Source organism: Sander lucioperca, chromosome 19, assembly GCF_008315115.2.
Source record: "Sander lucioperca isolate FBNREF2018 chromosome 19, SLUC_FBN_1.2, whole genome shotgun sequence".
Classification (NCBI taxonomy): Eukaryota; Metazoa; Chordata; class Actinopteri; order Perciformes; family Percidae; genus Sander; species Sander lucioperca.
In genome coordinates, this window is record NC_050191.1 from 16,913,539 (window position 1) to 17,040,170 (window position 126,632).

A 126,632-nucleotide genomic window follows, 5' to 3' on the forward strand; every position below is an offset into this window, starting at 1 on the left:
AGCAGGGGGGGTGGAGAGAGTGAGAAAAGGAGATTGCGTGGGTGGGAGGTCTTCTCCCTTTCTATCCCTTTGATGCATATTTCTTTCTTATTCTCTCCCCAACTGCCCCCTTTCTCTGTTTCTTTTCTCTGCAACTGAGAAAAATGATTAGAAGTGAGGTGTGTGTTTGTATGTGCGCCTGCATGTGAGATCTGCACTACCCTCTTCAGAAGGAGCGCTGTTGCAGAAGACAAACGGGAAAATCCAAGGTCATCACGGCACGCTTCTCTCTGACGTTGTCTTTCAGCCCCCTTTTGTGTGTGTGTGTGTGTGTGTGTGTGTGTGTGTGTGTGTGTGTGTGTGTGTGTCGGCACGGCAGGGAGAGTGTGTGTAATTCAGTGCATCCAGCCAGGCTCTGCACCAATCACGGTGCGCATTTTAGCGACAAGCACACGTGCAGGCATTTATACCACAGTGAGCGGTGTGTGTGTTTGTGTGGGTTTTTTAGTGCCTCTTGGCACAGCAGTGTGTGTATAAGAGACTGAAGCTGCATTAAGAAAACATAAGCGTCTGTAGTGAGCGACTCCAACATCACAATCGATGTACGGTAAGAATAACAGTCACTCTTCCATTGTGTATCTGTGTGTGTTCCTTTGTAAGCATGCGTGTAATGTGAAGTGTTCCTTTGTAAGCATGCGTGTAATGTGAAGCAGCCAGCGTTCAGCCAGTTTTCCTACATTCTTAAAACACATTTCCTCTTTGCTTTCTTGTCATAGACTGCAGCTGTCACTACTGTGTCTTGACTGCTTAAAGCGCATTATGGGAACTTGGACTCTGGTTAGAGCAGGATACTGCTCTATTAAATTAACAGCATCAGCTTCCGAGGAGACACTGCTTTGAAGATGTTTATGTTTGGTAATAGATACTTCAGTCTCAACACTTTTTACTCAAATAGTTTGCTTTGTTATATTGAAGGTGGTAACATTGTGTCCTCTACATAACATATTTAGCTAACTGTTGTAGTTGATATATGATAGACTCTGTGAGATGTTGTCAAGCTTACGTGTTAGACTAGATGTTGACTTTTTTTTTATTCTTTAATGGTTTTCATGATTTTTCAATAGTATCTTCAATCATGCTTCCTTGAAAACAGGAAACGTAGTATACTGTATGTGCTGTTAAAAGTTAAAATGTGTGGTACTTTTCTGTGCCTTAATGAGAAAATGCTCTTGGTATTAGCGTTTGCTGTAGCGCTGGCGTTTCGGGGACATGATGATATATAGCTCATTGATTAGCACTAATTAAAAAATGTAGTCTGCTTTGAGTTTGTAGACTATTGATAGAAAAAGGCTTTTGTCAGTAGGCTAATGAAAAACAACACAGACACTGCACACTGGAAGAACAAGCTCAGTAGGCTTCACTGTGTAGCGCACTGGTTAGCTACTGTATGGAAATAGTTCTCTGGGCTTGAGTCCCTCATAGCCCAGTTTCAGTGCCTGTTTGACTGTGATTCATAGTGTGTCGGATTGCCCTAGCCTAGTGTATATAGTCTCTCTGATCTGTACAGTACATCAGTATGTTGGTCACATTATACCAGCCATGTTTGCTTCCACCCACGCTGGATCGAATGTGTGCGTTGAATTTGACTTGCACACATGGAAAAAAAAGAAATTGTACATATGCCTCTGCAAAGTGTGTGCGCAGTGTGCACTATGCATACATGTCTATAGCCTGAACATACATTCTCAATGGGGTAGGGCTTGTCGTGACTGATGTTGTGGTTATATATGCAACACATTTAAATAGCTGTCATACCGTGCGTGACAAAAATTCCCATTTCTTACTTTGTCATGGTTTCCCTAATGCTATCAGCCCCTTCTCTACGATACTCATCTCCTCTTCTCCTATTTACTTACACTCTACTCGCCTCTTTTCTTGTTTTCTCTGCGTATTTGTAGATTCTGGTGTGTGATTGCATTTTACTGTGTGCAATCTACTGTTTAAGGATGTTTTGTCCGTCTTTGTTTGCTGATTTAAAAATAGCAGGACTTGGTCTGTCTCTCCCCCCTTCCTCTTATGTAATAACACCCCTGAAAGACAACATGCTTTGTAACCGTCATAAGAAGTGTCATGTATAATGCACAGGTATATACGCAAAGAATGTAGGTGGCTACAGAGTGTTTGCTTCTGTATATTTGTATATGTGCTGGTGTGAGTCTGGCCTGTAAAACCAGTGCTTTGCATGACAGGTGAAGGTGAGGTCTAAATGTTTATTGAGGGTTCTGTCTCTCTTGCAGACACAGACACACACAGATCCAAAGTGTGTTTGATATTCTCCTTGCAGGACTATATTTACTCTCTCTTGTCAGCCATGTGACTTTGGGTACAGCAGAGTGGCTTCGGGACACCAGGTGCAGATACGATACTGGGATGATGTGCTGGGCTACTTATCAAACACTACCTTGTCTCAGATGTTAATGCACAAACTATTTGGTTTGTGCATTACTCCTATTAACACTTGACCGTGTTTGTATGGAGGACTTTTAATCATGCACAAACATGTCTTTCAGAGCAATGTATTTTTTGTTTGCCCCCGTTTTTCTCCCTTCTCTCTCTATCTCTCTCACCCTAATGTGGAAACGTTAAGCTGACATCCTGGGGGAAATGGAGAGTATAATCTGTTAATGTACCAGCCCAGTGTCGAATTTTTTCTAAGTGTCGAATTTTTTCTAAGTGTTGAATTTTTTCTAAGTGTCGAATTTTTTCTAAGTATTGGACCGGGGAAGGGGAGGGAGAAGCGGCAGACCTCTGCCCGCTTACGGTGCACCTTCCCTGGGGTAAATCCGAGGGTGCTTCCGCTGTTTGAAACTTGGGTGTACCAGGGGCGCGAAACTCGGGATTTTTTCTAAGTTTTTCGACCGGTTACGGGGATAAAAATAGCATTGTGATTGGCTGGCTCCTTGCTGTGGTGATTTGAGGGGTGGAAATCCCCGCACAGGTGTACACATAATGCACACGTAAATTAATTCTGCATGGGTGTGTAGCTTAGCATCCAATCAGTGAAACAAGTAAGAGACATCACACAGGCCAAAGTTCCCCAAGTCTGGTGCACCAGGCTGCAGAGATGTCCGCCTTCTCCTTATTATCTAGTTCTGTCTACCAACAACCAGTAAATCATTGTTCCGTGCGAGCGTGTTTGTGTGTGGGTTTATGTGTGAGTGTGTATGGTGCCGCTTGGTGTCCAGCCCCTAAATGTGTTGTCAGCTTGCCATGCAGAGTGGGTGGATGTCGTGAGACCCCCCTGTGTGTGTGCTTTTCACCACTGTCATCCAAATTCTTGTCCACCCACATTGCTGATCTCTCTTAGCTTTTCCCACACTAAACCACAATTATTAACACTGGAAACACTCAACAACTTTCTTTATTTTTTAACACAAACCCAACACAACTCTGAAGCTATACAGTATTCTCTTGGCGTGGCAATAAGGCAGCTGGAGTCCAACAGAAACATGGTATTGCAGGACATTTGTAAGTCCTAAGTACGTTAGGAGCAGAATATGTTCATGTTTAAAATGATTGCAGTTGCATTTTAGAGCTGGAACAATTCATCAACTTGTCAATTTATTGACAACAATTCTGATAATTGATTAATTGTTTAAGTAATTTATCAAAAATGTGCAAAGAAAACGGCAAAAATGCACACACAAAAATCACGGGTTTCAGCTTCTCAAATTTGAGGACTTGCTGCTTTTCTCCGTTTTCATAATTTAAACTGAATGTCTTTAGGTATTGGGCTGTTGTTTGGAAATAAAAATCAATTTAAAGATGTCCTTGAAACTCTCATGGAACTTGTGATGGGCTTTTGTCACTATTTTCTTACTGATTAGTTGTTAAGTTAAAAAAAGCAAGTCAAAAAAACAACAATGGATGAATTAATAATGAAAATAACCATTAGTTGCAGTCCTATAGCATTTCTAGTTATAGTGACCAGTATGTGTTACGTGCCACTTTGAGCAACCTTAACACATCAACTGCTTTTCATCAAGCCTCTGGAAATGCAGAAACTACTTTTCTGCTGTAAGATGAATTAGCTTAATGTCTCAAAAAACTATTCAGATGTTTAGTTTAAATTTATATTAACACTGCGAGCAATTAGCCTACTAGCTGACCTAAAAAAACAAAACAATTGTAGCAACTTTACAGTCACACAAAAAGTACCTATGAATAGAACTGCCCCCTTTCCTTCTGTCCTTTCACGGCCTTTTCACACTCCCTCTATCTGTCTGCCTTTCTTAAAACCAATTGTAATGGAAAACCCTGATGCTTGCAGTACACCACGGTAGTGGAAATAACACATTCATTGCTACACCCAGCTGATTGTGGATTTTTGGCACAAAAAGTACTGTTTTCCCTGTATAAAAAAACAACCTTTTTTTCTGTGATATCACTTTACTCCTTCCAAAATCTCTTATCTCCACTGCTGACAGGGAGGACAGGATATATTTGTGCTGGACAGAGAAGATGCAATAAGTAGCACTAATCTGTGACTCATTCAGTGCATCACAATCCACCTCCCCCATCACACTTGCATCTCTCTTTCTCTTTAGTTGCCTGTGTCACTCTTTGTCCTCCACCTCTTCCTCTCTACTCTAGGGACCTGCTGCATTTTTTTATTGGCGACTACTATACTCAGGCCCCGGGCCAATATAGCTAAGGTGGTAGAGAGGGAGGTCGAGTGGGTGCGGGAGGAAGAGACGGAAGGATGGTGGACGAGAGGGAGGGAGGGTGGGTTGCAGAGGCCTCATTTGTATTTGAAGGAATGGAGGAGACAGGAGCAGCACTATGAATAGACACATGACTCTCGGAGATAAGCCGGAGTGCCAGCAATGCTCCCGCTGCAGAGTTCCGCAGAACTTTTAGAGAGCAGAGGACTTGAACCAGAGCGGCTTTTAAGTAGTTAAGGGACTAAATATGCATTTTACTCTATTAAAAGGCTTTTCAAGGACATCCTGCCTGTACTGACTGCCCTCCTCCCAGCTGTAGGTCACTGATAACATACCAGAAGGCTAATGAGTGCAAGAAGGTAGCCCAGAAGAGGGAGCATTATTAGGGTGACTGTGGCTCAGGGGATAGAGCAGGTCGTCCAGGGTTAGTGATTCGATCCTCTTGTCCACATGTCAAAGTGTCCTTCAGCAACACAGTCACTCCCAGATTGCAGTGCCTTGCATGGTAGCTTGCTGCCATAGTGTGTGTGAATGACTTTTGGCTAAAAGCTCTAATTTAAGGTAGCCATTCACCCTTTATTGCCTTTGGAGCCTCATTGCTTTGGTGTAAAAGATGGTTTCCACACATACAGTACCCATAGGGCTAACCAATATTGTTTTAAGACCCTGTTGTCCTTCGTTTGAAATAATTGCGTATGACATGTTCGACAGGTTCTTTTCATAAAACTCACATTATTGTTGTTGTATCTGTCATTATATGTTTTAAAAATTGGTAATGAACAACAATATTAAACTTGTTAAGTATGCAATTTCATATTTAAATCATCATTACATTACATGTCATTTAGCTGACGCTTTTATCCAAAGTGACTTAAAGTTGCTACATATGTCAGAGGATGTACGCCTCTGGAGCAACTATGGGTTAGGTGTCTTGCTCAGGGACACTTTGGTTGATGTATCGCAGTGGGAATTGAACCCAGATCTCCCACACCAAAGGCATGTGTCATATCCACTGAAAAAAACGTGTCATATCCACTGTGCCATCACCACACTCATCTCAGTTCACTCCATGGACTTATAGTCACATTCACACAAACTGGACATGGAGGCGATATAACATAGAGCTGAAACGATTAGTGGATTGGCAGATAATGTACCAGAGACTGTTTTGATAATTTATTAATCGTTGAAGTCATTGCTGCTGCCAGCTTTTCAAATGTGAAGATCCGCAGTTAAAAATAAATGTTATAGTCGACTGAATATCTGTAATTTTTGGACTGTTGGTCGGACAAAAAAACATGCAACTTGAAGACACCTCCAGCTCTAAAAAGTGAATTAGTGAATCCTTCACTATTTGATTGACTTAACCATTCATCAATTAATCAAAATCAATCTGTAATGTTAGTTTCAGTCCCATTATATTTTGTGTGGGGTCCACATCTTTTTCTCCTCTTGTTTTCCCATTTTTTTTATGTATTGTATTTTTTTTGGGTGTATATCACATGGATATTAATACTGCACAGAAAACTTGTGTGTGTCTTGCGAAGTGGTGTTATAGCTGGGCTCAGCTCATCCATTTGCATTGGTTAGGCAATTAAGCAGCTGGCAATTCAGTAAATGTCTGGTCAGTATGCTCTCAGAATGGGGTTTTCACATCAGCAAAAAATGCTTCAATCGGTGTAACCGCAAACTAAAATAATGAATAATGGAACAATTTTCCTTTATGAGAATAGAAGGAAGGAAACTGATGTCATGAGCGAGGAAGGAAGGAAGGAGAGAAGAAAAGGTTTTTCTTTGCAGATTGTTATGCTTTTTTCTAACATACACTAAATTTCATTTGACTCTATTTGAAGTGTCAGAATATTCATTAAACTTGACCTACTTTTTGTCAATCTCTTTTGTGACTCCTAAACTCATATATCCTTGTTTGGTGTAAGCAGGAAGAGGATAATTGTTATGCAGAGCTGCATGGAGGGTTAAATGATGCATTTAGAGTTTTTGGAGGTTATGTCTCAGTTTTTTTTCTTCTTCGTTTTCTTCATTCTCCCAGGGTCTCTTTATGACTCACCACTGCTGAATTCCTTCAACCAATCAGAATCCAGCTCTCCCTTTGCTTGCCTTTCTCCTCGATGCAAAGTCAGAAAAATCTCCCTTCAGTGTGTTGCACTTTTCTGTTCAAGTCTGTCTCGATTGCATTGACAGAAAGAGAGAGAGAGAGTGTGTGTGTGTGTGTGTGTGTGTGTGTGTGTGTTATCATCTCAGCCTGCCACAACTGAGACAGTGACTGGAATTGTCTTGTGGCCACATTCTTTCCATAACTGGCTTTCCTCAGATGTCTTTGCACAGAATTACCTTCAGTTAGCCATGCTTCAGTTTAACAGAAGCTTCATAGAGATGAAACGATCTTCAGGTTTTTAATCTTGGACTCAGTAGTTTGGTGATTTTACTTCAATGTTTGTCATTTGGTATTCTTATTCTTGCAGGGTATTTGACTATGCAGTTTTGTAAATGCTTGCTATATGTTTTGCCGTGATATACAGCAGGCTAGACAATACTGACGAGACTATCTTGTTTGCTTACCCACAGGGGTGGATCTACAGGCGGGCAAGGGGTAGAGGTGTAATGATAAATCCATCTGGATCGATATATTGATTCAATGATCCACGATCCAATATTATCGATGCAAAGTGAAAATATTGATACATATAGTCTGTAAGATTCCCCTTTATTTAAGATTCCCACTTTATATTTATTAGTTTTATTAAAAATAATAGTTTGTTTTTAACTTAAATGTCTGGAAGAGCTCAGTTATAAAACTGACAAATCATATTTTAATTGATTTTTGGAGTTTCTATAAATGTAACTGTGTTCAAAAGGCTTATATCGTCTCATATGGATCGCAGGCCCCTGAATTAAATGAAATAGAAATCGTATCGCGACAGACTTTAAGATATCAGCAAATATAGTATCGTTGTACAAAGAATCAATATAATATCGTATCATAATAAAACTTAAGATTTACACCCCTAGCAAGCGGGGTAGCTGCCCCCCAACTGTAGAGCCTTGCCCCCCAAGCTAACCCTAGTGTGTTTTTATTCTCCTTTCATATAAATTGCAGTTCATTAGCATAACATGTCATGTTATTCAGTAAAACAACATGTTTTTAGTTATTGGCTATTTCTGTTGTATATGCTAAAGGGTTAGATATGCAGAGAAAAACTGCATACCTTACTGCCTACTGTCTTCCCATGCCACCCTGCCAAGACCTCTTGCCACCCCTTTGCCACCCCATTTTCTAGATCCGCCACTGCGTTCCCATTTTTATTTTATTAGCTGCAGCTGTGCTTTCCTTGCTGACAAGTCAATTTGGCAGTTGTTACCGCTACACAAGTTAAATGCTCGTTCTTTCTTTGTTTAATCTTTATGTTCTATGACTTGCTTTTCATCACCTAATTTCCCATCACTACCTCTGTGGTGATACAGTAGGTTATTAATGTGAAGTCATAATTAGTTGCTGTCTTAGAATGACTGTATATCACTGATTAGTGTCAATAACTACCTACTGTACAATTACAGTATGTAGGGTGTCTAACCTTCTAACCAGTGGCTGATAGTTACCTTATTACATCGGCACTGTGTTCTTTCATTTACACAGGCTTACACAGAACAGACGAATGGTGCTGCATCAGAGCCTGGATGAAAAAAGAAGACTTGTTTACTTGTTATTTTTCTTTCTCTTTGTTTTTATTGCATTTATGCCAGTCATGCTGCACAAGTCTAATTGACCATCTCTCTCTTTCTTTTGTCTTCCTCAGGGGTTTGTGGTTGTTGCGGGGCGCTCAGGCCTCGGTACAAGAGACTGGTAGACAACATCTTCCCAGAAGACCCAGAGGTGAGAAGCTCAAGTGACTTTGTGTTAGGGCTGCTCGATTATGGAAAAAAATATAATCACAATTATTTTGGTCAGTATTGAAATCACGATTATTTAACACGATTACTCATTGACTTTTCGATAGATGTTGCGTTTATTGAACTTAAAAAAACTGTGAAACAGTTAAACAAATCAAAAAAACAGATGAAAACACCTTGAACCGGAACCCTGGCCGGTAAACAAAAAGGCAGCCTTATGATAATATCTTAGATGTAGGAGGGCAGCACAGCCTTTTTTTCCTGTCTTCAAAGCTGTTGGTATCAAACCACAGACCTCAGCTTTGCTACCGTTTTGAGATCTGATACAGATGACTCATAAAGAGAATTAATTTGAGTGTAGAAGAAGGAGCTGATTTGTTGCAAAAGTTGTATTCAAAAGTGCCTCTTTGCTACCGCAGTAACCCACTTTAGCAATCTGATCTGAGGACAAAACTGCAGTACACGGACCGTAATACACGCAGACCTCATTTCCCTGTTTTGTTGTGTGCATGTGCACCTGCACACTGTGCTCCCAAAAAGGGAGTTTAAGTTTGGCTCTATGCTGCTGTGGCTAAGACTGTAACTAATGGTATCCAAGTTCAACGGTTTATGAAGCTGTCTGATAACATTTACTCAAAATGATGTCACACTGTGTGAGCATGTGGGTGTGTTTGTACACATTTACTGTATTTCAGTGGTTCTCTCAGATAATTGATGTTATTCTTTGCATGTATCACCTGCACATACATGAAAAAATATCCCCATAGTAGTGTACAATAGTTGAAATTGGATTGGATATGATGGAGTTTATCATTGGGAAGAGACTACAATTTACTCTGTTAACACTCTACAGTAGCACCACTTTTCAACTGAAGGGTGTTTTAGAGCCTGCTGAATTCCAGCCACAGAATGTTTTAGAGAAACGAACAGAAGCAGAGCTAGCGCCCTGTGCTGACCTTAAACATAACCATCGAATTAATGCTACATATCATAGTGGAAAAAGCACAGGTGGAAATAATAAAGTTAATGACGGCTAAATTACATTTAGCTGCTTCAGTTTCCCGGTCCTGGTATTGTGCATGCCAGCTCACTGTCACACTGTCATGAATTACTGGGACCCTTTAAGAGATCAGTTATCAGTAATGGTGCGTGTGCTTTTAAAACTATGGCAAGTCAAAATGTAGTTATTGTTCACATATCCCCAGCTCAGTGTGGCTGATTGTGACTGTTTGTCTCTCAACATTTCACCAAAAAAAAACCTAGGATCTTTTGTGAATGATGTGCTTCTGCCCATGTATCACAGTTCACTGACTGCAGGTTTTGGCTTTTGCCTGAATGTAAATGGGATCTCAGTGGACTATAGATGTTTTTAGCTCTCTCCTCCCCTTGACCTGACTGGAGCAGTGAAGTAGCTCAAGGGGGAAACTTAGTGAACTAGTTATACTCTTACAATTTGGGTTTTGAAGAGAAGTGCACACTTCAGTACGCACACTATTGCATTAGCTCAGAAATGTTTATGGAATAGTAGTGGAATACATTCATTTGTCATTACCTACCATTTGTCATAACCTATTAACCCCAATGTCAGTCAAAATACTACTACTACTCTTGAATTTCCCCTTGGGGATCAATAAAGTATCTATCTATCTGATGTGTTTTCTAAGTGGAAGCAAACAGAGTGGCCTCTTTGTTTAGTGGACATGATACCAGCCTCATGTACATCTCCTCTGAGAGTGACTGAACTTTCATTTTGGGTGAACTACTCCTATAGGATTCTGAACAATGTAAATGAACCTACCCTAAAACTTTCTTATTTTTCTCTTTCTTTCCCTTTCTTTCTGTCTGTGTCTCTGTCACTCTCCTAGGATGGGCTGGTGAAGGCCAACATGGAGAAGCTGACATTCTATGCCCTGTCAGCTCCAGAGAAGCTCGACCGTATCGGAGCCTACCTGTCTGAGAGATTGTCAAGGGATGTGGCCCGACACAGATATGGGTGAGAATCACCAGTCAATCGACATTCAAAACAGTCTCTCGAAAAAAACGTTTCAGCTGACTCTGCCCTGGCAAATACTGTTTGCACATTTTGTGTATTATTTATTCTCTGCCACACATTAACTTGACTGATTTGAATTCAGCACAACTGAAGCTAATACATTACAATTTTAAAAGATTTGAAGTTGTCTTGCTATGAAGTAATAAGGAAAAAGTGGTGCATGGAATAGCCTTTCATTATACAGATTTACACTGACAGTCTATCAAAGAGCTAAAGATGCTTTAAAGATCCCCATTTACAGGCCTGTCTAATATGATACATATCACATGTATTTCACATGCAAACTGGATAAGGAACTGTACAATTATGCCATTGGATTTACAACAAATATGTCTGTGTAATGAAAAATGATTTATGAAGTAGTCAAATATAGAGGGAGGCAGGTTGGTCTTGTTTTTTAACAAAAAAACATGGCTGGTGTAGGTTCATCGACGGTGATCTTTCTGTACACTCTGTGCTTACTTTATATGCTACAGAAGTTGTTGTCTTTAATGACTCATGGCTAAAACGCACTGTGATGATTCTCACCAATGTAAACAGCCTGTACTGATTACATATACACTCGGCAGAGTCCAGCTGAAATCTGTTCACTATGCGAGTCTCCAGAGTTCGTCTGGCAGAGCTTGTCACATTTGTATTCCTGTTGCTGCTATGGGCAGTTAGACGTTTAGAATTTATGCACTATTTTATTATCCATATAATGTATCTCGACACAGATTGTATTGCCTACAGGGTTAATGGTTTCATCCAGATGTTTCAGTCTCTTTTCTCTCCTCTTCAGGTATGTGTGCATAGCCATGGAAGCCCTGGACCAGCTGCTGATGGCCTGCCACTGCCAGAGCATCAACCTGTTTGTGGAGAGTTTCCTCAAGATGGTGCGCAAGCTGTTGGAGTCAGACAAACCCAGCCTGCAGATCCTAGGAACCAACTCTGTGAGTTTACAGAATTATAGTCCGAGCATTTTGTTTAGCTAGGGCTTTATTCCTTGCAGAAAAAGTACAGTGTCAAAAGTATCTACAACAAATATGCATCACTGTAATAACCTGAAACTGCAGTAAAAGTTGTGGTAAACTTTAAAATAAGAACATCAAGTGATGTATTTAACTTTATACTGTACGTCTTGAAAGTTAGTTGGTGCATTCAGGAGAGAGCAGATGCTCTATTCAACTTAGTTTGAAACTACTGTATGATTACTTTTTTTAATTAAATTAATATTACTTTTTTTTTCTTTGATATTTTTTGAAGGATGTTCAGTTTAAATTTACTGCAAAAGCCAAATACAGACAATTTTATGCTGTACATATAATGTAATTAGCAAAACAAATTTGCCTAGCCATAAATCCTTGGTCACAAGAAACAACAAAAAACCTAAGGCAGCTTGTTTTACTAATACACATTTAGATAAATACCCACATCCTCGAACTATTGGTCACTAATGTGCCTTAGTTTTTAAGCTTTTCTGTTTAACAAATTCTGCCCATTAAAGTGGATGTAGGGGTATTATCTTATCTAAAGTTGACAGGGCCCATTTACTCTGTTGATGTGATGGCACAAAGTAAAATATGTTAACCTTGAAGATCAGAGCTAAGCAAGAGAATGGTGGGCAGAGGGAGTGGGAGTGATGAGCATCCTCTGATGTGAGAAGCGACTGTCGGCCCGGTCGGCAGAGGACACGTAAAGGAAATCAGATTAGCTGCAGACCACAGTGGCAAAGCTCTGCAGTCATCTACACAGATTGACGTGACAAGCCAGCCTTTCGCTCATAATCTTCAAGCTATAAATCTCCCTTGCACACACTCAAGGGTGTGCATTTAGGGCAAATGCAAAGCCATACACTGATCCATTTATATACACACACACATCAGTGCTGCGTAATTAATTGTGCATCACAGTGCTATTTACCACGATCAATAGTAGAGGACATTTTGCAGTATGTGCTAATTTCAAGCTTTGCATTAAGAGTTCCTGAACATTGTGAAGATAGTGATTAGTTTAGCTTTAATGTTCAATCCATACATACACAATCCTGAGCTTCCTCACACATATAACTACAGCATACTGTATTTTTCAGTGCAGCTGTAGCATCTTTCCTTCTTAGCGTGCACTGTATGGCTCATCTGAAGCAGACCAGTGTCAGAGTTGAGAGTTGAAAGATGCGGATTAGCGGAGTTTATCACCACAGGACTCAAGCCCATGGGTTTTCTCACACTCTGTTTCTCTGACCTAAAACCTTGTATTGCAGAGCCCTTTCAAATACAAGCCAACTCTTCAACGTTTCAGTATCTGAGTCAGTGTTTTTTTGTTAACTTGATTTATGTGATGTGCTAGAAAAGACTGAGGGCAAGGGGTTAACTTCTTCTGGTGTAACCTTTGGTTGAAACATAATATTCTATAATATCAGCTCTCCATCACCTATGGTTTGAGACCCTATTCTGAAAGCTTTCGATCAAATAGAGAGTCCATTTCAGCAGACACAGAGTTGATACACTGATACCTGGAAGCTGCCCAGTGTTACTGCCGGTAATACTGGGCAACTTTGGGGTATCAACTGCTGCAGCTATTTACTGCAGCAGTTAAGCAGTTGCACAGAAGTATTTTTGGGTTCACTTCATTTCATTTGCTCAAGGGTGCTTCATTTAATTTCAAAACCAATTCCAACACTCATTTTGTAAAAAGGAAATACATTCACAAGGTGCTTCTCTCGATTCTTTACATAAACTTTTTGTTTTTACCCATGCTGTTTGTGTTACTGGACTAATCCAGCCTCTATTTTTAAATAGTGAATTGATGCACTTTAATTACCATCTGCTGTATTGTTAATTCGTTATATAATTCTGGCTTCAGGTAGCATCCGCTTTGTCTTTATTCTAAAGAAATCCAGTTCATAATTTATTAATTGGAGAGGGTTGTGAAGCTAAATGTCAGTGACAGCGTGTTTAAATGGTGACATTTCCTGGCTCAGTGGCAGAGCCCCCCACTGCCCTGTGCTTTTCTTAATGAGATGTTATGTCGCCGTGGTTTGGCTTTAATTTAGGAGATATTCATCATGGGGATTTAGGGTTATTTCATTAAAGTTAAAGTTTTTAATCAAACTGGAATAAACTCTTAACAAACGTGGGCCTTTGAGGAGCATACTTATTACTATTATTAAATCTCTTCATTTGTAGAGTTTCAGTTTGACATGAAAATGCATTTTATTTTTTCCCGTCTCTTCTTCCCTTCTCAGTTTGTGAAGTTTGCCAACATAGAAGAGGATACACCATCGTACCACCGCAGTTATGACTTCTTTGTGTCGCGCTTCAGTGAGATGTGCCACTCTAGCTACGAGGACCCTGACATCCGTACTAAGTGAGTGGACAGATGCTTGATTGCGCTCGAGGCAGAATCATTAAGTAACTGCTGTTTTTAGACCGCTTCAGGAAGTCTATTTTTTTTTTTTGACTACCACTGCCTCTGGACATTTGTTTTCATCTTCGTCAAAAATAAAATCTTTTAAAAAAGGTCTTGTCATCTGCTGAAAATAGACAAAGTGACATCTTTGAACAGTTAAATATAGCTTTGCAGAATTAAAAAGTGTAACTGCCGAACACTGAGGGATACAGATTAAAAACCGGACAAAAATTAGATTTCCTAAATAGAATAATGTATTTGTAGATTCAGTTACCAGTGAAACGATGTCTGATTTCTGAGCTTCTATTTCTGTTACCTCCAGGATCCGCATGGCAGGTATCAAGGGCCTGCAGGGCGTGGTGAGGAAGACTGTGAATGATGAGCTGCAGGCCAACATCTGGGACCCTCAGCACATGGACAAGATCGTCCCCTCTCTGCTTTTCAACCTGCAGAGTGGAGTGCGCACAGAGAGGTAAATGTTCACTGGAAAATGTGAACTGATAGCTTGGTATGTTTCTGTTCATCAGACCTGTCACAGATATGTAATCAGATAATTTAGGCATACTGCCACATGACCCCTTTCCAGTGGTTTTTGAGATCACTTCATCATTTGGCTGCATTGTTTTTTCCTAACAATTCATATGTATGATCGTATGTGATAATATGCAGAAAATAGGTTTAGGTATTTTTTTACCTACTGAAAGACTTGTTTTTCAGTAAAAGTGAGACAAATAAAATAAAGTGCTCAAACACACTATCCTGACAGTAGTTAAAGGCAGGTAAATACAGTCCCCGGTGTTACCACGTCATTCTCACACAACAGGCCAGGCTGTTCCGACAAAGACCAGACCCAGAATAAGTCAGCGTTGACCCACCATGCCTCAGTCGCAAAGTCATTGTGTTGTAGCCAACTGATGCTGTTTGTATCAACGTTAGGCCATATTTCTCCTGGCAGTCTATCCATCACCCATGTCATTCATTATCATTGTCATTACTGAGTGAACCCACTGACAGCTCTGCTCCTCTTATGGGCATCTGTTTGCCCACCTGCAGCATCCAAGGACACAGACACCCAGAGATAGGGAGAACAATTCAAGGAGAAAGGGGGAGGGCAAGAACAGAAATAGTGCAATGGGTGGAGAATAAAAAGCATCACAATTGCATTGAGAGCTAGAGGTTGCCAGTGAGAGACAGAGAGATGCAGAGTCTGGAGCCTCCCTCTCTTGGCATTAATCCACATTCTGAAATTCACTTTGACGTCAATGCCGAGATCTGATGGTTTGGGGAGCAAAGGGGGAGGGCAGCGAGAAGAACCTTGGGAGATTGGGTGGAGGGTTGATATTAAAGTGCAGTGATGGAAATGTGGAGATTATTGAAAGAGAAAGACAGACAGATGGACAGAAAGAGACAGATGCACTCCTAACACTCCTGGACACATTTCCATCTCAGCTTCCCATCACTCTGGGTGTGTTATGAAGCCTGCCCTTGTTGTGCATCCTCAGTCATTACAAGCCATAAAATCCACAGCGGTCAGTACAGTCTAATTAAACTCACAGATGGTGCATTCTTCTCTACATTAATTCTAGGGTTAGTCCGAATACCATTTTTTGAGCTTCGAAGCTTCGGTAGTAATGAGCATCGAATATTCGAAGCTTCGGAGAGAGGACATATTATTATCTCTCTATAAATTGCAGGAACGTCTTTCTGTCTGTCTGGCTTTTATGCGAATATATCTCGAACCGTTAGTCCGATGGATTTCAAACTTGACATGTGTCTTGCTACGGGCACGAGTAAGTGCAGTGCCAAGTTTGACGTTGTTTGGATTATTAATGCAAAAGATATCATTAAATATATATCGCTAAAAGAAGCACACATTGGCTTTTGCCGCTCTAGCCGCTGGCCACTCCCCCTCTCACCCTGAGGACCAGAGACAGAGAGCAGCGGAGCTTTGGCAGCTAAAATGTGGCATACACCTCAGACCCACAAAAATGTGCAAAGTTGCACTACTTTGGACTGTCTTTGACTTTGAATAAACAAACGACAATTCCCGAATTTAAGGACGTATCAGAATCCCACACATGCAAAGCACAACCACACAACAAGTGCAGACAGAGCGTGATGCCACTTATAGGCAGGCTATTTATCTTATAAAGCGAGACGTATCTGTATGTGTGTCCGTGTTTGGGGGGAAGGTAACCTGCACATCAGCAGACGCCACATGCATAACGCTTTAGAACAGCGGGGGGGGGGGGCTCTTTTCCTGCTATTGTATTAAATTGCTGTGAACTGACAGAACATAACGTAGCCTAATCTTGGAGATTATTCCTTCACATAGCGGTGCAATGTGAGAAAATCTCAGAGTTGAACCAGGCAGATACATCAGTTTTCATCAGACTCACTTAATTAAATCAGACTTAATTAAGTCGCCAAAATAACTCCGCGAATCAAATCCCCCACTTCCCCGTTAACCGTCAAGCCACTAAACCTGTATGAAAATGAACACCTCTGCTGAAATGTTAATTTCGTAACGATCCGACACAAGACAACACCGTCTCTCTCTCTCTCTCTCTCTCTCTCTCTCTCTCTCTCTCTCTCTCTCTCTCTCTCTCTCTCTCTGTGCGCACACCCACACACATGCGCACGCACACATGCGCACACACACGCATACACACGGTCTGGTTCTGGTGGTTGATGAACGCAGATGTGCTGATTAGCGTTCATAACGGGCCAGGGGGGTAGCGCACTGCCATGAGTCCATGACGCTAACGTCTGATTACTGTCTGATATTTTGTGATTACATTTTTAAAAATGTAAAAGAGAGTATTATATTTTGAACATATTCAAGCGCGAACCGTTTGGAGGGGGATGCCAGGTTGTGCAAACAAAACAAACAAAAAAAAACCCAGAATATTTAAATGTCAAATTTTCAAATCAAATACCAACCCACCGAACGAATCTTCGAATATTCGAATATTCGGGTCCAGCCCTAATTAATTCCCATGTACAAGTTCATTAAGATCAACCTCGGTACAGTTCTAGCAAAGCCTTTTGACAGTTGAGACTAATTCCTGGAGAGAGTTCATTTCTGGAGATACTCAGATCTTTCTCTGAGCCCTGTTTTGTGAGTTCAAAAACAACTACCAGCAGCATGATTGATTGGTTTTTATGTAGTGTGTGTAGATGTCTCCAAAGGCTTTCTGTTCCTCAAGCCATTTTCCTCTAGGCATTGCCTCAGCAAAAAATGTTAACAGAAATGATCCCCGCCTTTAACATGCTGACTGACTAAAAAATAGCCTCTGTGAATTGTTTGTGGAAAACAGATACGATGTCAGATTGCCGTAGCCAAGAAGGCTTCGATATGATGGTGATGCTGATTTCTCCTTATGCTTAACGTTTTGCGCTTGTGAGTTTCCAAATCATTAGACAAAACTGTGTAGTGAGGGACTTTTAGGATGACCTCAGAATGAAGTCACCCGTGGGTGTTTTAGATGCACTTTTTAATTGGACGGGGCAATGGCAGTGGCTTTGAAAGCATTATTAGTTACTGCTGAAAAAGAGGCTAAACATTTCAACAACATCAGCTTAGAACTTAAGAGTTTTCCACATTGGCATTACTAAAAGAAAATTACTTTTGGTCTGTGCCCTTAAAGTTAAGAATTAATCCTTTATTTTCCATTGCCCCTCAAATGTCTATTCTGGAGTTGAGTTAAGTAAGCCACCGAGAGCCACCGACATTTCCTCCATAGCAGCAGCAGGAATGATGAAAGAGTGAGGCTGTTAATAAATAATGTCATCATTGGTGGACCACCCGACGCTAGTCATGACTAAGATGGAGTTATATTGAAGGTTTTAACTATGTATGAACAGATGTGCAATACACAAATGCGCATACACAGTCTCTCAATTTTCACTGCAGACAAACTGGAAAAGGGAAAGTCAGAGGGAAGGCTGCAGTCACGAGGAAGTCCAGAGGGTGTTTTGTGTAAAAAAAATTGAGCCTTGGAAATGTTAGTGTTATTGAATCAAATTGATTTCAAACTCCGCTTTCTCTCTCTCTCTCTCTCTCTCTCTCTCTCTCTCTCTCTCTCTCTCTCTCTCTCTCTCTCTCTCTCTCTCTCTCTCGCTTTCTCTTTCGCTGTACCTCTCCTTCCCCTCCCGACTCGACTTCCCCTCCCTTGCTCTTTCCCCTCCTCTCCCTCTTTTCTGCTTCCTCACCTGCATCACTCCCTACAAGCCGCTCCCCCTCTCCGCTGCAGGCGTCGGAGAAAGAGAAGGAAAGCCCGGTGGAGCTGACGGAGCGCTGCTTCAGGGAGCTGCTGGGACGAGCCGCCTACGGCAACATCAAGAACGCCGTCACGCCCGTGCTGATGTGAGACAGTCCCACAAAACCTTTTATCCTCTTTTTTTGATTTGCTCCTTTATGCATTTGTTGTTTTGTGATGCATTGACTAAACCTGCAGGAAGGATGCATCTTAATGCTATGTTGCAGCATTTTTATCTGTGCACTGATTGGCACGAGGTGGCGCAACAAAGTCAGCGCAAGGTTACATAGTTGTTTCAGACTAGTGCATAATTGGCATGTTCCAAGGTTATCTTCTATGATGTTTTTATTTAACTTTGGATGTCTCCGAGCCTGGTCCTTTGTGATTAGTGCTTTCTTCTTAATTGTCTGTCTCTCTATCCATTTTATGCTTCCTCCGTCTCTCTTTTATTTGAATCAGTTCAGCTTTACTGTTCTTCCAGGAATGAAGAGATTCAGGGAAGAGAAGAGATTCAGGGAACGGCTGAGACAGATAAAAAAATGTTTATCTGTCTCAGCCGTTCCCTGAATCTCTCTGAGCCTTAGACATTAACAACATTGACTTTTAATGTTCTGTCTGCTTTATATATGTATAATTATATACATATATTATGTGCTTGCAGGAATACAGCTAGATAATACAGCTTATAATTGCACAGCCACATTGACATGCATAACAACATAAAAAGCCAGCAAAAAGATACATAAAAACGAGACTTGTAAGCCTACAATGCCTATTGATTTTGTTTTATACACCAAAATCCAACTGCAACTCTAGTTACCATTTTCTTGTGCAGTTATATATTAAATTTATATTTCTTAATCTCTCTATTTACAGTTGTCTCTCAATTTTCCCTTCACTTCATCTCACTTGTCGTGTGCTGTGTGAGACCAGCTCTCGTCCATCCATCACGGTCTCGGTTTCTGTCTGTTTCAAGCTTCAAGCTATTTATTTCACTCTACTCTCCGCCTCTCTGTCTCTGTGTACACAAAGGATTCTGCAGTTCGACTGTCAAGTAGTGATCTTGATCGTGTTTGATGGATGTTGTGATCCTGATCGTTATCAGTGATTGGGTTTTTCTTTTTGCATCTTATTATCAACATCCTGACTACATTTATCAATGAAAGACGGAGTAAAATGACTATGGGCCCTATTTTAACGATCTAAGCGCACGGCGTGAAGTGCCTGGCGCAGGTGCATTTAGGAATCCACTTTTGCTAGTTTGAAGGCGAAAAAAGGGTACGTGCGCCAGTTGCATGGTTCAAAAGGGTTGGACTTAGTGTCTTAATTAATCATAGGTGTGTTTTGGGCGTAACATGCAATAAACCAATCAGAGTGTCATCTCCCATTCCCTTTTAAAAGCCAGGCGCGTTTGTACTTTGGCACATTGCTATTATGATAGCGGCTTTGCTAAGCAGGAAGGAGACAGTTTCAGGAGAAGAAACTATGATATGAAATTATGATATGATCTGCTTGCATGCTTTCACTTCATGCACGAGCAGATCATATAATACTATTTCACATTTTAATATATTTAAAACAAAAAACTTTTGCATATTTGTGTGTTGCTGCGCGTCCCTGTGTGTGTAACAAGCATAGTGTGCGCGCGCTGTGCACGAGCCTAGGCGCATTTTACAAATGTGCTGTTAAAATAATGAAATGCTGCGTTATTGACTTTAGACCAGGTTTTTGTTGGTCAATGGCGCGATCACTTTCCGCTGCCTCAAGATAGCAATACGCCAAGAATGCACCTGAACACACCTCCCTGTAAGACCAGCACGTGCATGGGCGCAAAGATGGGCGCAGGTGCATTTGCTATCTAAACGATGTGGGCGCTGGACGGGAAATTGACAACTGCGTCTGTCGTAAACTAACAAAGATACTTTGTCTCTTAATTCTTGTGGACTTTAAACATTGCAGTACATCATAATACATCTTTGGTTGTGCATCCATACATTTTTTTTTTCTTTCACATAAGTGATAACATCACATAACTTCCCTGTGCTCCATTATTAAAAAAAAAAACAAAAAAAAAAAAACATATGGAGACTTAATGTCGGGGCTTTTTTGGGAACTATAAATTTGCTCTATCCCTTGCTGCTCTTCTTCACTACAGTCACTGTATTATTACATCTTCTGTCTCTCTCTCCCCCCCCGGGCCCTTTCCTCCTGTCTGTGTTCCCCCAGGCACTTAGATAACCATTCTCTATGGGAGGGGAAGACCTTTGCAGTGCGTTGCTTTAAAATCATCATGTACTCCATCCAGGTGAGTGATACAGTGCCTACGCATCCACAGAGACCTCTTCTTCACCCCTTTTATATTCTCCTCTTTCACCCTGGTGACCTCAAATCCAGGTCCAAATGAAAATGAATGAATGCTGAACATTTTGTTTGATTTACACAGTACCTTTTTTTTTTGTACGTGTTTTTTACATGATTTATGGGCACAATGAAGAAACATGCTCCAGTATTCATGGAGTTGAAATGAGAGATGTTTGAAGAGTCCATTTTGGCATCAACACTTGCATGACCATGTTTCTCTCTGTTACTGCCTATATTGTTTTTCAATCTTTTTCAATCTGGTTTCATTCATTCATTCCTTCTCTCTTAGTCCCAGCACTCTCATTTGGTAATCCAGCAGCTTCTCGGTCACCTGGATGCTAACAGCAAGAATTCAGCCACAGTGCGTGCTGGGATAGTGGAAGTTTTGCTGGAGGCAGCCGCCATTGCAGCCAGCGGCTCTGTAGGTAAGAAGACTGACACACTACACACTACACACACACACACACACACACACACACACACACACTACTCTTTTTCCACCAGCATTAGTGTGTATATGCTGGGTTCCTTTTGATGCGCTGCTTGGGCGAACACAGACGGAATTTGTGGCCGAGATGACAGAAGTTACCGACAAAGGCGACTTGCCGGAAAAGGGACAAAAATTAGCGCGTCCGCCAAGGACTGTAAAAAAGGAAGAAGTCATGGCGCCATATCACATCATATCATTGGGGTAGAACACATGCAATATAATATGCAATATAACTGGAATGTTTAGCAGCCAATGGACTGTTGAGTTTTTTGGGCAGTGCAGACCAGATTTTACTGCGCGTGTGTTGTATCCCAATGACGTGACCGGTGACTTCTCCTCTTTCTACCCTCCTTGGCGTCCATCTGGGTGTCATGTTTCTGTCACTGCGGGTCATAGCTGGAGAAGATAAATACTTGTGACCAGGGCCTGAAGTTGCAAGGAAATAGTGGGCTTGGTAGAAAGAACAACAGTGGCAAAAAACAACTAATTAATCACTCAATTCTCATTGGCTACACGCCAACCTGGCAGGTAGATTGACAGTTTCACCCGCCAATGGCAAAATGTACCCACATTGGATGTGTGGTTGGGTTAATTTCAGGTCCTGCTTGTGACTACTGCAGAGTCATGAATGCCAATTGTAACCGTTCCCACTAAAGATAAAAGCCAGATGTTAGTGGGTGTTTGTGGATTTTCTGGTCAGTGGGAAAGGGGTATTTGTATGTTGGGGGTGAACGAGTCATTTGTTTATGCAGGTCCCACAGTGTTGGAGGTGTTTAACACCCTGCTGCGGCAGCTCCGTCTGAGTGTGGACTACGAGTTGACCGGCTCCTACGACGGCAACATCGGCACCAAGATCATCAAAGCTCACGAGGAGAGGCAGCTGCAGGAGGCTGTCATCAGGACCATTGGTGAGTGTGTGGGCGGTGTGCCCTGTGTGTTTTGTGTGTGTGTGTGTGTGGGAGGCTTTGCAAGACAGGCTCTTGGACTGGATCAGTTAGTCCAGTAAAGCACTCATTAGATTATTATATATATATATTTAGATTATTATATATTATATATTATTAATAGATTATGTTTACCTCACGTGTCTGTATGTATGTATGCCTGTGTGTGAGTGTACATGTGTGAGTTTCGTACATACTAGTGTTACATACTAGTTTTCTCTCCATCCACATTTTTCTCTTTTCTTTTCCTTTGCTCCAAATCTTCCTCTCATCCATCTGATGCTTTATCTCTCTTTCTGTCTCTCTCAGGTTCATTCGCCAACACTCTACCGACATACCAGAGGTCAGAGGTCATGCTCTTCATCATGGGCAAGATCCCTGTCCCTGGGATTCACCCAGCTCTGCCCTCCGCAGGCTCTGGGTAAGTTACTCACCAACACATGTTCATTTCATTTTTTTCATTTCATTTCATGTTCCCTTTGTGCAGCATACCAGTATGCCCAGGACACAACACACACGCACAAAACTGAGTGCTTTATGTAAAAATATGTTCATGTAATTCTCTATCTTACCTTATTCCATCCTTCAGTCAACCGTACTTTTTAAACAAATCTGTGTAGATCTGAATGTTGGTAAATTAAAAAAGTTCTAATTTGTATCTTAATTTGTGTTCATCTACAGGCCTGAGGGTACCAGGATGATTCAGATTATGTTACTTAAATCCTTGGTCCAGGTAGGTTTTCAGCCTTGCATTATTATTAATTTCAAATGTTTCAAAAATGCAGTTCTTTACATAGCTTTGCAGCAGGAGATGTCTCGCTGTGTTCCCAGTGCATTTAAAAAAAACATTTTAAGAAAGTAGTTTATATAATAGTGCAATTATTCAGGTCAAAAGCTGTAATCCATCAAACTTTATATCAGCATGCAGCTCTTGAGAAAATAATTTAACACAAACCATGTGTGTTTTGGCAGCACTCTTATGATCTCAGAATTCTCTTATCCTCATCTTTCATTGCTCTGCACGGCTTCACGTTTGTCTTCCCATGACCTAAGGAGTGTTTGCACAGCAAGGCTACTTTTCTGGTGGTCATTTTTACATATTTACCTAAATATGTGCTTATGAAAGCAACCATCTGGGTCGGGCTAACACGAGGTTGACCCAATGCTCACTTTAATCCAGAAGAGTATTCCTGTCGCTCAACATGTAATTTGTGTACTTTTAAAAGTATCTTAAATCATGTTAACATGTTTAGAAACAATTTGTAGCTTGCATGCTATAAAGGTGAAAAGCACAACCCCACTGTTTTCAACATGAATGTTCTTCATGTATGTGCAAACCCTAAATGGCCTAAATCATCAATATCTCAGGTGACGGCAGGTTTCCAGACCACCAACATGCTGACGGCGCTGCCCAACTCTTTCCTGGAGCCGTTGCTGTCCTTCTCTCTCACAGAGGATCCAGAAATCCGGCTGCTGGTTCTCCAGATCCTTCTCAGTCTGATCGACAGGCACGACAACATGCCCAAGTTCACCAACATAAGGTGTGCGGGGCGGGGGTGCGCAGGAACACGTTTATTGTAGGGCATCATTTGTAGTGTGTTGAGCCAATTGACACATCATTGTGCATTATCTCTATGCAGCATCATCTCAGACATCTCTGTGCTCAAGCTTAAAGTTGACAAGTGTTCCAGACAGGACAACTTATTCATGAAAAAGGTACAACTTCTGTCCTGTATACTCAAGTCAATACAAGTCCAGATGAATTTGTCTTCTTTGCATTGTACACTGTCATAATGTCTTATTTAAAAAAAATCATATGTGTAATGAAACAAAACATGACATATGATTCTAAACTTTAAACATTTAAATATTTACACTTGGTATGATGGAAGATGGATCTGCAGAAAAACTAGCACACTTAAACTCTGAAGTACCCTCTCCTTCTTTTCATTCTCCGTGTGCATCCTACTTACAGCACGGCCAGCAGCTATACCGACACATCTACTTGGGCTGTAAGGAGCAGAGCAGCGGTCGGCTACACTACGAGTCCCTCTTCGCTCTGTTGGGTCTCCTCAGCGTGGAGCTGGCTAATGAAGAAGTGGTGGTGGACCTCATTCGCCTGGCACTCGCCTTGCAGGTACTGATGCACGCGCATTCAGTCACGCAATGTGTTCTATTTATGCTCAATGGTGTTTTAAAGGTCCCATGGCATGAAAATTTGACTTTATGAGGTTTTTTAACATTAATATGCGTTCCCCCAGCCTGCCTATGGTCCCCCAGTGGCTAGAAATGGCGATAGGTGTAAACCGAGCCCTGGGTATCCTGCTCTGCCTTTGAGAAAATGAAAGCTCAGATGGGCCAATCTGGAATCTGCTCCTTATGAGGTCATGAGGAGCAAGGTTACCTCCCCTTTCTCTGCTTTGCCCGCCCAGAGAATTTGGCCCACCCATGAGAGAGAGACATCATGGCTTTCAAACGAGCAAAGTGGCAGTTGGTCAAGGTCACACCCCCACCCTCCACCTTGCCCCCCCTCTCTCCTCCTCAATAGCATTTAAAGCTACAGACACAGAAATGGCACATACTAAGGAAAGCTCATTGTGGGACTGGCTCTAGTGGCTGTAATTCTGAACCAAGGCTGAATTTCGGGAAAGAGACTTCAGATACAGTATTAGGAGACTAGTAAGGTCTATATAAAAGCATCCAAAGAGCACCATGTCATGGGACCTTTAAGCCCCCAACGTCTCCTTCCAGGCAGCGCTTCGACCGTTGACTTCAAGGCACCTAACCCTAACCTTAACCTTAACCTTAACCCTAACCACAACCATAACCATTGCTTAATCCTAGTGCCTTCCAGGCAGCGCTGCCTGGAAGGAGATGGTGGGGGCTTAAAACACCGATAAATTACTTGCTCATTTATTTAGTCAATAATTGTTGCATTTGCTGTCATTACTTCTAGTTATCTGCCAAAAAACTTTTTTAAAGATGAGCGGTGTGTGTGCTTGAGTTCCTAAGGCAGGGTGTTTTACAGTCCATGGCTCCTTGCTGATGTGTCTTTGTTTCCTGCGCAGGACCTGGCTTTGTCCACTGACGAGCCTCTGCCCGTTTATAACCGCTGTGCTGTTCATGCGCTCGCCGCTGCCTACCTCAACCTCATCTGCCAGCTCACCACCGTCCCAGCCTTCTGCCAGCACATACACGAGGTAAGGGATTGGGCTTCTTTGTGTATACATTTTGTGTGTGTGTGTGTGTGTGTGTGTGTGCGTGTGTGTGTGCCAAGAACCTCTTTTAACAAACTACTTTTTTCATCTGCCCTTCAGGTAATTGAGGTGAGACAGAAAGAAAGTCCCTACCTTTTGCCTGAGGATGTCTTCGTTGATAATCCCAAGTATGTACCGGTCACATTCAAGTCTCCTTTCTCCCAAACCGTTAAATTTGATATTTAAATATGCAGTAATGGCAGGGAATTTTTTCTATTTACTGTATATAAAAAAAATCCCCACTCCCTCTTTCTTCCAAGGCCGCCTTCCTCACTGGAGAAGGTAGAGGGGGATGTTTTGTTCCTCCAGTCGAAGATCACTGAGGTCCTCGGAGGTAGTGGCTATAACACAGATAGACTGGCTACGCCTTATGTCCCCCAGTATACTGGTAAGAAGCTCAAACAATACGTCTCTTGTGTGTTATAATGTAACATTAAGTTCAAACGTCAGCTGTGGCAAAGTGATAAATGTGCTTCTCTCTTCACGTAAATAATGATAAATAATGATGTTTATCGACTTGCCAGCGTGTTACAACTCTGTGTTAGTGCTTTTTTGATTCCTGTATGGAAATGCAGAGCTGAACTACTCCCCTGGAACTAGCAGGGATTTAGTGTTTGGTTGAGGGACACTTCGTCAGGGCAGACCCTTTTCCAGGTCTGGGCCTTGAGCCAGGATCATTGAGTTAAAGGACAAGCTCTCTTTGTTGAGAGTTTTCTATTAAAGAAAAAGAAATAAAATGTGTGCACTTTCTTTCCAGATGAGGACCGTCTGTCCAAGAGAAAGAGCATTGGAGAGACCATCTCACTGCAGGTGGAGGTGGAGTCCCGAAACAGTCCAGAGAAAGAGGAGGTAAAGGCAAAAAGCATTTACACCAATTTCATGGCCTCAAACTCAAATATACCCACTATAAGGACGTTTATATTACCTTATTACTGCATCATAGTACTTATTTCTTGTTCCGTTCTGCAGAGGACACCAGCAGAGGAGATCACATTTGAAACCCTGAAAAATGCCATCGGTACGTCCACACACTTATTAACTTTTGTAGTTTTTTTTTAGGTATTCATGAAATTACATACTTATCACTACAGTATGACCACGTGTAAAACGTTCTATTGACTTGTATTGATGGTCCTCCTATCTAGTTGAAACCAAAGAAAAACACCTAACATGTTAGTTTAGGTAACTCGAAAAAAAGAACATTCAGGGAAATCAATATTGTGATATCCTTTACTGCTGTAGGAAGAATCACTTAAGCACTAATGCCACATTGTCACTTTCAACATAAAATATTCTGCAGCATTGAAATGTGAATGCCATTTGTGTCTCCCTCTAGTGGACAGCGTGGGTATGGAAGAGCAGGAGAGGGAGCGGAGGAGACAAGTGGTGGAGAAGTTTCAGAAGGCCCCCTTCGAGGAGATAGCTGCCCACTGTGGTGCAAGGGTACAACAAAAACATTTTCCTTTTATCCATATTGTTTTTAAAACTTGTTTTTTTCTTGTTTCAGCTTTGTGCTATTGTCTTATGTGATATTATTTGTCCCGTCTAGGCCACACTACTGCAGAGCAAACTAAATCAGATCTTTGAGATTACAATCAGGTAAGAGTTGGCGCTTTGGGATATTTCCAATGATATTGACTGACTCATGCTGATTGTTTCCTCTTCCCTATTCAGACCCCCGCCCAGCCCATCTGGAACCATTTCGTCCGGTTACGGCCAAAGCCAGAGTCGATCTATACCCATCTACGAGATGAAGTTTCCTGACCTCTGTGTGTACTAGACCAGAGAGCGAAGTTACAGAACTATTTAACATTTGAGTACAAGAAAGGGATTTTGGGAGGGGTAACCGGTCCTCACTGTAAAGGCGTCTTGATCATATAATCATAAAACCACAGGGGAAGAGGAGGAAACCAAAGTTGTTTGAAGCCAACTCAAGAACAAGCCACTTCTTGATTAACTTAGTTGTCTGAAATGGCAATTCTTTTGCCCTGTGATCGCAGCCAAAACAAGTCGGCTAATGTCAAAAAAATGCAGCAGTAAAACAAACAGTTCTCCTTAGATGTCTGTAGAAACTCCACCGGTTGGATTTTGAAATTAGAAATTGCCATGAACTGTGAGGGGAAAATTAAAGTGGCAGACTGAAAGTTATTTTATTGGCTTTAGAATGAATTGACTCACTCGTTGCATGCCCTGTTACTGGACATTTTTGATAGCACTGCAATTCTTGGACATTCTTTTGACCTGTTTGTCCCTTACAGGGTGCCATACTACCCTTGATGACACAATTAGATGATGAACTGATCTTAATATTTATATTTTATTTGTTTTCTTGTTTGTTGATTTTATGGAGAGGAAGAGCGTATGTGAATTAGATGCATTTTAATTTTCCTGACACCGTATTTTTGTGTATGTTTGAATGAAATATGGATACAAATATAAACCTAATCCTTTCCATCTCCCATGTTACTCAGCTCTTGAATATCTGACTTCAGTGTTTAATAGTACTATTCTTTTGTTTTGCCTTTTTAGTGTTAGCCAGAAGTGTTTTTTCTTTCATGACAGGCATTTATTTCCTGCACCTAGTTTTTTTCTTCTAATTATTATTTAGTTTTAAGTGGTTTAAATGACAGATAACTGTTGATCTGTGTGCTATCCTCCCAAAGTGAGTGTGCCTTACAGGTGACTCAAGTTGAAACATAAACAGAAACACACACTGCGCCACAATAATGACCACACTAAACTTCTGAAGATCTGAAGTGTTTACTGTGATGTTTACCAGATCAAACACTAAAAGATAACTACGGATCCTTTATTTTTCTCCTTTCCATATGAATGTGTATATACAGAGAAATATATAAATCTTTAAGATGATGTACAAAATAGGGATGTGTTTGTGTATATATACTGTACATTGATTCTAATTATGGACTCCCACTGCACTGATTGTGTCCGTAGATAAGGGAGAAAGGTATTAGTTAGTATTTATTAAAAATAAGTAACCAGCAACATCAACATCAAAAAGGTGAATTGACAAGGGTCTGAACAGCCCACAGTAGAAATCTAAATCATCTTGAGGCCAGTAGATCACACTAGTGAAGTTTGAAAGTGTCCTGCTTAAGAATTAATGAACCTGAAATAATCAACTTCCATTTTTAACCACTGATTTTGAGACAGGTTTTTAGCACTAGAATCATGACCTGTATTGTTGCCATTACATTCTTAATCCTGCTGGAATAAGTTTGCACTCTGTTTTTACGCCATACCGCTGCTGCTGCAGCCTACAAGCAGTGCACCTCATTCAGCAAGATTTAATAAGTCTAAAAGCCATTATGTGTGCACATACACATAGGTATAAAAACAAAGTATAATGGCAATAATTTGCCACTAGCCTGGCTAACAGCCCAACTGTTGGTAGCAGATCCTTTTGTGTTTTAAATCTGTTGTTGTTGTGGTGCTGTGATGGTCACTTTTGTGATGTTGTAAGAGATCGACCCTCCCGCTTCTGTGAGTTAACTGCATCGGACGTGAAACGAGCCGCAGCCATCTTGTTTGATGTAAACGACGGTGTATGGTTTGTCCCTGATTGTCGTGTCACAGTCCAGTTGGTTGTTTTATCATTTTTTACAATGTAGTGTCCTCTGTATGTATATTCATGTTCACACATGCCAGTGTATCAGATCTGTTCACGCTTCCCTCTTAACAAAGTGTCCTCTGTGTGTGTGTGTGTGTGTGTGTGTGTGTGTGTGTGTGTGTGTGTTCGTTCATGCATGCGTCTACATGAACATTCATGCAGATGTGTCTTTATCGTCATTATCCAAGACCAAACTCTTCAAACACAGTTTACAGTCTTTGTCCAGTGACTCTTTCCAATACGTTAACGAAGAACAAGCTATTTCAGAGCAGTGTGCAGCTGTCTAAACCTTCCAGTGACATTTTGTAAAATTGTCATTTCAGCGTCTTGCAACTTCGCAGTAAAGACTACTAGTGTGCTTGTTGTCATTGCATAGTGTATTGTAATATTAACTGACGGTAATCCAATCTTACTTTTGCAATTACATGTCTGGTTAATAGATCTGTTTACAACGTAGTGCTGTAGGTCAATTCTATTCATTCTGTGAACTTTGCACTTTAAAAACTGGATTACCTAGTGACAAAGGCAGCTTTTACATGGAGAAAATGCCTTATAAGTGTCATACCTGACTTTGCATGCTAGTGTTGCTGTAATGTACAATAAATGTGTCTGTAACCAGAAAATGTCTGATCTGTTTTTGATTTATTTTGTTATTGACGATAGGGAAAGCCTGATAAAGAAGAATGTTTTCTAGTGAGATCTGCCTGAGATACAGGAAGCTGCGGACCATCATCATCATTATCATCATCATGCAGCGTATGAAAATAATCTTAACCTTGAGTGCTCAGTTATTTGCAGTGTTCAACACAGTATTAAGCAATTGTTCAGCTTCCTCAACTGTGCTTGTAGTGTTATTCATTTACTTGCCTGTAATGGACTGTGTTTTGTTTACGTTACACTACTTCCATCAGTACTGTGTATTTGCCATTTTCATGCCTGTCATCTAATTGGGTGGTTTATCAGAATTAAATCTGTGTATTTTAGTGGTGCCTTTTCTCCTACTGTTAGAGCCTTCAACAGAATATAATATCCAAAAACAATGGAAAGTTTAACTACTTTAGCCCTAAAACTCTGCTTCACAATTTTGACTGTTGGGACGGCTGTGGTATTGAAATTAACTAAATAGCCTAAAAATGTACAATAAATTTTAAAAAGTTGTAGGAAAATATATATTTAAAATGAAGTCAGCAACTTCGGGCAGGTTTGTGTTGCAGTGGTTTACTAGCGGCGTGGCTCTAGGAATGTCAATCTCTGTCGGTTTGATCCCGATAGAAATATATAAAAAACTATTGTCATGAAAGTTGGTACAGATGTTTATGTTCCCCAGAAGATAATTTGTAAAAACTTAGATCCTCTGACTTTTCATTAAGCACTATTATCAGGTCAAAATGATGTATGGTTCTGCTACACTGCTAGCAAAGCATGGGGAGGGCTTGAAAAAATGTGTATCTACAAAAGGCTGACCCTACAGAAAAGGTTTGGGAACCACTAGGCTAAGGTTTTAAGTCCTGACACTGTTTTTTTGTCTGTGTATCCAAACCTCTAGGATAGAGGGGGGGTTGTATGTTGTACAGACTGTAAAGCCCTTTTAGGCAAAATTGTGATACATATTAAATTGACTTGACTTGTCCATCATTTCCCTGTCGATAGTTTTAACTCATGACTGCAATCCCGGGCGATGTATATTGTCCGATTAGCATTCACAAAGGTTTCTGAAGGTGTTTGCTGTAATGATTTTTATTTATTTTTTAAACATTTTTACTTATTTTTTTTGCTCCTTTAGGCTGTACATATTTTCCATCTCACAGGAGGCTTGTATGTCAATTTGACATCTCTACTGTGTCAACGAGCTGATCGCCAGGCCTATATTTCCTCACTGAATGCTACCACTTGGCTTAAAATCTAGTATAAATGCCTCCTATATATAAGTCATCAGCCTCCCCCATCTGTCACCAGTAAAATTCTAACACATATTTTTAGTCATGTTTGTCTTCTGTCAGTTCTTAGCACACTACCCACTTACTAGAAAATGTCCTTTCCAGAGCTCAGCTGCATGGCCTTCATCAGGTGGTTGGTGTCATTAATAATTATCCTTATAGTTCATGTTGTAAAAGTCTGTGCTTATTAAATGAAATCAGTCAATTACTAGTATTGTTTGCCACAAACAGAACAATCTTTATTTTTTAATAACTTTAATATCATATTAATTTACAAAAAGATACCACTCTGTAAATAAACTGGATATATTATTTTAAACACTTTCATTCACACCCACCTCTTGCACTGGAATTTTATTCTCTGTTTTTTCAAAACATATAGCCTATAGCCTATCAATAATGATGCTGCGCACAAGAAAAAAAAACACTCCTAAGAAAGCTTTCAATTCAGACCAAGAAGGTCAAGGCAGTCTGTAGGTGCATTATTGTTTACATAAAATAATTGTTTACATAGTTAAGGTTTTAATGAGATATAACCTTTAGTTCAGAAAAGACACTCAACAACATGCTAATGATAGTGACAAGTCCTTTGGGTACCTACTAACATGCAATGGCTTTTAGATTCTTTCAATTACTCCTCCATTCAGCCCACTATCTTCTGCACATTCTTGACTATATTGTTCCTGAAGAGCTTAGCCAGCTGCCCCTGAGGTTTCTTCTCCCACGGTTTCATAAAGCTGCCATTACGTTTAGAGGCAGGTGGGCTCCCCCATCTGAAGTGACTCATCCGATAGGTTCCGTCTTTTCTCTCGTGCGAGCTCAACGGGACATGTGACAGAGAGCTGACCCTTGCCCTTGGCACTGCCTGGTTTTGACTTTTTCCATTCAGCTTCACTTCATCCTCATAGCTGTTCAGCTGCCTGCGAGCCTGAGGGAGGAAACTGCCCTCAGACGAGCCTCCTCCCTCCAGAGAGGAGGCAAAAACCTTCACAGGCCGGCGTTTACGGCCTGAAGGTTTGCCCCAGCGGAAATGCTCCATTGAATAGGAGCGTCGCTCGTCACTGTGGGCTTTCAGATCTGTCTCTGATATCTTGTTTTCAGACACCAGGGTGGCCAGAATGATGCTTAGTATTAGGTCGTCATCATCATCATCATCATCATCATCATCATCATCATCATCATCATCATTGTTCACCTTCTGGGCTAATGCACTGAACTGTGGGAGTTTCGTCTGGATCACAGACATGCACAGCTGAATGCAGTCCTGTGTGGAAGGAAATACAGAAACGCCAACATGGTTGAGTTGATAATGATACACTATTGAGCAACTGACTGTATTTTCTTACCTTGATACTGAGTTATTGTATACATATATAGGCTCCCATCAGTTTAAACTATGCCAAACAACAAAGATGATTTTACATAGGCCTATCTGAATCACATCAAGTATCAAGTATGGGCTCATAGACTCCCTGAATATGTGCATTGTTAAAAAAATCAATGTGCAAATATTTCAAACAATAATTTAAAGATAAAACTGAAATAATAAACTCTCATTGCTGCATTCTTTTCTTAATTAAATTTCGATCCATAAAATGTCAGATAATAATAAAATGCCCCAAAAAATATCCCAAGCCCACGTTGAGATATTAAAATGTTGTATGACTAATAATCCCAAATATATTCAATTAGCTCTCTGACTAACTAACTAACTAAACTGATGTTTGTTCTCAGATATTAATCCAAACATGGAGGTGCTATTTTTGTACCTACTACTGAATGTTGAAAAGTTGTGGAACAAAGTCTGTAAAGATCATCACACTTTGCGAACAAACATACATGTTTGCCATTGCTTTTAAGATGCGCACAATACATTTAGTTTGTCACAAAATAACCTCCCCTACCCTTGAGGTCCGTTTAGTAGCTGTTCTGGAGCTGTTCTGGAGCTTTCAATTATATTACCCGATCTTCCCTAGCAGATAGAGTTTGCTCTGTTGCTGAATTGATAGATGTTTAATTTTCCATTTTTCTGAGCTTGATAAGGGCTTCTTGTCCATGTTGGCCAAGTGTGATAACATTGAAAGCTCCAGAACAACTACTAAAAGGACCTTGAGGAAAGATTGTTTTGTTGACTGCTGTTTCGAAAGTCAAGAATGAACTCTGAAGCTAACAATTGTACTTTTGTTATGCTATTTTAGTTTGTTTTCTATGTGCCCTATCAAAGCACTTTGAATAACAGTACCCTTTGTGAAATCCTTTACAGAAATAAAGTTGCCTTGCCTAGTGATGGCAGTAACAGAGAAGAAAATAAAAAGAAGGCAACATGTACAGTACATGACAGAGAAGACAATTTGACCTACCAGTATGCTTCCCTTGTTGCGCAGGTCATTGCAGATGGAGCTTTCCCAGCACACCGACCCAAACCCGGGGTGGCACACATACACCATCACCACCACTAGCAACCACCATTGACACACCATCTTCAGCCTGGTGTGGAGAACAGAACACAAGTGAGTTGAAAAAACAAATAAAGCCACTCTCTTTAAAAACAAGAAGAGGCGTTAATAACAGGACTGTCCCAGGTTAATAGGCTCAAATAGCAATTTAACCTTGCTTAAACAGGAAGAAATTGCTGCTTTTGTTAAGAATATGGCTCTCTTGATAATTGCATAACACGTCCTTCCTTCTTTACATCACTTGGCGTGTTTCAACACTAAGAAAATAGTTGGATTTGTAGCTTTGTGTGTCCTGGCTGACTAATCATCAGCTTAAATACCATTCATCAACATTCCTTTTCCAGCATCACACGTATTCTAACAGGTGGCCTTGTTTTTCTGTTGCACATTCATTTGATTTAGAAGTGATTGATAATGAAAGCCCTGGGAAATGTGATTCAGTTCCCAAAAAGAGGCTTGATTAAGGTTTGTGGTTTTTAACCTTAAGGGAATGTATGAAAACTGTTAGGTATAGTTGGGAAATGGAGGAGGATTATGCCTGTTTGTGTAATTGGTTTGGGAGAGCAGGGCAGGGGCTTTATAGTTTTCTTGCTCCGTTAATTACAATAAAATAGTTACGCTCACAACATGCTTTTTATGTGCACCATGGACCATAAAGAGCGTTGTTACATATGCAGAGAACACTAATCATGTCTCTGTCTTGGGACTTTATTTTACACTTCACAATGAACTTGTAGGTAGTAAAACCATAATGTCAGTTTTGAGAGACAGTAGACAGTGAATCTCAATAGTAGGGATTGATCAAAGCTCTCTCATTAAGGACAATGCCAATTTTTCATTGGCCAACATGACAAAACTATGGTAAAGTTAAATGTATCATAAAAAGTTATAATCCTTACGGTTCTCATTAAATCAAACCCAATTTAGATTTTTTTTTTTTTGCAATAGCCATTCAATTTACATTCAGCAATTACCTCTCTATATGGTTTTCATTGTTAGTGGTGGACCACCATCCCTGGCTGCACTGGATAGGTGGCTTCACATGCATGTGAAATGAGGCATGCATGTAATCCAGCTTCATTTGATCTCATTGGTATCAGCCCTCATGTTTACTGGTCACTCTCCTACTGCCATATCAGAGTTGTATTAAGTTACTGCAAACTAAGCATTTTCTGCTGCTGCTGTAACAATGTCTGTTTCCGTTTTGTTTCAGTTTCAGTTTTCGGTCCCTGTCTCAATCCACTTCCATGCACTGCCATTCTCCATTCATCCACCAGTTGCCCTCATACTCTCCCAACTGACTCTTACTTCCACCTGTTTCCACTTTCCATTCCATCAGCCATGCAGTATACTGTATAACCGGCCCATTCCATCTCTTTCACTGCCAGATTGTCAATGCTGTGTGACCTTGTGTTCCAGCCACGTGACCCTGTAAGCCTGAAAGACATTCCTTCCCCATTCCTGTTCACCTGTGGATTTTCTTGTACTTCTAAGCCAGGACGGTTTTATATTATCAGCTTTTCAATAAATCACTGAACTCTCCTTGTCTGCCTGGACTGCCTTTTGGTCCTTCCCTTGTTGAATTACACAGCTGCTCCTTCACATTAAAATCATTCTGTTGGTGAAACGTGGTGGTGGCTTTTATGGAGAAGCTAACACAGGACATGCAATGCATTTGTCACTGTGGTTTGGGCATCAAGCATGCGTTACAAAATACATTTTCATTTTTTTTTGTAATGCTATTGTGTGGAAAACTGATTGTGCTGCCAGCAGAATAAATAAAATCAGCATTAGTCATGGCATGCAACTTGAGTTTGTTTGACTGCATTCCTGACATAATAACTGCTCAGGGAGTTCAACCAGGACTGAAATCATAAGAATTATAACTCTAACCCGTAATGTGCAAATTCAATTTGATAAATAGTCATTTATGTTTGACATAATTTGGGCAATTCATATTTCCACTGCTTATGTGCAGTTTGGACTATGTATCATTGTTCCATTAACATATTAAACCTCAAATAATTGGGGCTGAGTTGAGATATCATGGTGCAGGATGTTGTTTTCGAGGTCAAGGGAATAGTCCTAAGCAAATATGAATGGCCCTAAACTGTGTTAATGTTGACTCTGAAGTTCATGTAGTAACCCTGCTAAAAAAAAAGAAAAAGAAAAAAAGAAGTAATGCAACAGTCCCTTTATAGCTGTTCAGGGCACACAGCAATAATGATGGTAGTAATTTAGTAATTCATTACTTCAGTAAAAAGGCTTTATTTCCTCAGCTATACTGCCCTTATGAACATTAATAAGGAGATATGCAGCCAAAAACATTAGAAGGATTAAAGGTGCTTTGTGAGATAAATAGCCAGCAAACATTACCTTTTGTGACAATGACTGATGGACGTACACAGATATATGCAATTAGAAAAATAAGCGATTAGAAAAATGTACAAATGAATTATTTCAGTAGATGACAGCACTGAATGGCTTCTCTTATGACACATCTCCACCAGGCAAACGCCTCTCCTAATCTCTTTGCTGCTGTTTCTTATCACTGCTTCACCTCCAATTCTCTCTCTTTCCATGTTAAACCATTTATTTAGAAATAGAGTCTTTAGGGGGTTTATTTTGAAAAAGCCAGATGACAGAAAAATGTAATTTTAAGATTAAGCACTGACCAATTGATACTTGATTATACTCATATTTATTTTATTACATGTTTCATCTTGGTGCAGTGAGTTTTCTATCCTTTTTGGGAAATTGCATCTTGTTGTTTCTTCCTACCTTCTCCATAATTCTAAGGGGTGACTCCTTAGTGGGCCATCATCTTTGTAACTCTGGCAGAGAGACTCTACATTCTTCTTACAGTATGACTCACTCAGCTGAGCTCTGCTCTCCACAGACATACTCTGATAAAAGAAGCCTGAGAGTGGTGATCAAAAAACCTTATGTGTTAACAATATATGGAGTTATTTAAAGGGTCTCTAAGTTAGATTAGTGTTTGTGGAGGTTCATGTTAATGGAAAGCAATTCAAATGTCACCTAAGACAACTGTGCATATTCTTCAAAAAGCTGAGGTGTAACTATGAAGTAATAAATAATAAATAAATAAATAATGAATAAATCCACTTTAATTATAATTTACAGAATAAATTCAGCTGTACATGTCAGAAAATTCTAAATCAGTCCGTGAGTGTTAATCAATGCAATAGTGCTTATTCATCCAGAAAAACAAAAAGCTAACAACAATCAGACACAATTTTGATCCATTTCAAAAAAAGAATCCACAAAACAATTTTTTTTTTACCTTTTCCAAAAGCGTTCTTTTCCTCTCTTCTTGCTTTTCTCCCTCCGTTTGTCCACAGATCTTCCAGAGTGGCGATCCCTCTCCTCCTCTTCTGCTTTCTCTCTGCTCTGCAATGAAATGCTCAGTAGGAGAGAGTCTGCTGTTGCTTCCTCAGAAGAGGAAAGCTCTTTTTATAGACTCATGAAGTGTAGAGCTCGGACTCTCAAGGCCTCAGGGTGTGATTGAGGTAAGGGTCCTCCTGCCCCTTTCTGGATGGGGAGGAGTGTGTATTGGTGTGTGTGGTAGGTATAAAGGCCACCCACACACTTTTTAATCAATGGTGCAGCTCACGTCCCCACAACAACAGGTGAAACATTAGTGATCTAGTTAACTTGCTGTCCCCCTCTGCCTCCTCCTGCTTCTTCCTCTGTTTGGGTTGCAAGTAACCTTAATGGGTGATTATTAGGATGTTTCAACGCTCTTAGGTATATTTCTTGAGTGCATATTTACATTATCATACACTAATAAGAGCAACTGCAGGTCATTAGTGGATTCCTGCCAATCCTGGGTCGAATTGACTCAAAAATCATTCCTAATTCCTGATGATTTAAATGTCCAACCAGAAAGGAGGATATTTTGGATTACTGCTACACTACAATCAGCAGTACCTATCACACCCATCCCCGCGCTGCACTGGGACACTTTGACCATGTCATGGTCCACCTGATTTAGCCTGGCTCTGCCCTCCTACGTACTTACGCTCAATTTTCATTTCCCTTCAGTTCGCGGTATAGTCTTGGGTTTTCTCCAGCCAAATTTTTGGCGGTCCAATCAGCGAACAGAGGGAGTGGCTGAGAACTATGACGTTGAGGCTGTGCGCTAGAGTTGTAGTTCTGTAATGGCGGCGGAGAAAGATGTGAGCGAATCCATTTGTTGTAGCAACGCTGCCGAATATCCACAAGTTAAAGTCCGAGGAAGAACAATCTTTGCTTCATTAATTCATATGTGTGTTTTGGGCCTAACATGCAATAAACCAATCAAGAGTGTCATCTCCCTTTCCCTTTAAAAGCTAGGCGTGTTTATACCTTGGCGCATTGCTATTATGATGGCGGATTTGCACCGTAATATTTTTATTTGTAATCTTTTGCATGTTTGTGTGCTGCTGTGCTTCCCTGTGTGTGTGTAACAAGCATAGTGTGCATGCACTGGGCATAAGCCTAGGCGCATTTTACTAATTTGCTGTTAAAATAACAATGAAATGCTGCGCTATTGACTTTAGACCAGGTTTTTGTTGGTCAATGGCGCGATCACTTCCCGTTGCCTTAAGATAGCAATGCGCCAAGAATTCACCTGAACACACCTCCCTGTAAGACCAGCATGCCCATGGACGCAAAGATGGGCGCAAGTGCAGTCTTAAACTATCGAAGACACTTGCGTTGGGCTTTGCGTTGGGCTTTGTGCTGCGCTGCGCTGCGCTGCGCTGCGCTGCGCTGCGCTGCGCTGCGCTGCGCTGCGCTGCGCGGGTACAAGATAAGGCCCTGAATGAGTTTTACTGTTGATTTGAAAGACAATGGGACAGTCCTGATACCATACACCGTGACTCATCCGCGAGCTCAAGCCCTCCAGCTCCACCACAACAGGAACCTGGGCTTTCCCACCTCAGAGCCCCCGCCCTCCCCGACCACAACAACGACTCTCCACACCCTTGAAAGAGACGTCAACAGGCTGTTCAATAGACAGAACCCCTGCAAAGCAGCCGGACCAGACTCTGTCTCTCCCTTCACCCTGAAGCACTGTGCTGATCAGCTGATCTTTAACATCTTACTGGAGATATACCACTTACCAGCCTGCTTCAAGACCTCCACCATCATCCCTGTTCCCCAAAAAAACAAGGACCACATGACTTAACGACTACAGACCCGTCGCGCTGACCTCTGTGGTTATGAAGTCTTTTGAGCACCTTGTTCTGGCTCACCTCAAAACCCTCACGACCCACTCCTGGACCCCGTGCAGTTTGCCTACAGAGCCAACAGGTCTGTAGATGGCGCAGTCGACATGGCTCTTCATTTCATCCTCCAGCACCTGAAATCCTCAGGAACCTACGCCAGGATCCTGTTTGGGAACTTCAGCTCTGCTTTTAACACCATCCTCCCGGCTCTGCTGCAGGACAAGCTGTCCCAGCTGCACAAGCCTGACTCCACCTGCAGGTGGATCGCAGACTTCCTGTCTGACAGTAAGCATCACATGAAGCTGGGGAAACATGTATCCAGCTCTCGGATCATCAGCACTGGTTCCCATAAAGGCTGTGTCCTTTCCCCTCTGCTCTTCTCCCTGTACACCAACAGCTGCATCTCCAGTCACTGGCCCGTCAAGCTCCTGAGGTTTGTGGACGACACCTCTCTCATTGGACTCATCTCTGGTGGGGAAGAGTCTGCCTACAGGCGGGAGATTAACTATCTGGTGACCTGGTGCGAACCAAACAACTTGGAGCTAAATGCTCTGAAGACAGTGGAGGTGGATGTGGACTTTAGGAAGAATGCAGCACCACCTGCCCCAACACCCTGGGTGACTCCACAGTCAACACTGTGGAGTACTTTCGCTTCCTGGGCTCCATCATCTCTCAGGACTTCAAGTCAAAACTGATTCAGGAGTGTGAGCGCACAAGGCGAGACTTTACCACTCTCATTGAGGCTTTAAAAAGCACTGGGAAGTCGGTTTTTATTTCGGGCCCACTTCCATCTCTAGGTCGCGGATCATGCCTCTTTAGTAGACTACTCTCCCTTAACACCTGGCTCCAGCTCACATGCAGCATTCACAAGATAGGTTTTATTGACAACTTCAATCTGTTTTGGGAACGTGGCTCCCTGTTCAGCAGGGATGGGATTCATCCCAATACACGCGGAAGCCAGATGCTACGTGGAAATTTGCACCACGCCCTGCATACCCAGACCTCTGATTGACTGTTTACATCCCATAAACACTCCCACAAGCACACTGACCAGACACACTCTCCCAAAGTCAATAATCAGAGATACAGCGCTACACGCCCCTCTGTGCTCCCTTCAGAGCAATCACCCATTCATAATCCCATAACCACCGTGTCTGTCCCCCGACTGAGACCGATTAAACAAAACGCTAACAAAAGAGGTGCTATACTAAACAACCTAATTGGAATTAAAACAACCACTGCAACAATAGAACAGAATAGGAAAATCAAATGTGGACTATTAAATATTAGATCTCTGTCATCGAAAGCATTATTGGTAAACGAATTGATATCAGATAACCACATTGATTTATTCTGCCTCACCGAAACCTGGCTGGGCCATGACGAATATGTTAGTTTAAACGAAGCCACTCCTCCCAGTCATAATAATACCCAAATTCCACGAGGCTCAGGCCGAGGAGGGGGAGTTGCAGCCATATTTGACTCAAGCCTGTTAATTAATCCTAAACCTAAACTAAATTATAACTCGTTTGAAAGCCTTGTTCTTAATCTTCAACACCCAACATGGAAAACTGTACAGCCTATTATATTTGTTGTTGTTTACCGAGCACCAGGTCCATATTCTGAGTTTTTATCTGAATTCTCAGAGTTTTTATCATGCGTAGTCCTTCAATCAGACAAAGTACTTATTGTAGGTGATTTTAATATCCATGTGGACGTTGACAGCAATAGCCTTAGTACTGCTTTCAATTCACTGCTAGATTCTATTGGTTTCAGTCAGAGTGTGCACGAGGCCACGCACTGTTTTAACCACACCCTCGACCTTGTGCTAGAATATGGCATCAAAATTGACGATTTAATAGTATTTCCGCAGAATCCTTTATTATCAGACCATTTTTTAATAACTTTCGAATTCCTACTACCAGACTATACGAAATTAAATAAAAGTTTCTACACTAGATGCTTATCTGACAGCGCTATAGCTAAATTTAAGGAAGATATTCCAACAGCACTTAACTCAATGTCATGCCTTAATATAACAGAGGACCGTTATGTTAACTTTAGTCCCTCCCAACTTGATAACTTTGTACACGCTGCTACGGCCTGCCTACGGACTACTTTAGACTTGGTTGCTCCCCTCAAAAAGAAGATGATGAAGGAAAGGAAACTAGCACCTTGGTATAACTCCCAAACACGCAAATTCAAACAAATCGCACGAAAACTTGAAAGTAAATGGCGTTCCACCAAATTGGAAGAATCTCGTGTGGATTGGCAAGATAGTCTAAAAAATTATAGGAGGGCCCTCAGAAATGCCAGATCAGACTATTACTCAATACTAATAGAAGAAAATAAGAACAACCCAAGATTTCTTTTCAGCACTGTAGCCAGACTGACAGATAGTCACAGCTCTATTGAGCCATCTATTCCTATAGCTCTGAGCAGTGATGACTTCATGACCTTTTTTAATGATAAAATTATAACAATTAGAGAAAAAATTCATCACCTTCTGCCCACAGCTTCTAACGGCTCACCATTGGGCGCAGGAGGGCTAGAGAGAACGATAAGACCTGATACTTATTTAGACGGCTTTTATCCTTTAGACCTCCAACAATTAATGTTAAGGGTCTCTTCAGCTAAGCCAACTACCTGTCTCTTAGACCCCATTCCAACGAAGCTACTTAAAGAAGCACTACCCGTGGTCAATACCACATTACTAGATACGATCAATATGTCCTTATTAACGGGTCACATACCGCAGTCTTTTAAAGTAGCTGTGATAAAACCTATTCTGAAAAAACCCACCCTCGACCCTGAGGTCTTAGCCAACTATAGACCTATATCTAACCTCCCCTTTCTCTCCAAAATCCTTGAGAAGGTAGTCGCTAATCAATTGTGTGACTTTCTGCATAGAAATAGTCTATTTGAAGACTTTCAGTCAGGATTTAGAAAGCATCATAGCACAGAGACGGCACTGGTGAAAATCACTAACGACCTTCTAACTGCTGCTGACAAAGGACTTGTCTCCGTACTTGTCTTATTAGATCTTAGTGCTGCATTCGATACTATTGACCATACCATCCTCTTACAGAGACTGGAACATTTAGTTGGCATTAAAGGAATCGCACTAAGCTGGTTTAAGTCCTATTTTTCTGAGCGATCCCAATTTGTTAATATTAACGATAAACCATCCAAATACGCTAAAGTTAGCCATGGCGTTCCTCAAGGCTCAGTGCTTGGACCAATTCTATTCTCTTTATATATGCTTCCTCTAGGCAATATTATTAGGAAACACTCAATTAACTTTCACTGTTACGCAGACGACACCCAATTATATCTGTCAATCAAGCCAGACGAAAGCGGTCAGTTAGCTAAACTTCAAGCGTGCATTAAAGATATAAAATCCTGGATGACCCACAATTTTCTGATGTTAAACTCAAACAAAACGGAAGTTATTGTGCTGGGACCCAAGCACCACCGAACTTCATTATCTAAATATATAGCTACCCTAGATGGTATTGCCCTGGCTTCCAGCACTACTGTCAGAAATCTAGGAGTCATTTTTGACCAGGATCTATCCTTTAACGCCCACTTAAAACAAACCTCAAGAACAGCCTTTTTCCATCTTCGTAACATTGCCAAAATCAGGAACATCCTGTCTCAAAACAATGCTGAAAAACTAGTCCATGCATTCGTAACTTCCCGGCTGGACTACTGTAATTCTTTACTATCAGGCTGCTCAAATAAGTCCCTCAAGACCCTCCAGCTGATCCAGAATGCTGCAGCGCGTGTTCTGACAAGAACTAACAAAAGAGATCACATTTCTCCTGTATTAGCTTCTCTGCATTGGCTTCCTGTAAAATCCAGGATTGAATTTAAAATCCTTCTCCTGACCTACAAAGCACTAAATGGTCAAGCACCATCATACATAGAAGAGCTCTTAGTACCTTATTGTCCCACTAGAGCACTGCGTTCCCAGAACTCAGAGCTACTTGTGGTTCCTAGAGTCTCTAAAAGTAGAATGGGAACCAGAGCCTTCAGCTACCAGGCTCCTCTCCTGTGGAACCAGCTCCCAACTTGGGTTCGGGGGGCTGACACCGTCGCCACATTTAAGAATAAACTGAAAACCATCATCTTTGATAAAGCTTATAGTTAGGGAGTGAGGAGTTGCAGCATAGTAGAGTAGAGTAGAGGGAGGCAGGAAGTACAAGCCCGTTCCGGCAGGGGAGAGTACGAGCCCGGTCCAGGGCCCCTCTCTTTAGCCTGCCTCTCTTAGTTATGCTATTATAACTCTAGACTGCTGTGGGAAGCTCCTTCCAAGGACACAATGAGCCGCTCCCTCTTCTGTCTTTTCACTTGTCTCCTTTTGTGTGCATCTTAGTCCCAGAAATGCCTGTTACTAACCTAGCTCTGGGGAGTTTTCTCCCCGGAGTCCCTTTGCTTCTTTTTCACCCAGAACATCGCCTTGGAATTGGGTGGCACCTACACCGGGGTCCTGGGTGCAGCTGACGCTATGGACTTACTACACCCTGCTACGCTCTGCGTTTCCCCGCAGTGTCCGACTGCGTCCTGCCGCGTCCAACCGCGTCCACCCAGGCTGCTGTGCCATACTACACCCCGTAACGCCCTGCTCTGCCCTACTATGACATGAACTACTATGACTACCATTGTGATCACTGTTTCACTATCTTTATTATGACTATTATTGCCACCATTCACCACTCCCCCAACTGGTGCCGTCAGACACCGCCTACCAAGAGTCTGGGTCTGTCCGAGGTTTCTTCCTAACAAAAAAGGGAGTTTTTCCTTGCCACTGTCGCAATAGCTACTGCTAATGCTTGCTCTTGAGGCAACCACTGTAATAGTTGGGGCTTCGTAAAGTACAGAGTTTGGTCTAGACCGACTCTATCTGTAAAGTGTCTCGAGATAACTCTTGTTATGATTTGATACTATAAATAAAATTGAATTGAATTGAATTGAACATCAGCTTACTCATTAAAAAAGCACAGCAGAGGATTTACTTCCTTCGGCAGCTGAAGAAGTTCACCCTGCCAAAGTCGATGATGGTGCACTTCTACACTGCCATAATTGAGTCCATCCTCACCTCCTCCATAACCATCTGCATTTGTATGTTACCTGTAGCCACTATAGGTTCTGCTACTGTACACGCTTGGAAAAGGAGGGGTGACAAGGGACATTTAGTTGGTCAGCATCCTCGCCGCTGGATGCCACAAAATCTGACATACTGGTCCTTTGAAGGAGACATATGATGTATTCTCAGGTTCATATTTGTATTTTGGGTTTCTGCTAGAACATCTAGCAGAAACCCAAAATACAATATGCCAACAAAATATGGCGCACCTTTGCAAAGGTTGTTCTTAAACTGTGGGTGGAGATCATGGATGTATTATAAGACCTGGATGCAACGTTAATGGCAGAGCCCCGTTAATTCCTATGAGAGTTGGTCAGTGGCGCATCTGCCAAAAAAGTTTCTAAGCTTATGGGTTTACTTCCTTGATATGTGACCACTGAATATGCGCCGAAGTGTTTGTCCCGCTGGCCCCGCCCGTGAGTTCCCGCCCGGCCCATAGACTTTACACTGTGGTGACGTCACAGGTTTTCGAAACGCATTTCTCGGCTCAAAGGGAGTTTTTCAAATATAAAAAGTCCATTGATTAAAAATTCAGAATAGAAAGAGTCATAACAATTTGTTTGCAGTTCGAGGTGTCCTGGCAGCAGTTTTACAGACATCTCTTTTACAGTGGTGGCCTATGGGGAATATCCTTTCTGGGTTGCAGAGGGATTTTTCTTTGCAAAAACTAAATCACCGGAGAGGCTGAGCGCTGTTTATGGGGGCCTGGTGGAAAAACTGAAATGTGGGTCATTATATTCTAATGAGCCTGCATGTGACATAGGAAGGGAAGCCAAATCTGGATGGTTCGTTGAAACCGTTTTCTGATCGCATCCCACAAAAGACTGAGTTGGGTTGTCTTATTTATCAGTTTGTGGGTTGGTAGGCACTCCAGATACCCAACTGTATGTGTACAAGCACTGAAAAAGTGAGTTTTTCATTAACAGTCCCCTTTAAAGCAGCCATATTATGCTCATTTTCAGGTTCATAATTGTATTTTAAGGTTGTACCAGAATAGGTTTACATGGTTTAATTTTCTAAAAACACCATATTTTTGTTGTACTGCAGTGCTCTCTCTCACTGCTACAGATCCTCTTTTCATCTGGTCTCTGTTTTAGCTACAGAGTGAGACCTCTTTTCTTCTTCTTCTTCTGTACTATCTTTGATTGCACTGCACATGTGCAGTAGCTCAGATGTAGATCATGTCAGCTAGCTAGCTCCATAGACAGTAAAAGACAGGCTGTTTCTACAACTTCGGTCACTTACAAGGCAGGATTAGCTGGGAGACTTCTAAATGAGGGCGCACATGTAAGTAGTTCTTTTGTAGATTATGGTGAACTTGTGTGTGTTGTAGCAGTGCTTTGCTATTGAGAACGAGGTAGCATGCTAGCGTTAGCATTAGCATTAGCATGCTAACGAGCTAATGGTTGCGGTTAACCTGCTCGTTTCGGCTTGTGACATCACAAGCCGTGCCGATTTTGAACAGCTCACCCAGAGACTGAAGTCAGGACACATTCAGAAACTGTATCTCACTCTAAACAGCATGGATGGATTTTTTTCAAAGTTTGTATGTGTGTGGAAGCACCAGAGACACAAAAGAACACCCTAAATCCCAGAAAAAGTGTTTTTTTCATAATATGGGCACTTTAAGATCAATCTCATCTAATTATATGTAATAAAACCTAATAAAAAGGAGAAAACCGTCTATCCTGTTGTTTTGTTAGCTGTTCAACCATGTGGAGATACTCGTGTGAGCTACAGGGTTAGTTAAAACATAAACAAAATATCTTACATTTTTTCATTAATTCCCTCACTAGAGCTAAATCCACATTTGGGTGGACATGGCCTTAGTGAACTAAACAATACTGTGGTTAAGTCTGGGTGGAACTAATAATTAATCACTATTACACAGGCGTAATTTTTAGATTTGTACATTCCCGATGACAGAGTAGAAAGTTAAGAGTGTGAGAAGCAAAATGACAGACTATTTATTTACAAGTGCTATGGCCACTTGTTTGTGGCTGCCGCTGCTGTGAGGGGTCTTCGTACCGAGCACTGGTCAAATGCTCCTCTGAACATGGGGGTGAGGTAGGGGGTTACTCCTACCAATGTCCAGGAGGAATATTATGTGATGTCCGAGAGGCAGAAGGATGTTCACAGGTGTGAAATACATCAACACCCTTTTTATGTAGTAGATTAGCTGACTGCCACGGCATCAGCTAATGGGGATGCGTAGTGTCTAAAACCTCTACAGATTGATGAGATAATACTTGCGTACATGGCAGTCTTTATTAGGCAGTGATTCACACCCTGTGCAGCCGGGGCTTGCATTATTATTAAGCGCTGGAAGTAAGTGCCATCAACAGGGAGATGAATTACACTCCAAGTGCTGTTGGAATGCATAATCTCTTTTTGTTTTAGCATTCAAATTCCCCCCCCCCTCACACACACACACACACACACACACACACACACACACACACACACACACACACACACACACAGGCCTACATGCACCATTAATACTGTATATCTTAACATAGTTAACATTCAAGTGGAAATTTAACAGCATTCATAGAACAGAGGCAGATAATGTAAAATAACTTCAACTTGACTCATGATTTATGTTTTCAATATCTTCAAACATTCTAATCAGACACTAGCTTGATTACTTTGCACTAGTTTACAAGTTTGCAGCAAGCAAACAGGTACCTGTTGCCATATCAACATTTGATTGGCAGGGATACCATACTAGCATTTACAGACAAACTTTCCGTCAATTTTATTCAAGTCTCAGGCCCAATCATGTCCACACTCACAGACTTGAAGTGCGTTCCCAGTAAACTGTCCCCACTGTCAAATCGTCAAGTGCTTGAGGACTCTTGCAGACATTTTGAGCCCTTTATGCACACTCTGCAGACTTTGCCTAAGGGAATTACCCACAATTCATGGCGTTGTGACAGTTACCAGGCGGAGCCCGGAATCAATAAAAATTAAAAAGATTAAACAAGGACGACTGGCACATGGCTAAATTTACCCAGAAACATGACGATACATAAAAAACATGAAATCAGAGGATCGCAAGCATAGGCTATAGTACACACATAGTTTATTTATTAACTATTTCTTTTAATTTTGCTGAATGATGCTGATTTGACAAAAATGTATTATTTGAAAATTAATATTGTTTCCACTCTGTAAGGTAAGAGCCTGGAAGATGTTCAAATCAGGCAGTCGGCCTGATTTGAAATTACGTAACATGTTTTGGAATCGTCTAACATAATATTTTGCTGCAAAGTGCTGTCCCATTTGTATTTACACCATTTCGAGCCCTCACAGCCTCTCGCAAGCACTTACCAAGTGACGTCAGTTAAATCTGTGAGGGTTCACGAGTTAAGGCCTTAGGGGGACATTGGCCTTTTAAAGATAGATAGATAGATAGATACTTTATTCATCCTGAGGGAAATTTTAGGCATCCAGTAGCTTAGACAATCATAACACAACACAACAAACACATACACACATATATCTCACATACATAAAAATCACTCACAGAAATTTAAAGAGTTATAAAAATCACTCACAGAAATTTAAAGAGTTAAAGGTGCTAAGGTAGACTGTTTGCAATGGTGGTGGTGCAAAAGAGTAGAACAGTGTAGGGATTGATCAGTGCAATAGCTTATTATTAAATATTAACTATGACTATGAAAAGACAAGAATGTAAACATAATAGAATTAGAATTGCTTGACAGAAAAGAAATAATATACGTTAAGAACAATATATAACAGGGAATAAGTTATAAGATTTAGATGTTATGACCACAGTCCAGATTGGAGGGCTAATATAGCCTAAAAGACAGTCAGTGAAGGAAGGATAAATGAACATAATTTGAGGACACTGTAAAATGAAAGACACTAATGTTAATAGATTTTGTATTTTGAAAGGAAATAGATTAATCGTTGTCTCTTACAACAGGCATGTTGTCTTCTCTTGTCCTCCAGTCAACCTTCAGTTATTTTGTGTGGTTTGTCCTTGTGTATGTTTCCTTGAAAAGAAACCTATACGCTTGTAGCTAACAGAACGCTGAATGTGTATGTTACTGGCATTCAACACATGAAAAGAAAGTGATTTTCTTTTTAACAGCACAGCCTTTCCTTTAAAAAAGCACTCTGTGTGTGTGTGTGTGTGTGTGTGTGTGTGTGTGTGTGTGTGTGTGTGTGTGTGTGTGTGTGTGTATATATATATCTTCTCCATTTAAGGTGTAGTCTAAACAAGTGAGTCAGGTCTTCCTGATGAAGTTTCCACACAGGGTCACAGGCACACCTTGTAAACAAGAACCGCAATCAAATTGATTTTAACACCTGTCTACTTCACACTTTCACTCCTGAAAGAAGGAATTTGCATTGGTGTTTGCTGCATACAATAAACCTATTAAGAAGAAGTAAAAAATAAAGCAAAGTACTGAAACAGTCAAGAACATAAACATAGAATAAACAATTACCATAAAATCTGAATAAATACTAAAACAAAAAATCACTGTGGCTGACATGACATGGCTGTAAGCTACATATTATAACAGAACAAAAAAACAGATAAATAAATAGCCATATCTTCCCTGATATGAATGCATTTGAAAAATCCCGTTAGATGATGCCAACTTTTTCCCATTTTGGAGTTATTTGGTGTTTATTTACATTATAGATGAATCATAAAAAATACCAAGTCCTCTGTTTCTTTCCAAATGCATGCATCTCAGCTCAGTCGTAGAGAAAGGAAGTCCAATAATTTCCCCCCTAAAGCTGCAAAGTAAGATATACATTGACTATTTAGGCTATTAGTCCAATAATAGGCCACCTAAGATGAAAATGAATAGACTTACTGTATCTGTAACCAATTACAAATTTCATTTAGATTTAGATTTAGATTTAGATTCAACTTTATTGTCATTTAGCAGAGTACAAGTACAGAGCCAATGAAATGCAGTTGACATCCAACCAGAAGTGCAAAAGAAGCATTAAATACCAAAGTGCTGGTTGAGTACAGTATTCTGTGCAGCTATGTAGACAATACAGATTAAATATGTACAACAGTGTATAGTTAGATAAATACAGGTTTTCTATGTCTATGTCTACAGTGACAGATAAGGAGTATAGAGGGTTATGTACAGAGAGTATAAATAGACATTCTATATAAATTATATATATATATATATATATATATATATATGTATATTGCACACGTTTATGGGCAGGTTATGGAATATAAAATATATACCGTATATATATATATATATATATATATATATATATATATATATTGTGCAGTTTGGGGTGTTAGCAGTGCAAGGGCATTGATGAAACAGTGCAGGAGTAAATGTAAACAGGTAAACAGTGCAGTGCAGTAAATGTAAACAGGTAAACAATGCAGAAGTAAAAAGTAAACAGTGCTAGACAGGAGGTGAAGTTTTGTTCAGCAGAGTTACAGTCTCTGGAAAGAAGCTGTACCTGAGCCTGCTGGTGCTTGAGCGCAGGCTCCTGTATTGCCTGCCAGATGGATGTAGGGTGAAAAGACCATGATTTGGGTGGGTGGCATCCTTGACAATGGTTTTTGGCTTTGTTTGTACAGCGTTTATGATATGTGTGGTGGATGGAGGGGAATTGGGAGCCAATAGTTCTTTGGGCAGATTTCACTACTCTTTGTAGTGCCTTGCAATCGGCATCATTGCAGTTGCCGTACCATACAAAGATGCAGTTTGTGAGTATGCTCTCAGTGGTACAGCGGTAGAAGTCTGATAGAATTGTAGGACATAGGTGTGCTTTCTTAAGGGTCTGTAGAAAGTGAAGGCGCTGATGCGCCTTCTTCACCAGACTAGAGGAGTTGAGAGACCAAGAAAGATTTTTTGTGATGTGGACCACAAGGAACTTAAAGCTAGACACACGTTCCACCTCAGCACCACTGATGTGGAGGGGGGTGTGTGCCTTGTACTTGGTTCTCCTGAAGTCCACAATGATCTCCTTGGTCTTCTAGGTGCTGAGTGCCAGGTTTTTACACCACATAGCTAGGTGCTGAACCTCATCCCTATAGGCTGTTTCATCCTCTCTGATCAGGCCCACCACTGTGGTGTCATCTGCGAACTTAATTATGGCATTGGAGCCATAAACAGGGGCGCAGTCGTGGGTGAAGAGGGAGTAGAGCAGAGGGCTCAACACACAGCCCTGCGGCGCGCCAGTGTTCAGGGTGATAGTGGAGGAGGAGAGACCTCCTAATTTAACAGCCTGGGGTGTGTTAGTAAGGAAGTCCATAATCCAGTTGCAGAGTGAGTTGCTGATGCCAAGCTGGCTGAGCTTGGAGATCAGCTTGGAGGGGATCACAGTTTTGAAAGCTGAACTGAAGTCAATGAACAGCATTCTAACATATGTATTGGGACTGTCCAGGTGGGTGAGTGCCAGGTGGAGCGCTGTGGAGATGGCATCCTCTGTTGATCTGTTGCGTCTGTAGGCAAATTGGTACGGGTCCATTGCAGCGAGGAGACATGATTTCAGTTGTGAGAGGACCAGCCTCTCAAAACATTTCGCAATGATGGGTGTCAGTGCAACCGGGCGGAAATCGTTTAGCTCCTTGGCTGTGGAGTGTTTAGGCACCGGAACAATGGTGGCTGATTTAAAACTGTGGGGGACTGTTGAATGGGCTAGAGACATGTTGAAGATGTCAGTGAAGACACCAGCCAACTGCTCTGCGCAGGCTTGCAACACACGTCTGGGAACTCCATCAGGGCCAGCAGCTTTCCGAGCATTCACCCTGCCCAGGATGTCGCAGACATCTGAGGTGGAAAATTGGAGTGTGTTCTCGGCAGCTGACTTGAAGGCTGCCTCCTTGAAGTATTATAGCTTTTCTCATTATCCAGAGCAATCCATCACATGCTCAGTGTCAGGTTATGCAACTGTGCGTCATGAGAGCCTGACGTCATGTCAAAATATTGCCGGAGTGAGGAGGAATGTCTCTTTAGGCAAGTGTGTGTTGCCTTGATTCCTCCCTTACGTCGTAGGAGGAAAAAGAAGCTGAGGTTCAAAGAAGCTATTCAAGGAAAAGGAAGTGAGAGGGCATGTTTACATACTGCAAAAGTCTGAACAAAGCTTCATTTTTCTCCAACCACTCTTTAGTGTGAAGCAGCGTTTTCTAAAGTTATCACCTTGGAAGAGCATTTTAGAAAGGTGAGTTTTTGTAGGCGGAAACTCTAGCTTATGTGGATGAAAGAACGAAACAAAGAGAGATGTGTGGTTTCAAAAGTATCCATTTAATGTGGCCATGGCTTTGGCACTTAGACAGATTATACCTCTCAATATATTTTAGGGTCCCTGAAGACAAGCTGGCTTATACTGTATCAGCAAAGTTTAACAAAACGCCTACAAGTTTTTGAGTCCCAGGATGGACTTTGCTCACTCTGCCAAATCCCAAAACATGAGCTTTAGAAAATAGCTGCTCTGGCTTTAAGCCAGACATGAGGATGCCTCTCTGCAAACTCATGGACGCTGCTTCATCACACACGCCAAGCAAACACTTTACAGGTAACACTGAGTTGTAGATGTAGCTATGGAACCGTAATGCATTCACTTGAAAAAAAATTGAATCAAAGAGATATTTCAAAATCCTACAGGGAGTACGGTTTATGCTGCTAATCAGCCTGACCCTGTAACAGTGCTATATGATTTCAAGTACAGAGTCAATATACCTAAGGTATCTAAGGTATTAGTTAAGTATTACATGCAAATTATGTCAGCTAACAGTTCGCTTCACCACATAGAGAGCAAACAAAATGAGCATTGGCAGTGATAGCAAACTGTGAGTAACTGATCCTGGAGAAACACCGCAATGTCCAACAGATCAGCAAAGTCCGGAGGTGCTGCACAAAGTCGAAGACAAACTAGCCTAGTAGCAATACCATCTATATTAATTAAAGACACGAGTATCTCATAATGTCCCAAACCAAAACCCAAATAAACTTGTTTTTTGGGTCCTTAAAGTTTAAAAACTAGATGTTGACATAGAGTGAAAGTACCAATATTAGATAAAGTAATAATGGAAGGCACATCTTATTGTGGGTACTGTGCAAATTCCAAACAAATGTGCAATTAATCGAAATATGTTCAACAATCGACACACAGTGAACCTGGGAGCTTTTGGGGTCCCTGGGGGTCTCAGAAGAGTTTCAAAAGAATTTGAAAAATTCCCCGGATTATTTATCCAATAATGAGCAAGAGAAGCATGGATAAAGATGTATATCTTTGGTCTCCAACAATATGTCATTAAAAGCTGCGTCTTTAGATTTCCATTCAAACAAAACACTAACTACTGACGTGTGAGAGGAGGCGCAAAATCACACAAGTAACACACAGCAATTAGTGGCACGTGTGGCCCATTTATAGGTGCATTGATGCATCAAGGAGAGAGCAGCTCGGGGCATTTAAGTTGAGTCAAGTGAATTAAGTGCAACTAACCATAAATCACAATCATGTCTGAACTGACTGAAACAACAAGAAGATTCTGCCATTTTCCCAGCCCTTGTCACATGACCAATTAATGTTTCCATGATGACTATCCAAAATTCTGATACCATGGAACCAGCACAGGAAAGGTGGCAGACTGACCCTATAGAAAATGTGTATTGTTTTCCGATATCCAATTTGTTTAAAATGAAAAAAAAAGTGAAATTAATAATGAACTTTATGTTTTATTTAGCAGAATTACATTGTGTTGTTCTAGTCAATCCAATATTTCCTATATTTCTAAGCAGATTTTCTATGCTGTATTCTAATAAAATCCGCCCCTGTGCCATCCCACTTTAAAAATCCTGGAATCACCCAAGGACCTACATCTGACCAAAACTAAACTAGATGGCCAAAAGAAGACAAAATATAGCTGCTCCACATGAAATCCTTTTAATAAATAAACTAAGAGAACAAGATGCAGACCAAGTCTTGGTTGCAAATGTGAATAAATGCTGAATGAATGCTAACTCCTTGTTCCCTTGGACCTCCAAACAAAACAACAAACTCCCTTAATCCTTTCAGAACAGAATGTTATTACACAATGTTCCATGTCTAACTTGAATTTATTTCATGAGCTGTATCTGTTGTGTCAGTCAGTAATAGGAACCGTGCCAATATGGCATTTTACTTTTTAATTATGGTCCCATATTTTTTTAGAGCTTTTTCCATAGCTTAACTGTCTTCTTTATCATTGTTTGATTTGCAGGTTTTTAGAAATAGTTTCCTTAATTGAAACAGTCTGGCATTTTAACCTATAGTGACAGCCTGCTGCTTTTCAAAACCTTTTCCAGAAAAATTGCTTGGGGTTTGGTCTTACGTGTCAGGTTTATTTACACAGCTCTTCATCATCATGGATAATAAGCAGCATTGTGCAGCCCTTTTTATTGACCTTTCAAAGGCATTTGATACAGTGGACCACATAGTGCTTAAGCAGAGACTGTATAGGGCTGGGCTTTGTGAAAAAAACTGTCAGCTGGTTTGTTAGTTACCTTACAGACAGAACTGAGTGTGTACAGGCGGAGGGCAGCACTTCTTGCTATCTCAAAATAACAAAAGTAAAATTTCATTTTTATGCTGATGACACTGTACTGTATTGCTCTGCACCCACCGCAGACCAGGCCCTCTCCCAGTTACAACTTGCTTTTAACACGCTTCAACAGAATCTTTATGATTTAAAACTTGTTTTAAATGCAGAAAAAACTAAAGTCATGCTTTTTTCAAATTCGAAATCTAAATCAAATCTCCCTTCAAGCCTCACTTCCCAGGGTACAAAAATTGAATGTGTTTCTAAGTACAGATATCTTGGTATTTTAATTGATGAATCTCTTTCTTTTACCCTTCATATTCAGCAGCTAGCAAAAAGATTAAAACTTAAACTAGGATTTTATTTCAGAATCAAATCCTGCCTTTTGTTCGAATCTAGAAAGAGGCTGGTCGCTGACACTTTTATGTCTGTACTTGACTTTGGTGATGTTTTATACATGCATGCTTCATCTCAAAGTTTACATGCACTGGACACTGTATACCATGGATCTCTGAGGTTCATCACTGGTATGAAAGCCCTCACTCACCATTGTGAACTGTATGAATGTATTGGATGGCCTTCTCTATCAACACGGAGACTTCAACATTGGCATACCTTCATATACAAGGCTATTTTAGGTCTCCTTCCATCCTACCTTCTGACCTATATCAGTGTAAATAGTACTGGGACTTACAATCTTCGTTCCTAGGATCTTTTCCTTCTGTCTGTTCCAAAGGTTAGAACTGAGCTGGGAAAAAGGCCTTTAAGTTTGCTGCTCCCTCTGCCTGGAACAAGTTACAGAAATCCATGAAACTTACTGAGCTGGTCTCATTGGTCGCTTTTAAGAGAATGTTGATTGACTTGGAGGCAGCCACATCTGGATGCAGATGTTTTGCCTGATGTGTTTAAGATTGTAGTTGACTTTGAAAGATTTGCTGTGTCAGTTGTTTTATGTTTTTGCTTATTTTGTATTTATATGTACTGTATGTGTGGTTGTACTGCTGCCTGTCTTGGCCAGGACTCAATCTCAATGAGTCTCGTCCTGGTTAAATAAAAATAAAAATAAAAATAAAAATAAAAATAAAAATAAAAATAAAAATAAAAATAAAAATAAAAATAAATCATAATTCAATTCAATTCAATTCAATTCAATAAATCATTATTGTTCCCGAAGAGCAATTTTGGTGCAGCAAACAAACAAACCTAAGTTATCTAGCTTACAGTCTTACCAACTTTAGACCAATCGTGCAGACAATGTTAAATTACTAAGAAAAGTAAAAAAAATAAAAAAGATCAATAACAAAAAATCAGAGACTTCCCACAGTGTGCAAAAACTGACATTGCAATCTAATAGAGTGCCTATACCTTTGGCAATAATAATGAGCTAACCTAGAAAGCAAAATAAAACACAATAAATGGCTCCTCCGCCCTCTAGACCATATCCAGTATATGTGACAATCAAATATCTTGCTTGCTTGCTTGCTGCTGCTGCCAGTGATCCAATTGTCAGAAACATTTGAATCATGCTTTATAGGATGATGCTCACTATAAATGTAGTAAGGACGAACCCTACTGAGAAACAAACCCACCTTAATGTCACTGAAGAATAACATGATGCACACCAGGTGTAAAAGGAAGCACAGTCTCCTATTTCCAAAAATCCAACAATAGAAAACAAAAATCACATTGTTTCTCTTAGATCTAAAGCTCCATCACTGGCCAGAGTTGATAGTTGAGACACACCCTGCAATATCCTTCTTTTTTTTCTTTTTTTAAAGGAACTCTTAGATAGTCTTATACTTATGTATCATTCCTTTATATAATGGATTTATTTGTAAGATTTGGACAGAAGCACAGAGGCAACATATTTTTCTCCTTGGAGAAAAGCTAAACAAAAATTGAAACCCTTTCTGAAAATGTAAAGTTTCTTTTGGGTGCATGACATTCTGGTCTATTAAGATTGAGGCCTCTGGTGGTGTATTATTATATGTATAGTGGAATTGGGACTGCCTGCTTCGTCTGCCAGCCTGATAGCAAACTGAATGTGATACTGAATACTGATATTTGCCATATATAAATGCTTGCAAGAACACACATTTGTGAGTGATGAAGCTCCTCAGGCTCCATAAAGACTGCTGTGAAAAGCCATCAGCTCAACAGGCTCTCTCTGGAGTCAGAGTGAGATTATTTGCAGGGAGCGCATGCATCATCAAATATTTGTTTGTATTAGTCCCAAAGTCTGGGCAAATATTTGCTCAGATGATGTATTTTGTACTAAGTGTATAAGACATATAATTAATATATATATATATATATATATTATTATTATTATTTTTTTTTTTTAAGTTTTTGCTATTGAAACAAGTTTTTTTTTTTATCTGGTTTTACTCTTTTCGGAACTTTGTAAACATATATTTGGAAGTGCCTCTTTATAATAATAATTATTGTGTAATATTATTGGCCAGCTGGTTTTCTTGTGCTGATTGCCGCTGCTGTAAGTTACGTTTTAGCCACAAGAGGCTGCAATTTGGTCATAAATAAAGCAGGGTTGTCTTTATTCTGCTGCGTTGAATTGTTTTTTTTTCTTCTATTTATTGCTGGATCTTTTACACTAATCATTAAGCAAAAATACATACAGAAATTTTATTGAGTATGTGTAAATTTCACAATGTATACACTTATTTTTAACTAAATAAGAGCTGAAGACTAACTTTAGAGGACCACAATAAGTTCTATATAACCCTATACTTTTTCTCTTATTGAACCCCACACACATCCCAAACACAAGATCGCTTTAATACATGTATACCAAACTTGTAGGGCTATTTCCTCTATTTTTTACTCTCCTATGGTACCATTAAATGTTCCTGTGATCTTCTTGTATGCTACAAGGATGAATCATGTGCTGTGCTTTTTATAGAGTTTGCCTTGAAAAAGGTATAATGAGATCACTATGGACTCTAATCACAAGGGCTCATAAAAGCATGACAGCAAGTGGGTGACAGTTTATTGCAGCAGGCAGCATATTAAACGAGATAAATCTGGACTTGTTTAATGTAGTTATAACAGAATGGAACATAAAAATAGAAGAAAAACATGATCACAAGTATATATAACCATATATACAAAATGTTCTAACTAACTGACTAACTAACTAACTAACTAACTAACTAGCTAACTACCTAAATAAATGTTAGAATACAAGTTGTATCTCATTATTTGGCTGCTCCTGGTTAAACTAGGGGAATATTGACTTTGAATCATACATATTACCACATACTATCTACTTTTAAGTTAACACAGAAGTATATAACACTTTTTGCTGCTTTTTATATTAAGCACCTAAAAGAAAATACATTAATTGATAAAGTGTTTTACTCATAAGCTCATATATTTCCCAGGTGCCGGACTATGGCTGCCCACTGCTCCTAATTAGTTAGGATGGGTTAAATGCAGAAGATACTTTCCTTGTATGTGTAAAATCTACTTGGTAAATAAAGTGTTTATATTATATTATATTATACAATATCAAAATATACTATATATTGTGTGAAATAATGTCCAGATTTGCCTATACATAGGCCTACTAAAGCCTACATGTTGTAAAGATGTAGGTTATGCAAATAAATTGCCCCACCGAGGCTGTAACTCATCCCTGGCTAAAAGGCAAAAAGGGGGGGACATAAATCTGTGAGGGGACCTCCTTTGTTCGTCGTTTAGTCACCTCTGTGGCCCCTGGAAAACCATTAAACGAGGAGGACTTCTCCCAGGAGCCCGGCATTCCTCAGATTCCTCCAGTCTGATGTCAGAGTGGAGAGGGCGGTGCTTAGGAGGCATCTGGACCCACTGCTGCCTTCACGGTCCCCGCCATGGCTGCGACCTCCGAGCTCTCATTTATGTAGCGATTTGCGCACTTTTAATTATTTTTAGTGGAGAAAATTAACATGGATAGGCCTACATATATTTGACTAATCTTTTTTGTAAACTTTTTTTTATTTATTTATTTATTTTTTTTACTAATAAGCAGCATGAGTTTTTAAGTTTGTGTTTTGGGAAACACTTATTCACTTGCTTGCTGAGAATAAGATGAGAACATCGACAAATATAAAGGTACAGCCAGCAGCCAGTTAGCCTAGCTTAGCACAAAGACTGGAAACAAGGGCAAACAGCCAGCTTAGCTCTGTTAAAAGAAACAAAATCCACCTACCGGGAAGCCCACTAATGTGATATCCTTCGCATTCCCTCCTTCAGCGCACTTTGGAGGAGGGTCTGGCAAAGTAAGACTACCCGCTAATTAACATATCATTATTAACCATTATTAAGTGTAAAAACTAGAAAGCAAGTTAAAGCTATATGACAGTATATTTCCCAAAATGTGAACTATTACTTTAAGTAAGGTGCTATGTAATTAATGACTTTCACCATCAGCTGTTCTCCTAAACAACAAATCTCCTTTTTCTTTACGCAAGTGTCTCCAGTCTTTCTGGCTTGTGATGTCTTAAAACAAAATGTCTTCTTGTGAGCCCTTCTCACCAGTTATGTAGCATTTGTGATTTTCCTTGTTTTATATCAATAATTAGTAGAGGTACAATTATCCATTTATTCACAAGAAAGCAAAGAAAAGTCTGAAAATTTGATTCAATAATTTGATGTAGCAAAAAATAAATGTCTGCCTTCTATCCTTCTAATCATCTCGTGACCTCTCGGATTTCTCTTGCGACCCTTTGTGAGGGTCCCGAACCGGTTCTTTACACCTTCTTAAACTGAAGTTCGAGATTCCAATATTTTCTGCTGCTTTTGAATGCAGCGTATGCTCCTCTCGCTCTCTTCCCCTGTCCTGAACGCCTCCATTGGACAAGAGGTACCACTACTATTTAAACATACAGAAGAATAAGTCCCTGCGCGAGAATCAGACCACGTCGTAGTTATCCACGGCCGAGTGGGAGAACTTTTCGTAACTGTTTTTATTGACTTTTGTGCTCCGTGAAAAAAAAACAAAAAAAACGGGACAACTAACTTGGGAGTTGAAGCAGCGTCAGGACTGAGTTTGAGCTTTTTTTGTTCTGAAAGTTGCGCTCGCATGATTTAAGAGTCTCTCGAGATTTGTTTTTCTACATATTTCCACAATTTATTTATAAGGAGAAACGACATGAGGATTATCTGTTTGCTGTGAGGTTCAACGCCGTCGAGCAAAGAGGAGTTTCTCTAGTGGGTAGCAGAAACGGCATGTAGCACAGGATTAAGGGTGAGTTGTCTTGTTAAAAAAAAACAGGAGAGTTTTGTTATGCTCCTATTTGTTTCCAAAACGTCTAGACATTCCTGAAGTTAGGGAAAATAAAGTCTCACTCAGCAGTGTTAAAATGTAGGCCAAACGGCTGGGCCACGTAGGTGCACGCAGGGGATCCCAAATATTCTCATGCTAAGCCCCCACCCCCGTCCTCCATCAGATAAACATACATTAAAATACAGACAGAGCCCCCAGTCCTCCTCTCCTCCTCTCCTCTTGATAAGAAGTGGACTACTGTTTGGTGTGAGGGAGAACTAAATAACCTGCAGATAACTGGAAAACAGTGTGAAGTGTTACACCTCCAATCAGAGCAGCCTAAAACATCCAGTTAGGCAACGTTTGTACTGAAGTTATATTAAATTAATATATTAAAGGGACTTTAGGAAACCCTCTGCAGGTCAGGACCCCCCTCCAGTATGGACATCTCTTGGGGAGGCAAACAGGCACATGCCAGGCAGAGTTTACACCACCTGGATGATCTAGATCATCCTCTGGTATTACACCTAGAAATGACAATTGTACACTGAAAGCTACCTACATTACCAGAAGTTTGTCGACTGTGATTTTAGTGGACAATGCATAGAGTCATCCAGGTAAAAACAAGAGACTGAGAGCTGCACATGCATTCATCTCAAAGGTGATTACAGTTTTTCAATAATGGGTTAAATGATGAGCCTGGTGATGATGACGTTATCATTTTGCTTTGCCCTGCTCACATCCTACACATGTTTGTGTGAGAGTATGTAAAAGATGTGTTTGGACATGCACCTTGGACAACCACCATTACTGTAAAAAAAAAAAGAAAAAAAAGGGGAGAGTTCTGTAAAGGCAAATATAGCGTAGCTGCAGGAGGCGTAGGCTGCACACACACACACACACACACACACACACACACACACACACACACACACACACACACACACACACACACACACACACACACATCTGGCTGTCTTTATAAGCTCAAAGGCATGCTGTGTAAATTATATGGTGCCAGAGCAAGTGGCTTGGAAGTACGCACCACTTTTAAAACACTGGTAGAGGATTTAAAGGACCAAAAGTCAGAGTTGTAGGTTCTGCCTTCATCCATGCTTCTCATCACCTCATGGCTTGTTTAAGAGTCGAGACCCAAGGGTTAAATATTCATTATATGTTTCCGATTACTTCCACAAAAGCAGCGCCATTTGTTGCCCTCCATGTCTTCTGTCATATTTGAAAACAAAAGGAAAGTTTCAAGGTGCTCCTGACATGTTAATGCCAAGTCCCAAAGGCATGTTTTGTTTATGTTCAGCATGGTAAGATTATAGTAGGTGTTTACTGCATAATGCAAGCCTGTATGTAAAAGGAAAAGTGGCCATTGTTTGTGTAGCCAGTGGTAATTTTTTTCATTTGACATTCTTTCATTTGAGTCTAATGGCCATTTGATTGCTATGTGGGGCAATCATACCTGTAATTTTGGTCAAGTGCTCACACTGTAGCACAGGAAGAGAGGGAGGGAGAAGAAGTTATTGTTGTTATTGTCGTAGCAGTTTAACTGAAGGCCATGAAATGTACAGAATTTCTTCAAAGTCAACTTGTGGTGCTCTTGAAATGCTGCAGAGTCAAGGCTGTGACATCTTTCGTACTATTTGAAGGAAGTCCTGATGAAATAAAGATATCAAGTTGTTGTGATTCAAAGTAAGGCTGTCTAAATTAATGATAAAATCAAGATTCATTTTAGTAAGCATTTAAAGGGGCATTTTCACAATTTTTTTGACATTTTATAATCAACAGATTAGTGCTAATATCAATAGCTGCAGCCCTAAATGCAATTATTCCTCATGATTGTCCTATTAGTTTTAGCTGTGTCACCCTAAGTTCCAGTCATAAAACAAATAACCTTTAGTATAAAGAAAATATTAATCAGAGTTTTAGGAGAGCAATAATAATAGTTATTTGTATTATAAAGTCATACTAATAATATGAAATAGTATAATATACAATATTGTGCGATCTGGGTTTATCGATCAGTAACTTGTGTGTGTGGTAAGTGCATTAGAGAAGCTTTTGTCAGAGTTGTGTAAGTGCTCTGCTCTCTGGCTGCAGACAACAACAGAGCAGAGAGCGTGCTGTGACCTGCCCAACTCTCCCACACTCCACCTTCCAGGTGCTGTGGGCCAGTTGTCAATCACTGCTGCCCCACGGCAGGTCAGACCCCTCTCCTTCTGATCAGCCCAAATGTTACTTTTCCCATGATGTGGCCCACATATGGGCCTCAACTGTACATGTAAAACACACATTTTGTGAGCAGTGTGTGATTATCCCATTTCACTTTTCTCCTAATAGAGCATCAAGCAGAGATATTTTCCATTTGATCTCAAGTTTAAAATGGGTGAATTTTCCTTTCCTTGTGGCCATTATGTGTGTTAGATACAGCCGGATGTAAGCAGTAGCAACTCCAAAGTGTTGCTGCTTTCATAGGCCTGTAAACCCGGTGCTGTTGAGGTCCCTGTTAGTGTTAGTGCCTTGGGGTTCAGCTGTGAGAAAACACTTTGTGGCTTTTTTGTGATTGAGCATGTGTGTGTGGAGTTGTGTTTGTGTGTATGGTTGTGTGAGTGTGATGTGGTTCCCAGGAGGAGGGGGTCATGGAAAATGTGAACAGCACCGTGGTTTGGCTGGAGCAGACATGGTGGCCGACGGTTTATGATGGTCCCATGTTTCTGTTGTTGAGTAAAGAGCTGCCGCTATCAGCCTCACTGCCTGTCACTCCCTCCCTCCATCCTCCCCTCAGTCTCACCTCGCCTCCCCCCTCGTCCTGAGCAACTGCACCAACATGATAAGAGCCTCAAACACCGTTGTCACACCTCTTCTTCCCTTTCTGCCCTGTTCTCCATATCCTTACTTATCTTAAGCCTTTATTTTCTCAATTCGGTGCAGGGACACTCATGCATGTTTACACACACATGCACACTGCACTCTTTCTCTCAATCATATCTCTAAACTCTCCCTGCCTCCATGTCATCAATCCCCAGATGTCACTGCCACGGGATGAGTCGGTAGCGCTACGTCATTGTTGGTTTAACACAGTCTCTGGCCAGTGATAAGCTGTATCCTTCTTTGATCCTCCCCATCTTCATGTTCTAGTGACACTGTTTAGATGTCTATGCCAGCCTGAAACATTGGGCACTCCCTATTTATCACTGCCAACTGTGGCACAGTGCTGCAGCCCATGAACACCTATTTCTATTCTGTTTTAATATACTGTATTTAGGGTTATGTCGTGTGCTGTCAGACATAATGTGGAGCCGGAAAATTATTATAAAACCATGGCCAAATGATGTATTGTGTAATGCAGTTTGGCTGCTGGTTTTCGAAATCGCGATATAAGATATAGAAAAATATATACGATAGACATTATAGATGTTATATTGTTTTGACGATACGGTATATATCGTCATATCGCCCAGCCCTATGGATGATATAGTGGATCTTTTTAGAGCATTCCTAAATCCCTGCCATTTTCAAATAGGACGTGATATTGCATTGGCTGAAAGTAGCAGTTATTCACAGTAGACTGTCCTTAAACTCAGCTGCTAAATTAACAAAATGTAAGATGTGGGAATCTGTTCTCAGTTATACATACAATTTAAAAATGTCTGAATTTTGTTTTACTTTTGAATTAAGCTTTCATGATTTCCACCCCCCTGTTGAACCCCTTGGTGTGTGTGTGTGTGTGTGTGTGTGTGTGTGTGTGTGTGTGTGTGTGTGTGTGTGTGTGTGTGTGTCTGTGTGTGTGTGTGTGTCAGAGAGAGAGAGAGACAGAGATGGAAAGTGAAAAAGCAGATGCGCTTGTTAGAAACACACAGTCTGGCCGCCTGGCTCCACCATCTGTTTGCAGCTGCTAATGTTTGTGTGTGACAGACAGTATGTTTGTGTGTGTGTGCGGGACTGTGTAAGCATACCGTATATTGTGGAACGTATATTTAAGTTCATTCCTTTCAGGTGAGGAAACATAAAGCAAAGTCTACTACTTTTTTTTTTTTGTCTTGCGCCACACACACACACACACACACACACACACACACACACACACACACACACACACACGGCCAGAGTGCTGTGTTCTGCTGTCCCTTAGACATGCTAGGAGAGCACTTGTTGTGTAGTGTGCATGCATGTTCATTTACTGTATGTGTTTTTTTCATATAGCAAAAGGTTAAACAGTTTGTTTTTTATTGCCCAGTGAAATGGGTAGCAAGGTTCAGTCAAGTCTGATCTGGGGTCAGCTCCCAGCAGCTGATGTTTGACCGCCTTTGGCTGTATGTGTCCACACTTCAGAGCGGTATTTCCCCAAAAACATCTCACTACTGAGCTTGTTTTAGCTCCATGGTAAGCCAGTGAGGCAAAAGAGGATTAAAATCTGAAGAAAGATTTTTTAAATTTTTTTTAGCTCTGTTTGGAGTAACAGGGTGGCTTTTTGCGAGTGGCAGTAGCTCATTCCATAGGGACTTGGCTTGGGAACCGGAGTGTCGCCGGTTCAAGTCCTCATACGGAGTGTGGACTGGTAGCTGGAGAGTTGCCAGATCACCTCCTGGGCATTGCCAAGGTGCCCTTGAGCAAGGCACAGAACCCCCAACTGCATGGGCAGCCGCAGCTCCCTCACTCTGACATCTCTCCTTTTGTGCATATAGGTCCTGTGCATGTGTGTGTATTTCAGGCCTGTGTGTAACAACAGAGTGAAAAAAAATAATTTCCCCTTAATTAATAAATATAAATAAATAATTAATAAAGTTTCTTCTTCTTCTTCTTCTTCTTCTTCTTCTTCTTCTTCTTCTTCAGTTAGGACAATACAGCAAGTGACAAAATTCTTAGACCCATACAGTATAAATATAGTCAAGTTAGGAGTCCTCTGTGTGACTGCAGACTCTGAAAGGACACTATACAACAACAACAATAATTTTGTTGTCATTCATTAAGCAAAAATGCCAAACATTCTCTAGTTCCTGTCTCATAAAAATGTGCTGTTTTTCTCTTTCTCTGATTTATATAATTGTAAATGTTTGGGTTTTGGACTGTTAGTTGGACATAAAGAGCAATTTCATATTGTCTTTCAACATTTTATGGACTAAATGATTCATTTAGAATGACATCTGCTTTGATAATATATTTAAGAAAAACATGTTTAAAGCATAAATGCCAAATATAATGTACTGCTTCCAGACTGTTAGATGTCAGTATTTACTGATTTTCTAAGCCTATAATGGTTATCAAATAAATATTGTTTTTGGACTGTTAGTTGGATAAAACAAGCAAATTGAAGACCTCTTGTGCTCAGGGAACCTACGATGGGACCTTTATCACATCTTTCTATGATCAGAAAAGGTATCCTGAGCACATTAGGACACATAAAGACATGCGCGCTAGGTAACTCCTGTCATTGCCCTTGACATAGGTAATGGCATTACAACTGGAGTTGGTCCCCGGGCACCGGACTATGGCTGCCCACTGTTTCATATTAGTAACAATGGGTTAAATGCAGAGGATACATTCCTCGTATGTGTAAATGTACTTGGCAAATAAAAAGGGCATATAATTATGATACTATTATTAGCTGTAATTACTACTTGATTTACCTTGTGATCCAGGCCTGGTTTATGCTCGTAGACCAAACTGTAAAAAGAGTATGCCGGAGGAAGAGTAGTTACGAGCTGTGAGCACTTAACCCCTTTGTTTTGCTACAGTGCTCATGTGTAACAGGAGGGGAGGAGGAAGGGGGTGGCGTTGGTATTTCAGACAGAGACCAGCAACAGAGATCAGATTGATTGAGTTACACACGCTACACTTGCGTCCTCAGCTCTTGGTGGCCTGTGTCTAATGGTCTTAGCAGTAGGCGACAAAGTGCTGTTTTGTTCCCGCTATTGTGTGGATGTGAATGGAGCAAAGCGACAGACAGGCTGCCCTGAGAGAGACTCAGGCACCCAGACCAGCAGCTCTGTTACTGTGCAGATGCGTGGGAATAATTGTTTTTACAACTTGTCTATGTGTCAATAATGTAAAAGTAATTATTAAAGCAAAACATTTTAGGTGATTTTTCTGTGGTGTTTGAGCTGCAGATGCGCAACTAAATGCAACCGTCTGGTTGTGGTTTTGTCATGTAATGCTGATTGGCTGGCTGTAGTGGTTTGTTTTGGTTTGGTTATAATTCTCAGGTGGCCCCTGTGTGCTGAATCCACACCTGAGTGAGTAGAGAGATGACAGGCAACAAAACATCACACACTAAGGGGGGGGAAACCTGTGACAACATTGGTGTTTTACTGATTTTATATCATCTTTTGTCAGCTGTTAACACATAGGACTGACTGTTTGTTAAACCCTGCTCATTACAGTCACTGTTGCTACACCTGTCAGGCTCTATGTTCCCGCACTGCGCAGCACGCAGTTTACAATAATAACGGGGGAAGAGTTACCAATCTAAATTCTTCGTAATTTTGGAAACAATGGGTCCTTTTATTTCAGACAGAGGTAGACAAAAGCAGGATTCTCATTTCTAGCTGGTGACCTAAGATTAGATTAGCTGATTTAGCTAACGTTAGCTCAGTGAATTGTTTGAAAACGTTGTCTCTGGCTGACTTTTTTAATGTTTGGTTTTAAAACGAGAAACCTATAAAAGGGTCTTTGATATTCACTTGATGACTACATACATGATCTAATGCTAAAAGACTGAGGCTAAAGCTAAATGTTTATGGCAAAAACATAGCATCCTCCTCAGCTCATGACCCTTTTAGGAGACCTGGTAATTTTAGAAACCACATTGTTCTTATAATGCAGTGTAGACCTAGCTAATATAAGTATGATAATGAAACATGCAAGATCAAACTGTTATTTTGTTCTAACATAACCCTGTTTGACTGGCAAGCAAACAAGAGAAAAGGACATGAATCAGGGGGGCCCTGCAGAAAAAGTTTGGGAAGCATTGGCCTAAACTCTGATTTAGTAGCATCCAGGAGTGCCTTCCACACTGAGGTAATATGCTCCCTGGTCTATGAAGTAATGCTGGGTTAATAATGTTGATAGTAAGCTAGTTAGCTGGACATTCTAATGATTGTAGCTTACGTTAGAGCAGATAAACACACTGTTGCATTCTTAAAGGCCCTGACACACCAACCCGATAATCGGCTGTCGGACAGTCTGGCGAGGTCAGTGACTCGAGTCTGGGTCGGAGGGCGGGCAGTCAGACTCAGTGACCAATCTGATTGGTGGAGTGCTAACCTGGAAATGGCGAGCGGGATGAGTGACGAACACCTGTCAAAATCTGGTCAGATCTGAAAGGGGAAAATGGGAAATTAATGGCCTATTTCTCGCTTAAAATGTTTTCAGAAACACGTTTCATTGAACTATTTTCGTAAATTTAATAAATTACAACTTGCTGGTAATAATCAGTCAGTCATCTTTGTTTAAATTGGTCACATTGACATTTTGTGACGCACAAGCACAAAAATGCTTGGTAGAAATTAATCTGATGCCAGGCTGACGGGAGCACACAACACTTTTTGCTTTTGTACATGGGAGCAAACACACAACTTTATTAATCTAGTATTCAGTTAAAAGTATGCAGGTCTGTAAGATCAGACTTCTAATTGTTCACCTTTTATGAATTGACTAGGTGGCTCATGCACGCTAAACGTCTTTTATCTTGATTGATTTATAAAAACAAATAATGTAATCACACAATGCATCTGCAAACAGTGTTAAGGAAATGATATACTTGTGGTTATGTAGTTTAAGCACACGCGCAAAAATAGCTTCTCTCTTTTTTATTTTCACCTTTTTGCCCCTGACCACAGCAGTCTAGAGGGGATAAAGAAGAAACACAACAAAAGATGAGAATGGTTACATATATATTTAGCCAAAGCTTGCTACCCTGAAAAAGAAAAACAACAAACCCTTCCCTCAGTTTTCCCTCTCGTTTTCTCCATGCCACAAAATTACAATGTGCAAATTCATAAACGTATACGCTGTTTTTGCACGCTGGAAATAAACACGACGGTTGGGAGAAAATGTTGCTGCAGCGCTACCGTGGCGTTGAAGCAGCGTTTTTTGTGTCGAGGAGTGGGTTCAGTCCCCTGCTATTGTCTGTCTGTCTGTCTGGCTTTACTCAACCACACACTTCAAACCATGCCACTGATTACTAGTTTAGAGTTGCACTAACTGCTGTCTGGTCCCTGGCTAACCTCTGAATAACCTGGTGTGTGTGTGTGATCCTGTGTGTTTGTGGTGTGCTCTGTTCATGCATGTCTATGTTTGTACACTACACAGTGAAAGTATGTGTCTTTATTTGTGTGTTTATCTGCGTATGTAGGCTTGTTGACAGTGACCTTGCGGGGCCTGTGTGCTTGGGAACATTTCTTGAGGCATTTTGGGGAGGTTTTACCGCCAACCTCTGATGTCACTTCCCCTAAGCCCGAGCCAAAAGGGGGTGGGGTCAAAGGGGGTGTAGTTTGGGTCAGGTGGGGGCTGGGGTTGCATATCCCAAAGCAAAGCTGATTTACTCACCCATTGTAGCCCAATTATTCACTTGCTGTGGCTGTCTCGCTCGGTGTGTGTGTGTGTGTGTGTGTGTGTGTGTGTGTGTGTGTGTGTGTGTGTGTGTGTGTGTGTGTGTGTGTGTGTGTGTTGGCATGAACGCCCAATAAAAAATACAAGATGATGCCACATTACAGTGAGCTGTCTTAGATGGATTCAGGAGTAAGGAATGTGTTACGGTTTCCAAAGGGGCACGGCTGTTACAAAAGACAAGTCTGATTCAAACAACCAAACAACAAGGCTGTAAGTCAGCAGTTTGTAGCTCTTTCATTCAAGACTCGCTCGCCTGTCTTTTCTCTCCCGCTCACTCAGCCTCGTCACACACACACACACACACACACACACACACACACACTCCTTCCTTGTGGTGCATACTTGTGTCAGGTGTGCTCTGTTTTTCCAGTCAGTATAGAGAGGAATCTGGGCTGGGGTCCAAGCTGACTATCAACAGCACATTGCCAGAGCCCGGGACAAGAAGCAACACATCCACTCCATCTTTACTCCTCCTCTTTCTCCCTCTCTACTCCTCCCCCCTTTTTTCCCTATCCTGTTCACTGGAGCTTGTTGTGTTGTATTACGGTCTTTTTATAGTACAGTTTGTCTTTTTTCTCATACTTGATGCATTTTGTCTCTCCGTTTTCATTTACTTTCATAAAGGTTTTGGAATCGGTTATCAGATTTGTCAGTGTTTTTGTATGGAGAAGAGGTTGTTCTTTCCTGAGTTTGGAGGTGTAGAGATGTTTTTTGGTTTTGTGGTGTAGTTCCTGTCTAACAAGGCTACAACGTGGCCACCACCCTTAAAATGACACTGCTTTTAGCTATGTCAATTAATTCCCGTTGACAACACCAGCATTAGCCCTTGGTGGCCCGGGTTTTATACTGGGAGAAAAGTTTTTTTTAGGTTTATTTCTCAGTGTTGCGTACGGTATATATACGGTATACTACAGATGTGACTATATAAATATAGTAAATATACTTGTGCTTGTGTTTGCTTTACTTCAAAGCTCTGTCCTCATCACAGATGAAAGCTAAGAGCTGATGACTAACACTGAGATGATTGTGTTCAAAGTGTTCCCCAAAGACCTGTCTCAACCTTAAAACCACAGAGTGTGTGTGTGTGTGTGTGTGTGTGTGTGTGTGTGTGGGCTTGTCTAATAATTTTGCATTTGTTGCAGTAATTAACAGTTTTATGAGTTTGTTATTGACATGAAATTACGTTTTGTGGCAGTAGCTGACAAACAGTGTTTCTGTGGAAGCATCTGTACCACCACCGCATGTGTGTGATCTTACACACTACAACACTGTACGCTTCAGTGTCTAGCACTGTGCTGCTGTTGGGCAGAGAGAGGGAGAGGGGAGATAAAAAGGAAAGAAAAGGCCTCCCACACAGGCAGATATGAGACTTAGAAGCTCCATTAGTTCCTCAAAGCCAGCTGCCGGGTTCAGATGGATGTCTGCTCTCGGCTGTTTGATGTCCATTCATCCATAGCTTTACATCTCTGCCTCTGTCTCCCAGCTTTGCTCAACGCTGGGCCTCATGGGGCTGGAGAGAGCGCAGCTGCCATAACTATAGGATAAAGCTGTCTGCTACCGTGCGATTCCTGCCTTGGCTAACATCGTAGCACTGCGGCTGCGGCTACGGCTACGGCTGCTGCTGCGGCTGCTGCTGCTTCTGTTATCGCTGGTGATTCTGCTAGCCCCAACTGGTTTTTGTTTCTGCTTGTGTATGTGAGGTAGGATGATAATGTAGGGAAATATGATGTGGGAAGGTTTGATAGGAAGAATGTTTACTCATTAGAGCACCACATAGTTTTTGTATTCCTGTGGGCTCAAATAATTAAAGTTTAAAAAGAAAGCCCAAAACTATTTGTCAATATTTTTCCGGAGTTTCTTATTATTGACTAATCCATCTCTTTTTCATCTATCCCTGCAGCACCCGTTCATCCTCCTCCTCTTCCTTCTCTCCGGACATCTTTGGGAATGGGCCAGCGCCTTGCCAGGGTGCATCTTTCCACCCAGTGGTGTGGCTGGCGTCGTGCAAGAGTGAGGAGGGCGACGGCCAGGTCATAGAGCCTGCCCCCCCTCTCTCTGCTTGCTTGCTCCCAAGTGACTTTTGACCTTTGACTCAACGGGACCTCCAGCCAGCCATGCCCTTCCGGCTGAAGCTGCGGCGCACACGGCGCTACAACGTCCTAAGCAAGAACTACTTTGTGACACGGATTCGCTTGCTGGACAGCAATGTGATTGAATGCACTCTTTCAGTGGAGAGTACGGGACAGGAATGTCTGGAGGCGGTGGCCCAAAGGCTGGAGCTACGGGAGGTGAGGAGTCTTTTATTATGTGACCCATGTACATGCTTGTGTTAGACTCATATGTCAGCTAATATTTGGACATTTTTGGAGGTTTGTAATTGATCTAAGCAAAAGCAATCTGTGCCACATTTTGTAAATGCAGATTTTTCAATTCCTGTTATCATTCCTTGATTTAAACACATGAAGGCAACATAAGGAACTGCTAACCTTGCAGATGCACATATCAAGGGTTTAATGAAGAGTTTGTGCTGTGTTCATTGTACCAAAAAAAACAGAACTCTGAGGGACACGTTGACTTTTTTTTTTTTTTTTTGTGTCAGAGTACAATTTATCGATCAGCCTTTGCCAATAAACGTCCCACCCTATAGTGTCATTTCCTCGATAGATTGTCAATGCATCATGAGCACTATTGCCCGGCCCGCTGTGTGTCCTTTTATTTTTTTTTTTTTATAAATCGTTTTATTTGCAAAAAAGAACAGCAATTGCTTACAGCAATTAGCTTGCTTTTTTTGCTCCCCCCACCCCCCACATACTGCCTATGCAAATAATAGTTATACAGGAAAAAAAAGTACTTCTTTCCAACATATATACAGGGTATTGTACCAAGTAGGTGATAAAGTAAATAAATACACATAAAATAAAAATATATATTAAAATAAAGTAACAATATAAAATATATATATATATATATATATATATATATATATATATATATATATATATATATATATACATACATACATACACACACACACACACACACACACACACACACACACACACACACACACACACACATACAAATACATATGTAGAGGTACAAATAAAGGATGTCTGTGGATGCATGCAAGTATATAGGCTAATTTGCCATCAGCTCTTATCATTATACTTCAGTATGCTGAGAGCTCAAACAATGGAGCAGGGTTAGTTATGGAGGATGCAGTTCCTTCTTAATTTTCGGGAAGAGTCTTGAGCCTTTCAAAATAAAACCCCAAAGCATCCCAGCTCTTATGGAATTTGCTCTACTGGAATATTTAATCTTTTCTAACTTCAGAAATAGCATCAGGTCGTTCATCCAAGCTGAGGCTTTGGGTGAATGTTCCGATTTCCACTCTAACAAAATCCTTCTCCACGCGAGAAGAGTTGCAAAGGCAAACACATCTTTTAGTCTACTTGTCATTTGTATACCTTCCCCTGGAACACCAAAAATAGCCATTTCAGCACTAGGCTGGATATCTCTGTCAAATGCCTCAGACAAGGTCTGGAATACCGTAGTCCAAAAAGTGTTCAGCTTGTTACAGGACCAAAACATGTGGGACAGGTCTGCCTTTTCTGTGTGGCAATGATCACATAAGTACATTTTTTTTTTTTATATTATTTTTTGGGGCTTTTCCCTTTATTTGAAAGTGACAGTGGATAGACAGGAAAGGTGGAAGAGAGAGATGGGGATGACACGCAGCAAAGGGCCGCAGGTTGGACTCGAACCCGGGCCGCTGCAGAGGACTCAGCCTACATGGGGCGCACGCTCGTACTGGGTGAGCTGGAGGTCGCTCCGATCACATAACTCATTTATGTTAGGGTAGATCATGGACAGCCTGGCCTTAGAATAATTTGCACGATGAAGAACCTTAAATTGAATTAAACCAATGCGAGCACATGATGTTGACCCATTTACCCTACCCAAGGCATTATTCCATATTTCATCAGATATAGCTATTCCAAGTTTCTTCAACCCAGTCTGCTCGGATCTTATTAAGTGATAATTCACTAAGAGACATGCTAGTATTATATATCCTTGAGGTAAGACCTTTAACGAGCACAGGAATTTGCAAAATTATATCCAGTCCCGTTCTTGGCGGTAGACTAGGAAAGAATGGGCTAATGGATCGCACAATGTGACGAACCTGGAAATAGCGGAAAAGGCTGGAGTGCTGTAACTTAAATTTGGCAGAAAGGGCATTAAAATCAGCGAAAGTGCTGTCTATGTAAAGGTCATTGAATCTATAGAGGCCTGTTCTTTGCCAATTGGCAAAATACTTGCATTGAGTATTATCAACTAACAATAACCAATGAATATACATTGCGGTGATCAGTACTACTCCTTTATGGCCAGTCATACAACAGCCAGCTCACCCGTTAAACAAATTTATAAAAAAATAAATGAAATGAAATTAACATTTAAGAGTTTACAAAGAAAACGTCAGTCCTCTGATGAAAAACAGCTAACGTTAGCCAGTGGGCGACAGCATTTTAGCCACACACTGATCATACAAAGTTTGATTTTCTCATTCAAAAGTGACTGTGAGTTGGGCTGGAAAAAGTAGACGGAACTGCGCTCCTTTTTGGTAGAGAGCCTGCTTAACGCCATTGAATGCGGACCGTTTCTTTGCGAGGGTGGTACTGAGGTCCGGATATATCCTCAATGTAATTCCCTCATATTTTACTTGGTGCTGTCTGGACCATTTCAAGGTGAGGTCTTTCTCTCGGTACCGATGGAAGCACAGGATGAAGGGTCTTGGAGGTCGTCCCTCTGCAGGCTTTGGACCTAGTGCGCGGTGCGCTTGGTCAAGTTCTGGAGGATTTGCAAACACGTCCGCTCCAATGGCATCTTTCAGCAGCCTGGATACAAACATAGTGGGGTCTTGGCCGTCTTCGCTACCTTCAGGTATATTCAGGATGCGCAGATTAGCTCTGCGAGACCTATTTTCCAGATTTTCAAGGCGGTCGGACAGAGACGTGTTCAGGGTCTGGAGCGATTTGATGGTGGCTTCAGCTGCGAACAGCCGTTCGAAGTTGTCGCCTGCCAAGGTTTCTGTTGTGGTAAGACAGCCTTGAAAAGTATCACGCAGTCCATCCACTGAGGCTTGCAGGGGCTTCATCGATTTTTGGATTAGTGTGGCCATGTCTTCCTTAAGACCAGTACGTTGTTTAGCTGGTTCTGCAGTTGTGGCGTTGAGAGAGAGTCTCCAGAATGGCCATCTTCAGATTCGTCAGCGATAGTAGTAGCGTTAGCTGCCGCGGCCATAGAAGCTAACTTGCTAGTTAAGCTAACATTAGATTGTGCGCTCGCTCGTCTCTGCTGCTTACTTATTTTGTCACGTCAAAAGACCAGGAACACCAACTCCGACACTTTGATAAAATCTTGGAGGAAAGTCATCAGTTATTTGGGTAATTAAGAGAGTTAATCGGGAGCCCCCCTGCTCTGCGTCTCACACCTACATCGCCAAACCGGAAGTTCACATTGACATTTTAAGGATATACAAATGATCTTATTGAAAAGGTAGTAAATATTGATATAAAATATCACCTGTTGTCAGCTTCAGCAAATAAATATTACTATTAGTAGGGGTGGGCAATATGGAAAAATGGGGGATAAAAAACAGGCAAGTATGTCAATTGCTGGCTAATCCAGGAAGGAAAATACCTGACAAATGAAAGTACTTGAAAATTAAATATTGCCATTAACAGTCATGTTATTTGACAGCATTGTTCACAATGCTCTTATCCAGATTATTATTAAGCAGGAGAGTGTATAGCAAAATCTCTTATAATTCAAATTCATATCGTCTCACAAAATATGACATATCGCTCCTTTGTAATCACCCATATCTAGCATGCACTGAAAAAAACAAGTACAACTTTGACTCTCACACTTTCACATATTTATGAATGCATTGTCAGAATGTGTTTGCATGTGTGGTGATGGCCAAACGTCTCGCCCCACACCCTGTGTATCTCCCTGCCCTTTGCTGTCTCTCCTGCAGGGTCCTTGTCTGTCTCTAACGAAGCGTGGCTACCTCTGTCCTCTTTTCTCTGCAGAAGAAAGAGATACTGCTCATCTCCCACTTACCCTCCTCCTGTCCATGCTGTGTGTTTTCTCTCATCCCTTTCTTTCTGTTCCCTAATTTTCTTTACATTTCCTTCATCAAGGTTTAACTCACACAGGTATGTAGCTTTGCATGGGGCCTGTTGTTTGTACGTGGAGTTGTTTTGCGTGTGAAAGGGCAGGCAGTTTGTTCACAGAACGCAGAAAATATGTTTTTCTTTGGTTGACGACTGATTGAATTGGATGAATACGTGTGTTCAACTGTGAGTCTGCGCCAGCTGGAGCTGCTGACAAAGTGAGAGAGAGGAGCGGCGTACTCACATAGTGTTGTGGTATTTGCCAGGTGTCAGTGATGTTATAAATAAGGTGATGTGACGCCTCAGCTTCAGTAGCTGTCTGCCCCAGCACGCACGCTATCTCAGGACTCTGTGTGAGTGTGTGTCAATCAGAATTTGTTGTTTTCATCTTTATTGCTCTACCTGAGACCTTCAGGAAATAGTGTTTGTGTATGTGTGTATATATGTGTGCTCTTGCAGCTGCAGCTTTACAACTTTCATTACAGTAGAGTCAAAGCACGGTGACTAAACAGGTGTGCTTACCTCTTCCTGATATGACACACACACACACACCAATGAAATATATAGTTAGCCGTTAGTAGTACTGGGGCTTATATATGGTATATATACTGTAGTTTGACAAACTTAGGGAGATTAGGACTTGGCAATATATCGATATTATATTGATATCGTGATATGAGACTAGATATTGTCTTAGATTTTGGATATCGTAATATCGTGATATGACATAAGTGTTGTCTTTTACTGGTTTTAAAGGCTGCATTACAGTAAAGTGATGTACTTTTCTGAACTTAACAGACTGTTCTAGCTGTTCTATTATTTGCCTTTTCCCCACTTAGACATTATGTCCACATTACCGATGATTATCTGAAATCTAAGTGTGAAGATATTTTGTTAAAGCACCAATTGTCAACCCTAGAATATCGTTGCAATATCGATATCAAGGTATTTGGTCAAGAATATCGTGATATCTGATTTTCTCCATATCGCCCAGCAATCGTCAGCAAGTGAGATCTTTATTTAGGAGAAAACTCTGATGCAGGTCAGGGGCCCGTTTCACAAAAGCTGTTTGGGAGCGCAGCTTACACACAGATTGCAAATGGCAGCAGTATCATGTTTCACAAATGACTGTCTCTTCCAAGTTGCAGATACATTTGCGAGACTTACAGGGCTGATTCTTGCAGTCTAAACTGGTTACAGCACTCATCTGCTTAAACACCTGCTCTTGTTGGTACAGCACGTTTTAGATGAACTGTTTCACCTTTGTCGTTATCTCTGAATGTTGTTTCTGCTGTTTATTCAGCTGAATTGTGTTTAGTTTCCAAATAGCATATGCATTTCTAGATAAAACAATAGGCAAGAGACTTCATTCATTTTGATTCAGTGAGATAGGATCGTTGCCTGTTTCTTTTCTCCCAGGGTAATCTTACCGGCAAAAGGTCCGGTCTAATATTTAGTTAATAGAGTTATGCTGCTGACGTCAAAGGTTTGATCAGATTTGAAATTGAGAAATATGTGCTGGTTGTATTTCAGCTGCTTATTAATCTCCTGTCTGCTCAATTGTCCCCAATGTATTTCTCAACTAATTTCCAATATCCCTCCTCAACCCATTTCTCTCCATCCCTACAAACTAGGGGTGCAAGATATATCGACTCAATATTGTTATCGCAATATCACGTTGTGCAATATTATATCGAAAGTGTCGAAATAAGTATGCAATATTTTGTTTATTTTGTGGAGCGCTGCGTCCCGTCCGTTGGCTGTGTGGCTTAGTTGTGTTCGATTTAGAGCCAGCTTGAAACGCTATAATGATCATGTTTCATTGGCCAGTTACCGTGCCACTTGCACATGTTAGTACACGTCAGCGCACGGGTCCACTACGTGACAAACCCTATGTAGCGTACCACGTGTGTGCATATTTCAACAGAGTGACAGTGTAAGTGAAGAAATAGATAGAGACAACAAAAAACGGAACGAATCCGAGAAGCGAAAGAAAAGTTGTGTCCTGTTCTCTTTATTTATTTATTTTATACTGTACAACCAGTAAAACATGTCCTGTTCTGTAGACATGGTCGTTATTTATTTATTCATGTTGGACCAGTCCAATATGACAGTAATGTCAGTTGAAATAAACCGTGTTGTAAGAAAACTTGTTTAATTTGTTATGAATCTATTTTGATGCGTTTTCCCGTAATTTTTGTAATTTTACATATGTTTAAAAATATCGAAATATTCATAATCCATACCGCAATATCACATTTTGTCAATATCGTGCAACCCTACAAACCCCTATTTCCCATCCCAACACTATCTCTCCCATTTATCGCCATTTCCTTGGTTCCCTCCTGTCTCCCGGAGTTATTTCTTTGGCCTCTTTATCTCTCTTCATCCAGCTTGCAAATCATCTTTTCTTTTGTAGCTCCTCATGACACTTTCACTCATTTATTTCTTTCCCCCCCTCCTTGTCCTGTTTCCTTTTCCGTCATCTCCATCCATTGACCTTGTGCACCACACTGACCTCCTCCTTCCATCTCTCCCTTGGCTCCAGACCCATTACTTCGGGCTGTGGTTCCAAGGAAAGACCCAGGCCCCGGCCCATCGCTGGGTGGAGCTGGAGAAACCCCTCAAGAAGCAGCTGGACAAGTTTGGCAATGAGCCACTGCTCTTCTTCGGAGTCATGTTCTACGTGCCCAGTGTTTCCCGGCTGGAGCAAGAAGCCACCAGGTGAGGAGTCTCCAAACACCACTTATAGTTTGTCAGACATTTACATGTTATTTTATATATTTTAAATTTAGTTACAACAGTGCCTTCTCATTTTCTTTGTTTGCTTTTCCTGTGACATGTACATTAAAATAGTCATGTCATGTGTGCTGTGTCTGTGATGAGAAGTGTTCAAGTAAAGAAAAGATGTATCTCACTACCAGATAGGACGAGATAGGTTGCCATGGTAACGGTGTCATACTGACACTGATTGATGGCATAGGAAGAAAATGAAACTTGTAGGGGTGGAACGGTACACAGAAGTCACGGTTCGGTTCATACCTCGGTTCAGACATCACTGTTAGGTACGAGTTAGGTACAATGGAGGGAAAAGTTAAAAAAGACAAATTTTTTTTATTGTGCATGTCTCAGGCTGTACCACCTAGTGTCATATAGTCTCTCCCATGAGCTAGCTGCAACAGCCTGAAATGTGTAAAGTAAGATGTAAACAGTAAACAATAAGTACCCCCCATCATCTCCATCTGTAACTTGTAAACAAAATTAAACAATCAGCTATAAAACTGAAAATACAGCATCTCTGTTCTCTGCAAAGACAAACTAAATTACCTGATTAATGCAACGTTATCACGACGTCTCCCGGCCATTTTTCACTGCAGAAAGCTGCTCCCTGCCTGGCTAAAGCTAATATAGTTAGCCTAAAGAAACAAGGCGTCTGTCCAAACTAAAGTTTACGGTTCTGAGCCCAACGTAAGTTTTATTTATTTTTATACTGTGTATTCTCCGTTTAAATTCATGCACCGAACCGTGACGCCCGTACCGTTTCGGTTCAATACGAAAACATGTACCGTTCCACCCCTAGAATCTTGTGTGTGATCTTTGAATGGACCTGGTTATAGATGGGTACATTTACTGTGGTTCCAGACCTCTGAATCACTGGTCACATCTTTGATTTGTTCAGCGCTAGGCTCGTTCGAGATGAGCCACGTCTGCGCAGAAACGATCATCGGCGATTGGCGCAAAATGCATGCTGGTTAGACTTGTGTCCCACTTGATCCCGACCTCAGAAGACTGAGGCAGCCGCAGTTTTGAGAGCCAGGCGCCGCAGACGCTCTCCTTCGTCTTCAAGACCCAGGGCATGATGGGAAACGCCTGGCTCTCATCTGAACAGCTAATTGGTTTAGAATTGATGTCATTTCAGTCTGATTATCAACGTGTGTGTGTGTGTGTGTGTGTGTGTGTGTGTGTGTGTGTGTGTGTGTGTGTGTGTGTGTAAGAGAGTGTGAATGAGCATGTTAGTTAGCTGTGAAAAGGGCATCTAGGGGTCAGTGTGTAGTGGACTGTCTGCCATCTCAGATTCCTTCTCACACACAGACACGCACACTCTGCAGGTCTGCCTCGCACTGAGCTGGTGAATTTGTGGCTTCTGCTTCGCTGGATGTGGGAAAGGTCGATTGCAGGTCACAGCTTGACGTTTGACACTAGAGTTAGTTTTAAGGTGTGTGTGTGTGTGTGTGTGTGTGTGTGTGTGTTTTTAACCCTTTATGCTGTTGAATTGCCTCGCTTTATGAGGAGGCAGGGCTGGACATGCAGTTTCTGTGCTTACATAGAAAATAATGAAATCATCATGTATCATCAACTGGCCTGGGATCACTGTGTGTGTAATAGAGAGAGTGTGTGTTTATCTGCAGGTTCGTTATACAGAAGCTAGGATCTGCTCTGGTAAAGAGATGGTATTCCAGGAAACCTGTGTGTGTGTGTGTGTGTGTGTGTGTGTGGAGGCAGGGCTGGACATGCTGTTTCTGTGCTTACATAGAAAATAATGAAATCATCATGTATCATCAACTGGCCTGGGATCACTGTGTGTGTAATAGAGAGAGTGTGCGTTTATCTGCAGGTTCGTTATACAGAAGCTAGATTCTACTCTGGTAAAGAGATGGTTTTCCAGGAAACCCCTGCAGGTGTGTGTGTGTGGTTGAAGGGGTTATGATGGAGCCTTAGGGGCAATTTAGGGAACAATGGTTGCCTCTTTTTCTCAAGACCCCTCTCTTTCTCATATCTTACAATCCCTCTACATAGTGTCACCCCTACTCCTTTTTATCAAGAGCAGATCACCACATCACTCTAGTCCCACATTTTTACTCTCTTTCTCTTCGTCCTCCTCTTCTCTCTCCCTCTTTCTCTCTTTTTTTGTTTGTCAGGAATGTTGGCACAGCCGTCAAGCGTAGGAGGCGGACCACACATTCCTCCCAGCAGAAGTGCTGGGGGTAAAGGGGTTTTGGGGGGGGATGTCTGGTTTACAGAACACACACACTTATAAGCATGCACACACTCATTCACTCACCTTACACACCTCGCAAACTCCCCCCAAGAATCCTCTCAGAAGCCAGCTGCAGCCCTGTCAGAACAGTTAGTCACAATACACCACATTGTAAGAACATACACGCTCCCTGAGGCAAGCTTTTCTAAAAACCCTGTCCCCTTAAAGTTGAAAACTATTTTCACAACTTTTTTGATGAAGTTCGAAACACTTTTTTTTTTTTTTTAATCACTCAGGCCTAATCAAGGGAAATTGAAAAAAAATCCTTAAAAGCATTCTTTGCTCTTATGCTGTCTGTACTTTCCTTTGAGAAAATCAGTCAGTGTAAAAATGATGAGTTACAACTGATGGCCCTCTTTTTTTGTTAAATGTAGATCATTTATGGAGTTTAGGTTGATTTGGGTCAGATCCAGTGAAGCAGATCTTTGATTTTTCTACACACCTGGTCTGATTAGGGGGGGGGGGGGATTTGGAGAAGGCAAAGAGAAAGACAAATGGGGACAGAGAAAGTAAAAGTTTGGCAGCAACACTTTGCTTTGGGTTTGTACATTGTTATTTATGTTGAGATTAAGCTTGCTGCCCACGTAGAAAAGTATGTTTGTGCTTGTGAGTAAAAACAGAGTAGGAGTGAGTGGATTCGTTTTTTTTCGGACAGTGGTGCTTTGATTTACTGTTTCACAAAAGCCTTTTTTAGGAAAGTTACTTTTAAAATTAAAATGTAACCTAAGAATACTTTAATTACCTTAAAATGTATATAGTTAGATTTGTGAGTTACCAACTGAGATGTAGGTCATTGTTTTTTTTTGTTGTTGTTTTTTTTTAAGTTTTCTGTTCATGTTATCAGCATGATTGTAAGAAAAGAAAAGACAGATTACTTGGTTTTATAAACAAATTCATCTTAACTGTTGCCAGAAACCAGAAAAAAAAGACAGTTGGCTCTGCCTCCTCTGAGTAAATGAAATTTACTGAGAAAGTAATGTGAGTTTTATTATGTGGTCAGGTCTTTGAAGTTTGGTGTTTGACTGATGTGTAACCTGATACTAGATCTCCCTCTCTTCTTGTCCATCCATTCATCTGTTTCTCTTTCCTCTTTCCATGCAGCTGTGAAAATTACCCAAAGCAGGGAGCTAAAGTGTGTGTGTGTGTGTGTGTGTGCGCGCGTGCTTGTGTGCTTACTGGGAATAATCCAATTATCAAGCAATTGGCAGTAATGCAAGAAAGCTGGAGATCATGTAAACACTGTTCTCTATTATGTTAATGCAATTATGTTCATAGTTGCAGTTTTTGCTATAAGACACGACACAGATATGTGGAGTATTTTATACAGTCAGATAGACTTAGTTTTTACCATGCTTTGCAACACACACATTTTAATCTAATTTCCTGACGATGCATGTCAAAGATATTTTCCTAGCAAGATGTTTCACTTTGTTTCTTTAATTGATTTGTCATCTCAAGACAAACATCCCATGCTTGAAGTAGCATTCTCCTTACCAAACATGATTGAATGAAGCATGATTTTGTAGCAATATTCACCACAACTGCAAAAGATTGGGTTGAACACTGGAGGATGACCTTTGACTTTGTAACAGAAACTGGTGCATTTTTTGTCAGAATGGTCCTTTATGCCACCCAGGTAAACCTATAAATCAGAGTAATGCCTTACTCACATTACTGGTCATAACCAAATAGTTTGGTGTGTGTGGGTTTATCATCCAGAGTCAGATGCACTGTGTTTGACTGCTGAACTCCTGTACTAATCCCAGACTACCTACTATATGCCACTCACTTGTAACTAGATATCCTGTACCACCTTTTTTTCTTTTCTCTTTCTAAAAATCACCTCTTTAGATTTTACCCAGTTTACCACCTACACATCTCGCAGAAGGTTTATGTGGTTGAAGCCTTATGTTCCTTCTGTCTCACTGATATGAAGGAGGGGCAAAGTGGCCCAAAGAGAGAAAGTGAGGAACCTAAACAGAGAGCTGTTGACCGGAGCGAGGCCAGCTGGCCTCAGCAGCCCCCAAGGCATCAACAGCCTTGGAATCCTAGCATTGTTCAGCTAGTTATCACACACACACACACACACACACACACACACACACACACACACACACACACACAACTGTACTCTGCTGTGCCTCTTGCTGATTTAACACATTTCAAAGTGAAATCTTCCAGCCTCCCACACAAGTCTTCTGGACCCATCCAGGGTTGAGGGGGTGGTCAGGGTCATACCACTACAGTGGTGGAGGAGGGGTTGAAGCATATGTACACACACATTCATGCATACATGCACATATGCTTGCAGGCTTGTTGTCCGGGCCATTTGGACATCTGGCAGCATGTCTTGAGCGGGGCTTGAACATGCGTGGGCATATAAAGGGCCCTTTGTGCCTGTGTGGCTGCCTGGAGTGCCAGCAGAGCACTCTGCCATGGTGGAAGTCACAACTAACTCTTAGTGAGGACAGCTCTACCTCATGTCTATGTGTACATTCACCTGTTATTACAGCATAGTGATGTCAGCCATTCTGACATTTGTGCCAGGTGTGTGCCATCACCCCATACGGAGAGCGCTGGGAAAACATGGAGAGTTTGTAAAAACAAAGTCCACAATCATTTGAAGGGTTCCTCCCCCCCTCAAGACCGCATCAAGCTCCTCCCCCCGCTGCATCCACAGCAGTTGGGGTTAGCTAATTAGGGGGTTGCCACGGGAACGGAATGGCAGCTTAGCCGATGGGTGTAATGACAGGGTGAAGGAGGAGGGCGGGGTCAGATTATAGGCCTGGGAGTATGCTGAGTGGAGCTCAAAAAAGAAAAGAACAAGAAAAAGTAGTAGGGGAGAGAATGTGAAGAAGAATATGAGCATGAAAAATGTAAAGAACATAAAGGAGGGCATGAAACTCTGAAACTATGAGGGTAAATTAATAGTTCAGAGGGAGCTACACAGTGGAGGGTTGGTGAGAGTTTTACAACTGAGATGACATAGGAGGAAAGAAAATGCAACAATTGAGGAATTAACTTAAAAGTATTTAAAAGAAGAAACTTTATTATTCGTAACATACAATCATATAGTACAGTGTAGTGAAATTCAATCTCTGTCTTTAACCCATCCTAAGCATTAGGAGCAGTGGACAGCCACATAGTGTCCATGGAGCAGTCTTGGGGTTCAGTGTCTTGCTCAAGGACACTGACATGTGGACGGAGGAGGCCGGGATCGAACCGCCAATTGTGTGTGTGAAGGCCGACCCTCTCTACCTCTGAGCCACAGACAGTGAATGATTAAGCGTGTACAGCTCAGTGGTTTCCACATAGAAGTTTGTGTACTCTGGCATGGACTGTCTAATGTACGATTCCACTCACAGATCTTTCTGACTGTGTGTGTGTGTTTGTGCGTACGTCAGAAAAGGTGTCTCACAGCCCACATCGGAAAGACTCACAGTGGTCACCATGGCAACAAACAGGAAACGGTGTGCGAGTTTTTACGCAGCTGAGCCCGGTCACCCTGACAATTCTCTCTTTCCTCCTGTGTGGCCCCTCCATTCTTCAGCAGACAAACATTCAGTTGGATCGCTGCTAAAAGTGGACAAAAGTGGACTAAAGGAGTTCAGAAACTTGAGGAGCTCAGTGTATTTCAGCCTCTTGGTTTTGTGAATTTTTACCACATTATGTGAAGGCTGCAAGTGGGCTCAACAATCTGAACTGTGTCATCATATCAGCTTACGCTTGGCAAAACCACCACTGCCCAAAACCACAGTGCAGAGTCCCCAGTTTGCCTCACGCTTGCACAGCATTACAATACTCCTTGGTACAGCTTGTGTTGGTCCTACCAGAAGATTAAACTCAGTCCTTGTTAGCGTCAGCTCCGTAACATGCTCGCTGTTAGCCGAAGATTTACAGAGCTATAAAATCGTATTGTTTAGCCCCTACTGGTGTACATTTGGCATTCCTCTAAAGTCAGAAATGAGTCACTGGTATTTTGAATAGAGGTGATTCACTCATTCCTCACTTGGATTCTGCAACAGGCCTCTCTGCCATTGTTTTAAATGGCTAATGCTGTTGCCAATACTGTCGTGAGGCATACTTTCTGTTGCACAAACCAGAAGCAGAAGAATATGTCTCTCCTTGGTGTCTCTTTGGATGTTTGCAATCCATTAGTTGCTCATGTGCAATGCCTTGAGCACAGCTTTTTATACTTTCTTTGGATAAATATGTTGAATTAAAACCCATCATGTTTTCCAACTTGAAGTAGTGTACAGAGACAGTGTGGCTAGTTGGAAAAATAACATTACCGGTAACCACCAACCAAATTCTGGTGAGTTTCTGAAAGCTAATAAGAGTGCCTATGCTACCACCCACCTAGTCAGATGTTTTGTACAGTTTAGCTGGAAGAGAGGCTTCCTTATGCTATTTGAGGAATAGTCATGCTAGCAGCTCTGTCAGGCTTTACTTACTTAACTAAATGCTAATATCAGCATGCTAACATGTTCACAGTCACAGTGCTAACATGCTGATGTGTAGCAAATATAATACCATGTTCACCATTGTAATTCAGTGTGTTAGCATGCTAACCTAAACTCCATCACTCCATCAATTGTTGAGATACTTCAGTCTGAACCAAAGTGATTGACTGACATTAATTTCTTGTCAAAGTAAAACTTCCAATAATTTCCAACTCCAGTGTCAATCTACAGTATCTGAAAAACTCATCTTTCTCTTTTCCTGCCTTCCTTCTTTCTAGGTATCAGTATTACCTGCAGGTGAAGAAGCAGGTGTTGGATGGACGCCTCCATTGCTCAGTAGAGCAGGGGATCAGACTAGCTGGCCTAGCAGTACAAGGTAAGACACACACACACACACACACACACACACACACACACACACACACACACACACACACACACACACACACACACACACACACACACACACACACACACACACACACGAACAAAAATTGCATGTAATCTACCAGAGGGAGACAGGCAGCACAAGAGAGAGAGTGAGCACAAACTCACACTTTCTTGGGTCATCTCGACTCCACTACCTAATATGGCTGCATACCAGTCCACTTGAGTTCCTATGGTATCAGTCTACACACACACACACACACACACACACACACACACACACACACACACACATAACCTCACTCCATCTCCTCAGTCTTGTTCCTGGGTGCTGTCTGTGTCTCAGGGGGAATGTAAACAGACAGTTAGCTTATCGCCAGTTCCAAGGTTAGCCTTAGCATCAGGAAGACCCTTATCTGTCGTGAGGCGAGGATCCTCCACTACACTTCATTTTGTCTCCTTTAGTTATTCTAGAATCAGAATCAGAATCAGAAAGAATCAGAAAGGGCTTTATTGCCAAGTATGTTGCACATACGAGGAATTTGTCATGGTGTTGTTGGAGCATGTCACACATACAAATATAAGAAGGATAAAAAGAATATAAACAATATAAGTATAAACATATACACACAGTATGTATTAATAACGAAAAAATAAAATTAAATAAATAGTAAAATAAGTTAAACAAGTAAAATAAGTTAAACAGTAAAATAAGTTAAACAGTAAAATAAGTTAAACAAGTAAAATAAGTTAAACAGTAAAATAAGTTAAACAACTTGTTCTACTTGAATTCTACTTGTTAGAATTCAAGACTGTTAGCCTAAGTAGAAATATACTGGAATGTGTTTGCTTCCCTAATGTGTCAACTGTCAAATTTCTCCCCTAGAAATATTATTTAATGCTCCCAAAGCTACATTTAACCAAGCCACTTTAGCTACATTAAAAAAAAGTGAGACAAGTTTAAGCTACTAAGCAATTTAATGGTCAACAACAGTCTTTATATCAAGATATGTTACTTAAAACAAAGTAAACATGTTTATTATTTACTGGTGGATTACAGGAAAATGTCATACTATTATAGAGAAAAAGAAAATAACCAAGGATGTTAATTGGAAAGACAATCTTGACATGTTATCTTCTTGTTTTAGTATCTTTGGCCCACACATTACCTTAGGAATAAATAAGGTCTTACCATATGCTATGAATTATGTAGATAAAACCTTTTAAATGAAGGCTAACAAAGACATATACATATATATATTTATAATAACAGGCATAGTCTGCTCATACCATCTGGGGTTACCCTCTAGTTTTCTGTTTCTAAAGTCTTAAAATATGAATAACACAACGAAAGACAATACATTCCAGGGAATGCGACTTGTGATTTGTAAATGTTACGTTCATACACATTAAAATGGACTCACATTGAGGTTTTTTACCTAAAATATTATAAAATGTTTGTATTTTCTAGCTGACTTTGGAGACTTCACTCAGTTCATGTCTCAGGACTTCCTCAGGGAGTACGTGCTCTTCCCAGTGGTGGTGAGTCCTCAAACCTTCCCTGTTCAAATACGTCTGTTTGTGTGTGTGTGTGTGTGTGTGTGTGTGTGTGTGTGTGTGTGTCGCCTAAAGGCACACATTCTTGTGTCACCTGTGTACCTCCTCCCTCTGCCTATCTGGTTAACAGGCAGAAAACAAAGATAGAATAAGCAAGAATCTGATTGAGATAAAGATCTAGTGGATACTAAGAGTATTACATTGAGGAAACACACTCTGTTACATTGCCAGCTACATGATGTTCATTGCTACACCGTTGACTACAGTTTAGCTGCAAAACTGTTTGACAGGGTTGAGAAAGAGAGTAAGTGACAGTGTTTTAGTGAATTAGTTCACTTTTTCTTTACCTTGCCATCTCTCTGTCATTTATCCTCCATCACATGTTGCTTCTCATACCTCTCTTTTCTTATTCTCATCCTCCATCTCCTTCTTATTTTCTGCCTATTTTGCTAACTTTTTTTTCTCTCAGAACTGGCCTAATGGCGAGGAGGTGCTGGAAGAGTGCACCCAGAAAGTCGCTGAGGAGCACAAGAGTCACTGGTACAGCTTCATTTTTATAGTGTTTATGTACATGTGCACATGTGAAAAAAAGATTCAGAGACAACGAGTTACCTAGTACCAGGTACTATATCTGTCTGTACTTTCCAGTCGAATGCAGGCCGCTGAAGCAGAGCTGCTGTACATCAAGGATGTGGAGAAACTGGACGGCTTTGGGCAGGAGAGCTTTCCTGCTAAGGTAGATCAATTACATATCACCCCCAGCGTCCTACACAGACACACCTCTACAGAATAGCCAATTTATTTGATTGTGAGAAAATTTTACTCTGTCATTTTGATGTTCAATCTTTTTCCACAGGACAACTACACCAACGATATTTTCATCGGTGTGTCCTTCATTGGGGTGTTTGTCAAACACAGAAATGGCAGATCCATCATGCTCCACAAGTAAGCCCCTCCTCACTCTACATCATATTTATCTATTTTTGTAGCCTGTATGAGTTTTGACCCTATCTGTGATCATGAAATAGTGCAAATAAATGAATATGCAAGAAAATATTATGTATTTTGTGTGGGAAAATGCAATCCTTGTGTACATTTGTTTGTGTTTCTGTGTGGACAGGTGGAAGGACATTGGTACCATAGCGCACAACAAGTCAGCCATCACAGTAGAGATAACAAGCAGAGACGACACCATTATTTTTCACATGGTAAGTGTTGTGTCTGCGGGGTGGTCTGAGTGCCCACACACACACACACACAGACAGACAGACACGCTCTTTTTTTTACAAGGTTTCTAGTGGGAAGTTAAACAAAAAAAAAGCACAAACACATTCCTAGATATCCCTGCACACAGACAAATACATGGTCTTGATTTCCTTGAAATACAACTGCTGTGTTAATTTAAAATACCAATGTTTTTCTCTCTGTGTTTGTATCTGAAGGAGGATATGGAAATGGCCAAGTACATCGCTCGTCTTTTCACGGCCAGACACAAATTCTACAAACAGAACAAGATCTGTGCAGAGTGAGTCTCGAGGCCAGCCGGAGAGGCGAGAAGGCCGTTAGAACACTTTTATATCCTGAATTATCTGTCATTTAATGTTTAAAATAGAGTTCAACAACCTTTGGTCATATAAAAAGAAAAAGTAATCCAAAAACAAATTGTTCAACGTTAATCTTAAATTGGTGATACAGAGTTCACAGTACTTTTGGCCTTCTGTTTGTTTCCCTTCAGGCCCAATCACTCACCTGCACCAATCAGGAGGAGACCCACATGGACCCACCGCCTATCTCTGGTACCGTTAGCAGCATTTGCTTGCTTTGATATAGTTCATTATCACTGGTTGTTGCTGAGTGGTTTGACAAAGTGTATAAATGAGACCAGAGGGCAGGGGACAGAGGGAGAATTTGGGAGGGAAGACAGAAATGGCTGTGGTTAGAGATTGCTCTTCCCCTCAGTGCAGCACTTAATTGTGCCATGGAGCCTTGGTTTTAACGTACGTTGGTGGTGTGGTGGGTGTTGTTGGAAAGTTTGCAAGGGTGTTGCTTGGTTTGATTTCCGCTGAGACAATGAAGGCAGTGATTTGTGCGTCTCCCTCCCTGCTGGCCAGACAATGGCTAGGCTAAATGTGGCACAATAGCTGTTTCACTCAGTCCACTCAAGTGCTCAGTTATCTATCTGGAGAACTGCAGGCATTGGTGGCTTACAACTCCATGGCCCTAGAGTAGATATGAGTCAGTCACAGTCACCAGTTGTGTTAGGAAAGATTGCAATGTGATATTTCAATGTTTATTTTGTGGCTGTTTCAATATGTGCAGATAATGATATACATAACTTAATGGAGTATAAACATGAATTGCTTCTTCTTTATTGCATTGAATGTGTTTCTTTATTCAGCCGCGGCCCCAGTCCTGTAACTTCCAGTCAATGCATTCCCAGTATGGAGAGCATTATCAGGACACACAGAGCTCTCAAGGTACGTGTAAAACGCACGCACGCACACACACACACACACACACGCACACACACACACACACACACACACACACACACACACACACACACACACACACACACACACACATACATACATACATATTTACAGTAAGTTTCAACCCCTTCAGCTCACTGCTTTGACCACAGTGTGATTTAAGATTTATCCTCTCTGATGATAACTAAAGCATTTGAATGGAGCTAATTGTGTCTTTCCCATCAGGCGTGTGACTCACAGCCCATTTGTATTTTAACAATCTCCCAGCAAATTAGAGCCCAACGTTTGGGGTGCAGAGCAGTGACCTCATTTTGCTCTTCACTCTTTCATTGACTTGTTCACACACTCAAGTCGGCCTTATAATCCGAAGAGCTTTATTCATGTCGGCTTGACAGTAAAACACAGCGAGTGGAAAAAATTCTGGGTGTGCTGCTATGCGTGGGTGTGAGATCATTTTGTAGTGTGACCTCAGGCATCACACTCCGTTTGTGTTGACGGAGATTATGTATGACTGTCTGCTTGTGGGCTTGAGATAGTTTCACACAAGAGAATGCTCTATTTGTTGAGTAAAGAGGAACGGCATGCATACCACTCACCATCATTATGGTGGGATGAAAATATTCCCAATCTATCCTTTCTACAGTAAGTTGGTACTTACTACTGGGAGGGAATTTTCTGAATTTTTTCAAAGGTGGTTGGTGCTGCAGTGCAACCGGACACAAACAATGATCATTTCTGCCACATCAGAAAATATCTTGAGGGTGAAAACACCAAAGCCACCTTCAGTACACTCAACTTTTAAAAAATCAGGTTTTCTCTAAAGGACAAAAAAACTTTAAGGAAGATTTTGTCTTTTTCATCCCTTCATTCTCCCTCTTTTGATCTTTAGACAGTATCTTCCATGACGACCCCTACTACAAGTCAGAGACCAGTCTGGACCGCTGCCCGGTGGACTTTCCTTTCCGTAATGGTACCGTGCCCAATGGAAGCATGTACAGCAGCCCCAGCCTGAGCTCCCTCAATCATTCCCAGACTTTTGTCCCGCCCTCGCCCATGTCCTCCAACCTCAGCATCCCCGGCAGCGAGCTCATGCGGCCTGACTACATCCCCAGCCATCGCCACAGCGCCATCATTGCCCCGTCCTACCGGCCCACGCCTGAGTATGATGCGGTCATGCGGCAAAAGCGGCGCATACTCCCCGCTCACCATGACCTCCACAGCCAATCGCTGCGCAGTCTGAACATCAGTAATGCATGTGCTTACCGCCAGCCTGAGGCTCTGGTGTATAGCCAGCCAGAGATGAGGGAGAGGAGCCCTTATCATGGCCTGGGGCCCAGTCCGGGACCTTACACACCACAGGTAGAGGTGGATGCTCTGTGTTTGATTTTGTTTAATTTCTTGGTCTTATGTCCATCTCACACTGTTTTTCTATGAAATTTCACTTGCAGATCAGCTATAGTAAGCCAGTGTCCCATGGCCCTCATCAGGGAGGACCAGCCAGCAGCCAGGGCCCATGTCATTCACCCTGCGTTAATGGAGGGGGAGGCAGTGGTGGAGGTGGAGGTGTAGGAAGCTCCATCTCTCACACTGTCAGCACACCTGAGCTGGCAAATACCAAACAACAGGGGAACAATGCGGGAAGCTATGCAGCTACAGCTAACATGCTGAGAAACCACATGTCACGCCCTCCTCCACCCTACCCTTCCAGCTCCTTCCGTCCGGCCACCAGCACCCCAGACCTGGCCAGCCACCGTCACCGCTGCATGGGGGGCAGCAGTCCAGAGCTGGTTACCCGTATGGTGCAGCTCTCGGTCAAGACCTTCCAGCCGGACAGCTCGGCCGTGGTTCACCAGTCCCTGCAGGAAGTTAGTGAACCATTAACTGCAGCTGCTAAGCACCGCTCCACCTTGGGCAAGAGACACAGCATGGAGGTGATCAGCAGCATGAGAGGAGGTGGAGGAGGAGGGATGGAGGGCTTGGTGATGAAGGGTATGAATGCTCCCCTTCATCGGAGGAATACTCTGCGAGAACATGTGATGCCACCTCAGCCTCAGTCCATTCCTCAACCCCAGCCCCAAACCCCTCAGCCACAACCCCAGCCTCCAGCTCAGCAACCACAGGAGTTGTCCATGCAGATGCCTGCTCAGAAAGCATCTGAGACTTGTGTAACGCCACCTGTGGCCTACCAGCATCAAAAGACTCTCTCCAATGCTACAATGCTCATACACAGTAGTGAGAGTGAAGAAGAGGAGGAAGAGGAAGAGGAGAGGCCTGAGTTGGATGTTCAAATCCCAGGTCTCAATGAGGACATCAGCATCAGCGCTCAGCTCCAGGCTGCATTGGCCAAGCTGCCCAACAAACCCCCTCCAGAGTACCCCGGTCCTCCTAGACCTTGTAGTAATGCTCAAATCCGCACCCACAACCACACTCGCCACCGAAACCATAATCAAGGGCCACAGAGTAACCAGGGACCAATGGACCCAAACCAATCCCAGGGCCGAGCAATCAAAGTTGGGCAGAGCCCAGGTGTTGGCGGGCCTGGAGGTGGTGGTGGTGGTGCAGGTGGTGGTGGGACACTGACCCGAGGGGACCAGGGTGGGGTGAATGGAGCAGTTTTAGGTCCATCTATTTCAGAACCGGACCTGACCAGTGTGAAGGAGAGGGTGAGGAAGGAGCCGGTCAAAGAGAGGCCGGTGTCAGAGATGTTCTCCTTAGAAGACAGCATAGTGGAGAGGGAAATCGCTCAGAGGGTGAGACAATCATTCAGTAATTCATTGCCTTGACACCGTTTATTTTATGCAAGTGCCAACATATTTTTTTTATGATGCGTGCTATTGATCAGTCCTGAAATTCCTGAAGTTGATTAATTAATAACAAAAAATAATTTGACAGCAATGTTGACAATCATTTATTTATTTAATTAATCCTGTACTGAACAAACACACCCACACACCGTATTGGTACAGTTTTAAATATTTCAGTCTGTTATTTGCTAGCTAGTTTTATAGCTCCTGATTAGCAGTAATCCGGGATTCAGCACCTGAGAGGGTAGCACTAGGCTCTGAGTCCCCCAGGCAGTTAAAACCCCTTATAAATCTCTCAGATTATTCTTTGGATTGGGTGTTCTTGTGTAGTTTGGCTCTCTGTTAAGGCACAAACATTTCACACAACAGCAGAGTCCAGATATAAGTCAAATCATATAATCGGCTCACTTAAGTTGCGATAAACTTCACTGTTCAAGAGTGACCTGGTGTTGCCGGGTGTTTATAGTGTGAGTCAATGAAATTCCAAAATATTTTTCTTTGGTCCAAAGCTGTTTTCCCTCAGCTGGTTTATCTCATTCCTAGAGGACACCATTGGTGACCCCCAAGCTGTTGTTTTGACTGTCCCACAGGGAATAAGGGAGGTGGAGCGGTCCTGGAGGTTTAATAGCATCAGAGATTAGCAGAAATAATCCTTGGAGGAAGGAGGGACTGTGCAATATGGGTCAGAGTTTGGTTAGCTTGGTAGAGAGGAAAAAAGACAGGGTGACAGAGGGAGTGTGTGCTCTGTAAAGGAAAGGAAGCCAAATAGGTAAGTGGGAATAAACAAAGGACTGAAAGAATGAAACATATGTGCAGGAGGACAAAACAAGGATGAAAGCATCAAAAGAAGTTGAGGGTGAAGTGAGATGGATAAGAAGCTGCAAGTCTACTCTTAATAGGCTTTACATTCAGACTTGTTAGTTCACACCATTGAACGGAATACAATTGGATTGGTACTACCAGGTTTGCCCTACAGACAGGTGGACACACACACACACACACACACACACACACACACACACACACACACACACACACACACACACACACACACACACACGTGTCAAATCGTCCCCACCCACTTCTACACACGCACATGTACGCGCTTACCGATTTGAGGCCAGCGCAGGTCAGTCAGTCTCGCAATGCTGCCGCTACCTGTAACCATGACACCAGGATTTTCCTCTCTCTTGAAGACACTGGAAAGACAGAAGATGTCCGTGGACTCCATGAAGAGGCCACTGATGATGGCCGCCCTCAACGGCCTCTATGTGGCCCGAATGCCTGTCCCCGTGAGTCCCGCGGAAGAAGGTGCCAAGGCTGCTACCGACGAACGGGTAAGATTTTTGCTCTTACTTCATAAAACATATGTGGGGTTGTTTGAATTTTTAGATTTCATACTCTAAACGTATTTTTGAAAGATCTAGCAAATGTCCTTTTGTTTGTTTTTCAGTTAGACGTGTGCTATTGATTTATTTAAAAAAATTATGGTGTTATGGTTGACGTAAGTTGAAGTAACATTATTATGTGAACGTTATAGGTTTGTTATCATTTAATGATACAGTGGATACAAAACTCAAAGCTCTTTAGAGCTCTTTTTTACTCACAATTGCTCAAAAGGTACGTAACCAAACCATTATAGACATGAATATAATCACACCACAATTATGGAGAGATTAGGGAATTAAATAAAACCTCCAAGCCCCAATTTAACTCAAGCACATTTTATTTTTATGTTTGGAGGATTCATGTTGGACCTTTTAACTTCCTCACCTATTGGCAGTGATTAAGGAAGCTTGGCTGAAGATTGTCACTGTAAAACTCTGATAATCACACTATTTAATTTCCCAAATACTGTCTGTTGGATCCCTTTTGAGTGTAGAGGTGTGAAACCCAACCTTTGTCCCGACTGTTGCTAAGCTAACGGGGGCAAGCCCTAAGTGGGCTGTGGAACGCGTGGCATGGTGGTGCTTATCGCCTCTAGGCCCGTTGGTATGTTAAGAATGTGACCCGAGAGAGAGAGAGAGAGCAAACCACACAGAAAGAGTGATAGAAAGAGAGCGGGAGAGAGAGAGATGCTGTCCTTTCAAACATGACTGGCCTAATAAATATGGACCCCCATCAGGATGAATACCACCACTGTATATTCGGCTCTTTTACCGCTGTGTTGATGCAGTTTACATGCTCGAGTTCTTTGATATTGAAGTCAGTATTCAGCTGATGAGAGTTTCGAAATGTAGACGTATATTATAATGTGATTTCTGAATTCTTCTGGTCTGAATAGTCTCTTGGGTTTGGTGGAATGTAAACAAATAAAAGCCCCTTGGGGACTGAATGAGAAACCTCTGAATCATGTGAATGACTAACACCCCCTCCTCTCTCCTTCTTTCTCTCTGTCTCTTCAGTGTAAGACTTTGGAGTTGAAGCTGGAAGAGGAGCGGGTCTTCACTGAGTATGAACAGGTGCCCAAGAAGAGGACAGACTGTGTTCTCACTACAGCAACTCTGCCCGAAAACACTGAGCGCAACCGTTTCCGTGACGTTGTTCCATACGAAGAGAATCGGGTTGAGCTTGTACCAAACAAGGAGAACAACACGGGCTACATCAATGCCTCGCATATCAAGGTGCGCTCGAGGGGTCATGGGTAAAATGCCAAAAAGTGTAAAAAGGAATTTAAGCGATGACAATAGCATCTACCTCTTTGTAATCCAGACTTTGATCTAATTCATGTGATACCTTCACTGTGTTAAAAAAGGTGGGAAGTCGTTTTGTATATATTTATCTTCCTATGAAAACTGTTTCTCCAAAATGTCAACTTGTCATCGGCCAAGAAAAAAAGCCTTTGTTACAATAGATTTTTCAGGAAATCCTATGGGTTTTTAAATGGTTTATTTAGCTTAAGTAGCTAAATCCATAAAGGAACACTTGATCATTAGTTAATCTGACAAATTCTATATCACCAAAATTGTTGATACGTGGTTACACGTGCACATAAAAACAGATTGATAGAAACACACATATAGATAGATAACATCATTCAACATTGAATGTGTGTTGTGTCAACATGACGGCTGGGGTTTTAAATCCGACTTTATCATCTGTCAGTTTTCAGTGACAACCAATATAGAGGAAAAGAATGATATTGACTGGTAAAACTGTTAAATTAAGTAATATAATATTTCACAAAGTGTTTTATAAGATTCAAGTTTATGTCTTTGGCACTTAATCACAGTTATATCAGTATAGAAGTACTTTGCAACAGCCACATCATACACCAAACATTTAAACACAGAGCATCAACACGACACATTCAGCTTGCTGCTAGTCTTTGTAGGGTCATTCCTAAGCAGCGAATGGCTCGGAGGAAAGGATGAAAGGCAGTTGTTGAAGGCTGTTTGGGCCTTTAAGCTCTCAGAGCTTGTGGAATTCCCAAAGAATGTGGTCCAAACTCCAAACCCTCTTAAGTCAACCTGAGCTGCTCTCACTAGCCCTCTATTCATGCTTAGTTGCAAACAGTGTGTGTGCGCAAGCTTGTGTGTATGCATGAGTTTGCTTTTCACCAAAGCAGCACTGAATCACTGCCTATCACGGTATAACCCTCTTACTTTCCCCCGTCATTTAAGGTAGCTGCCACAGAACAAAAGGCCTTGTTTATTCCTCATCCATCTCCTAATACAGTGTTTACAGTCACAAGGTGGCTTGAGGAATTAGCTGGGACATGCTCATTATGCAATGGCACTCTGTGGTTGGGGTGTATTGAAGATGGGAAGTTTTTCAGTGCTGTGTGTGGCCTTGTGATTACTAAGTAGGGAAAGCAAAAGAAGGTTAAAGAAGAGGGAATTTTATAAGTGAGAGAAAAGAATCAACTGTGGATGAAAATTATGTTGATACTGCCCTCCAATGGTGGATGAGATTATTGTCAATGTGTGTAAATAAGTCATTAACATTTAATATATTTTAGTATAAATGCATTAATTTCTGGCTCAAGTGTGAGTTTTTATTTAATTCAAATGTGGTTGTTAGTAAGCAGATTAGTTTGTTTACTCATGTGTAGGCAGATTCTTGTTTGCTCTGCAGTCACTGTGCACAAATTTATGTGTGTGTGTGTGTGTGTGTGTGTTTTCCCAGGTGATGATCAGAGGGGAGGAGTGGCACTACATTGCCACGCAGGGCCCACTAGCCAACACCTGTGCCGACTTCTGGCAGATGGTCTGGGAGCAGGGGGTCAACGTCATTGCCATGGTTACTGCCGAGGAGGTACACACACACACACACACACACAGACACACGGACACACACAGATGTGGATATTTTTCAGCGGCTGACAGCTGGCGTCTGTCTGTGTGTGAGAAATAGGATGACAGTGAGAGTGTGTGTGTTACTGTGTGTTTGTGATTATGGGATTATGTTTATATAAGTGTCAGAGCACATCATCTATTTTCCCTCATCCCCTTTTTCTATTTTTTCCATCCTAATCCTCCCATCTTCACCCTCTTTTTCATCCAGGAGGGTGGCAGATCCAAGAGTCACCGCTACTGGCCTAAACTGGGATCCAAACACAACTCAGCCACTCACGGCAAGTTCAAGGTGACCACAAAATTCCGCACCGACTCAGGCTGCTACGCCACCACAGGGTTAAAGGTCAAACACCTTCTGTCTGGCCAGGAGAGGACGGTCTGGCACCTTCAGTACACTGACTGGCAGCAGGGCTGTCCCGAATATGTCCAGGGATTCCTCTGTGAGTGTCATCATAATCATCATTGTTTGTATGGATTTCAAGACATAACAGGAAGTGATGAAACAATCTCCATGCTTTCATTATTTAATGTCTAATTAAAGCAATAGTTTGACATTTTGTGAAATATGCTCATTCACTTTCTTTCAGAGAGTTAGTCAAGATATCCCACTCACGGCTGTGGTGAAGCTAGAGCCAGGAGGCCGTTAGCTTAGCCTAGCATAAAAACTGTGAGCACGGGGAAAAGTCTTTCTTCAATGTTAAAAAAAGCAAAACCTACCAGCACCTCTAAAGGATAACATGTTTTTTTCTTGGTTGTTTAATCCATAAAAAAAACAATAATTTGTGGTTTTATCCTTTTGGATAGAGTCATGCTAGCTGTTTCCCCTGCTTCCGATCTTTAACCTAAGCTAAGATAAGCTAAACTTCTGCTGGCTCTAGCTTCATATTTATCTGACAGATATGAGAAAGGTATTGTTATTCAAGAAAGAAAGTGTGTAATTGCCATTCCTTTTAAAGAAGCCACATGCTCTGAAAATATGTCATTATACAACAAGTGAGCAACAAAAGCAGTTTCACATTCAACAAATTCTCTCTTCAACCTGGCAGACACATTGCCTACATCTTACATTTGTCTTCTTCTTCTTTCCTGCAGCCTACCTTGAGGAGATCCAGTCTGTAAGGAGACACACCAACTCCATGCTGGACACCTCAAAGAGCCTCAATCCACCTGTGGTGGTTCACTGTAGTGCCGGGGTGGGTCGCACTGGAGTGGTCATCCTCACTGAGCTCATGATCAGCTGCCTGGAGCACAATGAGGTGGGTGGACTGTGAAGTGACAGGGTTGCAAAGAGTCTGATTGGGCTGTAATGTTTTGTCATTTTTAGGATCACAGCTTTTCTTTGACAATATATACTGTATGTGTAACAAGTATCTCATGGATTGACTGACAGCTTAATATTTTGGATGAAAAACATACACATTGGTCTTTTTGTAAATCAAGAGGTTTCCTATGAGGATGCAAATCATGCGACTTGAAAACTTGAGAACACATTGGAAGCAGAGTTGTTTAAAAGATGCAGCACATTTGTAAAACACTATATACACCTTCTCATCCAGGTATGCAGACCAGGTATTATCCCGTTATTATACTCAGTAAATCCTCTGTAGTGAGACAATGCAAATACATACAGGAGAGGAGGGAGGTTAATGTGTTCTGGTTTCCGTTTGTAGTCCCAGTAGTATTGACCAATCACGTTTGAGCAGGCTTTGGTTGCATGCAGGTAAACAGTCAATGTAAAGAGGAAAAGAGGCGGACGTCATTGGCCGATATGCAATCTCGGAACCCATAAGCTATCGTCTGATACTGATTTAGCTTTTAAATACCTTTTTAAAAAAATATTTATCTGCATTCATATGCAGATATCTGTTTAATAGAGACATCGTCTTTCAACTCTAACTCCATTCGGGCATATCGAGTTGCTAATCGGACCTGGTGCACAGAAGAGGAAATCTTGGCCCGGATATCCATTATCTGGATATTTGCTGGCAACACCCAACCTGGTGCGCCAGATGGTTTGTTACACAGAACCATCCGAGAAGAATTAGAAACTTTTTGGAAAATGGCGGGCACTTTCAAGCAATACCTGGCAGGTGATTGGATGAACCACCTGTCTATCAAACTCTCGCCGAAGCCAATTGGGAGAAGAGTGAAAACATCTTTTCCATTTAGAAAAGCCTTCAGTGCCGTTCTTTGCTCTTTTTTCAATAAATAAATATTCTCCAGTTCTGATATAACTGATGCTAGTGTAGCATCTACACTAATCTTTTTAGGAGCCGCCATTGTTGTTTTGAACAAACGGTCGCCTCTCCGTGTTGTCACACAAACCTAAACCACGCACGTAGCTGCCAGTTGCTCCTCGCGGGACACTGATTGGTCTCGCATCTCTGCGATCTCGCAGATCACGTGATATCGCGAGACTCCAATTGCTCTGCAAGGTAATGCTACACCGTAACCCCAGAAATATTGGCCGTTGCCCCCAGAGGCTTGATCAGAGGTCATCAAATCGTCAGACCGATAGCCGGTGGGTTCTGTAATTGACATACATGTAGCCTTGTTACTGCACACATACTGAGTCCATTTTACAGTTTATACCCCTAAATGATTGTCTCTCTTTTCTCTCACTTTTTTATTTCTTCTCAATCACCGTGTTTTGTCTGTCTCTTCTTTTCTTCCCTTCAGCCTGTGGAGGTTCCCACCATGTTGTCAGGGCTGAGGCAGCAGAGGATGCTGATGGTGCAGACCATTTCCCAGTACAAGTTTGTCTACCAGGTCCTCATTCAGTTCCTCAAGAACTCCCGCCTCATCTGAGCCTGGGGTCCTGTCCTTTGACCTTACATGGCGTGGCAGAATGGCACAACAATGGTACTTCAAATAAGCATGAGGACTGTGGAAAAGACACAGTATGACTGATAGCTAGTTGGAAGCAGATACAGAGATCCGTTTTCTTTGTGGCAGTTTATGGAAATTCTGGTGGATTTTCATACAAACTCACCTCAAGGGAGGAAAGGATTTTTGTAGGCCTGTATAGAAATTGACAACCATTTCTCCTAATCAGTGTAGTTGTTTTTTCCCCTGGGTTTAATTCTTGGACATGGTCCTGTGCGGAGAATGCATGTTTGTGTTTTTTCCCAATGCATGTCTATATGCCCCGTGTCTGCTAGAGATTTCTTAACAAATATCTTGAGAATTAAAATCTCAGTTTCAGTTTGGATAGATTGCCTGCCTGCTACATTTCTCATTTATTATTTAGCCATTATTAGAGCTGGCACTATGCTGCACGAACAGTAGATGGCAGCAGTATTATGACTATTTTCTATACTCTGAAAGAGTTTGCCAAACAAAAGTATTTTTAAATCACTGTTAAAATAATAAAATGTTCCCTTTATTTGTAAAGTATTGACAGCAAATATTTACTTCAACATTGTAACAAATGTTTTTATTTATTTCTTCTAAGATTGTGGCCACCTTTGCAATTGAATGGAGCATTGACAAGCATGTTGATCCTTGCCCTGTCACTTTTAATTTTTACTATATTTTTCAGAAAGCTTTCCTGTCAATGTCAAAAGGATCGCTGACATTTTCCTTGATACATTTCTATTAAGATCCTCCCCCACAAGCACACACACAGTGCATTTTAACAGTTGATTGTTTCTTGAATCACTGCTCCTTGCGTTCAAATGTCGTAACACATTTCTTACCTAAAAACATTTCTAAAGTCTAAAAAGTTTTTGTCTGATGAATTAGAGGTCATTTATAAATATAATTTTACAGTTTGCTGTAAATAGAGAATTGTGTCCTTATACAGAAAATACTGTATACAATGTATCATTGTGCCTTATTGAAACATGAAATGAGGGGAAGCTGACATCCCTTTCCTTGTTTTAGGGTTCTGGATGGGTTTGGTACACTAAATTCCTTTTTTACCTTCAAAGATTAAATCTTTGAATCAGTATTTAATAGTTTGCGTTTTGTTATGAGAACAACTTTAACATTTCAAATCATTTACCAAACTCTCAGGTAAAGATTTGGCAGTAGGAAAATACTGATGTATTGGTTTATTTTTGAAGGATAATAGTAAGAAGTGACTTTGGACCAAAAAAAAGGCAGCCGTTAGTACTAATCTGATCCAAACCCAATTGATTATTATGTTGCCATGTTCCTGGATCCTGTTTATAAAATTACACTCTGAAGAATTTCCTTTTACTGTGCATGTTACGTGAAATATTCTTTTTTATTTTTCTGAATCATGATGCAAAGCCAGCCATGTCCAAAGTAACTTTGTACAGAATGGGCATGTGAGAAAAGATTTCTACAAATTCTTTATATAGTTTCTTTTTTTTGACTTGGTACCCTAAAAATACCGCAACATAATAAACTATGCATGCATTTTTATATTTCAATGTATATATTCTCAAATAAGTATAAGCTTTATGCTCTCTTGACATTTAAGTGTTTTGTTGCACTTCTGTTCTCTTTGTGACAGTATTTCCTCACACAGCATTCCACTGTTTGTTTATATTTAATTTTTCCCCTTAATTTTTTTTTTGGCAAAAATACCGAATACCTTTTCAGAGTATGTGTACATATATTTTGTATATGTGTTTTCAGTGCATCAAGTCTTTTGTTTTTCTCTCCCCAGATATGTTATACTTGCTTATTATGCAATAAAGCCTTATTTTCTTTAAGACTGTTGCCACAAATTCATTTATTTGGGAATTTTGTAATAATTTCCGTTAGCTAATAATAATGTGTTGGAAAGGGGTTCTCTCTCAATACTTGAGACATTAATTAGCGCACTCACACAAAGATCTAGTGCAAACACGGTGCTCAGGGGCATAGCACAAAATTCTGGGCCCTGTAGAAAGGGCCCTGAGTACTTTTTCACCCCAGTCCGACGCCCCTGACGGTGCTCTATCCCAGCTCGCCATTGTGACTCAGGCCCATTCTGCAGCTTTAATAGGCCCCTTGTGGTGAGGCAGCTGTCCTGATTGGCTGAGAGGGATTTTGTTTTTACACTCATATGTAAACAACTCCTCTCCGATAAATGACAGGGCCCAGCTGACGTGTCAGTCACAAGCAAAAACAAACACAAAATCATTAACAATTTGGAAAATAATTATTAAACACCTTATGGTCAACATGAGTAAAAAGCACGTTTTACAATGTCAGACTTTCACATTTGCCTATAACTGAACGTTAAATGCATGCTTGGTACAAAAGTATCCTGCATCCAACAAACTAATAGATTCTTGCATACATAACACTGTTGTAAAAAGTTTAATATCCAAAAATATTTTTGTTGCACAAAACTTTGCATAAAAAACATGAATGCTCTCTATCTTTGCTCCAGTACCAAAAAGAGTAGAATGTTTCTTCAGTTCTGTAAAGCTCCTAATCAAAGGAGTGTTTGCAGTCACTTCGGATCAGCTGTGTTCAACATCATTTCTTTCCTTTCTCGTCATTTTCGTGTCATCTCTTTGCGCAACTCTGTCAAGTAGAAGTGATCCCTCCCATGAGCCACTTCCATTATGGCCATTGCCTGTGTACAAACAAACATATATAATTGTACAGCATAAAAATATGTTAATGATTTCTAGGTATATTCCTCTAAGTAAGGTACTTGATACATAAACTAATATAGTTTTAAAATGATACCCAGGCCTAATGATTTTTGTTCAAGTTTATCATAAAAGCATTTACTTTGTTTACTTGGTTAAAAGTGTTTTATAGCTGCTGTTTTTGAGTATGAAAGTCTGATGTAAAAGCTCAGCAGGTCATGTTACCTTCTTGAGAGCGCCGACGCCCACTGAGTACCTCTCCAGCCCCATGTACAGTCTGCCCAACTTGAGGTACATGGAGGACACATTCAAAGAGTAGGGTGGATACAGCTTGCTGCATTGGAAAGAGATCATACATATTGATGATTACTCTTTTTTTATCACCTTTAGAACTTTTCAGACTGTTCACTGTTTGTCATCACCTGTAAGGTTTGATGATCTTTTCGCCGTATCTGATAGCTCCGTCTGGATCTTGCATGTAGAGACAAACCCCCATGGCCTGGTACATCATGTGAAGCATGTAGACGTTGGTGTCATCAAAGACAGCACCCATCTCATCCAGGCTCTGTTCACACATCTCCAGCAACTCACTAGGGGGTGCCACAGAGTCAAGGGCTGCATCAAGTTTTAACTGAGATTTCAAAGGGCCTCTGAACATATAAACAGATGGTTTAGAGTTTTGAAAGCTACTTTGCTAAAGCATAATATCTGCATAAGAAAGCTTAATAAGCACTGAACGAACCTGCAGGTGCAGCAGTAAATGAAACTAAAGTGCAAACGAATTGTACAACACAAGAGACGGTGTAATTTAGTGACATTAAAGGATATTTTTTATGTGTTTGAGGGCCCGGAACTCTCTGATGGTTTTCCTGGCATAGCGCACCATGTTGCTGATGACCTCTTGCTCGATGGGGTCACTCTGCTTACGCACTTTCAACTTTGCCTTGTCCTGGAGGAAGACAGGACACCGAGCACGATAGTCAACCAAACCATGCAGTTTTGTTTCTAAATTTTACACGTGAGTTGCAATGGCAGTTGTATGATTAAGTATTTTTTTCACTCAGCACTTCCTGTGGTGTCTTACACTGGACTTGGTTTTGCATTCCTGGCATTGACAGGTGAAGTAATAGAACTCTCTCAGCCTGTTGTTACGGTCGTCTGTTGGATAGAGGAGGTCTATGTAGCTGATGAGCACCTAGAAGTGGAAATAACACTTTTCTCAGCATTTTTCTTCAGGTTACAAGGTTAGTCTAAAAATAACCCTTTAATCAGCTGCTGCATCCCCCCTTCAAACCACACACCTTCTTCTTCTTCTTCTACAGCGTTGGCTTGACACACTTTTGTTGCAGTGATGTCACGCTCTGCTCATGGCAGACTTTCAATCTCACAATATCACAAGTCTCCTCCATTTGTAAGCTATTATCTCATCCGTATTATATTTGAATCCAAAACTTCCTGTGTTGAGAAAGAGACCGGAGAACCACAACCTATCAAGTTTGTTTCAAGATTTAGAGGAACCGTTTGAAAAATTGGGAAATATGGCTATTTGCTTTCTTGTCGAGAGTTAGATGAGAAGATTGATACCACTCTCTGGCAAGACAGTTATATAAATCTTCTCCAACTCTTGGTAGGAAAGCTAATAAGCGCATTGCAAAAATGTTTAACTTTTCCTTTAAAGTGAAGGCAGAAAGCACAATTTAAAAAAAATGACTGGCTTACACATCATTCAAAGTTGAACAATTCCTATATATCACTGGAAGATGAAAATGAAGTATTGTGTCATTTAAAGTTCTTTAGTAGTTTAAAAGCAATTTAGTGCAGGCTGATCCACCAAATAGAATCGAGCTAACAGCAAGACACGTTTCACACACACAATCGTAATAAGCTTGGCTCCCTTCTCCATTCACACACACTTGAAAACATGAACCCAACCCCCTCTAATGGCAGCTGTCCCTTCTCCTCACTTCATCTCCAGGATTCATGTTCTTCACTGCTCGAACCTCAGCAGACGTCCCCTTATATGTGACTATGACACTGGGAAGACAGCTGTGGTTTATCAGTGCCACACTTTGGAGAGACAGACACACAGGGAAAGAATTAGAATAAAAATCCAGCTCTCTACTTTCTTACATTTGATGACATAGGAGCAGCGACAAAAGAGCCAACTTGTTATTATTAATGATACAACAGTAATAACTAACATTTGTGGAAGTGGTAGTAACAAAACTATGCTACAACTGCTCTTACAGAGAGGTGTCCCTGACATATGTTAGCGACCTTGCTATCACCTGGAAACCAGCTGGAAATAGCTTAAAATGGAGCTGAGAGGGCAAATTTGAAAACTTAACAGCCTCAGCCACAGCAGGGAGCCGAGTGTACTACCAAATGACCAACAGGAGAAGAAAAATGTTCTTGCTAGGAAGCAACAATCTGGCCTCCTTGGATATCTGTTACATGTTGATCCAGATACTGACCTTTAAAACATGAACAAATACTGCTAATTGTAGCATTCAGCATGCATGGCCAATGCCAAAAAATAAAATCAAGGAACTAACACATATCCATAGAAGCCATTGAGAGAATAGACATTTAGAAACACAAATGAAAGGAAAATACTGTCTAATATACAGTACAGAATGAAAATGTGAGCATTGTGCATGTGAGTTTTCCTTCTTACTCTGGATAGACTGCAGTACCCATGTGGGACAGTTCATCATCCTCTATAGTGAAACCATTACAGGCAACCTATTGAATAAATGACAAAGGGAAGAGAAAGAAAACCATGCAAATACATGTGACCAAAACATCAAATGATTTATATATATATATATTTCTTCTTTCTATGCTTCCTTGATAAGGACAGCAATGAAAGAGTAAGATTCTATAGATATTATTATCACCAGTCATTTTTGTGTGTGTCTGTGTGTGTGGTACCTGGGAGAAGAGTGTAAGAAGGTCTTTATGGTCGGGCAACTCCAAATGTTTGGAGAAAAAGCGATGCAGTCCGGCAATATCTGACTCAGTCATCTCTCTTTTCTCATTGTCTACATCCTCCACGTCTGTTACAGGAATAGGGATAGACATTTTGATTGATGAAACGTATATTTTTTTTAAACATGTATTTACCCAGAGTAGTATGCATACGTATTAGCAGAATTTATTTTAGACTATAATTGCCTTGAAAAACGACCCCATAGGTAATTTGTACAAACAGCAATTACCATATTTACATTAATTGTTAGGCGGTGGTACCCTCTAGTGGCCATAGTAGTTATCACGGGAGCAAAGCTGGAAGTCATGAAACATGATTAAGACATGCAGGAGAAAGTCCGTTAAGGATGGGAAAAGAGGTGGATGGGTCAAACAAACACAGGGCTTTCACCCAGGAGACACGTGTATGTGTCCCGTTTAAAAAACAGCCCTAACTGATGCTGACTCAAGTGACATCACTTTTATCAGATTTCGCACAGCTCCTTCTGGAGCCACAAAATGTTTTATAAAACTTTTTTCACATATGCTGTAGCACTCCCCAGCAGGTGTAAACAGACTTATGTGAAAAATTGGTGGCTTCCCAACAGCCTAGACTTTGTTTTTGATGCCACATACACCATGTACTGTATATATTTATACATGCAATATTCTTTACCATCAGGAAATATTAGTTAATATACTTTTTAATGATTTTGAACTGAACCTCAATTATGAATTTTTTTAATACAATGAACTCGATCCAACAACATTTACAGACACTCATGCAGTCAGCAGCACTGTGTGTTAGTCTAAAGTGTTCCTGCTTTTCCATTCAAGTTGTTACACTTGTTACGTTGTCTAATGGCCATTGGACCCACATCTGTAGGATATATATAGAGGTGGCCTTTAGTGTTTCTCTCAATCTAATCTGAATGGGTTGTGCTTTTTTAAAGAGAGATCTCTAGGGACACTTAGGACTGAAGTACAAACTCAGAGTCTCTGAACACTTCATACTAAATCTGACACTTTCCAGGTGGGTTTATAAGGGTTGTCCCCAAAGAGCTAATCACAAACACAATCATGCATGCGCGTTAAAGGAGCATTTACTCACGTGATTGGATCTCTTCTATGAGCAAGATCCTCTCAGAAGCACATCTTTCTTTCTGCATTTTCTGTGGAAAACAGACACTATTAACAGAAATTACCTCAATGAACCACAGTATGTGCCAGAAAACACTCCAAAAGGACGTGGTGTCTTTTATCAAATTCTTGCCAACCTTCTTGGCGAGGATCCGGGCCACCAGGCGGGACGTCTCTGACGGGCACCAGTTCTCTCCGAATGCAGTCATTGCAGAGCACTCCAGCTTGTGCATGGCCCAGTCCCCTTTCTACATAACACACATCAATATTGTAACTGCACACAAAAGAGTAGTCCTGTAGTTTAAAGCCAATTCAATTGTAAACATATGCGGTCGAGCCAACTATTTACAGTTTAGGTCGCACCACAACAAAAGGCCTAACAGTTGGCATTTATGGCCCCTGAGCTACACTACCGGCTGAAACATTAAGCAGAATGATGGGAGGTGACTCCACACTGTGTTATTCTGAATGTTACCCTCATCCCTTAAATGCAAACTGACCCATTAATTGACTGTTTGGTCCCTATGCTCTTAACACACCAGGAAACAAAATCATTGAAAAATGGGAAGAATGTAAAAAAGAAAAGAAAAAAGAAAGTCTTTACAAGGGGTGTCACGAGTCACAAAAATGTTAAGTTTGACTTGAGAGTGGCATCAGAGGACAGGACATATTGTCAGCTAAAACAAAAGGGTTCATCCTCTCTACAGGGACTATTTTAGGTCATCTCTTACTCACATTATTAGAGTGACAGGAATTCAGCGATGACATTTGTGCACAAGCAAATATCATTCCTGAGTTAATCTGCTTGTGATTGTGCAACATACAGTAGATGTTGTGAAGGAAATACACAGTAATTGTTTGGAGCCCTGAGCTACAATATAGGGTCCATTATTGTACACAGGAATCATTACATTACAGAGTCATTATGTCCCTCCCCCAACTGTTTACTACCTGGCATTTCACACCGCAGTAGAAGGCTTTCTTGCACTTCCCACATCTTGCCAAGCCCTCTTTCCTATAAATGACAAAAATACAGGGTCTATTATGGATAGCAAACAGCATACGATTAAAACGTTCCTGAAAGATTCTCACACATCCGCATATAATTTACTTTCCCAGATTTAAACATCACAGCTCAGTGGATATCAACCTGCATCCAAAAGATTGGTGTGTAGATATCACACTTTAGTGTTGTGAATTAATCTGTATGTGAGGATCGAGGTGCTTCAGTGTGTAAGTGTTTGTATGGACATTTAAACATGGCTTGAGACATTGCTCCATGGTTCTGAGACAAGAACCAGCAGTTGCTAGTGGCCTGTCGTAACTGATAGCAACGAAGAGCTTTAACTAACATTCTGTGGTATTAATAGAGCTGACCTTAAAACAGACCAGCTGTCTCTCTATCACTTTGAAAAATAAAGCGGTCCAAAAGTCCACCCATTTAATTTTTTAGACACTTCGGTCGGTAGTCAGACCAAGTCCAACAAACTGCTTAGTGGTGAATGAACATGACAGGCTGGGAACACACTACCTGATGTAAAGTGCAAGTGTAACCCAGAGTTTCACACTGGTGATTGGTTCAACCAAAAAGAGACTGCAGTCTACACACAGTGGCCAATTAAAGTGAGCTCTATCAAACATCATTGATCCTCTATGATAAAACAATGGGTTGTCTATAACTGTATCTGCAAATATCCTCTAGTCTCCTGGCTCCCTTTGCACTTTTTCTAACTTACAGCAAATTGAATTAAATGGCTGTCTCAGGATCTCAACTACATTTGGATTGGGGCAAGGCTAAGGTAAGAGGTAGGGTTACATAGGTTTACAACAGAAAAAAAGAAATTATGCTTTTAAAAATTCTTCTTTTTGTCACCTGAAAATTGAAGATCAACACTGGACAATATAAAACATGTCACTGCACAGAATTTAAACTGTGCACATAATTAGACTTGTGCAACTTTTCAGTTAAAAAAAAGTTTAATAAAGCAACACAGCAGCATCATTTATTGAAAGAAGACACATTACAGTACCTTCAGTGTAAATCCACAATGAACCTTACAGAACCATTAGATTAGATTATATGGACACATGCAGCCAAGCACAATCAAGAGCTGAATGAACGAATAAACGTCATTTATGAGTAAACCAATGACATAGCTGTGTGTCATTTTGAAATTATCTCAGGAAAATACAGTATATGAATTTATGCATTTATGATTACCTGACTATGTGAGTACTCTATAAACTGATTTAAATACATAATTAAATTGTATGTCTGCAAAATAGATGACCAGTGATATTGTAATATCTTGAGATATTGAAATACACTGTATTATGTAATCATGGTCTCAGTAACTCAGGTCACTAAATCTTTTGCTCAGGTTCACCATTCAAATACTTTCACAGTGGGTCACAGAGGTTAAACGTGGAACAGGATATACATGAACCAGATAACCAAAATAGATTTTATTGAGTGGCATATTCATGACAAAGTGCCCAAAGTGCCTAAATGGTGCTGTGTGTGTGTGTGTGTGTGTGTGTGTGTGTGTATATATATGTGTGTGTGTGTGTGTGTGTGTGTGTGTGTGTGTGTGTGAATCATATGCAATGGGGTGTTGCAGGATATGCAGCCAAATTATATCAGGTATCATCTCAAAGGTTGTGAAACAGACAGATACAACTCTTTATGAACTCTCAAGTAACGCTCAAAAAGAAAATGAAATATGTTGTCTCAGCACACAGTGATAAAAATAACCCTTTACTTGCCTGGTAAAGCAGAACTCGCAGTAGCAGCCTCTCTCTGATAGTGACAGCACAAAAGAATACGCTGGGCTGGAAAACAGCAACTCTCCAACTTTAAAGGGTCTGGTAACGCGGAGACCTCGGCCTTTACCAGGACTGTCAAACCTCTCAAGTCCCTCGATGCTGCCCATCATAGTGCCTCCTTTGGGTTGTCTTCCTCCAAAATGACCTTTTGCTCATAACAAGGACCTGGGAAAGAAGTGGGATGTGACACCTCAGCTCCAAGCGTTGGGGCGTCACCCTTCTAATAATAGTTCATAGTAGCATCCAAAGGCAGAGAATGAACCCGGTTGTTAGTTTTTTACGAACTAAGAAAACATTGTAAAAGTATTTATTTTGACAGACAAACTATTTACTTTTGTTAAAGTACCCAATAATTGATTTAGGGAGTCATATACAGGTTCTCAATCTTTTTTCAGCCATGGACCCCCTTACAAGATAAAGAATATACCTGAGACCCCCTCATTCCCTTGGAATAATTTGACACAATACTAGTTTATTACTTTTTTATGACATTGTTTATGACACACTAAACTATGACTTTTTATTACATTTTTTATGACATACTTTACTATTACTTTTTATGAATTTTTATGACATACTATACCTTTTTATTACTTCTTATGACATATTATAGGCTACTATGACTTTTTATGACTCTATGGCATACTATCAAGGTTATTAAAACCAAACAAAAATAAGCTGTAAAATTATTTTTAGTAAACAAACTAAATAAAAACTGAAACTAAACTGAAACTATATTGCCAGGTTAAATAACTGAACGTAAATCATTTCAGTTTTAGTTCGTTGAAACTTATATGACATACTATACTATGACTTTTTAGTACTTTTTAAGACATACTATACAATTGAGTTTTTAATGACTTTTTATGACATTTTTATGAGATATACTATGACTTTTTAAGACTTTTTATGGTATACTATACTATGACTTTTAATGACTTTTTATGACATACTGTACTATGATTTGTTTTATGACTTTTTATGGCATACTACACTAATATTTTTTTTATGCCTTTTTATAACTTTTTATGACATAATATAGTATGAGGGCATACTATACCATGAAATGTTAGGCAGGAAACAAAATCACAGGGAACCAGGGAGGAATACATTTAAAGACAAGACAGCACAGAACACAACTGAAAAACCGTAACAAGGGACAGATGACACAAGGCTGGGGAACTGGTGAAAGACATCAGGGTGGAGCAGATAATCACAAAGACGGGAAAATATACAACAGGAAGTAAAACAAGACAACACAAGGGAGAACAGAACCTTCAAAATAAAACAGGAAATGGGAAAAATTAACAGAAAACCAACTAAACACAGAAACTTGACACTGGACGAGACATGACAATATTATGGCTTTTTAATGACTTTTATGACATACTATACTATGACTTTTTATGACATTTTTTATCAGATATACTATAACTTTTAGTGACTTGTTATGGTATACTATACTATGACTTTTAATGACTTTTTATGACTTACTGTACTATGATTTTTTAATGACTTTTTATGGCATACTACACTAATATTTTTTTATGCCTTTTTATGACTTTTTATGACATACTTTTTTTTAAGGCATACTATAACATGAAATGTTTATAGTATTTTTTTGGACATACTATACTATGGCTTTTTTATCACTTTTCCCGACATACTATACTATGGCTTTTTTATGACTTTTTTTTCGACTTACTATACTATGACTTTTTAATAATTTTTTTTTGACATACTATACTATGACTTTTTTTATCACTTTTTTAGACATACTATATTATGACTTTTTTAAAACTTTTTTGGACATACAATACTATGGCTTTTTATGACTTTTTTGGACATACTAAACTATGGCTTTTTTATCACTTTTTTCGACATACTATACTATGCCTTTTTATAAGACTTTCAACATAATATATTATGGTTTTTTATGACTTTTTTGGACTTACTATACTATGGCTTTTCATCACGTTTGTTGACATAATATACTATGACTTTTTCATCACTTTTTTCAACATACTATACAATGACTTTTTTTTTTTTTTTTTTTTTTACTTTTTTGGACATACTGTACTGTGTTTTTTATCACTTTTTCCGACATACTATACTATGGCTTTTTTGCAGATCAATCCCAGGCTTCTCCACATGTCAGTGTCCCTGACTATGTCTATACTGTGTCTTTTTTGACATACTATACTATGGCTTTTTTTGACTTTTTTGGACATAATATACTATGGCTTTTTTTATGACTTTTTTCGACATACTATACTATGGCTCTTTTATGACTTTTTTCGACATACTATACTATGGCTTTTATATCACTTATTTCGACATACTATACTATGGCTTATTTATCACTTTTTTGACACACTTAACTGTGGCTTTTTCATCACTTCTTTCAACATACTATACTACGACTTTTTTAAAAACTTTTTTGGACATACTAAACTATGGCTTTTTAATCACTTTTTTCAACATACTATACTATGGCTTTTTTTTTTACTTTTTTGGACATACTATACTATGGCTATTTATGACTTTTTCAACTTATTATACTATGACTTTTGTATCACTTTTTTTCAACATACTATACTTTGGCTTTTATCATGTTTTTCGACATACTATATTATGGCTGTATTATCACTTTTTTGACACACTTAACTGTGGCTTTTTTATTACTTCTTTCGACACACTATACTACGACTTTTTTATCACTTTTTTAACATACTATACTATGCCTTTTTTAAGACTTTTTTCGACATAATATATTATGGCTTTTTTATGACTTTTTGGACTTACTATACTATGGCTTTTCATCAGGTTTTTCGACATAATATACTATGGCCTTTTATCATGTTTTTCGACATACATTTTTGCATTTTTTTATCACTTTTTTTCGACATACTATACTATGGCTTTTTTATCACTTTTTTCGACTTACTATACTTTGTTTTTTTACCTACTATGCTATGGCTTTTTATCACGTTTGTCGACATACTATATCATCGCTTTTCGACATACTACAATATGACTTTTTCGACAAATTGTACTATGGCATTTTTGTCACTTTTATTGACGTTCTGTATTATGGCCTTTTTATCGCTTTTTTAGACATACTATACTGAGGCTTGTTTATGACTTTTTTTGACATACTGTAATATGGCTTTTTTACCTACTATGCTATGGCTTTTCATCACTTTTTTGACATTCTATACTATGGCTTTTTTATCACTTTTTTTTGACATACTATACTTTTACTTAATTTGTACTATGCTAAAGCTTTTCATCACGTTTATGGACATACTATACTATGACTAGCTATTACTTATTTCCATCTACCATATCAGGTGGCTTGTGGCTTGGGGATAGAATTGTAGTCACATGACCGCAAGGTTGGTTGATTAATCCCAGGCTTCTTCAGTCATATGTCAAAGTGTCTGTCACTATAGCAAAGTATGACTTTTTCAAAATACCATACTGTTGCTTTTTTATCACTTGTTTTGACATACTATACTATGGCTTTTATATCACTTATTTCGAAATACTATACTATGGCTTTTATATCACTTATATCGACATATAACGTTTGTATCACGTTTGTCGACATACTATACTATGACTATTCATAGACATAGTACATACAATATACTATGGCTTTTTTATGACATTTTTTTCGACTTACTATACTATGACTTTTTATCACTTTTTTAAACATATTATACTATGGCTTTTATATCACTTATTTCGACATACTATAATATGGCTTATTTATCACTTTTTTGACACACTTAACTGTAGGTTTTTTTATCACTTTTTTCGACATACTATACTATGACTTTTTTATCACTTTTATAAAAATACTATACTATGGCTTTTATCACGTTTTTCGACATACTATACTATGGCTTTTTTATCACTTTTTTCGACTTACTATACTTTGTTTTTTTACCTACTATGCTATGGCTTTTTATCACGTTTGTCGACATACTATATCATCGCTTTTCGACATACTACAATATGACTTTTTCGACATATTGTACTATGGCATTTTTGTCACTTTTTTTGACGTTCTGTATTATGGCCTTTTTATCGCTTTTTTGGACATACTATACTATGTCTTTTTTAGACATACTATACTGAGGCTTTTTTATGACTTTTTTTGACATACTGTAATACGGCTTTTTTACTTACTATGCTATGGCTTTTCATCACTTTTTTGACATACTATAATATGACTTCTTCGAGATACTATACTATGGCTTTTTTATCACTTTTTTTTGACATACTATACTTTTATTCTACTATGCTAAAGCTTTTCATCATGTTTATGGACATACTATACTATGACTAGCTATTACTTATTTCCATCTACCATATCAGGTAGCTTGTGGCTTGGGGATAGAATTGTAGTCCCATGACTGCAAGGTTGGTTGATCAATCCCAGGTTTCTCCAGTCATATGTCCAAGTGTCTGTCACTATAGCAAAGTATGACTTTTTCAAAATACCATACTGTTGCTTTTTTATCACTTGTTTTGACATATTATACTATGGCTTTTATATCACTTATTTCGACATACTATACTATGGCTTTTATATCACTTACATTGACATATAACGTTTGTATCACGTTTGTCGACATACTATACTATGACTATTCATAGACATACTACATACAATATACTATGGCTTTTTTATCACTTTTTTAGACATACTATACTATGGCTTTTATATCACTTATTTCGACATACTATAATATGGCTTATTTATCACTTTTTTGACACACTTAACTGTGGGTTTTTTTATCACGTTTTTTGACATACTATACTATGACTTTTCTTGACTTTTTTTGACATACTATACTATGAATTTTTTATCACTTTTTTTCGACATACTATACTATGACTTTTTTATCACTTTTATAAAAATACTATACTATAGCTTTTATCACGTTTTTCGACATACTATACTATGAATTTTTTATCACTTTTTTGACATACTATACTATGGCTTTTATATCACTTTTTTCAACATACTATACTATGGCTTTTATCACGTTTTTCGACATACTATACTATGACATTTTATCACTTTTTTAAACATACTATACTATGGCTTTTTTTACTTTTTTGGACATACTAAACTATGGCTTTTTTATGACTTTTTTGACATACTATACTATGGCTTTTTATCAAGTTTTTCGACATACTATACTATGGCTTTTTTTTTTTTTTTTTACTTTTTTGGACATACTGTACTATGGCTTTATTTATGACTTTTTTGGACATACTATACTATGGCTTTTTTTTTTTTTTTTACTTTTTTGGACATACTGTACTATGGCTTTATTTATGACTTTTTCGGACATACTATACTATGGCTTTATTTATGACTTTTTTGGACATACTATACTATGGCTTTTTTTTTTTTTACTTTTTTGGACATACTATACTATGGCTTTATTTCTGACTTTTTTCGACATACTATACTATGGCTTTTTATCACCTTTTTCGACATGCTATAACATGGCATTTATATCACTTATTTCGACATACTATAATATGGCTTATTTATCACTTTTTGACACACTTAACTGTGGGTTTTTTATCACTTATTTTAACATATTATAATATGACTTTTTTATCACTTTTTTTTTTACATACTATAATATGGCTTTTTTTTTTTTTTTTTTTTTACTTTTTATGACATACTATACTATGACTTTTTATTACATGCTATACTATGACTTTTTATGACATAGTATACTATGATTTTCATGACTTTTTATAACATACTATTCTATGACTTTTTATGACATTTTATGACATATACTATGACTTTTCATGACATAATTTACTATGAATTTTTCATGACTTTATATAACATATTATACTATCACTTTTTATGACTTGTTATGGCTTACCATACTATGATTTGTTTGTGACTTTTTATGACACAGTCTACTATGACTTTTTCATGACATTTTTATCACATATTATACTATGACTTTTTATGGCATGCTTTACTATGACTTTTTATGACATTTATGACTGACATACTATTCCATGAGTTTTTATGGAATACTATACTTTAACATTTTTATGATATACTATACTATTACTTTTCATTACATTTTTATGACATATTATGAATTTTTATGACATACTTTACTATTACATTTTATGACTTTTTATGGCATACTAATTCAAGGTTATTATAATAAACTAAAACTAAAACAAAATACGTAGTAAAATATTTAGTATACGGAAACTAAGTGAAAACTAAAACCTTAAAGAAAAACTAAAACTAGACTTTTTATAATGTTTTCATGACATATGTTTTCATGAGATTATGTCGTCGTCTTGTATGATTTTTTTCCGACTTTTTCTGACATGCTATACTATGACATTTTTATGACTTTTTATGACATACTATACTTTGACTTTTTTAATTACATACTATATTATGACTTTTTATGACACACAATACTATGACTTTTTAATCACATTTCATGGCATACTATACTATGATTTTGCACCAGCCAGAATGATTTGTCTATTTTTGGACACATTTTTACACTCAAACATCAGATATACACCTCAAACAAGTAATGTTTAGGTTGTGTTAACATACACATACACATACATATACACATACACATACACATATACATACACATACACATACACATACACATACACATACACATACACATACACATATACATACACATACACATACACACACATACAGATACAGATTTACATACACATACACATACACACACATGGATATCCCACAGGTAATCTCCATAGTGTTGGTACTTTTTTTACTGCAGTTTAATAAGGCCATCTGGTGGTGAAGGCCAAGAATATCTTTGCAGTTGATGTCTATACTCTGTTCTACAATTTCATTCTCTGTGTTGTGGCAGCTGTGTTTGTAGATCAGTTCACTAAATACATTCATGAAGTTGAATGAAAAGTTCAACTGTAACGACACTGGCCTTGATTACATTATGTATTGTGTGTTGTTAATAATTGTTAGATACATAGAAAAAGACTTCAAGTTCCTAGCTGGTGTCCACTTTCATTTTGTGCCATCTTGTGGGTGATTATTAGAAGTGCACCCTCCAATGATTGAGAAGCCCATATATGATGAATCACAGTCCACTACACACCTTAGATACAGACCAATTATCTGACAACACTGAATGACATAGTGGGACGACCAGCACTCCTGATTTTTTTTACACAGAGGAAGAGAGGGAGAGCTCAGGTCAGGAACTTGATCTTGAGTAAATTGAAATATTTCATAAGCAACCATGCAAGCACACAGATACAGACACAGACACACACACACACACACACACACACACACACACACACACACACACACACAGCACAAACCACTGTGAAGATTTGTCTGTGATCTGTATCTGAAGGCTTTATCCAACCTTGCCCCAGTTCCCCCCCGATTTATTATAATTCCATTTTTCCAGTCTTTCAATCTAAAGATTTGTTCCTCTTCATTTTTAATAACGTGCATGCAAGGGAGGCATGTCCCTGGGAGATTATGTCGTCGTCTTTGGCGTCTCGTCTTGATTACATCAGAGGAACCTGATTTGATTTAGAAGAAACCCCCATGTTCCGGTACGCGTTCTCGTTAGACCCCCCCCCCCCCTCCACTGTGCAGATTTCTTGTTTTGTCAGAGGGGATGATCTTGATGAATATGATCTGAAAGAGAGGGAGGAAGAGGGGGATTAGGTGAAAGGATTATAATTTCCAATGACGAGAAATAATAAGAAACAATAAATCCTAAGTAGATTTAGTTCTCAAGGAAACCCTGTTAGGGAAAATCAACAGAATAAGAGACAGAACAGAAAAGCGATTTATTACTGTAAATAGATACAGTTGGCCTGGTCTGTTTGGTATGAGAGACCTTAAGTCAAATTGAATGTATGTCACCGTAACATTTGTATTGGTTCAGAATAAGTTGTTTTAAACATTAGTTATTATAGAGTTCATCTAGAATTCATTCAACACACTGCTCTTTTTTACAGATTGCAGTAGAGCTGCAAAGATTAATTGATTTATCTTTTTAACAAATACATTAATGGTTTCAGCTACCTTTCAAGCAAAAAAAAAAAGCTCTGTAGCTGCAGCTTTTCTCAAGTGAGGATTGGCTGCGTTTAACTGTTGCATATCTTAATTAAATGACTGCGTTTCAGACTGTTGATTGGACATCACAAGATATTTGAAGACATTCCCTCAGGCTATAAGAAACTGTAATGAGCATTTTTTTAAACATTGTAATAGACCAAACAAACAACAAAGAACAATATAACAGTTAGAAGCAAGCCTTGACTGTTGGTTGGACAAAAACACAATGTTTCATTATTTTCATAGACCAAATGATTAAGTAAGATTGTATGTTTGAATATGCTTTGTGTCTGCGCTCTTATCCAGGAAGGTTTCTCTGTTTTCTTCATAACAAAAATGTGAAAATAAATGTGGAAATCTTCAAAAAAATTGAGTTGCTAAATAACAAATTTATGGAAAACTGCAGCTGTTCACACCTTATGATGATTTGTAAAAAATAAATAAAAGAATTGCTAGATAATTTGCAAATAAAATTTCATGTGTGAAAAGTGAATGTAGTGGTGTTTCCCTGCCTTCTTCCCAGACCATGATGGGATAGGCTCCAGGCCCAAATTAGCAGTGCTTGTAAGCGCAACAGTGAAGACATTCTTCAATTCATTAAATGATGCTGTAAACCATAGCAGAGATGGCTAGCAGATGGAGGACCATCACATTTCAACAGGGGGTGCCATACTGTACAGACTGGGCCATTAAAATATAAACAATAAAGTGCCATCTTTCTAAGCTTTGTACTGATCAAAGTAGGTGGACTGTGTAATTGGTAATATTAGAAAATCAGTTTATCAATAAACTATTCGAAAGAAGACGTAGTGTTAAAAGGCTTACCAAAAATCTACACCTTTACTGTCTCATAATTTATCTGCACTTTGTCAGAGCTCTCTTCACCCTGCACCTCTTCAAGGATTAAACTACATAAGCACTCTGGCTGTTTTTACATTCTTCGAAGACACTGAAGGTATAACTTATGTCCATACTGTTGATGGATATTTGTAGTACATTGTCACATTGGGAACCTCGTAAAACAGCAGCTGCTAATGCCTCGACTGCCACGAGGTCGTGGAGAGATTTGTGTGTGAAATCCAGTGCGGTTAAAGACCCTGTGCTACTTTCGGTCTTGCAGTAAAGGTGAACCAGACTTCATCACGTATACATATATATTATATCACATCATACCCATGACCTTGTCATCACAGGCCATTCCCAGGCTGCTGTGCTAACTGGGGGTCATCAGCAGGGCATTACTTGAGAAATGGACGGTGCTGTGTGTTTGCATACAGTGGAGAGAGTGGGCACAGAGTAATTGATCATTTTGGGCTGTGTTTTGGGAGAGGGGCTTGCCAAGACCCAATGTAATTGTGCCTTTATTCTCCTGAGGCCGAGCCCAAGCAATATACACATTCTTTCTGATGAACTCACTGACTGAGACAATGTCAGCCATCCGCCTTGTCCCTTGTCAGTCAGTTAGGCAGCCAAGCCTTAAGCCTTAACCCCTCTGTCTCCACTCCTGGCTGGGGGGGAATGCGACGCCTGCCTGCTTGCCTGCTCGGCCGTCTTAGCCCCGTGGGCTTTACAGGCGCGGAGCCTCATCTCCCACTGTTTATCCATGTGTCTTTGCTTTGGCTCAGGCCCTATGCTGCAGACCACTCTGGGCTGAGTGGGGTCCACTGCCCTGTGTCACCCACCTAAGCTCTGCTTTCACTGGAGGGCTTAGCGCCTCACCCCTCAGCCGCTTTATGACCAGACAGCTGGGCTAATCTATCTCCCTCTTTCTTTCTCCTTGGGTCTTGCCTCATCTCTTCTTTTGGCTCCTTGCGTCATCTGTTTGTAGTCTAGTTTGCTTTCATGCCCTTAACACACTGCTGTTTCTGTTTCCATAATAAACAAACACACAAAATACACACAAATACACACACACACACACACACTTTTTAATTGTATGTCTCTGTGCGACAGTTTTTACTGACGCAATAAGAAATTGAAAAGAGCTTGGTCCTGGGCTCATCAGGATACTGCAACTAAATCAACTTTACACAACTTGCAATTCATCTTCATCAAGGTGACTTGGTTTAGACAAGATTAATAAGGCATAGTGACCATTTTCGCTGAAGCAAAGTTTTGTATGTGAGGTATGTTGTGTGTTCTGTATGTAACACATTATGCACCTGTGTGGCTGACACCCCTAGTACACCTGGATTGATCTTAGAGCGGCTTCTGTGAGATTTGTCCAATATGCTGTAACTTCTGAATTTAGGGACTTGTACGACCTTGAACTAAACAGAATATATGCGTTATTTACATAAGGTGCAACATTATTTGCGCAAAAATGCCAAACATTTACTTGCTTTAGCTTCTAAATGTGAGCACTTGAGGCTTATCTTTGTCTTTCATGATAGTAAACTGAATATCTTTAGGTTTGGGACTGTTTAAGATGTCGCCTTATAATTAGGGCCCGAGCACTGACAGCGGTGAAGGCCCTATTGAAACGGAAGGAATTATTATTCTTCCGGCAAATTAATCACCTTTTTGAGGAACTTAACCTACTCAAAAACTCACCAAAATTGGCGGTTGCATCAATCCTGGTGAAAATTTACGTATTTTAAGGGTTTCGGGAATAGGCGCACAAAAATGGCTTGCTAGCGCCCCCTACAATGTTAAAAAAATGTAGCCCCTACAGTATGTTTAACGTAGACTAACGAAACTTGGTACACATATGTAGCATGTCAAGACGTACAAAAAAGCTCATGGGAGCCATACCCTAAACCCAACAGGAAGTCCACCATTTTTAATTGAAAGTTCGAAATTAGTGTGATTTTGGCCATTTCCACATGTTGTACTTTAACGAACTCCTCCTAGAGATTTCATTTGATCAACTTCAAATTTGGTCTGTGCCATCTTAAGACGTTAAACATGAAAAGTTATTAAAAGAAAAACATTTCGTCATAGGGCATGGCCGTGGCGGGGCGGCCATTTTATGCGTTGCCCACAGGAAGTGGGTGTAACTTGAGTGTACATTGTCCAATTGGCTCGAAACTTTTCAGGATTCCTAAGAGTCCAACCCTGACAACATCTACATGCCGATATTGGCTCAAAGTCATAGCGCTCCCTAGTGGCAACAGGAAGTAGGCCTCCTCCTAGAGATTTCATCCAATGGACTTCAAATTTGGTCTGTACCATCTCAACACCTTAAAGATGAAAGTTATTAAAAGAAAAACTTTTCGTCAAACGGTGTGAGCGTGGCGTTGCGGCCATTACTTAGAATGTGTGGTCTACTTGTGATATTGAGCCGGCTCCTATAAGTTAACCACGCCCAAATACGCAGGCTGCGCTCCCTTTATGGCTTTTGAACCGTTTAAGGTAGAGTCTTGTGTGAGGTATCATTGAACTCAGCAGAGTTACTTTTTGATTGGTGATGGTTTGACCCGCCCCCTATGTGTTAGCCAGTCCCCCTTTAATAACTAATGACCCGTTTCTTGTACACTATTGTGTGAGGTATCATTGAACTCAACAGAGAGTTCCGTTTTCATTGGTCATGGTTTGCCCCGAACCCTATGCTTTAGCCACACCCCCTTTCACAGCTAATGAACTGTATGACGTAGAGTCTTGCGTGAGGTATCATTGAACTCAGCAGGGAGTTCCCTTTTCATTGGTGACGATTTGCAGTGTCTGAGTGCCGCGCAAATGTCGCAAGGAGCGGCGACCGCCAGTAACCTCGACGCGCGCAGGGGCACAAGGGCCCGTCCAACACTGCTTGCAGCTTTAATTGTAATTGTAATTGTTTTCACTATTTTCTGGTATTTTGTAGACAAAAACATTAACATTTAATGTAACATTAACACATACATTTGGCCAGTTTGTCTTAAAACATTAAGGCTGTCAATTGTATTCAGTCATGATAGGATGTAATAGGATATAATTCATCTGCAGTGAAATTACTATACTAAATAACCTTATTATTGTTAAGCTTGAATGTAATGGATGATACTGAAGTCTCTAGATCAAAGACGTGAGACTTGAGTCATGATTTTGTAAACATGTCTGGGTTACGAGACTGCCTTCACTTCACTCTGCATTCTTACCACCTTCAATTTCCATCCATTTTATCCTCCACCCTTCATCCTCGCCTCTTCCTCACACCATCTCCCCCTGTCCACCCTCTCTCTGTTCTCCATCTTTCTCTCTTCCTCCTCCTCCTTCTTCTCTTCCCTGTCCTCTTCAGTCGTCCGGCTAAACTTAGAAGTGACAACAGTTGCAGGGTGACACCAAGGGCTAAATAAGACCAGAACAATAGCTTCCCCCTCGTCTCCTCTTCTCACCCCCTCATCTCCCCCTTTAATAGACTGCCATTGTTCTCTTTCCTCGCCATTGCTCTTTCGGGGAGTTTGTTAGCTATGCTAATGAAGGTTGGGCTTGTGTGGGTTTAGCGAGTGGGGATTTGATGCTCTTTAACTGGGCACTTTTAGAAAGGAGAGGCGGTCATGAGTGTGGCCGGGCAGCTATTTACCAACAGTCAAATGTCACAGGCGTGTGGATGTGATACAGCAGTGGAGGAGATCTGTTACATTTCTCATGCACTTGCTTCAATTTGATATCTGTACACTGAAACTGTCATAACCAGAATAGTCAGCAAAATGTATAAAAGACAGTATTTTGCAAGAATATGTGACACTCTAATGCACAATGTACTGTATGTGTCAGCATGTCGGAGTCCTTGCAGAAAAAAAAGGGGCCGAGTAAGACAAGATGCAGAGACTACAGTAAGTATAGTGCAGTCAGTCATCCAATCAGTCAGTAAGTCTGTAAATAGCTCAGCCAGTGGCTCCTTTGAGCTTTCCTCTAAGAGGAATTCTCTTTCTCCTTGGTGTATTAATAGTGCCTGTGCATTGTTTCCTACAGCAGCACTGCTGTAATCAAAGGAAGTTGGCCTGCTAAGTATACAAGTATTTTCCTTTGTCCCTAAGTTTGGCAGGCATCTAAGAGTTAGATATGTGTGTACGTGTGTGTGTGTGTGTGTGTGTGTGTGTGTGTGTGTGTGTGTGTGTGTGTGTGTGTGTGTGTGCGTGCGTGCGTGCGTGCGTGCGTGCGTGCACGCGTGTGTGTGTGTGTGTGTGTGTGTGTCAACGTGGCTGTACAAGCAAGTGTGTGCATGCTCATGGGTATTATGTCTGGTTGTATGTTTATTTATGTATATAATCGTATACGTATGTACAGTGATACATTCTTTAATTGTTTGTGTGTCTGTGTGAGCATATCTGTAATCCACTCATTGACAGTGTGACCTTTTATTTGAGAGGTCATGTGCAGTCACGTCAGGAGCATTGGCATGCTTTTTGATGGAACACATGTTCATCTATTGTACAACCAGCCTACTGCTATGGCCCAATTAGGATTTGTCTTTTTTCATCTCAACAACACTTTTGGTTATACTGCTTTGAGTGTCTTTAATGTAAAAAAAAGTAACCTCTTAATATCATTATCATCTCTTCCATACTTTGAACAAGGAAATTATAATCAGATTTGTCTGATTGCTTTATAAATGCTTTTGATGAAAATGAGATATTGGAGCCCACCTCAATAAAGTAATTGTCTTTTATTTGAATGGAAACCATTCCATGTTAATGCTCTCCTTGGCCCAATATTTTCATTGTAATTGATAGTGCCAGCCAAAATATGATTGGCTGACATTTTAAATGTCACAAGGACTGATTCAGTGGTATGTCAAAGCCTTGACCTGTCATTCTCTGGTGTTGCCTCAAATACCCTTTAATTGGAGATTCAGAGACCTCGGGCGATGGGCTGCACTATACCTTTATCACACACACACACACACACACACACACACACACACACACACACACACACACAATATAAGACACAAAGTTACAGCCTAAGTGAAGCAGGTTGGTCGTCCGGTGACAAAGTGGTGGCGTTGAGGCATCATCGGTCACTTGGAGTCTGTCACTGACTCACCAAGGGCACAATGGAATTAGTGAGATTCTCTGCAATGTGACAGCTTGCTCTGGCTAAATGGTGTAATAATCTACCCCTCCACTCACAAAACCTCCAGCAGCACACAAACACATACCCCCACCCCACACACCACACACACACACACACACACACACACACACACACAAACGCAACCTCCCCATACCAACTGGCAGAGATAACATTGTCTTAAGCTATAAAAAAAAAGATTTTTTCCCCTCCCTCCATTGCGGTAATTATTGAATTAATGCAGATGGAGAGAGACATCTGCATGTTAAAGTGTTGGCCTCTCTCTTATGCACAGCAGATGTTCCCCTGTCATTTACTCAAATTACGCTGCTTAGATACAGAGAGTGAGAGAGTGAGAGAGCGAGAGAGCGAGAGAGAGAAAGTTACTTGCCAAGGCGACATTGTCTTCCTCAGAGTGTCAACTACCAAATTCTGTATCTGTCCTTCAAATAATTCCCTACTTTCTTCCCTTGAGGTGTTTCTTAATGGCGGTTATACTGCTTTATTTGCTCTATCGTTATCATCTAACAGTTTTGTTATAAAGGCCAGTCAAATTAATTTGTACCTTTCAAATACAGAGGCAATCCGAAGGGCTTTACATGAGGCAAAGAAACTCATTAGAACATTTAAAAGCATAATAAAGAGAAAAATAAAAGCAATTAAAATAGAAAACGTTGAAATAAGATACAAGTAGACAAATAAAAGCCAATAAATGCGGTTTCAGCACAGTACGTCAAGTTGCTAAAAAATGTAATAAAGGAAATAATAGTGCAGACAAAAAAATAAATAAGAGAGTTTTCATTAAAATGTTAAAGTGGTTAAAATTGGGGTGCATTTAAACATTTAAATACAGCAGGAAGTTTATTCCATCTGTGTGCAGAGAAATGCTAAACATCTAAGGGACTTACTAAGTGACTTATTTCTGGCTTTGGTGGATTGTTATGGTCCTAAAAAAGGCTCTTGATGAGTTAAATTCAGTCTAAATCAAACAGGATCTCAGCCAACAAACCTTTTCAGTGTCCAAATAATAATGGCATGTAAGATCAAAAATGTCATATTAATAGAAATATTAACAAGCTGACCTCTCATTGATAGCTTAACCCAGCAGTTGACCTCTCGACCTTTACTGCTGGTGAGGACATGACAGTAAAGATGAGACTGAAGGGACAACATGCTCTTGAAGATTATCTGTCGATTATTTGAAGTCAGGACAAGACATGGAGAAACACTGTGTGTAAGTGTGTCCATAAGTGTGTGTGTGTGTGTGTGTGTGTGCGTGCGTGTGTCCCAGATGACAGATCGCCAGGGGACCTTCTCCTTGGGATTACAGTCCAGGTTGGTTCAGCCTCATCTCTCCGGATTACGTTGATAAAAACATTCTTGTATTATATTTTCTGTGCTTATTGTATTAATACTCTCAGGCAGTTCCTAGAAAAAGCTCCGTCCCACGCCTGCTTTAAGGTAATCTTCTTCCACTTGAGCTTTTAAAATGTTTTGGGGGGGGGTTAGCTGTCTTTGTAATACCTTTTCTCTCCCACTCTTGAGTTTATATTTAACCTCTTGTCTTTGACTTAACTGCTCTATCATATCATTCCACATGGTAAATTATACATCTTTTAATAGATATGTGCATCTGGGTAGTGCAGGACTGGACTTGTTTAGTCAGTATACTCACCAAAGGTTTAAAAAGTTTTGAGGGCACATGGCTTCCCTCGAGGTATGATTTACTCCACTGTGAGGAGAACATTAAATTGCTTTATATCCAAATGTGTCTCCAGGATGTCTTATTATTGTGCTCTAATGATAGGATTTAGCTGTGTCTATACACTTTTACAGTGATAATCTAAAATATTCTCACATGTTTATAGGTCTATTCTTCCTTTGACCAAAATAGCACACCAGTGACTCAACCTGTAGTTAGTTTGTGAAAGCTCGGGTCTGAGTATTTTCTCAATTAACTGATTTATTGCGTTTTCTATAAAATGTCAGGGAATAGTGAAAAATAACGATCACAAGGTGATGCCTTTTAGTTCCTTGTTTTATCCAACCAACAGTACCACACCCAAAGAGTTCAGTTTACTATCATAAAGGACAATTTCTTTTTTGATTTTTGCATTTTTGATTAACTAACTAATCGTTTCAGCTCTTGTCAGGTAGGCCTCTCCTTAAGTGCACAGAAAGTGATGCGTTTTGTTTTCTACACAGAAGTGTAGCTGCTTCCTGGGACTAAATAGTAAAATGCTGCATTCCAGACTCTGAAGGGTGGAATATCAACTCTTGACTTGCATGCATTAGATACCCATATGGCTCATTAATAAAACCTATTTTGCTTTAGAAAGGAAGTTGTACACCTAAAAAAACAAACTTCAAGTTATCAGTTGATGTCATTTTCTTTGTTTAAGCATCATATCTTTCAGCTGGTGGTGCTAGAAGGCATTTTCACCCAAAGTCGGTAATTTCAAAGTTAAAACTCTGCACGTGATACTTCTGCTGGAACGCAGTTGAAGAATGGTCATAATAATGTCTACATTTATTTGAAATCATTTTTAAATGAATCACAGTTTTTTGTAAGTGACTGATGTTTATTTGGTAGTAGCTGCTGTACATCACTTTACATATCCAACTGTACGATACACAGAAATTCTGTTGTTAAAGGCTGAAACAATTAGTAAATTAATCGATAAGTCAGTTGACAGAAATTAATTGGCAACTATTTTGATAATGGATTAATTGTTTAAGCTACTTATCAAGCACATATGCCAAAACATTTGCTGGCTGCAGCTTGTCAAATGTGAGGATTTTTTGCTTTTTTGTTTTATATCATTGTAAGTTGACCATCTAATGGGATTTGGATTGTTTGTTGAAAAAGAAAAATGCATTCTAAAGATACCATTTTGGGCTCTGGGAAATTGTAATAGGCTATTTTTCAATACACAACCGATAAATCCAAAAAACATTTTTTTTTTAAATCAGCCCTAGGAGGTTAGGTTTGCAAGGTCTGCCAGTCTTGGTCATACAACTGTTGTGACCTGGTTGAGCACAAACAGCAAACTGTGCTCACCCTCACATGTCCTGATGCAACTTGTGCCTCATTTTACTAAGAAGCATTCTATGAATCAGCCCATCCACACACATTTACCCACACACAAACACACATACACACACGCTTCCCCTACCTCCTCTACAAAACCCAACAATCCAGTGAAATCCGTACAACTTCCTTTTGTTCTCGAACCAAAAGCCTTAAAGCCAACAGATGCTTTTCGCGTTATCATTGCCAGTTATCACTCTTAGCTCCCTCTGATAAGACTTTACTTTCTGACCCAGATGTTAAGGAGTTCAATTTACCAGATGCAACAGAAGAGCTGACAGGGAGGCAGAGGGATGAGTGAGCATCGAAAATACCCGCAGGCTCGAAAGATGAGACGTAACATGCCTTTTTTTTTGGCCTGGTGTTGTTTCTGAAGCGGCGTTAGTGCAGTAAGGAGCTCAGGGTCTAAAGAGGCTTTGGTATAGGGGAAAAGATGGGCCATATTACAGCGAGGCCAGAAGCCTGCTTGATTAATGGGCCAGGATAATCACCTCATCAAATCACTCTCACTTATTAAATCTTGTTTAATATCGTAATGAGGGCCCTCCTGAGCTGCTTTGGTAAATTCCCCCTCTCTCCCAGCTCTCCATCACTCTCACTTTCCATCTTCTGCCTTTCTGCTTTAACAAGAAGACTGATGATGCCCAGTTCCTCTCTGTCCTCATCTTCCTCTCTCTGTTTCTTTCTTCCTTTTTCTTATTTCTGTCTCTTTTTAATTTGTCCTAAACGTTAGGAAAACTTGACAGATGTCTCCTCTTTCCTAAACCATCCTGAAATTAGTTTGTAGACCACCCAGTGGTAGTATACAGTACAGTATATACAGTATATAACAGTATACATAATTTCTGAGGGTGGAATTACTATATACCTGTACGACGCCTCAGTCTATTTATTTATGATGGATGATGTGCTGGATTGTATCATCATAAATCACTGTGTGTGTGTGTCAGGACTTGCTTGAAGAGTGATACCACTTCCCAAGGCTTTGGTACACTGCAGTTTATGGAAACACTTCAGGTGAGGTAATATCCCTCCTGTCTCCTTCTGTATGATTTGTGATTTCTATCTGTAGTATCACGACATACCCAGCGTTACTTCCCTGTATGTGCATGAGGTTTCTGGGATGGGCTTGCATCTCCTTCACTTGACCTCCAGGCTACTATACAATGTGCCTCAGAAGAAAACAACATGCCATTGTCTTATTTACCATCTTGGTAGTACAGCCGTGGCTGCACAAGTCTTCCAAGAAAGGATACAAAAAAATTATCTTTTCCGCTTTTGTCCTGCACCTCTCGTTCTCTCTCTCTCTCTCTCTCTCTCTCTCTCTCTCTCTCTCTCTCTCTCTCTCTCTCTCTCTCTCTCTCTCTCTCTCTCTCTCACTCCATTTGTATTGCGACTTATAGTGTCAATAGCCACCCCCTGCCACCACCCTCATCCCAAAGTTGGACCCAATCCTTTGTCGTCTCTGAAGGCAGGCAGGAAACAACTGGCTCAAGGTGACCAGTTCAGGCTTGGGAGGGAGGTTAGGGCTACATCTTCCTCATGAGTGCCTCCCATTTTTGCCTTTATTGTTGGGGAGCAGCTGTTGTGTACCTGGACCCCATGAGTGACGCCTATGTTGGGTATCTTGGCAGCCAGGCTCCACAGGCTTTGGATACCAGAGTGAATCAATTCTTAAAGATGACTGTCTGCGTGTCACATGGAAAGGCCCAGAGTGAAGGGCTTAGAGGGCTCTGGAGCTGGAATGCTCTTTGATGGAGGGGCTGGAGAATGAGGAGGGAGGGGAGGAAAGGAAAATACGGGGGAGGAGATGGTCCTATTGTTGTGCCAAGGAATGTCCTTGATGGAGATAGAGGGGTATTGTTCTTATGCCCATGAACTCTTTTAGACTTGGGGATGATGGAGCTGCGAGAGTGATGAACATCTTAGCATCTTTACTGTTATCGTTAATGCCATGAGAAGCAAGCAGCTGTATGTTGTCAGATCCTCCTTTTTGCTGTTAGCTACGTGTTGAAAGTTGCTCTAAGACACGGCATGTGCCAGCAGCTTAGCGTCAAGCAGCCATGTGAACGTGTCGAGGTTTGCAAATTATTGGGTGGCTGATATAGCCCCTCTGTCAAAATACCAACAGAACCAAACTCATTCTCAGCAGAGAGAACCTGCCTAATGTCCACTGAGAAACCTGAGAAAATGAAGATCGTAAAGGATGACAAACACAGATTGGCACGTAAAGCTAACCTCCCGTGCTTGGGGCAAGCTGCACGAGAAGGTTAAGGATGAGGGGAGTTAGCAATCTAGGCTCAGCAACCAGAAGCCACAACAGCAGCAGTCGCAGTAGCAACTTCTTTTTTAGAGAAAGAGCCTTGTGGTCATCCCATGTCCATATCCATTTCATGACAAATGAAATACCAAAGGCCCTGGCCAGAAACAATGGGTTGTTTGGCTGGCTGGAGGCAGTATGGG

General features: G+C 40.5%; 4 protein-coding genes across 12 annotated transcripts in view; 2 read left to right on the forward strand and 2 right to left on the reverse strand.

The window, feature by feature from the left end:
- LOC116066257 (protein EFR3 homolog B) overlaps window positions 1-29,983 on the forward strand; it is a 34,882-nt gene extending 4,899 nt beyond the window's left edge. For 2 of the 4 annotated variants that reach the window (XM_031322218.2, XM_031322216.2), the window contains 22 exons: window positions 8,519-8,595; window positions 10,478-10,605; window positions 11,447-11,597; window positions 13,892-14,013; window positions 14,378-14,527; window positions 18,290-18,424; window positions 20,544-20,622; window positions 20,968-21,103; window positions 21,921-22,076; window positions 22,422-22,533; window positions 22,794-22,845; window positions 23,481-23,653; window positions 23,753-23,828; window positions 24,088-24,249; window positions 25,181-25,312; window positions 25,430-25,497; window positions 25,630-25,757; window positions 26,127-26,218; window positions 26,339-26,387; window positions 26,706-26,812; window positions 26,919-26,968; window positions 27,044-29,983. In XM_031322218.2, coding sequence (XP_031178078.1) covers window positions 8,519-8,595; window positions 10,478-10,605; window positions 11,447-11,597; window positions 13,892-14,013; window positions 14,378-14,527; window positions 18,290-18,424; window positions 20,544-20,622; window positions 20,968-21,103; window positions 21,921-22,076; window positions 22,422-22,533; window positions 22,794-22,845; window positions 23,481-23,653; window positions 23,753-23,828; window positions 24,088-24,249; window positions 25,181-25,312; window positions 25,430-25,497; window positions 25,630-25,757; window positions 26,127-26,218; window positions 26,339-26,387; window positions 26,706-26,812; window positions 26,919-26,968; window positions 27,044-27,149 — 2,441 coding nt within the window. In that variant the 3' untranslated portion in view covers window positions 27,150-29,983. Of the gene's footprint in view, window positions 1-146; window positions 587-874; window positions 895-8,518; window positions 8,596-10,477; window positions 10,606-11,446; window positions 11,598-13,891; window positions 14,014-14,377; window positions 14,528-18,289; window positions 18,425-20,543; window positions 20,623-20,967; window positions 21,104-21,920; window positions 22,077-22,421; window positions 22,534-22,793; window positions 22,846-23,480; window positions 23,654-23,752; window positions 23,829-24,087; window positions 24,250-25,180; window positions 25,313-25,429; window positions 25,498-25,629; window positions 25,758-26,126; window positions 26,219-26,338; window positions 26,388-26,705; window positions 26,813-26,918; window positions 26,969-27,043 lie in introns of those variants that run through there. The other 2 variants (XM_031322219.2, XM_031322217.2) reach the window with 2 other exon arrangements.
- A 1,271-nt stretch (window positions 29,984-31,254) lies between these two features.
- Window positions 31,255-36,925, reverse strand: LOC116066262 (pro-opiomelanocortin-like). 6 transcript variants are annotated; one of them, XM_031322228.2, is made up of 4 exons: window positions 36,698-36,923; window positions 33,298-33,424; window positions 32,131-32,201; window positions 31,255-32,097 (listed from the first exon to the last, which is right to left on the reverse strand). In XM_031322228.2, the coding sequence occupies exons 2-4, from the start codon at window positions 33,415-33,417 to the stop codon at window positions 31,581-31,583; spliced, it is 708 nt and encodes a 235-aa protein (XP_031178088.1). In that variant the 5' UTR covers window positions 33,418-33,424; window positions 36,698-36,923; the 3' UTR covers window positions 31,255-31,580. The 6 variants fall into 6 exon arrangements, with proteins under 6 accessions (XP_031178088.1, XP_035851371.1, XP_031178086.1 ...); XM_035995478.1 differs by having other exon boundaries at window positions 31,255-32,075; window positions 32,118-32,201; XM_031322226.2 differs by having other exon boundaries at window positions 31,255-32,075; window positions 32,109-32,201.
- Window positions 36,926-58,153: 21,228 nt separating this feature from the next.
- On the forward strand, window positions 58,154-99,111 carry LOC116066036 (tyrosine-protein phosphatase non-receptor type 14). Its single transcript, XM_031321776.2, has 20 exons — window positions 58,154-58,568; window positions 69,106-69,493; window positions 75,936-76,111; window positions 83,167-83,264; window positions 84,747-84,817; window positions 85,302-85,372; window positions 85,481-85,568; window positions 85,689-85,777; window positions 85,953-86,040; window positions 86,275-86,357; window positions 86,568-86,628; window positions 87,231-87,309; window positions 88,214-88,683; window positions 88,773-90,074; window positions 91,325-91,465; window positions 92,534-92,752; window positions 94,257-94,385; window positions 94,635-94,866; window positions 95,519-95,682; window positions 97,106-99,111. The coding sequence occupies exons 2-20, from the start codon at window positions 69,320-69,322 to the stop codon at window positions 97,232-97,234; spliced, it is 3,864 nt and encodes a 1,287-aa protein (XP_031177636.1). The 5' UTR covers window positions 58,154-58,568; window positions 69,106-69,319; the 3' UTR covers window positions 97,235-99,111.
- Window positions 99,112-99,317: 206 nt separating this feature from the next.
- On the reverse strand, window positions 99,318-107,108 carry smyd2b (SET and MYND domain containing 2b). Its single transcript, XM_031321777.2, has 12 exons — window positions 106,861-107,108; window positions 105,046-105,109; window positions 104,232-104,342; window positions 104,066-104,126; window positions 102,919-103,043; window positions 102,662-102,729; window positions 101,949-102,051; window positions 101,069-101,179; window positions 100,813-100,933; window positions 100,407-100,581; window positions 100,210-100,318; window positions 99,318-99,965 (listed from the first exon to the last, which is right to left on the reverse strand). The coding sequence occupies exons 1-12, from the start codon at window positions 107,028-107,030 to the stop codon at window positions 99,885-99,887; spliced, it is 1,299 nt and encodes a 432-aa protein (XP_031177637.1). The 5' UTR covers window positions 107,031-107,108; the 3' UTR covers window positions 99,318-99,884.
- Between the last annotated feature and the right edge of the window lie 19,524 nt (window positions 107,109-126,632).

Bases quoted from the DNA above. Each gene is read 5' to 3' on its own strand.
- LOC116066262 (XM_031322225.2), bottom strand. From the start codon at position 33,417: ATGGTGTGTCAATGGTGGTTGCTAGTGGTGGTGATGGTGTATGTGTGC. The intron at 32,202-33,297 runs GTAGGTCAAATT...CCTTCCACACAG, and splicing joins GCAACAAGGGAAGCATACTG to GACTGCATTCAGCTGTGCAT.
- LOC116066036 (XM_031321776.2), top strand. From the start codon at position 69,320: ATGCCCTTCCGGCTGAAGCTGCGGCGCACACGGCGCTACAACGTCCTA. The intron at 86,041-86,274 runs GTAAGTGTTGTG...TTGTATCTGAAG, and splicing joins ACACCATTATTTTTCACATG to GAGGATATGGAAATGGCCAA. The intron at 88,684-88,772 runs GTAGAGGTGGAT...TTTCACTTGCAG, and splicing joins CGGGACCTTACACACCACAG to ATCAGCTATAGTAAGCCAGT.
- smyd2b (XM_031321777.2), bottom strand. From the start codon at position 107,030: ATGATGGGCAGCATCGAGGGACTTGAGAGGTTTGACAGTCCTGGTAAA. The intron at 103,044-104,065 runs GTGAGTAAATGC...TTCCTGTAACAG, and splicing joins CATAGAAGAGATCCAATCAC to ACGTGGAGGATGTAGACAAT. The intron at 99,966-100,209 runs GTAACATGACCT...GTTTGTACACAG, and splicing joins GCGTCGGCGCTCTCAAGAAG to GCAATGGCCATAATGGAAGT.